The 144,179-nt window shown below is 36.3% G+C and overlaps 1 protein-coding gene across 1 annotated transcript; it reads right to left on the bottom strand.

Annotated features, from left to right (window-relative positions):
* Positions 1-39,234: 39,234 nt before the first annotated feature.
* LOC135074125 (acid sphingomyelinase-like phosphodiesterase 3a) lies at positions 39,235-104,513 on the bottom strand. Its single transcript, XM_063968431.1, has 10 exons — positions 104,351-104,513; positions 53,292-53,429; positions 52,781-52,846; positions 43,091-43,244; positions 41,632-41,837; positions 41,317-41,489; positions 41,041-41,239; positions 40,749-40,858; positions 40,488-40,660; positions 39,235-40,122 (listed from the first exon to the last, which is right to left on the bottom strand). Exons 2-10 carry the CDS (start codon positions 53,359-53,361, stop codon positions 39,912-39,914), a joined length of 1,362 nt encoding a protein of 453 aa, XP_063824501.1. The 5' UTR covers positions 53,362-53,429; positions 104,351-104,513; the 3' UTR covers positions 39,235-39,911.
* Between the last annotated feature and the right edge of the window lie 39,666 nt (positions 104,514-144,179).

The following is a 144,179-nucleotide window of genomic DNA, read 5'->3' as shown; positions in this document are numbered from 1 at the left end:
AGAAGCCAATGATTAACTAGACATCGTCTCAGCCTAGTGTCGCCAACTGCTGTACAAAGGTTTACTCCAAAGATTTGCACAACGATCGGTAATGCGCTGGATTCAGGAATCCAGGTGCAACCCGCGACTTTCACCAGATCGTCACACCATATTTTGATACTAATTAATACCAAAACGCGACGTTTCCCAACCCAGTGCGTCGTTATCAAATCTCCAAGTGACAAGCGTCAACATTTATCAGTGTCGCGCGACAAACGACAGCAATTAACATTCCCCGCCATTGTTAGCGACGTGACGCGCGTGTCGCTGCAACGTCGCGGCAACATTTGGCGAACAATAGTGGGTATTTGAAAGGTAGCATAAGTTTTGATTAAACTAAATGGTGCGGATTAATCTTTTGATATTACTGATATTACATAGTGGTATTGTGTCTGGTGAGGCAATTTGCTAAGAAAAATTTTACGAGACGTGGTTTTTCATTCAGATGTATTCTTATCTATAGGTACTATCTATACTAATCTATACTAATATTATAAATGCGAAAGTAACTCTGTCTGCCTGTCTCGTTTTCACTCATAAACGAAATTTGGCATAGAGATAGTTTGAGTCCCGAGAAACAACATAGGATAGTTTTTATCCCGGTTTTTGAAGCAGGGACGCGCGCGATAAAGTTTTTCTGTCACAGACAAATTTCCACGCGGGCGAAGCCGCGGGCGGAAAGCTAGTTCACTAATAAAGAAATATCAGTTCAACATCACTTTGATTGATAAGATTCGTTTAATGATATTGACTCTGATAATGCTATGAATTCATATCCCACATTCCTACCTTAGTTGATCAAATAATGGAAGACTTATTAACATATTTATTATTATTTATCTGCCCAGTAGTGGGCGTCATTTGGCTGAAGCGAACGAACGAAATTGATAAATATTAGGTGTATTTGACGTAGGTAAGACTTTTTTTAGCATGCAAGGCTACATTTGGTATTATTTCCTAGTTTAGTAGGTAAGTTATTTATTACAATAGATAAGAAGCGAGTGAATTTTAAAAATAACCATGACTCAGAAGTAGCAAAATAACTAACATTCAACTGCAAACTAAATTTCGTTGTTTCGAAAGAGTTTGACGGCAAGGGACTTGTTCAATAGTTGGGTATAGGGGCACGGTAGAGCGGCGCCAAGTTGTACAAATATTGGCCGCGCATTTTGTTTGGAAGAACAAACAAGGTAGTGCGCTATAGCAAATAACACGGTTCACTAAATGACAAAGGCATGCATGAGAGGCCGATATAGGTACATGATCAGAAGATCGATCGCGCAGTATCGCGTTAGTTCAGTTTGTCCATTTGGGCTATAAATTAACTAGATAACAAGATAATAATATGTCTGTCTTCTGTCTATATGTATGTCTTCATTACACTTTTTTAACTTTTACTTGTAATAGATAACCTATAAAGGTAAAAGACATTTACATTTAAATTTGATAAAAATCTATGTATCTTTGTGGGAACCTATGTAGCCTGCTCGATAGACCGACGACCTCGTGTGTAGGTACCTAATAAAAAAAAAATACGTTAGACAACTTAGGCTGGGTTGCACCATCTTACTTTAATTTTAACAAATGTGAAAAATAAATACACCGGTTATCGTTATAGTTACGGTTAAATGTAGGTGGTGCAACTCAGCCTTAATAAATAAATTCCTACTAAAAAAGTAGTTGCATCTTGGCAACCATTTTACCAAAGTTGTTTTTGTTTAGATTTATTATTCTTTAGCGGTTGAAACTTGAAAGGGACAGACTGCAGAATAGAAGCTGGCCAGTACTTTTGTTTTAAAATTGAAACCAATAAAACGTAGATACATTTGTTTTGTTCTCTATCAACTTTCTTGGAAATTTAATTAGTGGTTAATTTAAATTTAACTTCGTTCGTTAGAGAAGCTTTTCATTTACAAAATAAGATTCGTTTGTGTAAGCGAAATAACTTTTTGTATTGTTATTTCTGTATGCAAATGGATAAAACTATTTTAAACCAGCTATTGTATTTAAATCTAGCAATTTGTGACTAGATTTTGCGCGTCACACCTACTAAGAAATAAATGTAGAGATCCTAGGTAAAACACAGTGGTTTGAAATATACTTACATACGTCCATATTCACAAACATTACTATGAGGTATCACAGTGCGCGTGGACGCACAGGGTGACACACGAAAAAATCACCATCACCAAGCAAGCATCGTTTGTGAATATAGGTGTTACTGTCTAGTGCCTACGTCTAAATAAAACGAATGCATGCTGTTGCTACTTACTGGCATTACATTGACTTTATGATCTCGTATAAGAGTATTATAACGAATTCAGGCTTGAAATACCGAGAAACGCTTGAATTGAATCTTGAGCGAATACGAGCGAACCTCCCCTTTATTGACTTGCAATGTAAACTCCCAATGATTTTCCAATTAGGTAATTGAAAAGCATACTTGACGAGACAATTGAACAGTGAATGTTTCATAAAACACAATGAAAAACACAACGTTCCAGTATCTCGGGAGGGCTGTCTCATTATTCGCTTTAATTAAAACCAACTCTCTCAAATAACTCGATTACACGATAAAAGAGAAACAAAAACTTCCTTAATACTGCACACTTTTGAGTATCAAAAGAAACTCGTTTTACTCAAATTTTTCGGTTAAAATTCCTCTTGAATGGCGAGATCTTAAATGTTACTTTGAAGCAATAAACAGTTTGGTTTTCCTTAACGTTTTTAAGGTACATCATTTTGTAATCTTTAAACTGGATCATTCATGGAAACAGAAATAAGGAATCTTTAGAATTAAAATGTTTGCCGCTTTGGTTTTCCGCTATCTCCAGTTAACCAGTTAGTCGATAAATTCTGCCTTTCTCAGCTGTTATTGTATATAATTTGATTGCTTGTATTTTTAATAAATAAGAATTGCATTTCCAATTTAGTTGGATTTTTTGATATTATAAGGCTGAATGGGTACGAAATATAAAACGAAAAAAATGATTTTATGTATTGAGAAATAATCAGGTAATTTAGGCTACACTACGAAACCACGACGCTCTCTAAATTACCATTACTAATAAATAATTAATAATGGAGAATTCGGCCTATACTCCCTTTGCTCTTACTACGAAGGCTCATACAGCTTAACAAGTTTGTTGTAGAGTTTCAGAATTACGTAACATCATCATCATCATCATCATTTCAGCCACAGGACGTCCACTGCTGAACATAGGCCTTCCCCAATGACTTCCACATCGCACGGTTGTTAACGGCCTGCATCCAGCGCCTTCCTGCTACCTTTATCAGGTCGTCCGTCCACAAGGTCACACGCTGCGTTTTCCGGTACGTGGCCTCCATTACGTTACAACCCTCACAATTTTAGAAAGATCTGACGTGAATCAAACTCAAAAGATAAAATAGAGTCGGGCAACAGCGAGCATGGCACATAAAAACGCCCCCATACGGCCACGGATCGCGAGGTGTTTTACATGAGAAAGAGCGGCCTCTACGAAGAGCAATATCGTGTTAGCTCTAGGTGGCATAAGGAGTGGAAAATGTTGCCATTTTAAATATTTTCTTGTGTAAGAGTCTACTTTCGTGAAAAAACATATAGAACTTTTAATCTCCAAACGCTATTATGCTTTGAGTGAGTATATTTTGATTCTAGTTTCTAACAGTTTTTCGGCTAATTTGAAAACGTTTCTCCTATGTTTTAATTGTCACGTCTAGAGCCCTCAAGTTTTAAGTGATTGAGTATTGTATGAATATTCCGTTCATTGGTTTAATAATTAGATTAAACAACATTTTAATTGCTCGCTGCCTAGGTATAATTTTAAATAACAAAAGTTCGTTTATATTTTATGAACCTGTAAAGTGGTAGACCTGACTATAAATGTAACCTATACTAAAATGGTAAAGCCAAAACATTCCTAAATATATCGCCACAATCTCTCAACCTACACCACAATGTCTGAGCACTTTGATACTTGACATTCAGTGGGATCATTGTCAAAATAGAATACGCGGCCCGAGATAGTTTGAGCGTTTTATCTCAAGGAGGCTTACCCTTTGCGTACTTCTAACTTAATCTTTCTCGCATTTTAAGTGGCTGGTAGTCGTCAAAAATGAATAAACGTGGTCATATTCATATCATATTCGGTAGCGTGTATTTGGCTGCTTTCCCACCAAACGTTCTTAAATGTAAATTTATGCTAAATGTAATCTAAAATATAATTTTGTTTTTTACTCTATAAAGAGCTTCGTCAAAATGACAATGTCGCTCCATTATAAGTATTGTGATAGATAGATAGAGCAGTGCAAGGATTCGTAGCGAAGATGTAGGCATCAGAGATTTTTAAAAAATGTATGAACAAGCTGTGCAGTGTGTAGTTATTAGTATAGTATCAGTACTAATCAAACCCCAATCAGAATTTCCGTATTTAATCGAATATTTTGTTACTTTAGCGAGGTCTTCCGTTGAACGTGGTGTAATTTTAACACTTTTTTGCTATCAAAGCGAACTTCAAACGAATGTAAATATCATGAATTTCTCCAAACTTTCTTAATTTATATAAGCAAGCCGTGCCGGGAGTGGAATAAGCTATACCTGTCTTGTTTTCTTGGAATATTTAAGCAGATTTTTACATTTTACCAATAATAATAAGAAAATGTATTTTTTTTAATTTGACTGAGGATAAAGTCCGGATATATCTATATTTTTATCTATACGAATATTATAAAGCTGAAGAGTTTGTTTATTTGCTGGAAGTACTAGTCCGATTTGAAGATTGTATTTTCTTTGTAATATTATATTTGTGTTGGATAGCCATTAGCCATAGAAAGATCGAGGAATAATTTAGGCTATATAATGTAATAACATCACCCTACATCCAATAGGGACGGGGCAGTAAAGAAAAATGTTGAAAAAACGGGAAATTATTCAAACTATTTTCACGCGTAAGAAGTCGCGCAGCTATTTCTAATATTCCGGTTCATCTAAACCTTTCTTTTTATAAACGTTGCATTGCACGTGTCCTTAATACACGCGAGATTTTATGAGTAGAATTAGCGGTTAATGCATGACAAAGTAAGAAACAATACAACTTTCTCGCTTAAAATATTAGCAAGTAAATATTTACATATCTAAATAGCACGCATTAGAATTCAAGGTCGTCCGTCCGCATATCCGAATTCTCGGAGCTCGGAGTTCCAATAAACCGTCCAGTCTTGTCCTAAATACACATAACATTTCTTTCCTCTCAAATATGCAAATATTCCGACCATATCGGCAATTAGGCGTATTTGCTATGTAAAAAGTTGACCTCCTTAGTTAATATCGTATGGTAGAAAAATATTGGATACAGGAGAATGTATGTACTCTATGGAAATGCTGAATTAATGTTTTTTCATCATCATCATTTCAGCTACAGGATGTCCACTGCTGAACATAGGCCTCCCCCAATGACTTCCACATCGCACGGTTGGTAGCGGCCTGCATCCAGCGCCTTCCTGCTACCTTTATCAGGTCTTTGGTCCACCTTGTGGGTGGACGTATCACGCTGCTTTTTCCGGTACGTGGCCTCCACTCCAGAACCTTGCTGCCCCATCTTCCGTCAGTTCTGCGTACTATGTGCCCTGCCCATTGCAATAATCAGTGCTATGGAAAGGGCTATGCTCGGTGTTTCTTTACGAGATCGAATCTGAAATGAGGATATCCGTAAACTAACTAAAGTCACTGATACAGCCCGACGGATTAGCAAGCTGAAGTGGCAATGTTTTTCATATTTTTTTAACTTCACTCGCAATTACAGTCAACAGTGCATATCTTTTCGACATCGCACAGTGTTTAAGCTTGAAGGACTTAAAAGGAAATGATAATAATAACAAAAAATTCCAAAGTTTAAACCGTTATAACTCTGTATTACTTGAATATTTCGAACTCACACGACCCAATTAATTTAGTACGCGTATTCTCACGTACCAAGAAGGCACCCTACGTTAGTGGTTATAGTCAGTCAAGTATGAAGATACTTGGCAAATTATTAATTTATATCTCACTAGGGATCTAAAATCCTACCTATTTTAATCAGATCGTGACTGTACAACGGCCTATTTTAACTAATCGGAATTGTAAAGCAAAAGTAAGATTATTTTTTAATCCATATCTTCAAAAGCAATGGCGAAATCTTCATCTTTCAAATGAAGTTCAACGAAGATACACGAGCCAATTAGCCGCGTATTTACAAAATACGCAACCCCCACCTAATAATGTACCTACTGAGTTATTGATCAGTAGCGTATTAAAATGTAGGCACATCTTAATTTGCATGTTCCATTAGGGCTGCCAAAGAATCTGTTATTAGCATTTACATACAAATGGATATAATCGTAGAAATGACCAAGTTCAGAACAATGCAAATCAGTTAATGTTCAGAAGTTGGAAAAGCTCCGAAAGCTCCAGAACTTGTATGTTTTACATCCCGCTCTTGTATTCATGTATTCCGCGCATTATAAGTTTATTGGATCTCAGTATGATTTTGTAGGGAAAGGAATTTTTCGGCTTGTTCTGTTGACAGATCTTTATCAATTAGTGCTTTTATTATCATGAAAATTGTTTGTTGCCTTATACTCGTAGCTTATAGCTGCTGAGCGTAAGTATTTATTAAACATGCATTTATTCACTCCATTAGTAAGAGCTGCAGTCTCCTATTTGGGTGGAGTTGCTTACCCTGGAACCTACCTGCCAAATTTCAAGTTTGTAGGTGTTAAAGTTTCTGAGATTTCGTGATTAATCAGTGAGTGGTATTTCGCTTTTATTTAAGTAGATTTCTAATCTATATAAATAAGGTACTTGATACAAATAAGGCCTACGTTCTAATAAGGCCTATACATCAGAAAACACAGATAAATAAATCCAACCGGGACAATACTTCAAGGACACGTACTCATATGCCCTATAACCCAGTAGAGTGCAAGAGCGTCCCGATCCAGGATCCCAGCACCGATTGGCACGCGTTCTTCTAAGGTGGTGGGTGATTTCGTGCTCTCTTATAAAAATCCGGTTATTTTCAGCTTAAGATTTCAGTAAAATGACGCTGTTTTAGATTAAGCTTTTGCTTAGTAATCGTTTCTAAATATATCTTACTAGCTAATAATTACCTTAATTTGTACTACTGGCTATAGATGCATTATTTGTAATTTTTTAAAGAGAACAAGAACGAGATATCTAATAAGGCCTAGGCCTTATTTCAGCATGGTAGGCCATATTAGATACTTATGTTAACACCTGATTACGGACAAATTCATTAAACTAAATGAGTCAAAGAGTAACAAAATATTTATTTAATAAGCATGTTACTAACAGCACAGAAAAGAAAAAGAAAACAGTGTCAAAAAAAATTACAAAACCTGTAAAAAAAGAAACAAAATACAAAAACAATAAAAAATAAGAAAAAAGAAGCCGTATGTTACATAATTCTTAAGGAAAGGAGAATAAAAGCTGGTATTATCATGCCTGTTTCGAAGACAAAGTAGCAGATACGCGACCATAAATGACTGCTTTAGGTGGTATCACAAGTATTGTGTAGAAGTTCGCAAAGATGATTCAGAAGCCTTTTTATGCCCTGGTTCTAACAAAAATTGATATCTCATTTTGTTTACAAAAATTCAAGACTAAATGATGATCCTAAACTGATTTATTTAAAAGGTTTTATGTGTAGGCCTTATTCGAACACGGTGTTTTAATAAGCCCTATACAAAAAAACAATATTGTTTGTATTTGATATTTTTTTTGATAATATATGTAAGGAATCGTTACTTTGTTACTATGAATATTTAATTTTATCTATAATTGATGTATAATTCTTAATAAGTGGAATTTAAGTTTATCTAGAGATGTACAGTATATTTCTGTTTACTTGGTATGTCCAATTTTGATAACGCAAACAAATCGACGTGTTTAATGTTAAAAGACCGCATTTTGTTTAATACAACCTCCATTTTAAGGTCTAGAGGCATTTGAATCATGTAGGCCTTATTCCGTGTAGGTGATTTAATAAAGCCAAAATCAGTGGTTTCGTAATTTGCTTATTTTGAATAGATTTAGTTAAAAATTGTGTTATTTTTTTTAATATTGCTAAAATTAAAGGATGATAGAAGATAATTAACCTTGTTTTTGTTAATTGGCGTTAATATTTATTGAATTATAAGCATCTAAAGTTAGGTAGGCCTTATTTGTATCAAGTACCTTAAAAATGAATTGCTGTTCGTTAGTCTGATTAAAACTCGAGAACGGCTGGGACGATTGAGCTGATTTTGGTTTTAAAATGTTTGTCGTAGTCCAGGGTAGGTCTAAACGGTGAGCAAATAAGGAAAAATTGCGATGGCTTATTTATTGCCTTTAAGGCGGAACAGAGTTCGCCGGGTCAGCTAGTTAGAAATAACAATATCAGCCCTTTTATTTTTCGCCAACCCTGCCAAATGATGATGTGTTAAGTACCTACACGTTTTAATATAAGCCATCGGCGGAGCATGCGTGTTGATGGCTGCGTGTTTGTTCGTGCCTCGTGCTTGGTGTTATAGATACACGTTCAAAAGCTTATGTCTGTCTTATTCTTAGTTCCTCGTCTTATTCAGCTTGTTAATATAAAATTGGAACATACAATAGTGACTTTAACTCGATTGAAATTCATCTAATATTAAGAAAACGCAGAAACTTATGCCCGTTTTCACCATCAAACCCTAATTTTTAAGTGGCTCCTAAGGTACCACATAATATGAATTTTGTTTTCATAGGGGTCACTTAGAAATTAGGGATTCATAGTGAAAACGGCTATTAGTATATTACTTTTAAGTCACTAAATCGATTAAATTACCTAAAGATAGAGACCCATGGGAAAACATAGTTATAGTTTTTATCCCGGTTTTAAAAAGGGAATACGCGTGAGATGTTTTTCTTTAAATACTTAGTACTTCTTTCAGGGTCTCTCTCTCTCTATCGGTTAAATTTTATCTTTATTTCTTAAGAATTGCTTCAGTAACAGTATTTTTAGCAAACTTGTTAAGAAACAACGAAAACACTTTATGCTTTGATATACGAGTATTAATAGATACCTAATACCCATAAGTAGGCATAAATGAATACCTACAAATAAATACCTACACAGGTGGGCTTATTCCAAAGCCTACGATAATATCAGCCTTCGCATCGAATGAGCACGAATCCTACTTTGTAATTGTTCTGTCAATCTGTCTGTCTGTGGAACAGGATAATTAACACCTTTATAGAGCTTTCAATAGATAAAGTGGACTGAAAAAAGGTATAAAAGGATGACAGAAAGTGTAAGGGAACTTTCATTTTGCAGTTTATGAAAGCCATGGATAAAGTAGAGGGTAATTGAACGTTTAATAGTGTTACGAAACATAATAATGAACTATTTTTCTACATGAAAACAAATCATAAATATTCCATAATTTTTATTCTACTTGTGTCATAATATAAGCTGTATGTTTTCCTAATAAGGAAAATAAAATAAGTAAATAAATAAATAATTGAATTCTAGACGCCTATGGTAGCAAATAAGTTTGACACTAAAGTTGGGTCGCACCATCTTACTGTAACTTTAACAAACGTTAATTTCCACACAAGAAGTACCGGTTATCGATAAAGTTACGGTCAAAGTGGTGCAACTCAGCCTGAGAAGTATTATATTTTTGAATGATTCAACATAATAATGATGCTCAAAAAATCGACATTTTATAGGAATTGTAATTCTAACGATTGAAAAATACACTTCAAGAATCGTTACAGCCTACACGATAAACGAAAGATTACTAAGGTCGTATACTAACGCAAACTACTCGGTTACCTATGACCTAAAGATTATTAAATTTAATCGGTGAGATGGATAAATCGACCACAAAGGTTACTTCAAAATCAATTCAGTGCTTGCACATGCCTAATTGGAATTCAGGGAAATACTCGCCAAAGGACGAAAATTTCAATTAAATCGTGTTTAAAAGTATCCGACGCTTTGTACTCTCTTTGCTTTAGTTCCGAATGAGGATAAAATTAAAGGAATATTCATGCTTGGAATTTTAACAAGCTGGTGTTTTGCAATTGCTTTGGTCAAAATTAAGTTTTGATAAAGTGAATTAATAGCAATTTTGTTTTGTTGTATTATTTCTGTACACTTTACACATATACAAGAGTAAAGTTCGTTCGTTCGTTTCAGCCGAAAGACGTCCACTGCTGGACAAATGCCTCCCCCAAGGATTTCCACAAAGATCGGTCCTGCGTCGCTCGCTTCCAGGTACCTACCTCCCGCAACCTTCACCAGATCGTCGGTCAACCTAGTGGGAGGCCTGCCCACGCTACGTCTTCCGGCTCGTGGTCGCCACTCAAGAACTTTCCGACCCCAGCGGCCATCAGCTCTACGAGCTATGTGCCCCGCCCACTGCCACTTGATTTTAGCGATTCTGCGGGCTATGACAGTCACTTTGTGTCTCCTACGGATCCTACGAAGAGTAAAGTAGTTTAGCTTATTAATTTCAAACCTGTAACACCTACATTGTATTAATTTTTCATATTATTTTATGTTTTACCATTTTACATTATTTTTTATTTCCATTATTTTATTTACTAAGGTTCTGTATTTATAAAAGTCAAACACATTAAAAACGGCCACTTTCTAGGTTCACCTTGACAAACGAGCGCAATAAAAGTAAAAAACGGCTCCTCATTGACGGCGGGGCAGATTGAACTGAGAAATTACTCATTTCTCGAAACATCTATGCCACAATTCACCGTAATAAAAAGCACCTCTGATATTAATAAAATGCGAATATTATTGCGGTACGAATTCATTCGTACACATTTTCCGTGCGGCAGCCCTCGGTTCTTTTAATCTTAGCGGGATCAAAGCGTGTTTCTCTAAGGATTTATTCTAATGTATCTGCGTATTTGTTCTGCGCTGTTAGTCTTCTGTTTGGATGGTTAAACTAAATGCTGATGCAGCGAGGGTATTCAGGTGAATGGTGGACAGCTGAGTGGCTGCGTTAGTTTTCAATGTGGCTGGTATCAGAGCCACGGCATTAGCTAATGTAGAGACGACAGCACATCATACTATAAGTACATTTTTGTCGCAAAATCGCCCCGTCGTGTGTAGCTAGACAGCTTTCAGCCAGCGGTTTTTTTTATGCATAACAAGGCAGGTATTTGACCACAATCGCACCTGATGTTAAGTGGGATGACTGCATCCCACTACCACCCCTAGACTGCTAGGATGGTACATATCTGCCCTGTAAGTGCCTATTCACTCTCGCCTTGAAGAGGCCCGGATTATAGTTTTCGGGAAAGACAGCAGCAGGCAACGAATTCCAGTCCCTAGCTGTTCGCATTATAAAAGAGTCATGGAAACGCTTAGTGCGAGCTGGTGGAATCTCAACAATATAGGGATGGTACGCTAACCATCCTGGTTCCCCGTCTGGTTCCTTTAAAGCACGTCTCACTTTGTGTAGGCTGTAATATAAGTGACAATAATAATATATACGATTAAATAATGTTAGTTTCAAATAGGTACAGCTTTAGTTTCTCCAGTACTTTAGGCATACAAGATGGACAATTAATTTCCTCATAAAGGTTGATGATTTTGGACGTGAAGGAGTTACCAACAAACGTCAAACATCCTCTCGTTCTCCTAATTTGTCGCGTCTAGAATATTCTATCACATGGAATAGAGTAATAATATTGTGGGCAATTGAATTAAAAGCAATTGTTGCAAGCAATGACGTAGATTGCGTCGTCAAACAAACACATAATTTCATATAAGCACGCAATCATTTCAATGGGATCACGACGGAATAACGCACAGTTACGCACATTACAGCGGTCTGGGACACACTGCCCGTTGGACTGACGATCTTCGAAAATCATCAGGACAGTTGCTAATTGTAGGGCTTCTGATTGGATGGGAACTTATTTACAAAGCTGAAGTGCTTATTATGCAGTTTTTAAGGGAGAAAGAAAATTAACAAGTAACATATAAGATACATCCACCCGAAAGACAACCACAATCACTCTGTCAATCGAAGTGAAACGATTGAGAAACTACTTGTACCTACCTATAGCAGAAATACTTATTCTTAATATAGTACGGCAATTTACGTCAAGGCAGTCTGACTTGACCACCTAGGTGTCTGTATCTTAATTTGTTTTTAGCCCTATGCACCCGTGTGTGTAAGACAATCATCACTGCAGTCGTACTGTTTTTTTAGCGATAAGACCACCTTTATTGGCATGCCTTAAAAATTGACACTACTATAAGTACAGTTTCTTTGCGATTACCGGTTTGGTGTCCTGTACAGCGGAACACTTTTGCTTGCGATGAGCACCTTGTTTACTGTCCTACGCCTCCGTGTGTGCAAGACAATCGTCACTGAGCGCCTCTGATGTTAATGGGCGCTATTTGACGCGTGACGTTGACAGACGCAGCTCCTCCACTCGACTGGTTAACCCTCGTGTCGCGACGGCCAGAGATGTATGACGTAATTGTGCCACGTCACGCGCACTATCGAATTTTTGTAATTAAGGTTTTGACAATAATATGTAACATAGCCAGTCTGTGGCCAGTCTTTTTGCTTCTTAGCGATAAGACTATATTGTGTCGCCTCCAAATATTGACACTACTTTTATAGTTTCTTTGCGATTACCGGTTTGGTGTCGGGTACAGCAGAACATTTTTGCTGGCGATGAGCACCTTGTTTACTATTCTACGCCTCCGTGTGTGCAAGACAATCGTCACTGAGCGCCTCTGATGTTAATGGGCGCTATTTGACGCGCGACGTTGACAGACGCAGCTCTTCCACTCGGCTGGTTAACCCTCGTGTCGCGACGGCCAGAGATGTATGACGTAATTGTGCCACGTCACGCGCACTATCGAATTTTTGTAATTAAGGTTTTGACAATAATATGTAACATAGCAAGTCTTTTTGCTTCTAAGCGATAAGACTATATTGTGTCGCCTCCAAATATTGACACTACTTTTATAGTTTCTTTGCGATTACCGGTTTGGTGTCGGGTACAGCAGAACACTTTTGCTGGCGATGAGCACCTTGTTTACTATTCTACGCCTCCGTGTGTGCAAGACAATCGTCACTGAGCGCCTCTGATGTTAATGGGCGCTATTTGACGCGCGACGTTGACAGACGCAGCTCTTCCACTCGGCTGGTTAACCCTCGTGTCGCGACGGCCAGAGATGTATGACGTAATTGTGCCACGTCACGCGCACTATCGAATTTTTGTAATTAAGGTTTTGACAATAATATGTAACATAGCCAGTCTTTTTGCTTCTTAGCGATAAGACTATATTGTGTCGCCTCCAAATATTGACATTACTTTTATAGTTTCTTTGCGATTACCGGTTTGGTGTCGGGTACAGCAGAACACTTTTGCTGGCGATGAGCACCTTGTTTACTGTCCCACGCCTCCGTGTGTGCAAGACAATCGTCACTGAGCGCCTCTGATGTTAATGGGCGCTATTTGACGCGCGTCGTTGACAGACGCAGCTCCTCCACTCGACTGGTTAACCCTCGTGTCGCGACGGCCAGAGATGTATGACGTAATTGTGCCACGTCACGCGCACTATCGAATTTTTGTAATTAAGGTTTTGACAATAATATGTAACATAGCCAGTCTTTTTGCTTCTTAGCGATAAGACTATATTGTGTCGCCTCCAAATATTGACATTACTTTTATAGTTTCTTTGCGATTACCGGTTTGGTGTCGGGTACAGCAGAACACTTTTGCTGGCGATAAGCACCTTGTTTACTGTCCCACGCCTCCGTGTGTGCAAGACAATCGTCACTGAGCGCCTCTGATGTTAATGGGCGCTATTTGACGCGCGACGTTGACAGACGCAGCTCTTCCACTCGGCTGGTTAACCCTCGTGTCGCGACGGCCAGAGATGTATGACGTAATTGTGCCACGTCACGCGCACTATCGAATTTTTGTAATTAAGGTTTTGACAATAATATGTAACATAGCAAGTCTTTTTGCTTCTAAGCGATAAGACTATATTGTGTCGCCTCCAAATATTGACACTACTTTTATAGTTTCTTTGCGATTACCGGTTTGGTGTCGGGTACAGCAGAACACTTTTGCTGGCGATGAGCACCTTGTTTACTATTCTACGCCTCCGTGTGTGCAAGACAATCGTCACTGAGCGCCTCTGATGTTAATGGGCGCTATTTGACGCGCGACGTTGACAGACGCAGCTCTTCCACTCGGCTGGTTAACCCTCGTGTCGCGACGGCCAGAGATGTATGACGTAATTGTGCCACGTCACGCGCACTATCGAATTTTTGTAATTAAGGTTTTGACAATAATATGTAACATAGCCAGTCTTTTTGCTTCTTAGCGATAAGACTATATTGTGTCGCCTCCAAATATTGACATTACTTTTATAGTTTCTTTGCGATTACCGGTTTGGTGTCGGGTACAGCAGAACACTTTTGCTGGCGATGAGCACCTTGTTTACTGTCCCACGCCTCCGTGTGTGCAAGACAATCGTCACTGAGCGCCTCTGATGTTAATGGGCGCTATTTGACGCGCGTCGTTGACAGACGCAGCTCCTCCACTCGACTGGTTAACCCTCGTGTCGCGACGGCCAGAGATGTATGACGTAATTGTGCCACGTCACGCGCACTATCGAATTTTTGTAATTAAGGTTTTGACAATAATATGTAACATAGCCAGTCTTTTTGCTTCTTAGCGATAAGACTATATTGTGTCGCCTCCAAATATTGACATTACTTTTATAGTTTCTTTGCGATTACCGGTTTGGTGTCGGGTACAGCAGAACACTTTTGCTGGCGATGAGCACCTTGTTTACTGTCCCACGCCTCCGTGTGTGCAAGACAATCGTCACTGAGCGCCTCTGATGTTAATGGGCGCTATTTGACGCGCGACGTTGACAGACGCAGCTCCTCCACTCGACTGGTCCCTCGTGTCGCGACGGCTAGAGATGTATGTGATGAGTACTGATGAGACTATACTTGGTAGTTGTGACTCTCTATAGCAGAAAAAGTCATAAAAAATAAGAATCAAGTATTAGCGCAGACCCACGCGATCACCTGTCTATGGTTTAGTTTGTTTTCTACTCTATGGGTCCGTGTGTGCAAGACAATTGTCACTGAGCGCCTCTGATGTTAATGGGCGCTATTTGACGCGCGACGTTGACAGACGCAGCTCCTCCACTCGACTGGTTAACCCTCGTGTCGTGACGGCCAGAGATGTATGACGTAATTGTGCCACGTCACGCGCACTATCGACTTTTTTGTAACGAATTGGTATATCGATTCCATAATGACGTCGGTTTGGACGGATAATGGGACGCATTTCTGGTATCGATTTTGTGGTGGACGAGGATGTGGATGAAATAATAGCAATAATATGTTACTATTCGATATTAATAAAGTTATAATACTAAGCTATTTTATTAAAGATCTGTTTGTTTAAAGGTATGGTAAAAAAAACATAATCCTCCTTCTGGCGCAGTCGGGTAAAATATTGAGCTTATTTTAACGTTCTTAAGCGCCTTGTTTAAAATTAAGGAAAGAATTTAACAATGACCGAAGGAGCATAATGCAAGTTGGAGGAAGGTCATTGAGGAATTGTATATCTTACCTCCAACTGCTGAAACATATTATTATCACATTTAACATTGTTGCTATGGGTAACAGAAGATTGAGTTGCACCATACTTTAGCTTTAACAAACGTCACAAAACTGTCAAACTCCATACAAAAAACACCGATTATTGTTATACCATCCTGATGGTGTTACCCGAATGGGATCAGAAAACCTTACCACTAACCTGAGTGAACATTTTGTCCTTACTAGGAATTGAAACCGATACCTCTATTTCTGAGAAATCAGTCTCACCACTAGACACAAAAGTGTTAAAGTTTTAATTATCAATGTCTAACTTTTCTAATGAGCCATAAGCAACCAGACTGTTTTTCTAAGAATCCAGCGTTAGATTAAGCGCTTGCAGCTGTAATCAAAACTTCACCGCTTTATCACAGCGCTAAAACTATACCTACGCCGTATTAATCTCGCTAGACCTCGCATAGATTACTTATCCAAGTGCTTACTTTAATAACTAAACACTTCATAAGTAACAAAGGGTGCTGACACGGCGTAGCACAATTAAAACTTAGCTCGTTAATAATGTGGGTTCTACGCGTCCCGCTGGTGGTGATACATCTGTGTTTGAGAAGTTTTTGTGATGGGGGGACGCCTGTCTTGGTGAGCGATGTGTGTGGATTGGACTTGAGTTTGACGTAACTGTACGAGTTTGTTTTTGGCACAGATTAACGAATAAGTAGAAATACTGGCGGGTTGACGGATTTTTAAAAGAAAATAATGTTTTTTTAATTTAACATGTGTATTTTTTCTTTTTTAACAACGTTACAACGGCCAGCTACCATTGTTTCAGATGAAACTTTTTTTAAAATAAAAATTAGAGCTGAAAATGCAATTTGGCTGTAAGTAATGATCAAAGGTTCCCTTGCTCTCTTGATGATATAGAGACAGACAACCGATTTTTATGTCATTGAAAAAGAAAAGAAAAAGTATTTTGCACTTTTCATCTGTTGTACCGTTTGTACCTCCTATAACTACTCGATTTTGGCTTTTGTCTTTTTTTAATGAAACTTTTTTCCCTCAACGTCGTTTTACAGACACGTTTTTAATCTAAAAAATAGGTGCTTACCCAATAACACCTAAGAGATAAAAGCGAAATTTTTGGTCATAGAAATAAATCTGGAATAAGTGCTGTCTTCAGATTTTCCTGAAGATGGTCGTAATTTAAATAATGAGGAGAACTTTCAGGCGCTTGTAGACACCGTTTACTGAATACTTAGAGCTTAAGTCTGTTCTTTCTTATGACGCTTATTATTTACGCTCAGAAAAACAATAAGTAATTGCGTAATAACGCTGCTGGAATTTTGGGCGAAATATAAGTAATTTATGGAAAAGAGCACAGTGAAAATAGTAATTATTTTGACGCATTTAAAACGTTTATTATTTGCTGTTTAAAGGCAATGCTTAAAGCGCTAGTAATAGATTTAAACGCGAACATAGGTGGGCTTTTAACTTTTTTTTTAATATGGCTAAAATGTTTTGTACGTTTATTCAAATGGAGCCATATAATGATACGTTTACCTGTCATTATCCTTAAAATCCTCAATTCCAGGAACACACAAATTGGAAAATCGCTTTACGTAATTGTCCCCAGTTTGTTTAGGACATTGTGTGCTTGAACCCTGATTGTCCGAAAAGTAATATGATTGCAAGCTACGTGGGTACATTTAGAGGTATTGATGAACCATACAATTGCCATACAATTGCAAATATGGGGTCTCATTAAGTATTTTTGCGACAACTCATGAAAAGCTAAGCAATTTTTTTAATTTTTTTTTTTGCATAATAAGGCAGGTAATTTAACACAATCGCACCTGGTGTTAAGTGGGATGCAGTCTAGTCAAAACAAGTGCGTGTCGTGCCACGCGCAGTGTAGGGTTCCGTAGTTGTCCGTCGTTAACACAATATATTTCAGAAGTAAGCAACTACGTCTTCATCTAAAGTCACTTTTGATATTTTCTTCTAAGGAATTTTTATTAGATATGAAATTTTATAATACATGAGTAAAACGACTATTACTCTTGAACTAACTGATCTATCTTAACCACTATAGTTTTCCTTGAAAGTTCATGATATCATCATATTATCATGAATTTTTATAGATTTTTCAAGTCAACAGTTTAGTTTTTAGAGGGGGGTGGGGGGACGCCCTACTCGGACACATTGGCACTTTAAACTTTAACATTTTGCAAACGGATCCCTAAATCGAAAAATGGTCTTAGAAACCCCGAAGCCTATCCAACGATGCCCCACACGATGGGGTAGAAGATGAAAAAAAAATCATCCTCCCTTTTGTACCGTTTTGTCGGCGTAATTAATATACCTACATACCTCTACAAAATTACAGCTCCCTAGTGCCAACAGTTTCCAAGCAAAACCTCAGACAGATAGACAGACAGACATACATGATCCGTCTGCTCGTTTGCCTCCTGTCACAAAAAAAAACTAATCGAAACTATAAGGGTTCCTTGTCAGGACTACGGAACCCTAAAAAGGCGCAGTACAATACGTCATTCATTTAATGTAATTTATTACGCGCTCTAGTGAGCGCGTTTGATGTAAACTCACACTGGACCATGTCTTTCCAACCAGTCTGCACAAAGTGAGAATCAGAGCAAATGTTTATAAGTTTTAATGCAATTTATACTCACTTGCGCATAACCGACTGCAGGTACACGCATAGCATCGCCTAATAGTCCATTACGTTGCTGCGGCACGCGACGACACTGCTCTGTTTGTATCCCTATTTATTGTTTGCTGCAAAGTCTTGGGGCCCCGAAAAGAGCGGTTGTTGGGACATAGAAAGATAGAGGAGTAAGGGCCTATTCAGACCTAAGCGGTATTCGCTACCGTCTGCGGCAGAGAAAACCCAGTGGGTATGCGGTAATAATACTGTTGACTGTTCAGACCTAAGCGGTATTCGCTACCGTCTGCGGCAGAGAAAACCCAGTGGGTATGCGGTAATAATACTGTTGACTGTTCAGACCTAAGCGGTATTGGCTACCATCTGCGGCAGAGAAAACCCAGTGGGTATGCGGTAATAATACTGTTGACTGTTCAGACCTAAGCGGTATTGGCTACCATCTGCGGCAAAGAAAACCCAGTGGGTATGCGGTAATAATACTGTTGACTGTTCAGACCTAAGCGGTATTGGCTACCATCTGCGGCAGAGAAAACCCAGTGGGTATGCGGTAATAATACTGTTGACTGTTCAGACCTAAGCGGTATTCGCTACCGTCTGCGGCAGAGAAAACGCTCTAGCCGCGGTACTTGATACTAAATACCTGAGCGAAACCCGCGTGGTATTTACCTCTACCCACAGCGGCATCGAATATCGCTCAGGTCGCTCTAGCCGCGATACTTGATACTAAATACCTGAGCGAAACCCGCGCGGTATGTACCTCTACCCACAGCGGCAGCGAATATCGCTCAGGTTTGAATAGGCCTTTAGAGAGGAGAGACCCGAAAAGAGCGGTTGCTATTAAACCATCCATGGTCACCAACGCCACAGTCATGTTTGAATGTAAATCGTATTAATTATTTAGTCATTATATTACGTAAAAAGGTCTAAAACCTGTGTCATTATGTGTGTAAAATAAATAAAAATATTTGTATTTCACTCACATTATTTTATATTAATATAAAAAACACACTTTAGAATGGTGTAAACAATTCTCTAGGTTTTATGATGGCTCTATTATAGCTTGGGCAATTTAGGCAGGCAGTATATACATATTATTACAACATTAAAATACTTTAAAAGGTATGACGAAAAGGTCATTTGGATGACCGACTAATATAACTCCTTAAAGCACGCGATTTAATCAGTTGTAGGCAGAATATACAATACAGTAAAAAAACCTGTACGTACACAAAATATGTATTACAAATACTTATCTTAAAAGACACCAGTGGTAGGGTTAATACTGGGACGTGTAAAAGTGCTTTTTAAACGCCTACTTGCATAAATAAATGAATTTTATGAGTTAGATAGAGTTAGCTTATTTAATGGCCCCACGCCTGAGATTTACGCACTATCGGAACATGAAGCCTGTTGACCCACGATTGAGTTTATGTTCTGCAAGATACATGTGCGCGTATAAACGCACTAATGCATTTTGCGAATGCGCATGTTTGATCGTTTACGGTTTAGCTTAGGTTTGCTTGACTGAATATTGATCGGTTGTTCTATTTCGGTATCAATTCGCTCTACAAATTGATTTGTAGACAGTTAAGATTTCAGAGTTATTGACAAAATGATGTATTGTAATGTAACTTAAATAATCCAAAGTGTTTTATGAAAGAAATTAAAATGTTTAAAACTAGCTTTAGCTTAATCCGTCCAATTACATTTCGATAAAAAGTAGCCACACAAATCAATCATCAAAATCCACCCTGTTTGTTTTTGTGTGAAGGTTGTTGCATTTCATTGTTTCATTAAAATCTCCTTGATCCTTTGTGTTCCTCGTATACCTACAAAGGGCAAAAAAGCAGATTTTTGAAAACCAAAAAAGTGTAGGTAGGTAACTTATGCAAAACCTAAGTAGCTACAAAATTAATCCAGTGTGTGCTCGCTAGCGACTGCGTAAAAAAATGACATTAAATGTATGGCAGCGCCCCTAGCGGCTAATGTAATTACATTCTTAATAGATTTTTTGACGTACTCGCTAGCGAGCACACCTAAAGTAAACTCATGTTAAGCACATTGATTCCTAAAATGGTACCATCTTGTGTAACCTTACCTTTATAATCTCCAAACAAATAAAGCACGGGCACAAAGTAAAAAGTGTCGCAAAGCCGCGTACACACTAACAAGAGGCGTATTCAAGAGCCGAAGTTAAGTCGGACACACAAAATGGCGGAATTTGTTTACTTTCCGGTCACGGCTGGAGACCGCAGCGGGCGGACATAAAATCAAATTAGTGCACTAATAAAGCAAAGGCAATCCGGTTTTACTGGACAATTTAATACTGCGAATTTGGTGGGCGTGGGCTATCCGGTTTTTTCCACGGTGAATTATTGGACCGGGCGGATTTGCAAGCGCTGCAGGCTATTGTGTAATTAGATTTAATGGCTTTTTTAAAATATTATTCAGTTTTTTTTTTTCTGTTTATATTTGGGTGCATTTAAAACGATTATTTTTAGAAATAGGTGTAAAATACTTAAAATTATTATCTAGATAATCTTAAGCTATTTTGCAACACCTAACTTTATCCGTAACTATAACGATGACCGATGTTTTTTGTATGGACGTTGACGGATTTTTGACGTTTGATAAAGTTAAAGTAAGATGGTCTATTTATTTCAAATATTTATACATGCCACCTAATATTTATAACTTACCTACTTATGAATTTAATGAAATAGACGTTTGTCACAAATACGTAAAAAGTGCTGAAGGGACTTTGATAAAACTTTACAGTATTATTGTTAAACACCAGAATCTATACTATCTATACTAATATTATAAATGCGAAAGTAACTCTGTCTGTCTGTCTGTCTGTCTGTCTGTCTGTCTCTCTTTCACGCCTAAACCACTGAACCGATTTTAATGAAATTTGGCATAGAGATTGTTTGAGTCCCGGGAAAGGACATAGGATAGTTTTTATCCCGGTTTTTGAAACAGGGACGTGCGCGATAAAGTTTTTCTGTGACAGACAAAATTCCACGCGGGCGAAGCCGCGGGCGGCATACTAGTAATTTATAACGATATAATAATTAATCCAGGGAAATCTGCTAGCAGAAGCTTGTTTTCAATATTCGATTATAATCATCATTTCAGCCAAAGGACGTCCACTGCTAAACACAGATCTCCCTTAGGCATTGGATCATGGATTCCATCAAAATACAGCTGCCTATTTACTCTCTATTTACATTCATTACGCTGCACTAACCGCATATAACATAGCAGTATTCTAATACCGTATTTAGAATCTAAAACCAAACCATTCAATAGTAAAGCTCGATTCAAAGCTGTGATTGACCGGATTGTAAAATTAAGTCGTGTTATTTCCGAATACAATGCAGACCAGTCTCTCTTTGAGCCAGATTTCATCTAAATTCCTTGTGCAGTTTCTGTATGATGAACAAACAGACGGCGAATTTTTAGTGGGGAAACAACAAAACACTGTTTTTTTTCGTTTGAATTGAATAGAAAGGACTTTGTGGTATGACTTGGTTCTTGATAGAGCTCATAATATGAGCATTATTCTATGTGTAATAGTACAGTATATCTACATTGTTTTATAGCAATAAAAATGTTTTGTGTTTTAATTTTCAGTTTTTTAACGACAATCGTAAAAACATATCGGTTCTTCGATGAATTCGTCCAGCATCATTTCAGCTTGCTATTTTAATCATTTGAATGAATGAACTTCTACAATAGTTTGTTGTACATTACTCAATATTCTAATACCTACAATTCCTTAAGAATGAACCATAAAAATAATATAAATACGACTAATACTATAACAATTTTTGAGCATATAAAACAGAGTCATCTCCAAGGTTAAAACGAACTCTTCCAACCCTAATAACGTTTCCGCAAATAACTTAAGTTCCGCATTTTATATTCCAAAAGGGAAAAGTCCGCAATATATGTAGAATTATAAAAGTGACAGATCTAACGTACACCAGTCACGCGCGTCCTGCGGGCTCTTTTTGTTCCGTCACCAGCCGTTTTATTTCGACTTGAATTTTTTGCGACACTCAAAAAAGTAAATGCTACGGTATTTAGAAGTTGGGCAAATCCGTAGCAAAAGCTAGGTTATGTTTACATGAGTACTATGCATTCCTATTTGACCAATGCTGGAGTATAGGCCAAATCCTTCAAACGAGTATACGTCTGTTGAATTCTTCTAATTTTTTTCTCTATTTTGTGCACCTGAGGTGCCAGCTACTCAAACGTCGCGCTCATGACTTGGCTCAATGGTCTTTTAGTCATTAAATTGGATTTAATGAACGACGTAGGCCTGAACTGGCTAATTTAGCTAAATGGCTGCGACAGATACATAGTTTTGGAAACTTTATCTTAGTTGTTATCTGGCATAATATAAATAAATAACTACGAGTAGTTACCAAATTGACTCAACGGGGTCGAAAACATGTCTTGACCTCCGATAGCAGATGTCGCCTTTTGCTGTGGTCTTGTGTGGTTTCACGTCAGTCGTCTGCTTTAAAAGCTTGCTTTAAATAGATTTTTTTTTATTATTTTTATTTTAAATTTTCTATTATCATTATTGTACCTACATCCGAAATGGATAACTGTTGCAACCACTAAATTATTGTGATTAAAAAATTATTATGATTATGATATTTCGTTCACCATATTTAAAGCCCTAATGTAGGTAAGTATGTGAAGTAAATATAAAATTAAGTAACGCGGCATATCGAGTGTGCTTACCATGAGTTTACGTTAGGTATGCTTGCTAGCGAGTAGGTACCTACGTCAAAAAAATCTATGAAGATTTATTTCTTGAAAGTAGCCGCTAGGGGCGCTGCACAATATGTCATACATTTAATCTCATTCGCAGTCGCTAGCGAGCACACCTAACGTAAACTCATGGTATATACAAGCACACTGTTCTCATACTTCTCATTTTATTTTGGCACTAGCCGTTTTATTCCGACTAGAATTTTTTGCGCCACTCAAAAACGGAGTAAATGTTACGGTATTAATAAAAGTCGGGCAAATTCCTAAATCCCGGTTTATTGTGCGTACAGCTTTTATTGGATTTACAGGCGATTCCCCGAATCCAGCTGCACTGGAACTTTTTTTGCATAGGTACCTACTTGTGAAGTACAAATATTCGTTTTAGGAAGTATTGATTTTGTAGGTAAGTATTTATGCAAACAAAGCTGTGAAAACTTATGCAGTACGAAGGGTAGCGTTTAAGAATTACATTCACTGGTCGTGTCCAGGTGAATGTAATTCTTAAACGCAATGATGAACTTAATTTTTTTTTCCGGATTTTAGTGAAGAATTAAGAAAATTATTTTTTCCGATTTTTGTGATGGTTAGAAATATCCCATTCTCATAACATTATGAACAACCCTTATGCACATTGCACACCAAACCCGCCGACCTGCCGCTGTGAATCGTCGACTTTTGACATGTTGTCAAAATTGTGATTGTGTATGTGTCAAAAAAGTGCAATTAGTTTTAATTTCAGGTGATCCGTCTGCTCGTTTGCCTCCTGTCATATAAAAAAAAAAGATTATAAATAATTATGTAGTCATGAGGCTGGTCTACGTAAGAGGTAAATGCAATGCAAAACAAACATGAATAATGATGATATTATTTTATTTTCCCACGAGCGTATAAATATGATGTTAATATTAAATCAATGGCATTGCTCATTATTGGACCGAGGGATTAAGGTATTTTTGAAGCACGTAATCGTACTATTTTTATTGTAGAATGCAGTTTCTTAAAAATATAGAGCATGAAAGCATGTAGAAAACTCTTGGTAAATCATTTTTTCCAAAACACACTGTACATTTTAACGAATTCATAGAAATCGAATTCATCCTTTAAATTGAGAATGGTAGAAGTACCCGTTTGTGATATTTATCCAGGAAAGCTGTAGTTTTGTAATATTTACCATAATTATAATGATTTAAATTCTGAGAAGGATTTGCAAAGCCAAAATCAGTCGGCTACTTCACAGAAATGATATTAATTTGTTTTCCAAAACGAGCTTGAAATATGATGAATGTATTCTAACGTTGGACTTTAATGATAAATATTTTATAAGATCAGAAAAATACTAAATATCATTTAACTAGCTGATTTCACACGACTACGTGCGCGTAAATGTTTGAGTAATTTTTCCAGTTTTTGCAACATTTTTATTTACTGCTCCGTCCCTATTGGTTGTAGGGTGATGTTTCGCTTACAAAAGTAATTTTTCAAATAGGACCAGTAGTTCCTGAGATTAACGTTTTCAAGCAAACAAACAAACTCTCCTATTTTATAATTTTATTATAGGTACTTATACTACAGTAAATACGAGTGCTTTAAGTTTTAATTATCCCAATTTGCTATCAACATGTTTAGAACCTTAAATATGATGTGAAATACATGTGAAAATAGGACACTTATTATCAAGAACATTTACTCTAAAGTGCGCGAAGTGGAAGCTTAGAAATAAGAATGTAGAGTCAAATCCTCATTTTATTTCAAACCTTCTACTTACAGACTTAAAGTTGAAACTCGAGTGTGTGTTTGAGTCGCAGGTGTTCAAATGTACCTTTTTGACTGGCGATGCAATTAAACTTCTTTTTGTTTTGGTATCTTTACGGCGATATAGTCTGACGGAACGAATATGCTAAAATAGTGGGTAGTGGAAAACGTTTCGCAATTGGAGCGAAATAAAAAGTTATTAGGTTTGTTTGCGCTGTAGAGAGTAGAGCAGTTACTGGATAGTATTACCGCCTATACAGAACTCAATACGAACTGTTATCATCTATAATTCTAGTTTCTAGTGGACTAGAATCAAATTGACTAATAGATCTTGTGATATAAACTTACACGAGTATAAATCTCAACCATGAAATTTTCCCCTTTAAACTAAGCAAAGTACAGAGAAATTAATGTGTGTGGAAAATACCCTGTCTGATCCGATAGGTAGGTAGAAACATAAATAGAAATAGAAGATCTTTTTGACACAAAAACACAAATGAAAATGAACAAATAAAAGAAGAAAAAAAAAATCATTAAACACACTTATCATTACATTAAACATAGTATCTCGTGCCAAAAAGGGGAGCCTCAGTACTAATTAACACAATTAACAGGTACATAGTTTCATCGCAATCCCTCCAGTTTTTTATCTGAAACAGCAACAAACATTAAACTTCACGTTAATCCATTTTAAATGCATTTACAACCAAATCGCCAGTACAAATTAATACGCAAATATTTTTTTTATTCACATTAAACTGGAAAATAGACATCTAGAAAGGACCTAAAAATTTGTTATTATTTTAGAGATAAATACGTAATGATTTATCTATTATAATACTTAGTTATTTTATTTAAATTACACTGAAAAAAATTTTTTTTCATTACATTGAATGTTTGTGTAAGCAGTAACCAAACCATTTTTTCCGTGTAGAATTCGATAATTTTAACATTCAACACCTTTAATGTGATATATTATTTTACCATTTACTCCATCTATTTACATTTAATGGCTGCTAATGTAACCACGTTGCTTAAATAAATAGACCCTCAATCCAAAACCTCAAAGATTTGTACAACGATTAGTCCAAATAGCCCGTTTACATCTCTTCAAGATAAGAATATACCATTCAGTGTATCTTTATCAATCCCCAGCACCTGTTCACAACTCTTCTACACCTCGATCTGATATTAATTGTTGAATGAATAATTTATGAGTTACGCTGATCGGTGGATTATTTGCCTCTATCCTGCCATTAGGGAGTGTCGTTAGAGACGAGTGTTCCCGGTAATGTCGCTGCGTTTGACGCTTGGAACGAAGATGACGGCTTTAAGCTTCTTGTACACGCTAAAATTTCACCGTGTCTGGCGCAGATAAAGCTTCAACCACGCCAATGCGTGCAGATCGCCATCGCCAGCTCGATTACGGCGCGATGATAGGCCAATGACAGGTCGCGCAGACTGTCATGGGTCGCGCGACCTGTCATTAGCCTATGATCGCGCTGGAGATAGCGATCTGCACGCGTAGGTGTGGACGAAGCTTATCAAGAATTTCGTCGGATCTAGCTACGAAAATTAATTTGTCACACAGTGCGCATCCGCCGCGTGTCGTATCTTTACCTAGTACAGACAAGAATTATTTCTCTGTCAGCGCCTGAGAAAATTATGTACACGGTTCGTGTGTAGAAACGACATAAATTCTTGCGTAGACTTAGCAACTTTTCTTAGCGTATGCAAGCGGCCTTACGCGTAAAGTTATATTGGATTTGTTACGTTTATAGAGTATTATAATGATTTAAGTGGTATTCTTTGTACTGTAGGCCTGTAGCTGAATATCGAAATGTTCAAAAGTTAATTTCACAAATGATACCTAGGTAATATTTTACTTTATATTTGAAAACAATTTTGTTTTATTAGGTAAAAGTAAAATACCCGATATCTATTTATCTCAGTGAAAAGTAATTAGAAAATAGTTTCAACAGTTTCTTTGCTGTTAAATTATAAGAATATTAAAAACATTAATTCATTTTATTTAAGTTTGTAATTTATCTTACTAAATAAAAGGGTAAGTCATGACAACCATGAAACATTTTCTTAAAAGGCAGCTTAAGACACTCCGCAGAATTTTAGTTGGCCGACAATTTTTTTATGCAAAACATTTTTTTTGTTTTGTCGTGCTGTTAATTATGAACATGTATGAGAGTGCGCACATTACACCTATTTGGTATCAGCCGATTCCTCCTATGAATTCTAAGCCGACCCATATCGGCCGGCAAGGTGTCTAAATGCATTGGCATAAACTCGAAGAACCCGCCGATTCGTTGATGGTTTACGCTAAATTTCCCAATGAGATAGCGCATCGGATTCATGGCTTGTGAAACCGATGAAAGGCCAGAGCCGTCGCGTCTGCATTGAAAAATGATATTTTCTACTATTCCACGGAATCCCCCGGTTTTTGGATCTTTAAGGGACGTTGATAGGTAATTTGATGAATTTTATCAGCCAGCTTTATTGCTCAAAAGGCTCTGACGACGTCTATTTTGGTTATCGTATCTATAAAGCAAGATAAAATAGGGGATGGGATTTGTGTTTCGCGTTTACGGACGTCTATTGATGATTTAAAGCTTGAGTTATGATGAATTCAGTTTTGGGTTGACGTAAGCTTGTTTTAGTGGTTTGTAACGTACATTACATAGAAATGCACCAGTCTATACTCACCTTCACGTGATCAAACGATAGTACCAGCAAATTACCGGGAGCGTGTAAGCAAAATAGATACTGAGCCTTAATGGTGCAGGCAATCCTGCAAATTGGGCCTTTTATTGTCGAATAACAGAATCGTAACAGACACTAAAGTGGTAGAGCAGACTGGGAAGTGTCTATATAATTGTAGGCGAACAATGACGTCATTCTTTTTCCAATCTTGTGAATCTATCTCACTTTCAGTTTGACAATCGCTGTATGGCGGCGACATTTAAAATAAATACTGTGGCATCTTATGTACTTTATGTACTTAAAGTCTCATGTAATGTCAACTAAGCTGTAGGTACAACTAATACTGCGGCGATGCAAACCATTTTGTGACTGTGTTTATGAGTTGTGAGAATAATCTTAATACATTTTGACTGTTGAGTGAAATACATACAAAGGATTTTTCGATAAAAACATTTTTAATATCATCTTATTCGGATTCCCAAATCATATAACATTAAAAATGTGTCTATCCAAAAAAATATCGCACAATAAAGTTTAATAAAGCATTCGCTGTACTTTTCTCACCAGTATTGATACTTTCTCTACAAATTCCTTCACATTTTTCAGAATCGAGTGTCGTTTTATAGCGCGACATTACGGCTTGATTCTTGTTGCGAGTACACTCACTCAAATAAGAGATTTTCGTGTCTCGGAACGTGTGATTGAAAGAACGAACGAATGTCCTCGTAAATTCGGAGGTACGTGACGGTGTTCGTGAGATTTCGAATGCGTGGAAAGGTGTTAAGGGTAAATAAGATATCTGTTATGTGTACCCAAGTTTTGTATCTTTGTAGCAGGCGAATGTGGAATTGTAGAAGTGGTGTAGTGTAAGAGAGATTCGATCACTTTACACGCGTATTAGCACGGTTACAACTGGCATAATAGTCACTAATAATGACCTATGTGCTTACCATGAGTTTACGTAGGTGTGCTCGCTAGCGAGTACGTCAAAAGAATCTATGAAGATTTTATTTCTTGAAAGTAGCCGGTAGGGACGCTGCACAATATGTCATACATTTAATGTCATTTTTTTACGCAGTCGCTAGCGAGCACACCTAACGTATACTCATGGTAATGACCCTGCTATTAATGATGATATGACGTGAAGTAACTTCGTCTCATAATTATGCAGATGAAAGCACATCAGACTTTACATTTTTGTTATAAAATGGCCTCTATTACTATGTAAATATGAGGCCACTGTGCATCGTTTCATTTTATTCAATTTTTTTTATTAATGAGGGTTTTCGCGATTGAAAAATCCGCCAGATGGCAATACGTAGACGCGAGGTCCAAATGCTGCATGATTGGTTATTTTTGACATGACATTGACAGATTCAAGATGACTTCTCCAGGTCGAGAAGGAGGTCAATCGTCGAATCCAACTCGGCTGGGCAGCATTCGGGAAACTACGCAACATCTTTTCGTCCAAAATACCTCAGTGCCTGAAGACAAAAGTCTACAACCAATGTGTGTTACCAGTGATAACTTACGGCTCGGAAACGTGGCCTCTCACAAGCCGTTTAAAATTCAAAAATCCAAACACCTCTCTGTGTGCAATACGAGTACCTACCTTCTGTAGCAAGCATGCTCCTTGTCAGATCATTTATGCTATGTAACACAGCTCTGTAGGTACTGTAGACGTATATCTAGACACCAGCATTGCCATTTGAGTTTCTGCTACAGTATTATTCCATGTTCTGGCTCGTTATTCGACGTTAAGGAGCCCAATCTGCAGGTAATAGGTTCCGTATCTGTTTTGCTTACACGCTCCACGTAATTTGTGGGTAATACCGTTTGATCACGTAATATCTAAGGCTCTAAGGCACAGTGCATTAAGGAGCTCAGAGTATTGGTTCGTGTGGCTTCTTAGTATTAGAATAGAATAGAAATGCGGCTCTGGAAAATTCGAAATTATTATATTCAAGATTTTGTACGAGTTAACACATTGAACGCCAACGCGGTCAATGTTGTCCGACACTGCACTTTCCTACCAGGCCAAGTAAAAATTTCATTTTTTTTCAATTTTCGTCGATTGTTTTTTTTTGTTAAATCGTTACATTATAAACATAAATAAAGGATTTTATTAACACATAGTTGTTTTTGAGTCTCTACATCGAATTATTAAGCGTCGGACATCATTGACCCCCATGGCCCCAGCGAGCGAAAATTCGAAAATCCGTTCCGTAGGGCCGCGCGGTCATGTTGTCGACCATCCCCGCTCGCATCCAAAAAAAAAAAGGAGAACAACCAAAAAAATAAAGAGTTGTACATTAGTAGGTTTTTGATATATTATATTACGCATAAATAGGAACATTATAAGGTATAAAATGAGAAACGAAACTAGCAGGATAAGTCTTAAATAGTGATTAAAAATAATAATAAATAAATCGATGATACCGTAAAAGGAACGCTAAAAGTGATTTTTTTCAAATTGTTTTAATTAAAAAAGGTTTAAATTTTATTTAAAAAATTGAATTTATCAATAATTCGTATAAAAGTTGTCCAAAACTGAGCCGTCCCAGCTATGGCATTGTCAGGAAGGCGCTACTATCAATACTGAACTATTAGTTCCCATTTTTGCCTCGTTGGACAGCCATATAATTATGAAATTTACAGGAAGGTGCTACTAACAACTGGGTTATTAATCAAATTTTTGCGACTTGACGTTTTAGAAATTGTTTGACTGTATTTTGAATTTTTCATCCATCACTGTAGTGTCGCTTTCGATCGGTTCTTTTTTCAAAACAATATTGAATTGTCAGTATATCTACAAATAATATTTAAAAATATAATTAAAATTAAAAATAATTATAATGACATAGCTGATTTAACATGCCAATAATTTGACCTACATGAATAATAAAAAAAGTTCTAGAATAGAGTACCGATAAGAGAAAAAATGTTTTTTTCATACTTAAACAAATTTATTTTTCTCGACAATCCTGCTAGGTGTAAGCTTCTAATAAGTACAATAATTTATGCCACTAATAAGGTTTTAAATGGCATAAGTTTTGTAGCTGTACAAAGAACTTAGTACCTGTACCAACCCTTCATACAAAGTGGTTGTTCAACAATGAAAGTGTTTTTTTTTTATTGTCCTGCATATTATAAATTATATAAAATAAGTAAACGATATGTTTTAATTAATAAACCGTTATTATCTTGCTAAAAAGTTGATAAATTTGCAAAAATGCATTGTATAATTACCATGTTTCATTGCGCTACCGTTATCCACATTTTTTTTTCTAAGTCCGAGCTTTACCTGAGAACCAAGTGACGTACACTAATCTTGGGAGCCGCGCGGGTCAGCTTATATGAGAATTATTGTGGAAATGCTGTCCATCGGCTCAATACAGAGGTTTAAACATAGGTCTGACTCGCGGTCATCATTGTCCGACGCGGCCCGAACGGAAAGTTAAAGTGTCGCCCATCATTGTCCCCCATGGCCCGAACGGAACAGTGCCATTTTTAGGCTGGCAGCGAAGGTGTTAAAGAGAGTATTTGATGAATGACTCAAACACTAGTAAATGTTTTTAATCTAAACTAGAGTTCTGTCTAAGGTCAAGTTAGTTTGTTAGTTGTTTAGTTAGTTACTAAAATGTTTGGTCTCATCAGTCAGCTAATCACTTTTTTATTGGTGTTTAAATAAAAAAAATGTGTGTAGTGTATAAAAATAAAATGTACCTATCAACAGTTTGTGGTAGCTCTTCAAGAACCAGCAAATCGAAAATCAAAATCAAAATCAAAAATATTTATTCAGTTTAGACCACAAGTGGCACTTATGAACGTCAAATATAAAAAAAAGAAAAGGTAGCCCTTATGGGGCACTTTACAATCGAGAATAGAAATCAATTGTTACTTACTCAATAAAACTCAAATGATTTTAATCTATAAAGATTATTACAATAGTGAGAATAAGTACCTAAGTATAAGCGTATAAGTTATTAAACAAGGAACCTCGGCCATTGAATAAAGAATACATTTTTGTCTATTATTCCGAAAATAGAGGTAGACAGGTAAAAGAAATAAGGTCACTCTGAAATCGTGGGTGAACCCGCTGAAATGTCAGCAGACAAATGAATTATTACCTAGAGTGTACAGGCAGTACCGAGAGAAGATTCACATTATGTGCCTTCTATCTATTACAGTAAGGAAAACTTGAATGTTGAAGATTGTACAATGCAACCTTTCTTTGGGTAAAGAGGGTTAGTATGTGTATGTCAGACACGTCCATGGGAAATGTCATGGATCCATGGATATGACCATTTGAATCACAGCTATTACCTACCGTCATGCGAAGTAAATCCCATTTTTCAGAATGTTCCGATTTGAGTTGTGAATCTTTGTCAAAGGTTTTGTTACAATGATGGATGAAGAATGAAATGTAGACGGTCTTGTGCTGTAACTAGTTATTTTCAGTAGATATCAAGTTCAGGTAATTGTTTAAAGAAATGTTGATACAAGGAGGACTTAAACGACTTTTTATGTAAATACGAGTAGGAAGCAAGCGACACCACCTCCCGTTGTTTCCTATAAATACCAGCATCTTTAGAATTTTCTGAAAATAATATATTCTTTGACATTTTACAGTAACATTGTTACTAACCAACAACCAACCATTTCCATTTTATAAAGCAAGAAAAGTATCGCTAACTCTTCTGCAGCCTTAGCGAAATATCACTAACATTTTGAGATGATTTGGATTCTTTACTTTTAATCCTTCCTTTCTTTCTTCTATTACAAAAAACTTCAGTTACGGTTATCAAAGCATATTCTGCATAAATTCACTAACTAGCATTCATGCTTATTAATCCATAGATCCCTCCACTAAGCCGTGTTTGATGCGATTGAATGTATGACGCACGCTTGCATACGCTTCAAACGCCTGTCTTAGTCAAACTGGTCCAGTGCTTAACTCAGACAGGGTGATTTTGTGACGGTCAAACGTCAGCGAGACTACAGATTGTATACCTTATCACGTCACAATATGTCAATGTCATTCCTCCTGTGCTCCCATACTTTAAACACTGAATAAGTTAAGGTTCGGCCAAATCGACGCGTGCAGCCTGCGTGCGCGATGGCGATGGCTATCAGAGGTGGAATTGTGTAAAGCAATCGTAATCATTTGACAGTTCAAAACGTACGATTATTCTGTCAATCGTTTTGTTTATCTGACATTATCGTACGTTATGAACTGTCAAATGAATACGATTGCCTTACACAATCGCACCTCAGATGTCGTGTATGAATTTGTAGTGATAAGTTCATATCAACGCATTCTGTCTTTAATCACGGCGATCTATGCACGTGCCGTGATCGCCATCGCCATCGTCATCGCCGACGCGATCTGTACGCTTTGGTTTGGCCGAAGCTTTAAAGGTTCAGCCAAACCAACGCGATCACACGCGATCAGCCGGCGTGCAGCGATGGCGATCAATGCATTTAAGTCTGATCGTCTAGCCTAGGTACCTAGGCTTACACGCTACACGTCAGCTAAATTTCAGGTTTCAGAAAAGACAATCAGCTAGGTTTAGATGTAGCTATTGTTTCTGAGGCTCTCAGGTGTAAATGTTTAGGTTATGCGATTTCTGTTTGCGATGTTGTGGAGAGGATTAATTTTAGCGGAATGCAAATTCTGGGGAACGTGTAATCTTGCTGTGTGAAAATAGAAGTGGTGATACAATGTTTACCTATGTAACTTATTTTTGAAAAGAAAGAGAACTGCATTTAAAGATTTTCGAACAATTTACGAAAATTCTCTACCATAAGTACTATACAATTTCCTGTACATAATTAAAATAATTTAAGATTTCATGGTTTTCTTTTCATTTGATTTATCAAGTTCAGGAAAATAAAGGGAGATTTCATCCTTATACTTAACCCTAGCGATCGATGCAATAAAATACAGGGTGTAATTTTTAACAGATTTTAGTTGGTTCGAATCCCGGGTGTAGCAAGCAAATTTTTGGAAATCTTTGAATGCAGTTCTATTTCTTTTCAAAAATAAAGGAATGTTTTCTAGGTACGAGAAATTTTTTCTATCAATATTAAGAGTACTTTCCCTCCAGGTGGCATTACAAAATTCCACCTTGTATATGCCACTGCTTGCATTGTACTTTTGCCTAAACAGAAAGATTCGTCATGCTTTATGAGATTAATCTCATTTTATGATATCAATATCAGTTATTTATTTACCTACCTAAAACAAAAGCGTTAGGCACTTGTAAACATCCGTTTTTTGACCGGACTGCGGCCCAATTTTTTCGCTTGATTTAGCGGTGGTGTATAGTTTATAATGATCGTGTGTACATGCATCGGACGAGAAAATTGACAGCAAACAAAGGATATCCATTTGTGACGGTCCGTCGTCCGGTGAAAAAACGAATGTCTACAAACGGCCTTCATGTGATTTTTCAGAATCAGATTTCAATTTTTTTGTTTGAGACCAAATTCATCAAAATTGGACAAAGTTGCTGAACATCCATAATATCAGGTTAAATTTGACATTTAAGCACATAGATTAGCAAAAAAGATAATATTCCCTATGAGTATGACAAAAACTGCGCATAAAAGGATTACTGTGCGAAAAAGAAATTTTGAATTGAAAATTTCAATTGTACAAAGCTTTGTCCCTTCTTATCTTTTAATCAACCTAAATTATAACGAGACTTAAAAATTAATCTTGCCCGCTCCCTGAGTCGGAACAAAACGGGTCCATTCACACTTATTTATGACCATTGTATTACGTATACTTATCCATAGCCTAGACAGATTAGCCTAATCAGTATAGTTTAATTATGACTCCATCTATTTCACACAAATTTTATAAGAATTTCTGTCGCGCTAGGATGCGCGCCACTATAAAATCTTATCGATTTTAGGCGACTTAATGATTGCTTATCGTCTAAAATCGATAAAATTCCTCGAAAAGCTCACATCGTAGCGTAGAGGTCGGGTAGTTGTAGTGATCAACTGCTTAGCCCTACTGTAGTTGTTCAGCTATTGCAGTTACCAACATTTATCAACACCTAAAGCTCCATTGTAGTAATCATTTGTAGAGAAAACTCTCTAAGACTTATTTTATTTAAAGTAACTATTTCACATAGAAGTAACAGAGTTTAATCCTGTTTTTATCCTAGATGTCTTTTAACTATTAATTAAATTATTCAAAGAAATTTGTACATTAAAAAAAATGCAATACCTAGTGTGATACAAAACCACCATCATCATTTATTTTGTATGAACATAACAAGATAAAATTCAGACTGTTTTGAACACACTTCTACGTGATTGTGTCCGTTTCTACCGCTGACCCACACGGTGATTAAATTCTTTGCAAAATTAATGAGATCCGCCCGACGCACTCGCGGTCCGAGGATCACGATTAAATTAGACGGTAATGATCTAAGAAGTGGAGGGACTTGACCCGGTGTAGGCCAGTTAGATTGGTAGATCGCCAAATCTAGATGTTAAAATAGTAAGACATAATGGTTTTAACGCGACTTTTATTAATGAGTTACATTATATACTCACGGCTTGACGTTTCGGCTGCGATCCTGCAGCCGTGGTCACAAGCAGACTGGCGGCTCGGTGCGTCGTCCGTTCTGGCGGGCTTGAAAATTTTAAATCTAGATGTATATTAAGGTTGAGATGCACCACCTAACTTTAACCGTAACTATAACGATAACGGGTGCTTTTTGTATGGAGTTTGAGAGATTTTTGACGTTTTTTAAAGCTAAAGTAAGATAAAAACTCTTTAGCATTAACAAATTGAATCTCAACATTTTTTCAACTTAAAAATGTATTATTGCTTCAGATGGGAATTGAACCCTCGACGGCGTCTGCTTTGACAGCCAAGCTATGGAGACATTGGGTAAGCCAATCTAAAATTATTTAATTTACAAAATAATAGGTTTGTTTTGAGATCCATTAAGTACCTACCTACTTTTGTTACTATTATTTGTGTCCTTCTTTAAGGTAAAAAAGACTGGTTCGTAAGTTCTTAAATGTGTGAGACAATCTACAGAACTACTCATGAACACTGTGATTGGCTTAATTTTAATTAATGCAATTTCGCTATAACGTACTTTTATTTTTTGTCGAAAAACCAACTTTCTGACACAAATGTCGAAACAAAAAATGATGATGATGCGGCGTCTATTCGTCCACTTATCTTCGTACAGCTTTGTCCTCATTTCTAAGATGTTATTTGCTAAATTATCTGAAAACGTATACAGCGCAAAGGGAATGATAAAAAAGAAATGAGAGATTAAACGATTGTGTACATTTTTCGGGTCATTTCACAAGGGAAAGGGGGAGGGGGACAGACAAAAGCTTTGAATGGGGCCTCATAAAAAATGTGCGATGCAATTTGTAATCGTCTATCATACAATTTTTATTTTTGCGGAAAAATATCAGGATGCCCACTTAATAATTTGTGGCTTAGCTGAGTTATTTGAGGGAAAAGAAGCTGTGTTTTCTATATCAATAAGATTGAGACATAGATAATTGACATTGACACATTTATAATATTCAATATCAAATTGATTGCTCTTGATTACAATTTTATAGATGTAATCGAATTATACAAGGAATTTTTGATAAAAATATTTTGCGTATTTGAGTACAACGACAGATAATAATATTATGTAAATCATTCTCGTTTATGCCACCCACACTTAAAGCTCGTAAAATCAACAAAAGATATGAGATCTAGACAGACCCAGCAACCATATGCCAAACTACAAAGACCCGAACGTTTCATTCATAACCTTCAACCCATAAATGCTTACTAGCGCTTCGCCACTTTTTACTCCGGCCCCTCTCGTATAGTGGTATCGAAATGTATTCATATGGCATAAACTATGTAGCCGCGGCCGGTTTAACACGACCCCTCGGTGTGAATCGGACCTGCCTTTTTATTCACAGTTTAGGGTTTTAGAGAGAGCTGGGAGAGGTCGCGAAGCGCTGGTGGCACATTCGCAGCTTTCAAGATAAAAGTATGGTACGACCCACTTCGCGTGGGCGGTTCGGATCGGCGCGTAGTGAACTGTAGAAACGTGATAGTGGTAATAGTAGTGGCAAGTATGGTAGAGTCGGTGTAAGATTAAGTCTTTGTAAATTTTTGCTGAGGAAATTATAAAGGATATGTACAATTTGTTATCAAATTGGTTTTATATTTATTACTCTAGTGTATTCTGAAGTACCTATTTACCAACAGACATGTTTAAACGCGAGACTGTGTGTTTTTTGTCATGGAGTGTTCCTTTCTTGCTAACGTCATTTTTTTTTGTTTTCTTGGCTTCTACTTAATTAAAATAAATTATACAGACGTATTATCATGTCATTTTAATACTTACCACTTCATGTCATCCGTAATTACCGTATGTATGTAGGTAGGTAAATAATATAACAGGAAACTTGTATTTGTATTCAACAACGAAGACAACCTGCAGCGTTGCAAAAATTAGAAGTTATCGCACCAAAAACTAGCAGTTTACGTGTTCAGTGACAGATGACCCCTACACGAACTACTGCAGATTAATAATAGTACCACACACCGGCACCCTTACAAAAATATACGAAATAAGGGATGAGCTCTAGCCGCCTTGCGATCCGATCTCAAAATAAGAGACACTATTTTTGTCTTTCATTAAATATTATTATGATAGTGAACGTAAACAGAACAATATTAAGTTATTAATTAAGTAAGGAATGCACGCGATTTCTACGACACATTTATTAGTTTGTGTCCAGTATGTAAAGCTAATAAAGATATGATGTCAATGGTATCCATATTTATTTTGAAAGAAAATGAATTGGCCAGTAATGACTAATTTTTACAGGATAAATGAAATTGTATTAATTTATACTATAAATAAATATCCTTGGACATTTTACACTACACCTCTAGTCCTAAACTAAGCAAAACTTGTACTATGGGTACTAGACAACGGATTTAAAACTGCCGTACGAGAGCACGCTATACCTACCATATCAAGGATGTAGACTTTGTATTACAAGCAAAATAATGTTACTTCAACATTTCGTACTAATGAAAGACGTACATTCTAAATTGTATTGTATTTTCTTTCCCAGAAAACCATTTTCTCATTGTTTCATTACCTGCTACCCACAACACAAGTTTTCCACTTCGCAGTCTAGAGAGCGAAGGTTGTTCTAACAGCACTACAGGCTTCAGTATTTTGATTGAAAAATCGTACTTATTACAACGTCGTAAGATGCTTCAGTGTCTAGATTGAAGTTCTGTTTACAGCACATTTAAACATGACTTAAAATTTTTATTTTTTTGTTTCTCCTGTCTGACGTCTTAAGACGTGACGCATCAGAACGAATTCGGTTTCATACCCTAGGGCGTCGTCATGTCGTGATGGTTTCTGAAGTGTTACTCTATGAAACCGATTTTGTTCTGATGCGTCACGAGACAACACAACACGAAACGTCAGACAATGTATCAATCAATCATGTCAGCCTTAGGATGTCCATTGTCCACTGCTGAATATAGGCCTGCCAAAATGATTTCCATAATGCCAATTGGTAGCGGCCTGCATCCAGCGCCTTCCTGCTAACTTTATAGGTCGTCGGTCCACACATTATACTCTACTATAAATGCGGCTTATTATTCGTCGCTTGGTCGTTGATGATATTCTATGGCATAGGCACTTCATCATCATCATCATCTCAGCCATAGGACGTCTACTGCTGAACATAGGCCTCCCCCAATGTTTTCCATGTTGCCCGGTTGATAGCGGCCTGCATAGGCACTCATTGTGATCTAAATAATAATTGCGATAGTAAGAAAAAATCAGTTTGAATAAAGTTGGGCAAGACCTACAAGTAGACGTTCAAAAGAAGATTTAAAATCGCTGGTTATTTATAACAGAAAACAATGTAAGAGGTATTGTGGTTCAACAAAAGGATGAAATGTTGCCATTACTTATTTTTTACAAAGAAAAAACCATTGTATTGTTAGACCTACTTTACTTGCTGGAGACAGATGGATACCTTATACTTTAGACTTAAGACTAGACTCGACCTTTGTTTGGTTTCGTTTCTTTTACCTCGGTGTTAAATAGAATCGTTGAGCGAGTATTTTTGCTTGTTACTTAAGAAAATCCCCGGGGAAAATGGGAGATTTCTTGTTGAAAGTCAGTTGACAAGCTAGTTTTAAAATACTCCTAGGCTGAGTTGCTCCACCTTATTTTAATTGTGACCATAACCGGTGTTTTTCGTATGGAGTTCGACAGACTTTTGACGTTTCTTAAAGTTAAAGTAAGATTTTGCAACCCAGCCTTTATAGTACTAACAAGATTGTGTATTAATGTTGATAATGCATCATGAATATTTAATTTAAAGTCAATTTAGCAGGAACTGCTTAAGACCGCGGCTTAACCCTACCTATATTTCGGTTTGTAAAAAATGATCTTCAAAATATGTTTTTTTTTTTTGCCTGGAACTCTAATTCTGTTACTTTTATAGAAATAAATATTGGTTTACTGAACTACGAAATGTAAAGTGTGAAAGTAAAAAAAAACACTTAGTTCATAAATGTCCCAATTTATTTTCTTACATTGATTTCAGTTCGCTTACTTTTATATACAAAATTTAGTTATATCACAATCAAATAGCGACGAGAATCACATAAATACAATTAAACTCTAGTTACATTGAAGAGTATAAGTTCTATACAATAATCTCTTACATCTGAACTAGTTCAACCATTAATTTTTACACAAGTAGGTACATATCTATTATATTTTACTTCTACAACAATCTGAAGGCTTTATAAAAATAATATAAAGTGAGAATCAGTTGGGTAAAATTGAAGTATTCCAATGAGATCGGTTACCATAGTAAGCTTTACACTTAATCCTTAGTTAACACTGATGTAGAGTCAAATGCACTGAAACCTAGACACTTTGTAGAACTTTCAAAGTTTTAAAAGTGTACCAAATTTTGTGCAACTGACTGTACTGTACTAACTCTGTCAATTATTACTACGAGGATTAACATTTTTGATACTTTTTTATATCGATACAATAGCAGTCACGCGTGACATTTGAATTAGCAGATCAAGAGAAGGTAGGTTGAGCTCTAGTTTTTAATTTTTAACTATAGTTGAATGTCTGATTGGAACTATTTTAGTTTTCTTGATTAAAAAAATCCGTAAAACTGATGCCAAAAGTATCAAGAATGGAAATCAAACTAACATGAAACTTTACGACGAAATCAAAATCAAAATGGCGTACAACAAGATGGCGGCAGAGGTATGAGGCGCGCGCGACGCCAGCGCCGACGCCGGGTTGCGGACGCACGCGCGAAACTCGTGGTAGTCCGCTCTGGTGATCGCGCAGTAGTGGACGTGCGCACACGCAGAGTCGCAGTCCGATACATCGTGGTTGTGCCGCACGCGCAACGCTGTTAGGTATCTGGACAAAAAAAACATGGTCTCAATGACTTTGAAATGAAGAGAATAACTTAAGACTAAGCCCCAGCTCGCCTAGACAAGTAACATTCGTCACAAATTCATTATAACATGTACTTCTCAAAAAAGTCGAGGCAAAGCCGTACTTTGTTCACGAATGTGAATCTAGTGGGGCCAGAAGAACTGCGTGTTGTGTGATTCTTTGATTGATCGATATTGATGTGTAATAGTGTCAAATGGGTTTGGAGTAATTAACTTAGCTATAGACAATTAAGATTGTTTTACTATCGAAATAATATAAAATCAGAGTGTAAAATATTTAAATACAAAAATTATATGATTGTGAATAAGTTGCTTTTGCATACTTACTTAGAAAACACTCCTCGATCATTGTAATTCCTTATCCTATCGGCTAAGACTTCCAGAGAGTTCGCACTCACTTCCCTCAGCCCGTAATACTGCGTCAAATTATACTCTATGGCCCAGTGGACTTCCCCCCTGGAGTTGGTTACATCTAAATAATACTGCGTATAGTCCAATACCTGAAACAAAACGATCAAAGCTTTGTAAATATCTTGTGCTACTAATCCTCTTGTAAAAAAGATTGGAGCTCGTATAAAAGAATATTACCTTTCCAGTATTGGAGTCAAACTTATATAACCTTAATCCTGGATTTGATATGCTTCCCGCACCTCTTGGAGTGACTGAAGGAGCCAGAAAAGCCCATGACACTGGACGCCCTGAACAACATTTAGAAAACTCAGAAAAAGTTACAAAAGGCAACGTGATATAAAATCACTACACTAGAACCATTTCTTTCATTGTCATCATAATAATAATATTAAGCATTCATAAATAAGAGCACTACGAGCAGATGCAAGATGAACAGTTAAAGATTTTTTATGGTGTCAATAGTTAGTACCTTCTCTATAAATGAGCCTGAAGGTGTCCGCATGCCGATGCCCATAGAACTGCCCAACAATGATATCGCTGAACGCCTTTATGATATGCAGCAGTCTGCCATTGGCTGATGGAGTCAGCTCCCCTCCACCTGATGCTGAAGAACTACCAGCGTTATGACGTTCTTCCACTCCTGGACCCGCGTGACCTACTAGGTAAACCTGGCCAAAGAAAAGGGAATGCATGAAGAAGGTAAATTATTTTGCCGGGAGAATATGCAAAGTAAAGGTAGACTTACCATTTTATTGGTCGTCCTAGCCTTTAAAAGGACTTTCTCTAGCCACTCCCATTGCGCCCTCCCCCTGTGAGAGTGGGGGCCATCAGTCCTGGCTGCACCGCCGGCCCAGAGTACACTATTGAGCACTACTATCAGGAGTTTGGTGTGAGACTGGTCTATTGTGTAGTATCCTCCTGAGAAAGAATTTGAAGGTCGATCAATGGCTCAGTATAAAGGGTGCGAAGCTATGGCAAAGTAAAAGTAAGATGGTGCAACCCAGCTTAAGAATCTTCTGCATTTTGAAAACATTTTCGAGTATTGGGTTCGAAAACTTACCTGTCTCAAAAGTATTCAGCGCATCCGTGGGCAACCACTGCATCCACATGTCCACCAGCCTCCTCGAAGGCGGTGGGTCATTGTGGCCCAACGCTGGGAACACGAACTGGCTGCTGAACGTCCGACTGAGCAACTCCGTCACGTTGCGGACCGCTTCCAACTTGTATTCCTCTGGCATATGCTCCATTGATGAGGAGAGGATATCCCTGAGAAAGATGGGTCAGATTTAGTTACTGTAGTAGACCTTGTAACTTAATATAGATAGATCTGCAAATTTTTACCTTTTGGGAAAGGTTTTTACCAGGATAACTAGATGCTAGAATTAAGGACTTATTTGACATTAGGGTACTAATATCACGGTAACAGGTCTAGATAACTTACCCCCTTACTAATAAAACTTACACGCTCGTTGATCAGTGTTTTAAAGTGACGTTTAGTATGGAAATGTCATTTTAAAACAGTGATCAACAACCGTGTAACTTTTTATTAGTAAGGGGGTTAATGTATAAGGGATTACGTCTTGTATTGGTATTGATAATAACAACAGATAAATTAAACATGACCCAGTTCCAATTAAACTGATTCAAAAGCTCCAACAAAGATTTTACACCAAAATGAAAATCAAAAGACTTCTCGTCCCGAATTGCCGACCGGAAATAACTGCATCTGCCGATGTCCGAAATTTTTATCCCAAACACCCGTATTACTGGAGCGGGGAACATTCCGTTGAGCATTTTTCGGTTCCACTCGCGTCGTGATTTCCGTTCTGTCGTTACATTTCATAAATCCTTTGGCACGCCAATGTTTGTGCTTTTGTCGGCACAACGGTAACTCGGTGAGCAAATTGACTTTGGATTGAAGTTTTGCATACGTTCAATACGTATTTCCTTAGGTAATACCTGGGCTTAAATGGGATTGTTTGGTTAGCAATACAAAGCAAAACTGGGAATGTGACTTTGTATAGTTTCTTACAAATGTTGCCTAAAACTGCAGACTATTGGCTATAAAGGATCTTTATTTGAGAACGACTTGCAGATGTTCCATGTAAGCGTTTTATAATATGACCTGCATTTTAACTTCATCACCATCTTGATGTTTTAATCTAAATGGTCAATTATTTCTTATTTGCATTGTCGGCAATTATAAATTGAAATATCTGAGTCCAAGGGTCATTATGACCTTTAGACTCAGATATTTTAATGGTGTGCCTAACATCGATAGTATCGTGACAGTAGTTTGGCCTTATATCGTATCAGCGACGATTGACGTATTTTGCCTCATTTTGTGACAGAATTGTTTTGTTCGATTGCTTAAAGGTACAAGTCCAAGACGGGCCGCAGACCGCGCGCCGCGCTGCAGATTTCATAGAGTTTTGCAGTTTGCGGTCTGCGGCCCGTCTTGGAATTGTACTTGATATTGTAATTTACTGCTTGAAGTGACTTCAAGACATAATTCTCACCCAGTCCAAAGCACGAACTCCAGCGTGTCGGGATGTCGCTCGGCCATAAAGGCCGCGGCGCTCTGTATCAGGCGCCACGAGCTATCGCACGTGTGGTCGCGGTGGCGGCCGTTGCGATGGCTATGCTCGTTGTTGTTCCGACTGTGCTTGCAGCCTGCAACAAAAGGGTTTAGTTAGCGGGAGGTGACTGGATTGAAGACATTTTTGATAATACGTTTTTTGTTTCCATCATAATTTTTACTCAAAGGCTTTTTTACAAAGGTCATCTGAAAATGAGTAAATACTTAAGTAGGCATGTTCAAAACTAGTTCAAGTCCTCATATTCAGTAGGTACTCATTATGGTTGTCAAGATTTTGTACTTGATAACACAAACATAGGGCCAGTTTGAACTTTGCAAAACTTTTTATAGTAACTACTGTCAGTTTATCAAAGCAGTCTCAAAGACACTCAATACAATGACTTAAAGGAATGTAGGTTCTACTTTTGAATGCTGGTAGGTACACACAACACTTTGATAAAACTTTCTGGTCCATAATACACTAGGATAGTTCGAAAAGTTATGTCGCTATTTGTTGGATTAGATGGAAAATGCGCGACAACCAACAAAAAGAACCACCTCGTAACAAAACAGTAGCCAAAGACTTATTTTGTACTTGTGAAACTAGATCCGCTGTTGACCTGAATAAATATGAGAAAGAAGGATTCTTGCTTGACTTGACCTATTTTATAAAACACAAATTTTCCAACAAAAGATTCTTCAAGTCTCGGATTTTAGAGACTCGATTTTCCTTGCATGATAAATAAAGCAAGTTCTGCTAGCGATCTTATCAAGCAGTGGTTTCTACTGAAGAATTTTGCGAAGAATGCTTCCTAAGAATGAATATTTGGACTTAAAGATGAACAGATAAGATAAAACACAAGTAGTACTCAGTGTGAACAAGATAAAAAGAGTAATTATTCAAAGGACATTGGGAACTTTAATATGAGAAAATGCCCCACGGCGGACAAAGATGAAACGTATTTTATTTCAAAGCTTTATACTTGTAAGTATATTCACTTAAAGCGCTATGTTGTGAGATATGGGAATTCTGAGATATGACGAGTCTAAGTTGAAAATATATTTGTCTAAAATGATTTGATATTTTTACATGTTATGTTGTTTGGCATTGCAGAGTAACCAATAAAAGTAATTAAAATAATATAAATAAATAAAAATATAAATAAAATAATATAAATAAATAAAATATTATAAATACTTAAATTAATATTAGACAACATCTCATATATTACTCCAACCCAAAATAAGTAGCTAAGGCATTTGTGTTATGGAAATCGGGAACGACGAACCACAACACACCCAAACCAGAGACAATGTGAAAAGATCGTTTTCTATATTGTCCCGGCCGGGAATCGAACCCGGGACCTCAGGATTGGCCCGGCACACCTTGAAAACCGGTGTGTGCGCCTCTCCGCCACGGAGGTCGTCAAAAATGTTACCTAAATGTAAAATAAAATAAAATATTAAAACTTCATTTTCTCAATATTCCCATATAAGAGAGAAAAAACAAATGCACGGAAATTCATTGGATATTAGTATGTATCATCTGTGATAGGTTTCGTTTGTGTCCGCTACTTTTCGAAAATTGGGGCAAAAAGTTCCCAATGTCATTTTGGTACCTATGTCAATTTTATTTCAGCTCTTTTATCTTATTTCAGAATTAACCTATTTAAGAAAGGATTCGATAATTGTAATGAATTCTACAAGAAAATAAGCGGGTTGAATTACAATTTCTACTAAATTGGTTGATTTATTTATTTATTTATTTATTTATTTATATGGCATACCAACAACATATATATTATACTCTTATGATTAACATTTATGAACATAACATTTCTGATATATATGTCACTTAAGGGTAAGCACAACATTCAGACGGAGATGATTGATTGACGGTTGATGCCCATTTTCCATTAAAGAGAAGATGAAGATGATGGAGAAAATGATTTGACATCTAATATAATTTATTGAAGTAAGATTATTATAATAAATATTATTGGATAACTAATTGAATTTATTTACATACCTATATAATAATTAAATTTTAATTGTAATTTTTAATAATGATTTTATAAGCACAAATTCACATGCCAGCTGCGCTGGTGAGATAAGCTGCACCTCTCTTTAATTTAAGACCACATTTATTGTACCACATTATCTCTGTGAATAAATAATCTTTGTATCTTTGAAAAATAACCAATCAGATTCAGATTTACATATTTCCACATCACCTCATCGCTCAGCTTAGGTTCGAAAATTGCATTAATATACATATTCGAAACACATATTCTCTTGTCTCTGCTCCTCTCCTTCGTTTTGGTGGAAACCGGCCCTAATGTACTAACAGCAAATTGATTTAAGCTGGGTTGCACCATCTTACTTTAATCTTGACAAACGTCAAAAATCTGTCAAACTCCATACGAAAAACACCGGTTATCGTTATACTTACGGTCAAAGTTAGATGGTGCAACTCAGCCTTAGCGTAAGGCCCAGAACAGACGGTGAAACGCAACTGCAACGAAACTGCAACTGCTAGTTACTTTTGAGTTGCATCTAAGTTTCTGCCATAGCGTCCGTTGAGAGACCACACATGACGCGACCAGTTTGAAACTTTCAGTTTCAGTTTCATTCATAAGAATCATCAGAAAGTTGCAGTTGCGTTTCACCGTCTGTTCTGGGCTTTACTCTTTTACTAAGTCACTAAACCAACTTAGCTTATCCCTTGGTGTGTTTTCCACTTTAAACTCTAAACCAACGTTGGCTATTGGCCAAAAATATACCACCAATCTACATCGAGCCCGGAAAAGGCACGGCAATTTATCCTCCAGACACCAGATAGACGTAACACCGTTTGCAATCCTTGACGCTATTTTGGTGCGATACCCTCGAACAATCTTTAGTGCGAGTTATTGTAGGTTTAAAAAGTATTTTATTTTGATATCTATATATATAAAAGAAAGTCGTGTTAGTTACTCCACTTATAACTCAAGAACGGCTGAACCGATTTAGCTGAAAATTGTCCGGGAGGTAGTTTAGAGCCAGGAGAAGGACATAGGATACTTTTTATCCCGTTCGAAATAAAAAAAAGTCTGCTTATTTATTGCCATTAAGGCGGAACAAAGTTCGCCGGGTCAGCTAGTTTCCTATAAAGATTAAACTGGATTTTCATATTATTCATGTACTGAGGTGTTTGAAAACTAATTTGAAAGTAATTTATATTATATTAAAATGAGATTTTATTTCACTAATAGTTTCTCTACCTCTACTCACGATTTCCCTATTTACCCTCTTAAGATTTGGTTTAGCAAAAAAAATGTAGTTAATGTCCTTCTTTTAAGTAGATAATAGGTTTACCAATTCCGACCAAATTCGCCAATATTGGTTTAGCAGCCTGTATAGATTTTCTCATTCATACATAATTTTACTAATGTATTACATGATAATCAACTGAAAGGTATTAACAGCTCTCTTGTTCAGCACTATTAAGTTTAGTTACCACGCCACATAAGCACTAGTTGGCCGCAGCTAAAACTGTTGAGAGCTGAAGATAGTTATCTTTGACTGAACAGATATTTTAATCTTATGGCCCATTGATGTAGTTGGTCACGTACCGGATTACTATGTAGTCGCGGGTTTGAACTCTACACAAGTTTTAATGTTTTCACAAATAATAAAGTTATTTACTAGCCTTTACCAGTGGCCTCTCCCATCGGAGTCAACTTATAAAAGACAGTATTTATCTCAAATTATGACAACAAAACTCTTCTAAAACATTCAGAAACAACTCAAGTTTTAATACTGTTCAAATACTTGCGAAATTTATTTATTCCTTAACTAAACTTTCACCTCTAAAACGCCCACTTAGGATTTATATTTGCGGTAAAAGCTATCCCTTTTCTAGATCCCATTTATCACTTTACCAAAATTGATGAAATTTATTTCTGTGGCTAAAGAGTGATAAATTAACTTACAGATATAGATATTAGATGACATTTAATTTTTAGCCCAACGGTGTCGGTATCGAACTGGCTGATTCAAGATCACTGGCCCATTTATTGTCCTGAAGCAGAGGTAGGGTTAATACTGGGACGTGTAAAAGTGCTCTTTAAAAGCCTACTTTACAAAAATAAATGAGTTTTTTATCCGAGGAACGCTGTTTCAAGCCCCGTCGCTAGACTATTGTGGTGAACCCACTCGTAACACGATCATATATCTAGCTTTCATAATTAAGTGACACTGCACACGCTACTCTTAGCATCAGCGATCGGCGATTTAGCCGCTTTTTAGAAGCTTCCACGCTGCACACTTAGCAACAGTCTGTCGCGACGATGACAAGCTAATATAAATAACGCGACTTGTCGCCGCGTTTATCGCCTAGTGTGCGCTGCCTTAAAAAGCCCTTTTCGGAAGCTCGACTCAGCGACAGCAGTCGCTATTTAAAAAACAACGATTCCGATACCGCATCCAAACGCATGAAGTCGCGAATTCGTGATGCTGCATCCATTGCCATTGCAAAAAGTAACACCAACACAAACAGTAACACAAGTGGTTCTAAATTATACGAGGACATTGTCATCACAAACTAGTTGGCATGTCTAGGTATGACTTTAGCCTGAACTGAAGCTGTTGTTGGCTTAGGACACTAATCTCCGCTCTTCATCTTCAGATAATAATATATTATGTGTGCTTTGCGCATGTTAGCCAAATATACGTTTTATTAGCACATCAATGTGTTATCAGTAAGATAAATACGAGTGCAAAATAAATAAGTTACACCAAAAGTTATGTTCTAAGGTGTAAGTCATACGACATACCTTTATTAAATTAATGAAACAAAAGAATATACCTAACATAATATTAATGAATGAATTGAATTACCCTCAGATCATAGAAAGAGAATAGATATGAAGTCGCGCGTAACTACAACGAGAACCAGTGTCCTCACATTTCCCCCACCACAGCTCCCACACACACATTCAACTGTGTAAAAACAAAGCGACTGAGAGTCTACGACAACATGTGCAACCGGCTTAAAAGTGCTGTGATTGGCCAGAAGGCGTGCCTTATGGCCAATCAATGGCCGCGTGACGTGACGCACACTTTGAAAAAAGCAATTAGAGAGAAGAAAGATAAAATGGAGTCGATAAGATATCGATACTTTAAATCCTGGGGGCAAGGCTCGAAATTGGTTTAAAAAATGCTTGTATGAAAACCTTTTTATTATTATACGTTATTATTATGTTCTTTAACGATTTTTGCATAAAGGAGTCAGTTCCATTTTGTATGGACGAAAAACTCAGAATCAATTATTGGGACTAAATGAAGTTACCTTATATTAATTTACCCCAACCAAAGCTCAATGTCGTTATCGATGGAGTATAGAAGTTATAGACTGACAAAGTTTGTATGAAAAGTCATGGGCTTTTAGGTACTTGCGATTTTTACCAGTATTTACAATATTGGTAATATAATTATTATTTACTTTAATAATAATAACAGGATCACTGTAATTATTATTAACTACTATCGCGCATTAACTTTTTAATTATGGCGAAATTCGTACCGCCTATGTTTATCAAAAATAATGCCTATATTAGGCTTTCAACTAGCTCTTATAGTAATTACATAGTTGACAGTTACTAATCCCTTCTACTATTGTTATTGTTTTTGTAAAAACTTAAAAATCGCAAGCAACTCATGATTTTTTCATTCAAAATTAGAAAATAGAAAATAATAATTTACTTCTATTTATCGATAATAGGAAACCGTATTAGAACACGAGCCCTGCACTATGTTACGACCGGCACATGCGGCCGTACTGTGTATTTTCACGCGTCAGTGGATATCGGAAGAAATAAAATACATTGCGCAGTAGTTACGCATGACATAAAGTGGTTGCTAACTAAATCGTCAATGTACAACGTGTTTGAATTTTTATCACCACTAATTTCGATATCGCAGTAAATGTCACGGCACTGAATTCGTTCGTAAAATGTTTAGTTTTTTTTATTTATAAGCAAAATACCAATGGATTTGCAATACTTACATGTGGTAAATGACTTCATTGTTCCTGTAGTTCTTCGTTTCACTTATGTTATTGCACGTTACGACGCATTATCCAACAATATCGGAGAACATTTCCTCAGTACGACTGAATCGCGACTAACCTGGCGTCGCGGGCGATGTTCGTTTCTGGGCATATCGCGGAGACACGCGCCACGCCCCCGTTTCACATCTATTCCCTTCTATGATCTGAGGAATTACCTCATGCTTCCAATATTTTGGTTAAAATAGTTTGGTTGAACGTTCGTTTATTTCGATGATACATTATGTAAAAGTTTGCACAAATGAAACTTACTTGGCTATCTGTTCACTAATATTATATTGCATGACACTACTCTGAAAATTTAGTACCAATTTAATAAGCAAATTTTAGATAAGCACTTATTATCAAAATTAGTTCAGACCATAAAAACAAACTGTCTAAGCTCCCTTGGCAGCGTTCTAAAATAATTAATATTTGTTAGCACAACACAAACAGCTCTATACTGTTGATACTTATATTAAACTTTGTGCTGAGCACACACGTCTCAAATTTGAGCATTACTCAAATGTTATCATAGAGTTGCTTTCGCAGTACGAATTTATATGAAAAGTTGTGAAAGCAAACGAACGAGCTAAACAGTTGGAACAATAGTGTGCTAAATTAGAATACAAATACATCCAGTGGGATCACATTGGTCCAGAGTACCATGTAGATAGAGCCAACTTTTTTGTACTATGGGAGAGCGGAGCGTATCGTATTATGTCGCATAATGCCTAACTGTTGGCCACATGCTACATAATACGATCACATATCTAATTCTTTCTGTTGGTGAGATATTTGCCGGAACAATTTACCCGCGGCACTTTCAGCCCCGCTCTCCCCTACTCTATCAAACGAAAAGCTATGAAATTGAAAAAGAGACTGACAATAGTGACTAAGTTTCTTGCGTTGCTTCTTCTCAGCACTGGCCCATTTATTGTCCCGAAGCAGTGGTAGGGTTAATACTGGGACGTGGAAAAGTGCTTTTTAAAAGCTTACTTGCATAAATAAATGAGTTTTTCTTGATGCGGGCAGCGTAGGACCGGTCGTTGTGGAAATCATTGGGGGAGGCCTTTGTCCAGCAGTGGAAGTCATTTGGCTGTAACGAACAGTGGGATCACATAAGCCCAATTATTTGAAATTTCGAGAAATATTTAGATAGAGCAAGTTTTTGTATTACTATATCAAGCGAAAGCTATGAGTTATCTATCAGTCTCTAGAGAAAAAATATCTAGCTGTGTCTTCCTATTCGCCATCTAATCCTGAACTAAGGGCTAGTTCCCACGGATAGGTATATCCCGTTTTTGCGTTCTTATATTAACGTTCGTACGTTGAAGGCATAACATCTTTTAATATTAACGTTCACTCAAATGTCCAGTGAAATATCGATCCAAACGAGTCTTATGGCTAAAATGATGATGAACGAGCCCTAAGCACAATTTCCCAAAATAAACACAATAAATTCTAATCCATCGTCCGTTTTTCGTGCAAGAAATACGTCTGAAAATATGAAGTCAACCTACTGTTAACATTTACATTATAGCTAAATACACTAGTGAATCTCAATGCAGCGAAAATGGGTTTATGCAACACGGTCGTATGTGTCGTATTAATACGGTAAATAACCATGCAGCTGGCAAATGAAGACAAAGTTGGCTGGAACTAAGGTTGAAACATTATTTAGTTGATCTTGCGCGAGTATAACGTGCTCCAAAATTATAGTATAGCTCGTGCAAAAGTTTCATGGTTGCTATTTATGCTAAGATACTTTACATAATGCCGGTTATGTTTTGGCATGTTTTAGAATGTCCAAACCACAATCACTATTATCTTCATCGTCATCAGTCTCCACTACAGACGGATGACCTTCTCTAATTTACCAGAAGCAAACGGATTTGGTCTACACTCCCCACGCTGGCTAGACGGGACTTGGGACGCCTGATGTTCGCATATATCTCTCTTATTAGTAATTTGTGTAATAACAAATTACTAATAATCTTTAAAAAAATATATATATATATCTCTCTTAGGTCCGTATTCACAAACATTACTATGTGGTCTGACAGTGCGCGTGGATGCACAAGGTGCCACACGAACCAATCATATAGCTCTATTCAACGCTGTGCGTTCGATTTGCTGCTTTACCTAAGCAAGCATCGTTTGTGAATACGAGCGTTAGTCATTTCTTACGTAATCTACGGAAAGAGAAGGGGTGTTTTTATTGTACTCTGCTAGAACCAGATGGCTAATGGTTCAGTACAAACTAAGGTATTAATGATTCAAAATTGAATTAAACTCGATTAACAAGTATAAACTAATAATTTTATTCGAAGGTCAGTGCCGAAATGTTGTAGTTTAGTTCGGACCCTTATCACGAATAGATAATTAAGTAAATAGGATAATCACGGGTATTTAACTAATTAATTTGATTATTTAATACATCGCTCGCTCTCAACGTAATAACGCTTAATGGATTGAGATGAAATTCAGCACCGTAATTAAAAATAAGCGCTGATTGGCGGGCAACCAATAACGGTTTTGGCTGTATTACTTTACATTAACCTACTGAAATTTACAGAATTAATATCTCTCTCTGGCATATTGAATATGTGCGTTTCATGGAATGAAGCATGATTTTATGTCAAAATTTACATTTAGCATGAAATTTCTTTACAAAAGGCTTCTTTTTCACCAGAGTGTGCATTTTGCAAGGATTTAATAATCGTTGAAAGAATGGATTTACAGCTTTTACATTTATGACATTGTGTTATATGTTTATCTTATTAATTTATGTAAGTAGGTATGCTTAAAAGTACAGACTACCAAATATCAAACTAAGCACTGTGACATTAATGTAGTGGTAATAAAATGATGTTTTGCGAAACCTAAGATATAAATTGTGTTGTGCTGTGAAATACCTACATAACAAATACAAATACAAAAAAAAAAAATACAAAATATTTTATTCATACAAACAAGTCACATAACAAAGTTTTGGATCTAATCCTTTTAAGTTTTATCAACTTGTGTTAGGATCAGTGTGCTTACCATGAGTTTACGTTAGGTGTGTTCGCTAGCGACTGCGTAAAAAAATGACATTAAATGTATGACATATTGCGCAGCGCACCTAGCGGCTACTTTCAGGAAATTAAATCTTCATAGATTTTTTTGACGTACTCGCTAGCGAGCACACCTAACGTAAACTCATGGTAGGCACACTGACCGCTCTGTCTAAATACAATAATGAAAACAGACTCGTTGAAATGACGTTAAATGTTACTTAAATAATGTTACTTGAGTTAGTGTTATATGTGAGAAGTAGAATTAAATAGACATATAAGTAAATAGATATATAAGTAATTAAATAATCTATACTAATATTATAAAGAGGCAAAGCTTGTGTGTTCGTATATCTATTAAATTGCAAGGGTAACAAAGCATTATATCGTTACAACATTTCACAAAGAGATCTCCACAGAATTTGGCACAAATGAAGAGAAAGTTACTGAAAATCATATTATGGTCTAATAAATAGGTACTCACCTCTGTGCAGTTCCGGCGAATTGTGGAACGGGTCATAGTGGAAGTCCGTGATGTGCCAAAAGTAACCTGGAAGAAAATAATAGGTTATTGTGTGCATTTTTATGAACTAAGACTTAAATGCTAGGCAATAGCTAATTTTTATCCCTTCAAACCCTGCGAATCGAGACACAATAGAAATCAATTGTTACCGCTCGGGGTTTGATGGTTTAGCATGGCATAGCGCTTCTGTGGCGAACGACTCATAGTAAAATTATTTTTACAAATTCACTAAAACTGGTTTAACAATTTAGGCGTGAAAAGGTAACCGACAGATATACATAGTTTCTTTAATACCTATTTAAAACTAGCTATTTTATCGGCATTTAACCGGATTAAATATGTATAACGGAATAATTCGTCTACATCAGTTCAGGGGTTAACAGACTTACGGACTAGAGTTACTTATAAAATATAAGTTTGGGTGAGCATGATGAGACTCAGATGATAAATAATTTACAAAGAATAAACTTACCAAGTTTCGCGTCAGTGAGGTGCAGCCAGAGCAGGGCTGTGATGTAAACGATGACGCTGCCCAGATTCATGTTACAATGTTACATGGTGACAGCCCTCGTTGCTACCTCCCCGCGCAGTCATCTCGCTTCAACTCCTCCTGTAGACAAGGACAGAAAGAATTACTGAGAGGTTCCGGGGCGACCCACTGGTGGGCGATCAAACAAAAATAACTTTCATAAAGGAACAAATCCAGTATCAAAAAAATTTGGTCCCCATACTAATTGGCTGATTACTGATAACAATTTATATGTTTTTTTTTTTAAATAAATTGTTTTTAATTAAATAGACTTGTTGATCTTGAATCTCGTGAGTTGTCGAGACTGTACGGCAATTGAGTGTATTTTAATTACACAATTACTTTTGTCTCAGATAAAATGAACAATGTCAAACAAAGGAGATGAATTAACACTGCAGTACACGCGCCCCTTTTTTTACACGAATACACGCGCGGCCTACTCTGGTAAGCCAATTTAAAATCACTGTAAATCAGTTTATAAGCAATTTATGAAAAGAATTACTATGTAAATGATAAAAGTGTTTATTATAGTTATTTTATAATCAAAGTTTTTTTATATAACTATTTGGGATCAAACATTATAAACAGATTTAAAAGTTGTAAATGTTTTGGACCAAAATTGCACTTTGAGACCAATTTTAACAAAAAAAAATTTACTGAATAAATATGATTAGTTTTTTATCTGTCATAGTATTCATGACTTTCTACTGCCTGGTACACGGTGTAAATCCATTTGTTACAAGTCTTTCATGATTTTTTTGTCGAGTGATTTCGGGCTTTTGACTAGACCCGCAGTTTTGACGGCCAATTTTAGAAAAGTGCGCAGACTCTAACGACCTAAGATTTACTGGCTTACTGACAAATTTAGTAAACGAGGCTTTCCTGGAATGCCAGCTCTCTGGCGCAAGTTTTCAAAAAGTTATAGCGTAAAATGTTACCCTGGTCTACTATAGTAGTCCGCGCGTGTACTCTAGTGTTAATTAAATAAATAAATAAATAAAATTAATGAATGGAACATGCAAAATTTTAAACAAACAAGTTGTTCGTGCGAGTACACCGATGGGGTTGATTATATCAATTCATGGGTATAATAATGGTAGCTAGGTACCTGGACTAGCCAGTGGCCTTATAGGCATGGTGCCTTATAGGCATGGTACCAACATGATGCAATAAACATTAATGACTATGACCTGTGCTATGACTATGACTATATCATGTCATGTATGGCGCCTACGGTTAAAATATGTAGTCTGTGCTGTCGTCTGAAAATTATTCAGTTACACCTAGTTAGTGAATCTGTTTTTAATTATAATTAGGGATAAGTAAAATACACAAAATATGGATAGCTTGGTTAATTCATTAGTCACTTAAACATTGAGAAAATGCAAACAATAGCGTATTTAGCAGGTAAATAGCAAAACAGTTAGTAGTGAGCTTAATACTTGTTATAAAAGCTTTTAGTTTCCGGTTTCGTTATAAGTAGGTACAACCCAGTTTGCAACTTGTTTTCTTGTGTAAGCAGTAACTAAAGTCGAGTTAATAAGAACAAAATACTTTTGTAAATGTAGTTACTGACAAAAGAAACACTATTTTGTTTCAAAAGCAAGACTGAAGTGATTAAAACAATAATCTTAAGTAAAATTAAATAATTACGTTACAGAAAAGTGGCTGCGCACGGTTGCAATGTGATTTCCCGGCTTTTATCTTCAATAATATGCATGTTATATGTATAGATATAAACCTTTCTCTTGAATCACTCTAACCGCATCGAAATCTGTTGCGTAGTTTTAAAGATTGCGACTTTGTTTTATACTATGTGGTGATCTTGAAACTTTAAAAAATCTTGACACAAATTATAATTTTATTGACCCAGAAGAGCTTTGATTTTATGGAAATTGAAGCTTGCCTTGAAACAAATAACATAAAACTATCTACAGTAACTACCTTGAACATCATTAACGTAGTTAAACTTACAAAGTTATTTTAAACTTACTGTATTCTCTCACTTCAAGTACGTATACGTTATTTTCAAGCCACAACACAACGTTTCCCTAAACACACGGTTAACCAAGTTACAAAGTCTTCCCAAGCGAAATAAGACCAAACAAAGATCAACCGTAAGAAAAACACGCTGGAATACCAAGGAATATCTCGGCCAAACAAAAAAGAAGTGCACGCCTATTTTATGTACATTTCAAAGTTTAATAGGAACTGGGCGATATTTACTGTCGTGTACAGTCAAGTTTCAAAGCCCGGACCTTCTGTTTAGTCTCAAAACATCTGGAAAAATTCAAGGAAATACGAGGAGGGTTCCGTATAATGAATGGTACGGACCTTGCTAAGGCATTTATTTGAAAGAAAGAAAGAAAAACATTTATTACTAATATTATGTCTCTATTAATCCGAGATATAAGCAAGCCCAGTTACATAACACATTAATTAAATACTGTTAATTGTGAAAAATATAAAACGTTTAAATAACGGTATCGTTATGTAGCCAATGAGCTGCTGTCATAGTGACATTGACGTAATGTCAATGACACACGAGAATCAAACGTCAGAATAGGGGGACGCGAGGAGACGACTGTGTACTAAGTAAGTGATGAATAATTGTATTTAAATTAAGGCAATATAATGTGAAAGTTGAGTATTCAGTGTTTTATTTATGAGAAATGATCTACCGGCCTCTAATAATACCTAGGTTCTATGTTTACGTAGCTTTGGGCATAGTCTTCTAAGAAATTAGCGAAAATTTATAAATTCCGACATCAGAAAGGCGAACACATTTAACGAGAACAAAGGTTGTAGGCGAAATCATACAACATACTTATTATATTTAGTTGTCACTAGCGACGGCCCGCGACTTCGTACACGTGGAACCCGTTTTACCCTCTTAGGGGTGGAGTTTCGTAAAAACCTTTCTTAGCGGAAGCCTACGTCATAACAATTCTACCTGCATGCCAAATTTTTGCCCGATCCGTCCAGTGGTTTGGGCTGTGCGTTGATAGATCACTATGTCAGTCAATCAGTCAGTCAGTCAGTCACCTTTGTGTATATTGAGATACGTAAGATATGTAAGTAGGTAGTACCTACTTACTTATCAATAAGTTTTATCCTTGGCAGTTATGAAAAAAAATAGAGTCGTGTGCACTTAAAAGTATACCTATTGAAACTATTGGAATCACTATTTCAAGAACAAGTATGTAACAGCAAATATGCTGTAGAAATGAGTTCAGAAACTAAGGCCTGGAGAATGAAACACTGCAAACTTTTCAATGGAACAACGTTGAAACCAACAAAGCCAGCTAACTTTAACACTACAACCTTTAGATACTTCTTTGAATATGTCGACTGGCTATAATATTTATTACACTAAAAAAACTATGATGACTTAAAATAGAATAGAAATTCAACGAATTAAAGATCTCTAACCGTCCTTAATGTAATCAAGTTTTGAACTAACAAATTATTTCTTCTACAATTCTAAAGTAAATAACTCAGTGAGATTTATTCAAACGGACTTACGAACACGTGGAAAATATTATTTTAAAAATAAAGAAAACCAGCAATTTCAGGTAACTTTTATCCTTATTTAACTAGATAAGATCCACAGATCCAAGCCGCCGACAGGCATTTCTTAATTCGTTTTCATTCAGATTTTTTTAAAACCAGCGATTCAACTCGAGTACGACGGACCCTGAGGGCCTTAGCTCTATACAAATACAAAGTAATTTGCTGACTTAAACGTAAATAGCCACCCTTTTGCGGTTCTCTCTCGGTTCTGAATGCTGTCTGGGACGAAGACTTGTGACAGAGCTCTCTTGTGCAGATAACGGCTCTATAATATACTCTGTGACATCTTAAGTATTTGTAATGAAGTGCTGTTTTCCAATAAAAATATTTTAGTCTGATGTACTGTCAACTGTAATTGACATCCTGTATCTTGTATCTTTTCTAACTCCGCACTGATAATATAAAACACGAATGTCATGTATATGAAAAATGAATAAATCGCGACTCGGCTAGCTTATTATGACTAGCTCGCTTAAAGCTTCAACCACACCAACGCGTGCAGATCATAGGCCAATGACAGGTCGCGCGACCCATAACAGTCCGCGCGACCTGTCATTGGACTATGATCGCGCCGTGATGGTAATCTGCACGCGTTGTAACGCGTTGGTATGGTTGATGAAGCATAAATTAACGACATACTCTACTTGCGGTTACGCTACGGCGACACGACCTACTACGAGTCCCGTAGCGTTGTGTCGCGTAGCGCTACGTTGCGTACCGTTGTGTAGCTTAGCAGCGCTTTTTTCATCATACAAGCATAACTTAGCTTACCCATCTAATGTATGAGGGTAATTAAATTTGACTCACTTGGGACTGATTAAACTGTAGAATTATGTAGGTACAATTAGATAATTATGCTAATCATATTATTACGCAATTATTATGATAATGCCATAGATGACTACCTTGACCCAAAAACTTTACTTGAAAATATATACTTTGTTTCGAAAATAATGTTAAAGTGGCACTAGTTTACTACTACTAGACTCTAGAGTAACTATTTTAAATGCAAGAATAAGATACCCAAATTATTCTAAAGTTGCAGCTATCACATATTCTTTATCAAATATAAATAACATTTCTCAAGTAATGAGCAGGTATCAAATTTAAAGTACCATTAATTACTACATTTTGAATAATAATACTTATCTCAAACCCACGTCAAAGAGACACCTCGAAAGGTGTAATTCGGTTCACACAGCAAACTAATAATATCGAAAACGTTAATTACATATCACATTTTAGCAGAAATAGAAGCCTGTAATTTGTACCTCTAATTATAGCGTAGACTCACTCGAACTAACTGTCACGACGACCCAATAACTCCGTCCCCCAATTTGCCTAATTACCCTGAATTTAAATAAAACAGTGAAATAGTTTTTTGACGCTTATTTTTTTACATCGAATTGTCGCATTATAAGGAAGCATTTTTATTTTATTAGAGAGACGAAGCAAAACCACCAAGCACTGTCCAAAAGGCAGCACTTGCACATGGCTTCTAAGTAGATAAAGCAAAAGATGTTAAAATCAAAATATATACTACAGTGTGGAAACGATAAGTGATCTCACTCGTTTATTTCTAAACTATACAAGATATCAATAAACTAGTTACTGATCCTGAAAGTGCTTCATGAGCTTATAATAGGTTACAGAATAAACTGGATCTATCCGAAAATTCAATGTTTCCAGCATCCATACATTTGGTAAAGTTACATTATTTTAAAAACTACACAAATGATATCGTAAAACTGATTTTTTATTCTAAAAGTGCTTCACAAGCTCTATCCAAAAATTCAATGTTTCCTTCTTCCATACATTTAGTACTATCACAGTCATGACATTCATCTCTTGACAATATTATAGCAAGTAAAGCCTAAAACCAATGTTTTCCATGAATAATTTTAAATAAGAATACAATTATTTACGAGTTTATTTAAAGAGTTTATTATTAAATAAAAAAAATTACACTTCTAATATTGTGTCTGGCATACATTTAGTATGGAAGCTGGAAACATTGAATTTTCAGATAGATCCCGTTTATTCTGTAACCTATTATGGGTAACGTTTAAAAGGGCTCGTGAAGCACTTTCAGGATCAGCAACCAGTTTTTCAATATCTTGTATAGTTTAGAAATAATCGAGTGAGATCACTTAACGTTTCCACCCTGTATACTAATATTATAAATGCGAAAGTAGCTCTGTCTGTCTTGCTTTCACGCCTAAACCACTGAACCGATTTTGATGAAATTTGGCATAGAGATAGTTTGAGACCCAGGAAAGGACATAGGATAGTTTTTATCCCGTTTTTTTAAACAGGGACGCGCGCGATAAAGTTTTTCTGTGACAGACAAAATGCCACGCGGGCGAAGCCGCGGCCGGAAAGCTAGTATCTCATAAATGGTTGACTTTTTGGGAAAGTTGTTATATAACAATTTGTTGCAAATGGCCTGTACTATAATCCCTTACAAGGACGTACACTCGTTACATAGTCACTTTTTATACTATTCTACGCTATAATATGTGACCACATTTTGCTATTTATGTTACAGTCCCTAAGCAATGTTATTATAATCTCAAAGTTTCCTTATAAAGTTTCGCAAAAACTATGATTTGCCGCTGTTCGGTGTTGTACGAGGGCAGATTACTAACTACTTTTCCGAAGGCTTAGATTAATCGGTCTACACGAACAAATCAATGCTCGCGACTATGACAAATGACTGAACACTGCGCATGAGGCAGTCAATTATCGGCAGAATCATTAGCGGGGTTAATTTTAGGTATAATATCGCATAGCGGTTAACTGACATCTTTACTGTGCAGGCGAAGGCACATCTAGGTCAACTCTGGCTCTTATGTTCAGTATATTGCTGCGATTTTCAGGAGCAGTTTAGGTATAGACTCTGAAAAGCTGTCGTCTGTATTACTTTATCTGTTACTCAATCAGAAAGATGGGTTTAATTTCTAAACTAAACCGAAACCAATCTGGGAATCATTACAAAAACAAGACTGCTGAGATAAAATTAACTAGGTACTAATACCCACTGAAAATCAGCGTCTTGGCGGTCAGACTGTCAAGATATTACTGAGTGGGTGACCTTTTTTGGCAACTTAGTTTTTTTTTTGTGTATGTCTTTGTTGCCTGAATCTGTTGTTGCCAAAATAAAGTTATTTTCTTTCTTTCTTTCTTTCTAATATTTTCTTGTAATATCTACTTGTAATATTTTTAAGCTTAACCTGATTTTACGTAATAATAATAAAGAAGATAAAAAAATGTTCTGTTCAGTTATTGTCTCTAAATGTGTTCTACGTAACGTAAACTTAGGGGATTCCAAACATTAGTTAGTCCTAAGAAAGTCAAAAACATGTAACGGAATTTCCGACTTACCACTTTAGTGGAGCGATTACAGATAAAAATGGCCTATCAAGTACATGTTTTTTTGTGTTATTATGAAAGTTCAGAAAACTGCGCAGTTTTTAAAATTATTTTGGACCTACGGAAGTTCTTTTTTTTTTCAAACTTTTAAGTTGAAAATTTTAGAATGTTCTGCTAAAAGCATATTTTTTATGTTTCTAGCAAAAATTTTATATCTTGCATCAAGGATAGGAAGGTGATTATTTTTTTCAAACATCTGCAATTAATAGGAAATCTGTCAAAAAAAAGAAATCTGAGAAAAGTCAACCCAAAAAAAAGATAAAAAAATTTAAAGCCTACTTGGTCATAAAATTTGAAAAAATCACAAAATTAACGATAACTTCTAAACTACGAAAAATCGTAGAACATACATGGGGGTGAAATCGATAGGTCTAGCCCTCACCTGTCACCTGCCTTCGGCTTGACACCTTACAAGAAACACCCTGTATATTTAGATTTCGATGTTCTCAATCTACAGAAACACGTTCGCAAGAACTATCACGTAAGTTGTGGTAGAATACATCCAGCCAAAAGGGTTTATCCCAATATTGGGTTACTACTGAGTGGCGATCTTCCCGGCGTAAAACACACTAACAAGGTACGGTCCACAAAAAAGCTCATTTGCACTCACATACCCGACAACAGTTGTACCGTCAATCACTCAGAACAACGATCGTTGTTGAGCTCCGCCGTTTTGGCGTGGTCCAAACGATAAGAAATATTAGGATAATAAATACTATACTAGGCGGTATTTGGTTTTGATTAAATTCATTTCATTTAGCGTCACGGCGGCATAGATAGTGTCTAGTCGCGTAGGTATGTGTCTTTTTACGCTTGGAAGGAATAGCACTGCCGCTCTGTTGACAGAGTTACATTGATTTTTAGGTAAGCTGCAAGAAGGCGTACGCCAAGCGTACCAAATGCGTAAGCATCGTTTTTACGCTACGCCTGTCTAGTGTCCATTGCGCTTACGCTCACAACTTAATATTGTGTTTTTACTTACTTAATTCTTGGGTAACAAAAACTTAAAGGAATGTTTTTTTTATTTATAGGTACATAATATCCTGATGTACAGATGTAAAGTCATTCTGCCTTATTAACCCGCTGATAATGTATAAATCGCTCAAAACTGGTGATTCGCACCACATCTCCGAGCAACTTCTGTCGAGTGCCCATTTGTCCGTCACACTGACCGTTCCAAGTGGCGGTCAAGTGTGGAGTCATGTTTATGTGTTGTGCTTAGTTTGCAAAAAGTGGGGGTGGGGAAAAACTGGGGATGGGACAGCGCCATCTAGCGGTCGCCATTTTTGCTAATCCCGCCGCGTGGTGGTGACGTCGAGTGCGGCTGTTGGTGATTTTGAGCTAATTAATTGATACTTAAATTAATTGGAGTCGTCATTTTCGGGAATTAAATGCTGTGTTCGCTTACTTTCCGGAGTCAGGACAGATGAGAGACATTTATGCATCCCTCGTATTGAAATTAGATGTCTGTCAATAATTTAAATATATAATATTAAAAAAGGTCCTGAAAACAAAGCACAATGATGATGAAGTATCAATAAGAAGTTTTAACGATTTTAATGCAAAAAAAAGCAATACCAAAGCATAATACTTTTGTTTCATTATGTATGTATTATCAACGAGTAGGTAAGTGTATAAGTACTACTAACACACTTTTAAAAATATAGAAGATTATACCTTTTTCAGTCGCGAATCTAGAAAATTATTTGCTAAGGAATGTACATAAAATATAATCTTATGCGTGTATTTGTGGTAAAATTTACGGCCTTTGAAGTTCGATATATGAGCGAATCTAAAACGAAAAAGGTTCAAATTAATGTTAAATTCTTTATACAAATGCTTTTTCATTTCACATTCAACATTTCTTACAATAGTTCCCACCCAGATTTGATCTTCATTTGTGAATTTCAATTCAATTGTGCAAACGTCCTTAAATCGTATTACGTTATCTGACAGTCTGAATACACCTTAACTGACCTGCGGAATTACTGAAAAGGCAAATTATTCGGTACCTTTGATGATATTATTAATTTAAGCCGAATGTCGAACACTCAAATTCTGGCTGATTAAATTTACGTCCCAGATAAAATACTGACTGTTTGAAGACGTTGACTCTTCGTATTATTCGAGATTTTATAAGGTTGGCTTCTTAATTTTGGTACAAAAATGTCTCCACTATGTCTAGTTTGCTCATAAATTTAATATAGCTCGTATATTAATGTATCTAGCTAAATATATGTAACTCAAAGGTTACTGATTGACTGGCTGACATACTGATCTATCAACGCACAACCCAAACCACTGGACGGATCGGGCTGAAATTTGGCATGCAGGTAGATATTATGACGTAGGCATCCGCTAAGAAAGGATTTTACGAAACTCTACCCCTAAGGGGGTAAAACGGGATCCACGCGTTCGAAGTCGCGGGCGGCCGCTAGTATTGTATAAAACATGAGTATTTTTAAGTACGAAGAATTAAAGCTATTTATTATTATGAGGTACACAATAACAATTCTATGAAAAACTTAAATATAGCCTCTCCAACTTGTAAGCAGGCTGAATCCTCATTTTTTTGTAGAGAAGAGAGTTCAAATTACAGATGGTCAAGCTCCTGGAGTAGAGACTGAGGCCCGTATTCACAAACGTTACTATGAGGTCTCACAGTTCGCGTGGACGCACAGGGTGATACATGAACCAATAACAGAGCTCTATTCAACGCTGTGCGTTCGTACTGGTGCTTCACTTAAGCAAGCATCGTTTGTGATGATGATAACATTAGCTTTCATTATAAGAGTCTACTAAGTAGGCATTTAAGAAGATCTAGACTTATCCTACATAATAATATAATTAATTAGCTACTGAATGAAAATACCTGTTGGATTCGGTAACTGAAATGAAGAACTTATCTATCTAAAAATATCCCCAATACAATCTAAATTAAATCTCATTTAACTGAATTTCGACAAGTTGTGACAGCCTACGCAGTATAAGCATAAAAGTCAACATTCCTTGTTCCTTTGATACAACTGGGCTGTTAAAATACAAACCAATTTAAACCGAAAGTTATTCCACTAAATTATTCCAAGTTACACTGAGATTATAAGAAAATTTGCGCGCTTTAGGTTCACTCTTGAACTAGCGGTGCTAAAAGAAAGCAGCCACAACGTTTATAAATAACTCGATCAATTTAACAATAACACAATATTATCAATATAGATTAAGATAGATTAAGACTAGGTGCAGACCACCAATTTTTAGTTTGCCGATAGTGTTGTGCCCGATTTTAAATTGTATGAAGAATCGGCCAAATCAAATCGGTGTAATGTGCGCACTTCCATACATGCCATTTACATGCCCATACTGATCAACTGCCCGACTAAACTATCGGCCGACCAAAAATCGATGGTCTGCGCCTAGGCTAAGATAAACCATGGACAGCAATTAGTGAAAATAAGGCTAGTGGTGCTTTAAAGAAAAAATATTACTTGTAAGAATATAATATCTCATTAACACAATGAAATCAAATACAAACAAAGAAAAATTTTAATATTTATTTTAATTACTTTTTAATTGTTGCTTGCATGATTATGGTAGCTTGTACTTGCATACCACGAATGCAAAAACAATGCATTTTACTCTTTATTTCTGTGTATTGTGTATTCCCAGATCTTTTTTTACGAAATTCCTGGTATTGGGACCAATTCCAAAACGTTTATTCTAAACTCCGTAATAATTTTAAGAGTTGGAGCGGTTTAACCGTTTCCATTTGGCTTTGTAACTAGGCACTCGTAATATCCGTCTAGAAATACACTTTTGAAGTTCCACCATTCCAATTAAAACTTCCTGACCCACAGTCCGAAGTTAAGTTCTTAATTCATAGGGATTTTTGTTTTTTGTTTCAGCTTATCCCGAGACGTGGAGCTTAAAACTGGGATAGTTTCATTTGATTTATTGGCCGGGAGTTTAATTTATATGCTGTAATGGTGAGTCTAGACTATACATTACTTGTAATATACATCACGTAATAGAATATACATAATACATAGTTATGTATATTCATAGCAAGTTGTGTAAGTATTGACGACGTGTGCTAATAATTAGACAGATGACTAAAGTTGAGATCTTAATTTAATCGTGACAATAACCGGTGTTTTTTGTATGGATTTTGACAGATTTCCGACGTATGTTAGTTAAAGTAAGATGGTGCATCTCAACCTTACAATCTGCCTTATTAATGTGACATGTTATTTATAAATTGCAAAGTTATTTAACATGTTATTAAATTTGGACGCACCCTTGTACTCCATGTTCAATCTTTCTTTTATTTGGTAACTAAAGGAATATTTCCACAAGTGGGTTTAACATAGCCGCTTCCTGTGACCAGCGTTCAGCGAAAAGCCTTTGACTAATGCGGTCTATGTCAGCTACAAACGTGACGTAACGTGACGTGACGTAACACGACGTGACGTGACGTGACGTGAAACGACGCTAAATGTTACACGATTGGTCACATCTCTTCGCAAACTACGAACGCTCTAGCTAGAAGGCTGTACTTAGTTTGATTTGTGGAAACTGAGGCCTATGTACTGAATAAACTATTTTTTTAAACACGTTAAAATAAATTAGCCATTGTCATAATTTAAGAACTTCTCGTATATCTACCTACATGATCGAACCAAAGTCATTGTGACTCTACACTATTTGCAATCTTTGCCAAAAGAATTTGAAACATTCTAAAAAAATATATTATGGCAACAATTTATTTAAACACAGATAGATGCTAAGAAAGTTTCCGCGATAGCATTTTGTTCTTTTTTTCCTCTGCAATCAAAAATTTTTATCAAATTATAGAAACGTTGAAATTCCGGTTTCATTGTAATGCGACTGTCAGTTTCTATTCTTAGGTACCTACAATAAAAGTCTCCACAGACTACAGACTATTTTTCTGCTGACAATTCGGTTGTCTTCAAAGTATGAGAAATTGGCCGATGCTAAATCGGTGTAATGTGCGCACTTTCATACATATTCAAGTTCATACTGTGTGCTTACCATGAGTTTACGTTATTAGCGCTAATTACTCGCTAGCGACTGCGTAAAAAATGACATTAAAATGACAGATTGTACAGCGCCCCTAGCGGCTACTTTCAAGAACTAAAATCTTCATAGATTTTTTGACGTACTCGCTAGCGAGCACACCTAACGTAAACTCATGGTAAGCACACTAATCAATGGCCCGACTAAACTATCGGCCGACCAAAAGTTTTCTCTGCGTGGAGTCTAATTTGGATTGGCAGGACAGACATTTTCTGTCACCTGGACCTTGACAGCTGTGTTCAGGCTAACTTGACATGCCATCCTTTGCCTGTTCAATTACAAAGCAGTGCCTGAAACGACTCTTGAAGCACGGAGCGAACGAAGCGAGCGAAGTGCATTTTTTATTTACTTAGGTGAGTTGCACCACTTAAGAGCAAAATGACGATTTGTAAGAACTATTTATTAATCTAAACAAATAAAGAAATTTTGACTTTGACTTTGACTTTGACTTTAACTTTGACTGTAACTATAATGATAACCAGTATTTTAACCGACTTCAAAAAAGGAGGAGGTTATTTGTATGGGGTTTGACAGATTTTTAACGTTTGTCAAAGTTAAAGTAAGATGATGCAACCCAGCCTTAGAGAAGAACAACACAGTGTACCATCAACAGAACATCAGATTCTTCATCTTTGTTTAAAACTCTCTCCTATTTTAACTCCATAAAATAACTTGATCACGATTGAAATAATAATAATGACAAGATCTTTATGAATTGTGGGGACAAATCACATAGCTTTTGGAGAAAAGAAATGACCATAACGCCTAATGACTTTGAATACAAAAAGTTCTTGATAAGCTTTAGTAGCTGAGCTTGGACTTACAAATGTAAACCGACTTTACAAATTCTGCTTTTTGTGTTTATTGAAACGAATAACAATATTAATAATGTATCCAGCTCAACCGTATTTTGAACATGGAATTATGAAGCTCAATAATTAAAATATATGTGTTCATAAATATTAATCAATTCCGCGCTGAAACATCTGTATAATAGAGAAAAATGTTCTTATTTGATTTTGTACCTTATGTCATTGCAATAAAGTTCAAATTGTAGTGGCAATCGTTCATCCTACACCAAGTAAAGGGTTAAATGCATGATTTAACAGACGGATCGGGCAAATTGTTTGATTCACTTCATACAGACCGCAAACCGCGCAGATTTAAATAACATGAAAACTGAATCCAATTTATTTATTTAATCCGTGTAATGCAATCATAATATGAGTGGTCTTGAAAAATATGGCGGATGACAAAATACATTTGCATAAAATCGTGATTAATCTGAAAACAGTTGCTGCAAGTGAAATCCGATAAAATCATTCATTTTATTCATAAGAACAGAGTAATGCTACTGTGAAACTTGATTATTACTAGCTTAGAAATCAAAATGTCAATTGAATATTTGATTTAACAAATTCCCTTTGTAATAAGATATTATATTATGTAAGAATCAACTTTTGAAAGCTCATTTAAAATACATTTATAATAAGTCCCCGATTATTGACTTTACAACACAAATGCTGATGTGACTGTGTGTTAACTGATAACAGTTATACTTAGAACAACTAGTGGCTCTATGCAGGTAGCTCTATAAGGTAGTTTTCATTATTTACGCAAATTAACTACAAAATTATAGGTATTCTGTTATGTCAGCAAAACCAAACCGTTATCATGATAAATAAAACTCTTTAGCAATGTCACATAAACTCGTTGATTGGTGAAATCCGACCTTATTGTCTGTAGCAAATAGACAAAAACTCCCTTCTTCCCAAATCCATATTATTTATTTATCTTATCGATTAATCTGAGACGTTTTATCAGCTTGTTTGAGAGCTCTAACATAAAGGAACTCCTGAAAGTGACAAAAGGAATTCATGACTCAAATCCGAAGAGACAACCCGATATCGTGTGACACTTGCAAATATCCTGGAATAGAGTCTCCAAAGCATCGATGTGCGTCTTTCGTACCACTTTTGTACATCTCATATTTTTATTATATGGCCTTAAGTGTTATTGACATTAGAAAAAAAGCTCATTTACACTAATTCAAGGATTTTCGAATCTCCATCTAAGCTTTCCTCTATACTTTATCTTAATGAGTATAAGTAAACAAAGTAAACATTTACTTATCAAAGTAAGTCTTGTAATTCTACTTTAAAGCTTTTATTCCCAAAATCTTAAAATAATAAATATTTTAATATTCGGAAGTGATTTTTTAGTTTATTTTGGAACAACAAACAATTACACTTATTTGTTAAGTATAAAACATAGACTTAGAACACATATTAAGGTAAAAGCATAATCAGCCCCGTTGTCCACAGATAGAGTAACAAAATATGTGGAAAAGATATCGGTATAAACTAAAATTTGTGTACTTAGTGCACAAATTATAATAGTCTAAATGGCACTCTGGTGTAATATAAATAGTTTCATCAAAATCCGTTCGGCAGCTTTCCATTCCGTTTGGTGCTTACCATTTAACAAAACATTAGATTTTTTTAAAATTAAGTCTAGATCTAGAAAAACAAACATCGACCATCACAAACTCACATCCTTGATAGATTGGTGCAATGCTTTTCTGAACGAGGCAGGTGAGCTTGCGAAGAGTTCACGTTCGGTGAAATGACAGTTGAACATTTTAGTAATTCTATACAGCGGTGATTAATTAATGAAGCTGCTTTATCTTATTATAGCTATTTTATAATGTGTTTGTATATTGTTTCTACCTATTAATTGAAAACGTAATCACTCCGTAAAATATTTTTATTACGCCAAGGCGAGTCTTTGTACCTACAAAATATTTATTCGCATTCTTATAGTAATTGCTTCATTCAGGTATCGCCACGAGAAACTATCGATAAAATTGATTCGTCACATCGTCACTATTCTGCCTGACACTTTGGCAAATTGACTCCAATTAGGTAGCAAAACCAAGCTACTCAATTGATCTTTGGGACGTAATAATTTTGTTCCCTCTATCGAAAGGGACAACTTCCAGGAACACAAAGGAATGGAGAAGCCAATTTTGCGATATTAAAATTGTATATCTTGCAGAAATAAGGAAAATAAAATTGTTATTAAAATGTTTTTGCCTCATATTACAATATTCGAGGAAAATGTGGAAATAAATAAAAGGACGTGTTCAAACGGACACAATAATCTTCTCAGGCACATAAAAAGATCAAAATGAGAGCAATGGAAGTGAAATTTAACGCGATAATGATGATTAAATTACAAATCATATTTTTCCTAATAATTGCAATTACCTACTTATTTTTTAGTTATTAAAATTTCTTAGCGATTAGAGTCGCTTCTACATAAACGCGGCCGTAATAGCGTATTAAACTTGAAAATTTCGACGGATTCATTCAGTGTCTAAGTAATTCAGATGGAAGACCAGTCGCCCGGCAAGCGATTCGATTCCCGCCTTAGGCAGTTCGATGTTTTCAAGTTGTTTATTTATAATTACATAGGACATATTTTTTTCTTAACATCAACGAGAAAACTCTTGGCCTGCATTCCACATGATGGAAAATGATGATCAAGCCGGGGGTGGAAGAAATGAACTTCGCCCAGAATCCTCAACCACAGAGGATGTGGCTATCTTAACCTCTTACTGTCGGAACACAATAACAATGCTATTAACATTATTGTTTTGTCTACAGATTTAGGTAAAATGGTGGTAGACTTAGAACAAGCTAGGGCTTGTTTGTAGTAGGCCACCAACCAAACCGAACAGAAAAATCTGACCCCACTGGGATTCGAATCCGGAACCTCTGAGTCAGAAGCAGGTGATCTTACTACTAAACCACAGAGGCGGTCACCAAACACGCGACTTTATTGATTTATGAAAAATCAAAAATGCACTGTTCAATTAATTAAACTATGAAATATCAATATTGTATATTGATTTTCTTCTGAAATTATTTTAGAATAGCTGGATATAATAATTTCTACAGTACCTACTCAGTGCGTAGGTCCTTTTGGGAGATTGCAAATTAAGTAAGTTCTAACGCGGACATTCTAAGAATAGGGTTGGGGTAATTCTTTGAGAAATACGACCACCATAAGGCGTATCCTCTGTCTTCAGCCACCCAAAGGAGCGAACAAGAAACAAGCCCGGTAAATACGGCCCGTTAGCCGGCCCTCCTCACGACTCCTCATTTTTACGATTATTTCAAAAGTACCCAGGGGAAGACCTCTTTCGGGGACGCGGTCCAAAAGGTAGAGTTGAGGATGTGCTATTGGCATTAATTCGATCGCCAATATTTGAATTGAAAAAGCAGTATATTTTAATGGACACCATGAACCAGTCAAATCGGTAGAAGCTTCCAAATAAAAAATCATATTTAAATCTGTTTTTGAGTAGGTAACCCTCTTTGCACCTAACACAGCCAAAATAATGCTTTTGGACAGTTTTTAAAACCACTTTTTCTTCTATTGTGTGTCTCAACCACAACACAATATTGCATTGCCAACGCGACCGCCTATCATGTCCTTCAAAGCAAAGTGTAACTGCTAATTTAGTTTTCATTCAATGGATTCAAGTCTGCTATGTTCTAATCAAACAAATTGAGTGAGAGTAAAACCCAGGAACCAGAGGTCCGCAGTGTTTTATTCTATCCATCTATAGTTTGAGAGAATCATAGACTAGCGTGACTAAATATCTCCTGATTGCCAAGCCGCTTCCTCTGGCAACTTAAACCAAAACAAAGGGTAGGCTTAAATTATAAATCAAGCGGACAGACACACCTGGGACGCCGGACTTGCCTCTTTATAATAACGCTTATGTTTATCCTACGCCGTATAATGTACCGTGTTTTCCTCGAGCATTTTCGACTCAATATAACCACTTCTGTGTAAGGAACCAGAAATAATGAGCTGTACTATTAGGTTATTTCTTTACACTTTTCTTTATTGCGTTTGTCTACGTTTTGTTACGTTTCATTATTATAGATCTTGTGTAAAGCAATCGTATTCATTTGACAGTTAAATACGTACGCTACATTATATCAAACGCCTTGTTAAACAGATTTTATCGAACGTTTTGAACTGTCAAATGAATATCAAATTGATTAACACAATTGCAACTCTGGCAGGATATGTTAATTGTTGTTTTTCAACAAAATGGTGCTTGACTCTTGAGACAAACTAAATTACACCATATTGTTGACGAAATTAGCATACGTTTTTTTTAAATACCTTCGCGAAGAAAACCTTCCGTACGTAGTACTTATTAATATTCTGTGGTTATAGCATTATCGGTGTTATTTGCGTCTATTATTCTGAATAAAAGAAATCATAATAGAGAATAAATTTTCTTCTCTATTATTATCTCTCAAGGTCCAAAAGGGAACCACAATTTTTCTACCAACTCGTAACTGACATAAGCATAGGTTATGTTATGATCGTACAAAGAACGCTTTTTACTTGACAATAGGTTAAATTCGTTTTACCTCGGTAATGGGAAAAACTGTGATAATAACGGTCGTGTATATTTTTGGACATACATTTCTTGGAAAAGCTGATTTATTTTGTGATAAATATAACTATTTTGAGACTGTAGATCTATAAAAAGAATTACCATTATAGTTTTTCACAGGGACTTTTGACTTTCTAAGAAATAAATATTTCATTTTCATTCAATTTTCAAGGTTGTTGTAGACTCTCTCATACTTACATTAGTTCAAGACAGACAAATCTATACCATTCATAGTAGTCTTGAAAAATACTTAACAATATTTCAAGTAGGTACGAGGCAACGAATTTTGACCGAGGTGTACCTATAGCTGAGTGTAAAATTAGAAAAACGTTTTTGTAAACTGATCCGACCAGGAATCGAACTCCATCTTTTTTTGTAACTATAGTCTTCAAGCTTGACATTCAATTTTCATTTATACTTAAACCTACAGTTGCATGTCTTACGCATGTATTTACAAACATTACTATGAGGTCTCACAGTGCGCGTGAACGCACAGGGTGACACACGAACCAATTACATTCTCTATTCAACGCTGTGCGTTCGATTTGCTGCTTCACTTAAGCAAGCATCGTTTGTAAATACGGGCGTTATAAAATATATTGAAAAAGTCCAATTGCCCAAGGTAAACTTGCGATTACTCAAATTGTTAGTTACACCACGCAAGAAAGCTTACTTTGGCACTTAAAATAAATAACTATGAGCTTAAAGCGAGCTTGGGCTAAGAATTTTACGATCTCATAAAAATGTCATTACGTCGACGAATCCCAAATAGATGACGCCTTTGTATAAAAAAACGATTTGTATAAATATGTAACGCCCTCCAAAATGAGGCCTTTTATTTTATTTTTAGGGCAGGGACAATCTTGCTGATATTTTACACGTAATTTAAACTTCGGGGAAATGATGGAGGTGAAGATTGTTTCGGTTAAGTGTTGGATAGATTAGGGGACATCATAGGGTTATCTAAATATATATGTCAACGTGAAAAAGTGAACTCTGTCAGTTTATAATATAACGCGTTAGATTGTAAACTAACAGTGGGTTAGGTTAGGTTAGATTAGATTGTAATTTAACTACGTCAGATTTTAATCTGACGGAATTCACAATTTTACGGTGACATATATAACTCAAAGGTGACTGACATAGTGATCTATCAACGCACAGCCCAAACCACTGGACGGATCGGGCTGAAAGGCATGCAAGTTCATGTTATGACGTATCCATGATTTCAGACGATACATGTATGGGCTTATCGCGTAAAATCTATAAAATGGCGCGATAAAAGTGCCGTGGTCACAAGCAAACAGGTCGCGTTTAAGACTCGTGTCTTACTATTTTAGTTAAGATGGTGCAACTCAGCCTAAGCAAATTGTATTGGTTACCTGTATATTAACCTCTTTTATTTGTATTTCTCAGAAACATCACTACTTCGAATAAATATTAACAAACGAACCGTACAAATGTAATAGTACTCTATCATCATCTGAAATTCCAAACCTTAGGCTCTTGCGATACGGTCTGGATATCGCTATCCATTTCACTCGCTCATATTAGGATTGTAATTGGAGTGTGAGGAACGGCGAACACGTTTTGCGTGGCTTCAGTTACTCGAGTACCTTACAGGCGTGTTAGTAGGGCTACTCTACAACAGGATTTGAATGTTCTCAGTTGTAACACAGTTCTACGTTTCCACGATTTTCAGGTCTATATCCAGCATGTTTAAGGTTACAATTTGAATGTGGGTTACGACCAGAAAACGTTTTGCTTAACCTCCGATGCAACCATCGCGTTAAATAGAGCATAGAATAGAAGATATTGGTAGCCTCCTGACCTGAACAGGGTTTCCAGAAGGTCAGTATTGCTTGCTGTGGCGATAGCTGATGATGGTGATGACTTACGCCCGTATTTACAAACGATGCTTGATTAAGTGAAGCCGCAAATCGAATGCACAGCGTTAATTAGAGCTCTATGAATAGTTAATGTGTCACCCTGTGCGTCTACGCGCTCTGTGAGACCTCATAATGTAATGTTTGTGAATACGGGCGTTAATTTAGATTTACCTATTAGCTGATTTTCAAGGATGAAAGCGAAATAGCGAAGCTTAATAGCAAAAATAAATAGCTTAGTTAAATTAATATTATTTGTATTTGTAGTTGAGTGAGAGGCAGTAAAACAGTACCAATAACTTAAGAAGTTGCCTGACCTGGCAGTTTCTGTAAATTAGGTCCATCACTAATTAAAATGATTACTAAGTTTTAGTTTAAAGAGACGGAACTGACGCCTGGTAGTCATAAATGCTTGCTTAAGTGAAGCAGCCAACGAACGCACAGTGTTGAATAGAGCTTTGTGATTGGTTCGTGTGTCACCCTGTGCGTCCACGCGCACTGTGAGACCTCATAGTACTGTTTATGAATACGGGCGTGAGACTACAGATTCCATCCGGAGTAGCCCTGACCCGTCACTAACAAATCGAGTGATGCCTCCAACTGAATAATTCTTGACTGACTGTGGGAACGTACCAACGTAGGTACCAAGCATAGAACCTAAACAAAGTACCTACCTTATGCCGTTGCAATAGGGCTTATTTCGCAACAAAAATGTACAGTGAAGCTGTTAACTGTACTTCTAAAGCGAGATGCGAGATAAAGGTAGGTTTGAGGTAGAATTGGTGGTGCGTGTATAATCTATGCGTTGGCCCTGTAGGTAACTTAAACGATTCTCAAGCTGAAATTCCAAGTCCAGCACAGATGCAAGATATATCAACATTTAACTGATGAAAATGAAAATGAATTTTTTTTATTGCTACACACTAAAAAATAAATTACTTACAAGTGAATGGGTACACAGAAATAAAGAAAAAAAGAAAAAGTTACAAACAAAAATTCGAATCTTATTATGTTACACTTTTATAGGTAAGCAAAAGGTACCAGTCTCAGCATAATGCTGAGCTACAAGCTCAGCACTGATTTTCAGACTGGCCCTGAAACTGGTCGGTTGGGTTGGGAGGATAGTGTGTTTTTTGAGGCACATGTTAATTTTCTGTGGCGGTGTAGGTGTTTGAGTGTTTTCTAAGTGTTTTGTGTTATTAGGTGTTTATCAGAGGTTTAAGTTTGAATGAACTTTTGGCGTGTCAGAAGAAACTTAGTTGTATTAAAAAATAGCCTATAATAATGCTAGAGTTCTTATTATTACACTGAAAAAAATGTTTGGTTACTGCTTACACAACAAAAGTGACCACCGAACACTTCGGTTACGAGGAAAAAAATGTTGTGTAAATTAAACAAAATTAAATAATTCTGTAGCGAGCTAGACTTAGTTTGGTTATAGTTAACACTTAGTTCGCCAGTCACTTTTTTGTGTAAGCTATAACCAAACATTTTTTTCACTGTAGAAAAATGTTATGGTATTAGACAAACTACTAAATATTGTAATAACAAAAATAGAAGATACATTTAACACATAAGATATTTCTATGTAAAACTTCAAAATACTTTCTAAAATAGGTACTCAATTGAGTCACGTAAGTAATATCAATTTGAAAGGGAGACAATTCATCTATGAAAATTTCCTCTTCGACACAAGTTGTATACTCCATAGTACAAGTATATACCCGTATTCACAATCATTACTATGAGGTCTCACAGTGCGCGTGGACATTGGACGCACAGGGTGTCACACGAACCAATCACAGAGTTTTATTCAACGCTATGCTTTCGATTAACTGCGTCACTTAAGGAAGCATCGTTTGTGAATACGGGCGTAGTCTTGCAGTCTGGTAACCATCGCCAGGCTACAGTTAAAAAAGTAATTTAGATATAACTAGCTTTCCGCCCGCGGCTTCGCCCGCGTGGAATTTTGTCTGTCACAGAAAAACTTTATCGCGCGCGTCCCTGTTTCATAAACCGGGATAAAAACTATCCTATGTTCTTTCCCGGGACTCAAACTATCTCTATGCCAAATTTCATCAAAATCGGTTGCGAGGTTTAAGCGGGAAAGCGTAACAGACAGACAGACAGACAGAGTTACTTTCGCATTTATAATATTAGTTGGGATAAAAGGAGAAACTGACTGACTGACTGACTGACATATCAACGCACAGCCGAAACGGCTAAACGTAGGCACTTGAAAGGAAGGAACGTAGCTTAGGTACCGTAGAGGTGCAGTAAGATAGGAACTCTCGAAATTCCCACGGGAACGGAAGTTAGCGGGGAAAAACATTTGTATGAACAAATTGGCTTTCAGGTAGATGTTATGAAGTAGGCATCCGCTAAGAAAAGATTTTACGAAACTCCATCCCTAAGGGGGTAAAACGGGATTCACGCGTACGAAGTCGCGGGCGGCCGCTAGTTTCAACATATTTTTCTTCAATGTTTATAACGAAAAACATCTAAGCATGTCGATGTTAATCTACCCCCTTAAACCGTCCCTTATTATACGACATAAATAACTTCTTTTAGACACGACACTGATGTATAAAGAACATTTTAAGGGCCCGTTTACACACGGACGGACAAGGAACCTTTTAATCTAATCACACACTGAATACAGAGGGGACCGGCTTAAAATTAATCTTATTAGCGAGGGATTTTTGGGTAAAAAATTGAATACAGTATTATACATCGCGTTTATTAAAAATGAAAATGAAAAATTGCGTTAATTCAAACCGTTGTTTAGGACGTTGATTACAAATTGCGATGGGTGAGGGACTGAGGGTCTTAGAGAGATAAAATTGCATCAGCGTTTATGGCCATCATCCTCATTTTATTCTACACCGTGGTATCAAATTTTATGATTAAGTAAGGCGAGTCTTGCATTATACGTAGCTATTGGAGTCAGTTTTGGTCCCTGAAAACATTTAGAATGCATTTTTTATTTGTTAGAGCAAAGGATGGTTGCTTCATCTACCAGTTGGCTTCATTAGATTTTCCTTTTGGGAAGCAAAACTTGTAGGTCATCTCATAAGCTTCTGATAGCTATCAGGGACTTTGTTACTTTGTTAGTAAATTACTTTGTTGTAAATTAAGTGGTGAAAACGCCCCTTAGTTCTAACCTAGATAAAACGAATTTAATACTAAACTCTGAATTCTGAAGTTGTGTCCAGTTGTGATGATTTTAAGCTAATAGATATAGAGCTGTCACAAATAAATTGTTTTACAGTGTAATATCAAAAGTGGACCAAATACAAAATGGACAATTACTAAATGGACTAATCGTGAATGTAAATCGCAATATGAATAAATTGGATGGAAGCGATGGATTTAGAGCATAACTTTATTAATACATTAATACCCGTTTTTACCATCAATCCCTAATTTTTAAGTGACCCCTATGTAAACAAAATTCCTGTGAAATGTTACTGCATGTCACTTATAAATTAGGGATCTTGTCTTCCATAAAAGGACTTTGGTCTTGCCCTTAGAACGGGGTTCCCTACATGACATCAAAAGATGCTACATCGACGCACGTCACAACAGAAATTAAGAAGGTTTGATTAAAAAAAATAACTCCATTAACATGGTTTCGTCTTCTTCTTTGTCCTAGCTATTTCACATTATGGGATAGGTAATATTATTTCATTCGATGATTTAATAGCGCTCTACGAGTATACTACAACCTTGAGAAGTCACGATATTCACTGTGTTAACCATTCGATGCAGTAAGTAGGTAATGTTTCGAAGTCGCGACAGTCGTGGCATACCATTGATTTGGAGACCGTTTGACACGTTTTCGCTTTCGTGATATTCGATGTAGCAATTTTCGATATCACGCAGCGAACCCCTCAAAACGCCGCGCACGCCTAAGAAATCAGTAATCACAACCCTGCCCCACTGCCCTGTCATAATGATTAAGCTAATTTACTAAGTTTATTCCAATTTCAACTATTTACATAAAGTTAACCTTCGTGGTAATTACAGGGCTGCTCCAACGACAGGCCGGCGCAAAATTACAGAACTATAACTACGGCCGTGTGGACGCCAATTAGAAAGTGTAGGGTATGCGGTAAACAAAGGTTTATTGTGGGGTATAGAAGTGAAATTAGTAATGCTCCAGTTTCGTTTTGTAATTGTTATTTTTACCACCAGAATATAACGTGGTGCAAATAGCGCTTATGAATCTTTAAGTAACAATGGATTAATCATGGTATTGTAGAGACAGTATTCTAAACTTTGGATTTTTTTCAATTTTAGTTGCCTTTATTGAGGTGACTTTCAACTTACCAATATACTTTAATTCAACATAAAATCATTATTGTAAAAATCACTTGGTAAAAGCTCTCTTCATGACGACTGAAGCCGAACAGGAAATTAAATTAAAACGGCTTAAAGCTTTTTTTAAACTTTCCGCCGTTACCAACCTCAACCCTTATTGCATAGAAGAGCTTTTCGGTGTTTATATTCGTTTGAAGCACACTTTTATACTTTCCCTGTGTCAGTAATAACAATAATGTTTGTATTATGTAAACTGAATGAGCTTTTGAGTTTTTTATTTTGTAATGTAAAAGTTTTACATATTACAGTTCCTTTTTTTTTGTTAAAAAAACTTGCAACTGGAACTCTACTATCTGTGAATACGTAAGTAACGAAATACTCATGTATTCGCAGATAGTGAAGTATGTATAATAATATAGGCAGGTAGTATTTAAAAGATAGAATTAGTTTTTTTTTATTCTAAAAGATATGTTTTAAAGTTTAAAAGTAAAAAGTAAAATAGAATATTTTTTGGTAGCATTAAATTTAGTTATTTATTTCCATTTGTTGATATGAAGTATAAGAAATGAAATATTTTGGTAGAAAGAAACGCTATCGTTATGTACACCAAAACTGTAAACGTACAAGAGAGAACTAATTAAAGTCACATGATTTAATAACAACAAAATAAAGCAAAAATTACCAAATCATAGAACAAACTACTTATCCTCCTTCTCCAAGTCTCACTACATACCTCAACATTCCAAAACAAAACAAAACAAAGAACTAGAACAAAACATTCCAGTGTCACGGTGACATCAAAGAAGGCACGTAAACAAAATTGTTAACAAGGACACGGTAATGACAAACTTCCAGACTCCCGGACTTACTTGCACACTATAAAAAAGGTTACGTCACACTGTGAGTTTTATGGCATTGTGGCAATAGAACGAGTAGATTGGATTGGGGAAGGCCCGTTTTATTTGAAGATTTGTTTTCGAGTTTTTAAGTTAAGTAAGGGACGTATTTTCGGTTTAGGACATTAAAATGTAGGGTAAACTAAATAGTAGTAGGGTAGGGTAGAGTAAAAATATTATTTAGGTTTTTCTAAAAATGGACACTGCAACTGATCGCTTTATAGAAAGAGACTGATCTCAATACTCAATAGTTTATTGCTTCCATAATGTTTACAAAAGGTGTTATTGGTAAGGTAAGATACAATTATGGATCCTGTCGGGCACTGCATTTTAGAAAGACTGCATTCAAAGAGAGAGATCAATTGCAGTTTATTGTGTTCTGTTCAATGACTGATAGCGTTCAAGGACTGAAAGTTTACTCTATAAGAAATAAAAAAAATACATTATTTTTGGATATAGTAAAATTTTTGGTGGATGAAAGATGTTTACCAATCTAAACATAAAAAAAACAACAAATGAAAGTCTATCCTTTTATCCCAATTAATTGTAGGAAAATTACCAACTTTTGTTTTATAAGAAAATAGTATCAGTTTTAACTTGGTAAATGGTGGTAGAGCAACCAAACACTGCTGTTATTTCATTAATAAACTAACTTTTTAATCACAATACATATTTTGACTAACTTAAACAAAAGAACATAGAGCACACATAAGTCCCAATAGGACACGGTATAATGACAAAGTTCTAGCGTCTCTCGAGAAGCCTTTATTTGCACACTATAAAAACTTTACTGTCAGCCGGCGCGACTTTATGTTCCATACAAGGCCCTTATTTTTCCCGGGGCCATAGAACCTACGGAATTAAAATCTCAATCCTTCGAACCTCTATCCCTATTAGAGCCCGTTCCAATGGCAATCCAGTTTTCGGTTTATTGCAGGACACTGTGCGTGAGAACGTTAATATTATGATACACATACAGTAGTAAACGGGATCTTGCAAAATACAGTTTCTACAAAAGACAGTCTACATGCCCCAACCACCACTTGTCTTGACACCACTTTGGGACATCAAAATATCGGCAGGTGCTAAGAAAAAGTGGAGGAAGGAACTGTCTCCTTTGTCAGCCTCATAAAATATTCTTATGAAGTATACAAATTGTAGGTACCTATTTTACGATTAGTAGAGAATCGATTCATTATCGAGTTAATTACAATAATCTTAGTTTCTTACTTAAAACACTTGATAATTACAGTATTTTATTTGTAAAAAATATTGTAGGTACATTACATAACTTAAAAAATATGTACTGGAAACTTTAAATAATGTTTATTTTACTTCAAATCACTAGTATACTCGTGTCTCGTACTTTGAAGACTTATGAGACCTTGTCATTGTTGACAAATTGTTGAAGTGAAAGAAAAATAACAGAACTTTTTATTGCTGTTTCACTCAATTTTCTTCGGAAACTTATTGCAATGTCAAGTGGGCTTAGGTAGGTACTTTTGTTTACTCGAAAAATTGTTCTGCTTGTTGTATCTTTTTGTTGTTGAGAGCTTGTTGAAACGGAAAAAACGAAACAAGTGTTTGTTTTTATTTGTATTTTTGGGTTGTTTAACATTTACCGCAATGTCAGTATGTTTTCTTAAAAAAAAAAACGGAACTCGTGTGTCTATTTTACTTGTGTTGGTGAGTTTGTTGAATAAAAATGTATATTCGTATTTACCTACGTATAGCTGAAAAGTAAATTTTCAAAAATATATTCTGGACGTCCTATCGTTGAGATGATGTTGATGATATCTTACTAGCGACCCGCCCCGACTTCGCACAGGTATAATGTAAACCCGTCGGACGGGAACAGCTGTGTGCTCCTAGCTGCTCCCGTCGCCCCCCGTCCTGGGGGGCCTGTAGGGCCCGCCGTGTAGGCGGGCAATCGCCGGGAGGGACTGGGGTAGTGAAGGCTTTGCCCGGAATCCCACAGTTCCTTCCCACTTAAGGCGAATAACGGAGCACCGGGGTCTTTTTAGTGGGTATGCCTTTGTCCTTCTGACTTGGTGAGCCCCACAAAACCTACCCTGTCCCCGCAGGATAGGTATGCAATTCAATGCATTTTTTCCCCGAAATAATAATTAACTTTTTAAAAAAATAAAACCGACTTCAAGTGCGTGAACACAAAAAAAAACTAAAAATTGAAAATATTGGGTATAAAAAAGTTCTTCCCCAATTTTCCACCCTTGGGGGTGAAATATTTTCTTCAAATTCGCATGAAACCACCCTTTTGATAATACCTATTCAACAAAAAAATAATCGTTCAAATTGATTTATAATCGGCGGAGATATTGCGTATAAAAAAGTTCATCCCCAATTTTCCACCCTTGGGGGTTGGTTTTTCTATTATTAAATTTAAATGGGACCACCCTTGAGGTATTACCTATACGCAGAAAAAAGATTTGTTAAAATCGGTTCATAATTGGCGGAGTTATCGCGTAACAAACATAGAAAAAAAAAAAAACATACGGGTCGAATTGAGAACCTCCTCCTTTTTTGAAGTCGGTTGAAAAAAGGTACAATGTAAACCTTTCTCTTGAATCACTTGAAACTGCATCAAATCCGTTGAGTAGTTTAAAGGATCTAAATGAATAAACAGTTGTAGCAACTTAATTTTATCATGTAAATATATTAAAAGCACTCATAAAGAGATCTCACTAACTAGAAAGTAAAAAGCTACAAAATATTTAAAAACTAAAACGTAAATACTCAGTCAAAAAAATTTTTTTTAATAAAACATTACAACTCTCACATTTCGTGGCCTCAAAAGGTGTTTATGAAACTCTTAAGGCAGGGCCTTAGAAAATAATTATTTTAATGAGTAAAACAATGAAAACGGCCGCCGTCTGAGCTCGTCCCAACATGAAGCAATCTCTAAGGAACCAGCCCTGAGTTCAAACGAGGTCACAGTCCGAGAAAACGAGCCAGTTCATTTGATTGTATTTTATTATTTTCTGACTTAACAAGCTACCAGTATGATAAACAAAAAATCCGTCTTTTATATCCAGAAATTACTTGAGGATAAGTTTATGCTACATTACTAAAAAAAACTCTAGCAAAATCATTGAGTACTAATTTTATGATTGCTTTTACAAGTCTGACACTGTTACTTGCCTCATTAAAAATTACATATTTTTCTTAACAAACGACAAATTCTCAATATTAAAATTGATGCTGTAAATAAAATTTTTGCTTTTATGGCTTAACTTGTTTTATAATTGTTGTTACAAGAAACAAGATGGAGCGGGGTCCGTGTGCTCGGAGTTTCCCTGCGTGATCGAATCAGAAATGAGGAGATCCGCAGGAGAACCAAAGTGACCAACATAGCTCGCAGAATTGCTAAAATCAAGTGACAGTGCGCCCACTGTCACTTACTGCCCCGCCGGGCACATAGCTCAAGTGTCGCTGTCGGTATGACGTGGTGGTACTGGTTGGGCTATGGTTGGGATAATGTTTATTGGTCTTAAGATCTTCTTCATCCACTGTCTTCTTGTACAGCCTATAGCTTATTACGTCTTCCTTAAAAAGAAATATGTTGGAGATCTAAAGTTTTAATAACAAAAAAAAGTTTTTCTTCCGTCAATGTACAGCAAAGTCTTTTTTTATGAAACTGCCAACTCTAATTTTCTGATTGACCCAAAAGTTGACTGGAATAGAATGCCATATGGCAATACATGTTATTTAGTCCATCAACTACTAAAAATCCCAGTCCAAAAAGTAATGTATGTGATTACTTACTTTAATATAATTTTAGTATTATTAGATTATATTTAAGTTGAACATGAAAGTCAAGGCAAGATAACTTAGATGAATACCTTCTTCTTTGATTAAACATGTAGCAAGCTTTTAGTAAAATTTACCTCTACATTACTTTGTAATATGAATAAGCTAAAATTTATTTGAATACTAATTATCCTTAGTATGATTTGAATACTAAGTAATTCGTATAATACTAATGTCTTACCATTGAGTAGCTGTAGTCTTAGCGGTTTATATCGATCAAAGTATTTTAAATGATCAGTCATAATCATCAGGTCATTTTAGTCTTCACTGCAGTGGCTCTATAAATCTAACGAACGAACGAAAACGAAGTCTATTTTTACGATATTCACGAAAAGAGTGTGCGGGAATTGACCAAATGGTAATCGAATCGGGGCACATAGCTCGCAGAGCTGATGGCCGCCGGGGCAGAAAAGTTCTCGAGTGGCGACCACGAGCCGGAAGACGTAGTTAGTGGACCGACGATGTAGTGAAAGTGACGGGAGGTCCTTGAGTTAGGCCTTGCCCAGCAGTGGACGTCATGCGGCTGAAACGAACGAAGGAACGATATTGTGGACTGCGGGTATTTACTATGTTACGTCATATGACTATTTCATGAAATGGAAACAAAATTACAGGAAACACTAAACTATTATTTTGAAGATTACTACAATAATAATTATCCTTCTGCTTAGTAAGAGGATTAGATAGTAAATCGATCCGAAAACTAGTGTTATTCTGACTTGGCAGTAACTAACTGTTAACTTAAACAGTGAAGGTAAACATTCCCCTGTCGACAACTAGCCCCGGGCGGTATATTGGGAAATACTGGAGAGAAAAAATGTTTCCACAAAATTTGTTTTCGTCCTCTCTCCCAGAGCGACCTATTTATGTAGTCGGCTAGAATTTAAGTAACTTTTCTACTTAAACCTTGTAGATATTTTTAGGATAGTTAAAGAGTTTTTCTAGAAAAGAAAATTTGATAATATTTAAGTGTAAACGGGTAGAATTTTTAGATACTTTTGATCACGGCCAAACTCTTTGTTTTTAGGTGTTATTTAGATCAAAGTCCTTCTTTTAAATATGAGTAGATACCTACAATCGACAACATATTTCCACTTAATTCAAGGACGGAATCAACTGATTTTGATCTTTATTTCTCGAGTTTAAGGTATACAATCAATTATAGTTAGTCATTTTGTAACAGTTTCATAAATAATACTGTCTACTCTTCATTAAACATTAAGCTATGTTTATATTGTCGATGTCTTTGTTTGACTGAAACGTTTTTAGGTGCAATGAGTTTTATTTATTTGTCATTCATAAAAAAATCGTATCTTTATTCCCAGAACATGAAAAATTACCACACTAATCTGCCCCCGATAGTTGAAAAGGCGCATTTAATACTGTTTTTCGGATACGAGTTTAACTCAAGGATAGCTAAGAATTAATTTTTGTCTCCATTTTAATTTGGTGTTAAATGAGTCCTTTTAACTATAGGGGCAGATTTATAATGTACATTTCATAATAATTAGCGGCCGCCCGCGATCCCGTTTTACTCCCTTAGAGGTTTAATTTAGCAAAATCCCGTCTTAGTGAGCACCTACGTTCTAAAAAGAACCCCCATGCAAAATTTGAGACTCCTAGAACTTGTAGTTTCTGAAATTTCATGATGAGTGAGCCCGTCAATCAGTGAAATTTCGATTTATAGATATAAAACAGTATTCTGCACCAAAGCTAATTTTAACCCTCTTATTATCATGACTTACTATTTCACGGTAACAGGATTCCCGGCGCAGCGGGAACGCGTCCTTATTGTCCAATGGTTACTAATTAAAATCGCTAAATTATTGAGAAATAAGAAGCTTCTCGGAACCGAGGTACAATGTACGGTCACAGTAACTAAAATAGTAGGAGCAAGCTCTTTTTGGCTTATTCCACTATTCCCCATTGACAATCCCCGTCAACGGGGATTAGTGAACTTTTTGTTCACTATTCCCCGTTAACGCCAATTAGAGCTTATAAGTTAAACATAAAATCCTATAATAACGGGGAATAGTGAACAAAAAGTTCACTAATCCCCGTTGACGGGGATTATCAACGGGGAATAGTGGATTAAGCCCTCATTTTTTACACGTTGCAAGTCATAAAAGAATAAAGAATCTTGAATGAAATAATTAATATTAGCTGTCACACTATTATTAATGTATTTAATATTTTAAGGTTGAGTTGCACCACCTTTTAGCCGTAACAATAACAGTAACCGGTGTTTTTTGTACGGAGTTTGACAGATTTTTAACGTTTGTTCAAGTTAAGGTAAGATGGTGCAACTCAGCCAAAGTTTTCGCATTGCGACCTTTGATTTTTATTGAAATTACAATCAATTATTATTAAATTGAAGATCGTCTTTCGTTTCCATGAGGTGTTAAGCTACTTAGAATTTATATTCTAACAAAAACTGATCTTACATGCGCCAGGAGCTGTTGTAAATATAATAAAATAAAGACTACTGACAAGATACCTCGTATCTAATTGATCATAATTTCGAATACCTGCTCATCAAGTAAACAAAGAGGTTTTGATTCTATAAAGCTTCAAACAATGCTTTCTCTTCATTATGCCACTCTTACACTAATTGTTTTCCCACATCATTAGGTCGTGAATCCGCTGTACAATGTACATTCGTAGATTGTGCTACAGCGCTACGAGACTACGAGTCTACGGCGTAGCTACGAAACTTCGTAGTTCGTTACGTGGCCGCCGCGCCGAGCGCAAAATTCTTAAATGAAAACCAGTACTTATCGAACTGTTCAATTGAAAACAGGCAATGCAGTTTGCATATTTCAATGCAACACAGAACTAATGGTTCTTGCATACTAAAATTAAATGTTTTACTTTTCTTTCTTGAGATTTAAAGTTTTAATTAAAAGACAAGACTTATAAGAGCGGAAAATGCTCGGCAGGCATTAATTTTTGTTCATTTACTGTTCTTTTTACACATTATTATTTTGTGATTCCACGAAATAAAGATACAGGTTTTCCTCTTTAGTCGCTGTTTATTTGATTACACCGGATTATTCGTACTTATCGTAATATTCTTATCTCTTGAGTGGATCTACAGCTTGACCTCTAATAAACAAAGCTTACCCTGATTGTTACTAAGCTTTTGTTTTTTGAGATTCAAGACAGTTCTTCGGAAAATTCGTAGACCTGTTATTAGACTAATAATTATTAATATTTATGAGATACTAACTTTCCGACCGCGGCTCCGTCCGCGTGGAATTTTGTCTGTCACACAAAAACTTTATCGCGCGCGTTCCTGTTTCAAAAACCAGGATAAAACTATCCTATGTCCTTTCCCGGGACTCAAACTATCTCAATGCCAAATTCATCAAAATATCTTCAGTGGTTTAGGCGTGAAAGCGTGACTGACAGACAGACAGAGTTACTTTCGCATTTATAATATTAAGTATAGAAGTAAAGATAGTATAGAAGTAAATATGTTTGCATGTTCTCAATTTTTATTAAATAACCTCATTTTCTATTTATAATATACATAATGATAGTCCAAGCTTTACTTAGTTTGGGACTTGAGGTGCAGTATAAAATGTCCAAGGATATTTATATGACCTTGTAGACAGTTCTACAAGGTGCGGTATCAGTATACCGCTGAAAATAAAATATAATTTATTCACAAGGGCAATGTTCTGTTTGGTTTCAATAAAATATTCATAAATATGAATAGATTAATAAGACATTATTGTTAAGTTGAAAACTTATAAGTTCGAAGGTTTGATGTTCTGAATAAACAATGGCGTTTCTAGTGTTTACTCCACAAATAATTAAGCTTCTAGCTAATTACCTACCTTCTTTAGAAGACATTGACCTGTATATTTTGATAGATCATGACTCGCAGATGCACAGTGGGTGGGAGTTGAACTTATTTTAAGTACACTGTCATATTTTTCGTTTTTCATCCAAATGAGTAAACTTGTTTTTTTTTTATTTCATTTGACATTAGACAAAGTTAATGAATATCGCTCAAATATTTAAATTTAATACTTGCCTTTTAATTAGAAAAATTTTGGACAAAAGCATTCACATTGACATAACTTTCATAAAAAAATCACAATGTCATAAACTTAGAACTCGCCAGTCAAATAATATCTGCTTGACTAAGCCCCGAACGAACTATGGAAAAAATAATAATATGTTTCAAGGTGCACAATTTTTAACAAATTGCCCAAAAATATAAAAGATGCTAAAACCCAATTAACATTTAAAAAGTTACTTAGAGACCACATCTTAAAGGATCAGTCACTTTTAAGTTGAATTAATTTTGTTGCGTAAATGAGTTAATGTATCCGCGGCCTTAGCGCCTGCATCGAACTCGATCAGCAGTTGAATGTTCGGCGTGTGAATGTTTTTATTACCCACTTTTGTGTTCGCGCGTTTACATAATTAATATTTTTGTTGAATTGTATTTTCTCTGTAAGTGATTTTTGTAATCTTTTGAGAAAATAAATATCTTAAACCATTATATGTACTTTTTATTAGCTGTCAAAATGTTGCATCAGTTCAATCGAAACCATTAAAAATGAATTGTGCTTTCAGTAACAAAAATCTTACATTATAGATCAGTAAACAGTTTTGGTAATAAAGGCTGAAATCATCAAGCCACTCAAGTACCCAATGGGAATCGGCAAAACAATTGATTTTTAGTGGCACTATCGAGCTTTCTAGTACAATAAAAAATGGGCACGAAATTGAAAGGTTATACGCACTCTTCCCGAACCAATCTAAACGAAGTTTATATGTTGTTTTCTTAGGAATACCGTACAGAATACCGCACATCAAACTAAGGCCTTATGTAGTTGTAAAAGAGACTATTTTGCAAGGAAAATTTGCTGTCTGTACCTCGTAAAAGAGGTCAGAACCAGGTCTTAATGTGTACAAATATTTGCAAAGGACGCTTAAGGAGCCAAGAACAAGGGTAGATTCCTGGCCTTCGTTTTGGCGGCATAAAAATGTTTCTGTTAGTATGTTTTGTTTGTACAGATGTTTTGTTGACAGAAGAGTTAATATTGTTCTGTTTGCTGAATATTTATGACGACATCCGGTGGGAAGGGCTAACTTGTAAGCAATGGAATACTGTACCGTACAATCTATACAGGGTGTTTGACCTTAGCTATACACCCACGAATGTCTAACCTTCCGCCAAACAATTTGTAGTTTTTATAAAGTTTATGAGGATATGTTAGCCTTTCAGTCAAAAACCAATTGACAGAATGTTCATGAAACTTTCAGAATAGCATTGACTACTTTAATCGAAATAAGTAGGTACAGGCTGGGTTGCACTACTTTACTTTAACTTTATAAACGACAAAATTCTGTCAAACTCCATTAAAAATAATTGGTTATGGTTAGTCACAGTTAAAATGAGGTGGTGCAACTCAGCCTTAGAGACAGTGTTGTGTAATAAGGATCGCGATATCAATGAATACCAATTTTTCACAGGTGTTTAACGCGCGTATTCACAAACGATACTTGCTTAAGCGAAGCAGGAATTCGAACGCACAGCGTTGAATAGAGCTCTTTGATTGGTTCGTGTGTCACCCTGTGCGTCCACGCGCACTGTGAGACCTCATAGTAATGTTTGTGAATACAGGCGAAAGTAAGTTAAAGACCCCAACCGGCACCTTTATTGAAACCACTGGACACTTTATGTTTCCCATACTTAAAATTTACCAGGCTGAAACTATTTTAGGTCCCAAATCCCATAGGAAACCTTTTTAGTTTTTCAGGCTCAGATTTACATACGCTGCGTGTAAACCAGTGCAACGAGATTTTCAGTGAAGTGAATAAAATAAAACCGGTTTAAGTTTAAATCTGATTTCAATGGCTCAAAAGCTCCCATTTTCCTCACTCTGGTTAGGGGAGACCGAGGAGAGTTGTAATATTGTCGATTTTTTAAAATCTATTGACTATCAGCGAGCTCGCAACAGCGCGTATTTGTTAGCTTGAGACTTGAACTAAAATGCGCACTGTTACGAGCTTGCTAGTAAAGTACGGCCAACTAGCAGCGAAACGAAAGGTCGATTCGACTGTCGAATTGACAATCTATTCTGTCTCTTCCCATCTTGTGTATTTGTCGTAATGTCTCGTTCTCCCGCCAAAATATGTCAAAGTTAGACGGGTTCGTCAACATTCGGACATCCTTTTAGTATACTTAGTTTTTGCAATTCACGAGGGCGAATCTGTTAAGTCTCTATGAAAAAGGGCTGGGCCTGTTGCCATACACTGGGCACATTGTGAGGCAGAAATGTTATTATTATTCTTGTTATTTAATTTAAATGTACATTATACAATAATTCAAATTATAACAAAAACAAAATTCGATAAAACATCTATTTTTATGGTTTGACAGATATTTGATAAAACTATATTGTCTACAAAAATATGTAATCTAACTATTAAAAAGTTATGCACCCCTGCTATTCCTTATGACCATGACATTGGGTTTATTTACATTTGGTATCGCTTCTCGTTGGCCGTACTTTAGTAATAAATTAGGTTAATCCGGGTGAAGCTCGCTTCCATCTTCGGCCTGATTATCACTTACCATAAGGTGAGATACAGGCCAAGAGCTTCCTCGTTGTGGATAAAAAAAAATCCAAAAAAATCGACAATGTCACAACTCTCCTCGGTTACAAATCTCCTCAGCCTCCCCTACTACAGGCCTCTTTACGGAACCCTGTATTTGTCAAGCTGAAAAAATTCAAAGACACCAAAACCGATATTCCATACACCGGCCGTTACTCATGGGCCCCTAAAATAACAAAGGAGACCCTTCCAACACAATCGGGTGAGCGATACCCGTCGCGGTATTGCACGGAACCCAGCTCACATAAAACGGTAATAAAGCTATAAAATGTAATGTACGGCGTGAGATGGGGGAATTCATTTTTTAGGGATCCGTGGTAAAGGGTTAAAACCCTTGGTGTCTGTCTGGTTCTATAGTTATAGTGCTTAACTCAGTGTTATGGGAGCGACACGGGAGGGTGTTTTTAACACGCTCTTATTAGGTCGTCGTGCATGTAACTTTGTAATCTATACTTATAATAAATCTGTAGAGAGGTCAATTCTGTACATGAAATATATTTTCAAAATAACTATCAGGGGGTGATTAGTGATCGATACTGATGCCAAAAATGCAATCAGTAAAATTTTGTCTGTCTGTATGTTCCTTATAGAAACAAAAACTACTTGATGGATTTTAACTAAACTTGGTACAATTATTCTTCACACTCCTGGGCAGGTTATAGTATACTTAAGAGTATCCCACGGGAACGGGAATTAGCGGGAAAATCCTTTTGTATGAAAAATCTAAACGCTTGAAATTTGGCATGCAGTTACCATAGTAAACTTAAAGCTTAGTTACAACAGCATATTGCAAAATTCCCACGGGAACGGGAGTTAGCGGGAAAAAACATTTGTATGAAAAAATCTAAACCGCGTAAGATAGATGAAGGGGTAAAACGGGATCCACGAAGTCGCGTGCGGCCGCTAGTGGAATCTAAGAATCTGAGATACACTTCTAATTCTTGTGTCATCATGAAACTTGGCAATTATTATGTAGATTAGATGACAATACAATATTATGGTACCATTGAGCTGGTCTGATGATGGGACTGGAAGATGACCATAGGAACTCCTAAACGAAACAGCGGAATGGCATCGAGTTTGGCTTTGTTGGATTTGTCTTTTCGAGAACTTTAGTGCTAGATTATGTCCAGGGTCCTGATGATTTGTGCAGTAATTAAAAGCGTGTTTTAAATTTTTTTTACTATTCATTTATTTGTTACGTCACGTCACGTCATAATGTCAAAATCACCCCTCTGGCACTGGCTGAGTTAAACGCTTGAACTATAGTGATTATTAAAATGTTAAACTAGCTAGAAGAAAACTGGTATACTGGTTCAAACTAGAAACTTTTGCTCCATATATTCAATAAAATTAATCTATAAAACTTTCAAAGTAATCCCTATTAAATACTTCGCAGACAGGTTAATGAAAGTATAGCGTGACAAATAAAGTAAACAACTAAATTTAGTATCACTATACCTTGTTAGGTATTACATAATTTTATATCGTTCGTTCGTTTCAGCCGAAAGACGTCCACTGCTGGACAAAGGCCTCCCCCAAGGATTTCCACAAAGACCGGTCCAGGCACCTCCCGCGACCCTCACCAGGAGAACCAAAGTGACTGACATAGCCCGCAGAATCGCTAAAATCAAGTGGCAGTGGGCGGGGCACATAGCTCGTAGAGCTGATGGCCGCTGGGGCAGGAAAGTTTTTGAGTGGCGACCACGAGCCGGAAGCCGTAGCGTGGGCAAGCCTCCCACTAGGTGGACCGACGAATTTTATAATATACCTACTAATGTTCAAATAACACTTGAAAATGGAATTATGATTTGTCTACTTGCGCATTTTAGTGAATGCATCTCTATCTATATAATTCTTTCAATATTAATTGATATAAATCAGTTTTAGCATTAGGCTATGTTTAAAAAAAATGACCTCTACATGTTTGTTGTAAAACAGCTCCTATTACAACAATAATAAAGTTCATTCGATCATTTATCTGAAAGAACATTTATCGGACTGCTTTCAGTTCAATGACTGGCGACATTTCAATTTAGTCTCAGTTCGTCGTATTATAAAATACATTTTTGTTCGCGGACCATAAAAGTTAACGAAATTGAATATCGATTATGAGAGTCCATTATTGAATTGACAATAACATGAATTTAGTTAAATACCTGTGTACTCATCATCGTTCGTTCGTTTCAGCCAAATGACGTCCACTGCTGGACAAAGGCCTCCCCCAAGGTTTTCCACAATGAACGGTCCTGCGCTGCCCGCATCCAGGCTCTTCCCGCGACCCTTACCAGATCGTCGGTCCACCTAGTAGGAGGCCTGCCCACGCTACGTTTTCCAGCCCGTGGTCGCCACTCGAGAACTTTCCTGCCCCAACGGCCATCGTCTCTACGAGCTATGTGCCCCGCCCACTGCCACTTGATTTTAGCAATTCTGCGAGCTATGTCGGTTACTTTGGTTCTCCTACGGATCTCCTCATACTCCTCGTACTCATCATACTCTATACTAATGTTATAAAAGTTTGTTTGAACGCGCTAATCTCAGGAACTACTACGTCAATTTGAAAAACTATTTCTGTATTGGATACTCCATTTAAGCTGCCCCAGAAAGGCTTTAGACATCACGTTGCAACCAACAAGAGCATCAATGAAGTGTTGTGAAAAGGGGATAAATTATTCAACTATTTTAGTCTTCTTCAATACATATTATAAAACAAAGTCGCTTTCCTGTCTGCCTGCCCCTCTGTATGCTTAGATCTTTAAAACTACGCAATGGATGTTGAACGACTTTTTTTTAAATAGATAGAGTAATTTAAGGTTATAAAAATGAATCCCTATTTTCCTTGGTCACGGCATCACGCGTGAGGTTGGATTTATTTCTCTACAAATTTTTTTTGTGTATGTTATTATCAGGAAAAGGTTATAGTTCTAGTAAGACAATTTTGAAATTCAAGAAATTGAGTAAAGTTAACATAAAACTTTTCTTAAGACAGGAAAAGTCTGTCGGGACAGCTAGTTCAAAATAATATCAAATTGATACCCTCTCTGAATCACCTTTATTCAAAAGTTCTCAGCATCAATTTACAGGGAATCTTGTTGTGATTACCCAACGACCATCTTTTGTCTTTTCTGTAGCAACAAAATGGCCGCAACTTTGGAGCAAGGTACAGATCCCACTCTGATTACTGTTAAATTGTTTCGCAAGGCTTTCCTACGTAATTGGTTTGACTATTCGAGATAGGCAGAGTAAATTGTTTTCATTACGCAATTTAGGAGAAATAAAAGATCTCAGTTTATTAAAACCGGACGATAGGTACCTATCTGGCAGATAAGTAACAACAGATCAATGTAGTTGAAACAATATTTTAATAAAAATATCGGATTACAAAAGGATAGTCAGTTTTATAAAATTTAAAGCAATTTTGTAAGTAGGTATAGTAAAGATAGAGAAAAAAAAAACATTCCAGACTCTATCAGAAATAAATGACAAAATTACTTTTATTCCTTCCTTCAGTAATGAAATTCTAAATCTCTTCGAACACAAACAGCCTTGTTGCACCATAACCATCATTCCTTCATTCCAACCATCACAGTGTCAGTGTCTGGTCCAGTGAGAAGTTATGTTTTTCGAGTGTATGTATGTATGTGGGTATGTATGTATGTATATTTCTTTGGCACGGCCTACAGCCTAAACGGATTGACCGATTTTAGCGTGAGTGGTGTCGTAAGATTTGTCTTAATCGTGGGAGTGACACTGGCTATATTAAAGTTGTAAAAAATCAAAATCTGAATCTGCAAAAATCAAATCGGATTTTAGGCGCCATAATGTCTTAAAAATATTTTTTTCCCCAAAACTTATCGAGTGGGGTATCAAAATAAAGGGCTTTTTAAGTAATTTACAAAAATGCACGTTACTTAAAGATTAAAATAAAATTATTATTGAATAAACAAAAAACCCAACTGCGTAAAAATGAACTAATAAAAAGATAAAAACAAGAAAAGTTCTTAGTGTTCACAAAATAATGCAGTCGGAGGCATCAAATACATCACCAACAAAAGAATTAGTCATTGATGGTGCCTCCGACTGCATTTGTGAACACTAAGAACTTGTCTTGTTTTTATCTTTTTAGTTAATTTTTAATAGACCATGTTATTTGTTGATAACTGACAAAGGTGACTGAGTTTCTTCCGCCACTTCTTCTCAGCGCCAGCCCATATGATATCTCGAAGTAGTGGTAGGGCAAGCTATATTTGGGACATGTTTATGCGTCCTGAAAACGGCCTAAGTACTAAATAAAAGCTCGCAAAATTGCTAAAATCAAGTGGCAGTGGGCGGGGCACATAGCTCGTAAACACGATGGCCGTTGGGGCAGGAAAGTTCTCGAGTGGCGACCACGGGCTGGAAGACGTAGCGTGGGCAGGCCTCCTACTAGGTGGACCGACGATCTGGTAAAGGTCGCGGGAAGAGCCTGGATGCGGGCAGCGCGGGACCGTTCATTATGGAAAGCCTTGGGGGAGGCCTTTGTCCAGCAGTGGACGTCATTTGGCTAAAACGAACGAACTGAATAAAAGCTTTGACTTTGATAATGTCTAGTGCATTATAATTTTGTAGGCACATGATCTATTTATGCCCGTTTGAACAAAATTGACGGACGAATTAATGTATCAAATTAATACAGTGAAAATGACGTGTTACGCCATTCCAGCCGATGCATTTCCAGAACTGGGTTATGTCTGACGTATACATGTGTTGCACGAGTTGATTGGCGTCTTGATAGCACGAACAGCTTTGTGTCGGGACGTTTTGTAGCAGTGAACAACAATTTGACATATTAAATGCGGTACTTTGCGTTGGCAGCCCAGGAATATGTTGACATTGCTAAATCTGATGTAATATTCTAAATTTTAGAGCATTTCTCTAAAAGCGTTTGCGAACTACGAATAATTTATAGATAGCTGTAAGTAAGTAAATTAATTGTTCAGAAATCGGCAAATACTAAAGATATTATATTTTTTAAACTATTAAAATTACTATTCACGATGTCTGACATCCTCTCAAACCACTTGGAGCCTGGATCTTAAAATATGATTTATAGCTTTTGCCCGCGGCTTTTTTTTTGAAATTTATTTTGACACATGATCGTCATAAATTATAGCCTATATGTTAATCTGAGTTATAAACAATAATACTGTAAAGTTTCAACAAAATCCGTTCAGTAGTTTTTGCGTAAAACTATCTCTATGCCAAATTTAATCAAAATTGGTTGATTTTGATTAAATTTGGCATAGAGATAGTTTTAGTCCCGGGAAAGGACATGAGATAGTTTTTATCCCGGTTTTTGAAACAGGACGCGCGCGATATAGCTTTTCTGTGACAGACAAAATTCCACGCGGGCGAAGCCGCGGGCGGAAAGCTAGTACAATATAAATGCAACGCCACTTAAAAAAACAAATACTCATAACATTACAGCTAAAAACCCCCGTATATTTTATTTGCCCGGGCTATTTCCGAAGTTGCGTGCGATAATTCATGGCATACGAGCGCGGAATGCTCGGCCGGCGGAGTATGCAGGTCATGCCGCACTCGCACTCACAACTCGTTCACATGCGGAGCTTGAAGCGGAGCTTAGAGCTTTAGTTGCATTTTCTTAAAAAAAAGTATGCAGGTATCAATACGACTTATAAGGTGAGAAAACGCCTTTCTGTTGATTTGCGAATATTTTATTAAATCAATATTTTACCAACTTAGGCCAAAATCATATTGTGTCATTGTGCTCAAATATATTGTCATGCTATGAACATTTATTTTACAAAGATAGAGGCTTCTTTCGGGCTAGGTACTTCTGGATTCTATATTTTGCAGCACATTGTGTTCCAGGCTCTACATATTTATTTATTTTACATCTTAGAAATCCGCTTCATACCCTGCAATGAACTCCGCATCAAGCACTGCGTACGCACTGCACTGCGTATCCATGAACGTAGCCCAATCCTTGCGAATGTTCTGGTACACGATTTTGAAGCTACAGACAAATGTGGGTTTTATTTTCAACCGACTTCAAAAAAAGGAGGAGGTTCTCAATTCGACCCGTATAATGCCCTCGTTATTTTTACGTGTCTTAAATTAATTTTGCATTACTAAAATATTTTATTTTAAAAACGAGTGATAGCAGAAATGCTTTTCGGTTAAACATATTTAGGGTTTCAAGAGTGTGCGAGTTAATTAAAAAAAATATATTTACAACGATATTTTCCCAGTGGGGTTTCCCAGTGAAAAACCGCTGTCTAAGGCGATTTTCACACTGCACCGCGCTCCGCCGCGGTATACGGAACAACAGATTTAATCGTTGTATGCAAGTACCTCAGTTTGTATAGAAAACACGCGCGGCACAACACACTGACAACGCGTCTGCGCGCGGGAGTTTTTATATGTAATCACGCGGACCGCGGCGGAGCGCGGTGCAGTGTGGTAATCTACGTGAACCATCAGGGTAATGATAATTATACAGAATTGTTATTCTGTAATGTCTTTGTATACCTACTAAGCCGTTAGCCAGCGCTGTATTAAGAAGCATTTTTGATATAAACTCTCACTCCAGATTCAAATGTGCCTACGCCCTCACATACGCTCAATCTATTCCATATTTCGCCTCCCACAGAATCTCTCAACGTTACTTTTACACGTAATTTCATACATCATACGGAACATCGCAAACAAGCCAATCTAAATCTCGACACGACCCACGAACAAACTTCACAGAAATGGTTTGCACCAAGACAACGCCTCCCAAAATTCAATATGAAACTTTGTTTGGAATCAAATTATGTCTGCAATGACGCCGGGTTTGTTCATCAGAACTTTTCGCATTGCCCATATATTAGGCTCGGTGTTGCTAGAGATTTTATTTGTATGGGTTTTTAGGTCTTTATAAACATAGATATATCGACCAATTTTCTCTGTAAAGTTCAAAATCTAGTATACATTTTTCGTTTTAATAAGCCTTGTGGCACCATAAAGGTCATTATTACGAAACTTGCTAACGTAGTCTCTAGGGTGAAATCGTCACTAACTAAACCATGAGCTTATGCTACCGACTACCGCAATAATAATGTAGTCGGATACAAAATCAAAATTGATATTTTCAATGAGATCAACATAAAGTCCCTCGTCGGTATGATATTGTAAATACACGCATTTTGTAGAGAAAGATAAGAAACTAAAATTTCCGCAACAATTAGGAAAGTCAAAATATTGTCCGTGTTGACATTAAGCATGATTGATCGCACAACATACCAAAGTAAAAAGCACACACATTAGCCTAAAATTTATCAGCACCGACAAAATTTAAACAGGGTCCTAATCCAAAAATCTCGAACGAGACAATGATTAATTGCTCGCAGACTAATTACTTATACACAAGTTTAAAGTAGGTACATAATAGCTATAGCTCGCATCTCGTGCGGGCTTCCATTTGTCTGTCTTGACAGGATTGGCCCACCGCTTCATCAATCGTGCTGCATCCTGCTAAATTCGGATAAAATCGCGCAGGATATGTGGGCGAGGCTGGCCGCATAACGCTTGGATACTCCGTTTATTTGGTCAGAAATACCGGAGGGATGTGATGCGATGCGATATACACGTAAATGAAAGCTACGATTAAATTGTTGCTCTTTATTTTATCAATTTCTAAAACATTTATTTTCTTTAAGCATAAAAAGCACATTAAAAATGTCTTAAAAGTTGAGTAAAATGTAGTTTGTGCAAATAGGCTTTTATAAAGCGCTTTTACAACCAAACAACTAAATACAAACTAAATGCAATGCAACTACAGTTGATTCCCCCCCTAAAAATACCTGTATTTTTTTAAATCGCCAGTAAGTAAGTTATTTACTGAAAGAGCTTGTTTTGATTTTACAAAAACATACACACGAACCTCCTCCTTTTTATGTCGATTAAAAAATAGACTTATTACGTACTAAAGAATCTAAGAGAGCAATGTCATCTTGGCAGTCTTTTAGGAAGAATAGTAGCAAACTCGAAACACATTTATTAACTATCTAATAATAGTATCGCTTTGAATTTGGTTACACCCTACACTAAGGCTGGGTTGCACCATCTTACTCTAACTTTGATAAACGTCAAAAATCTGCCAAACTCCATACAAAAAGCACCGGTTATTGTTATAGTTAAAGTAAGGTGGTGTAACTCAGCCTAACACCCTCGAGAGAACAGTGTGGTAAAGGCAACTATAATAAATAAACATACTGACAACAGCCGCAAACGTCGGCCACGATTTATCCATCTGACGAAATAGGCCCAGACACTCCATCAATCGTGATTGCATAAGATACACATTACGTATACACATACTACACATAATATTATGTCTTATACATCCCTTTTCTATTATGAATGTATCGCACATATTCCTAACGTTAACTCTCTACTCTAAATAGAAGGGGAGTTCTATTTCTCATTAGGATTGAGAATTTGTAAAATTTTAGCTCCGTACTAACAAAAATTTAACAGTTTTTTAAAGTAACGTTCAGTATGGAAACGTCATTTTAAAACAGTGTTCAACATGCGTGTAACTTTTTACTATTAATGGGGTGTAAAATAAATAAAGATTCAAAAATTATTTTCTTGTTTTGCAAAGATATTATACCTATTACAACTGAAATTATAACTCTAGTGACACCTTATAGAATAGTTTTTTCCAGGCGAACAAATTCAAACTAGTAACATGTAATATTAAACTTCATTTACTATTCCTGACCCCTTCTGGAATCGAACCTAAGAAACCCAATTATAGAGAGTCCATAACTACTTGACCTCGGTGCCGGAAAATTACCAAAGGTTCTATAAACGTAGCAATATTGGAGCAATTAATGTTATTCTACCAAAACTAAAAGTAAGCAAATAATCCAAGCAAATATTCACATTGCACACCTTATAACTCTGACCTTGACAATTTCCTACGATAGCACATCATTCTATACGTTTTAGTTGCAATTTCACCTCTATGACAACTACATAAGAGACTGCAGTGATAAGCTTCATGTGCTGCCGTCTGTTCCTACTTTATTGAATTCAGGTTAATTTCGTCAAGCTCCGTCTAAGAGAAGGGAAATTGGTTATCGACGGAGACTTGACGTTTCTGAAACGCTATTTTGAGCTTTAATGTTGCAAGAAGTTTATGGACGAAGCACACCTTATCAACCTGGAAACGGATCGTAACCGTATCAACTCGAGGCAGTCGGTATTGTTTGTATGAAACTCCGTACTGCAACGCACACTTATCCGCACCGTTACTTTGATGATGACCGTGACGTGTGTAAATATTCCTGGAAATATATCAAAATCAAAATTATTTATTCAGTTTAGACCACAAGTGGCACTTATGAACGTCAAAATATTATTATGGTTTCATGTGAAGTAAAGTTTGATAGTTAATTACTTAAAAGCCTTGATCCAAAATAATAGTATTTCATTTCGTATTTCTATCACGATTCGTTCGTTCGTTTCAGCCCAATGACGTCCACTGCTGGACAAAGGTTTCAAGGATTTCCATAACGACCGGTCCTATCACAAATTACGAGGTAATTACATAAATCACAAACTTTTTAATATCGTCGAAAATTTTTAAGTTTTTTAACCTAAAGTTATGAACTATAAATAGTGTTAAATTTTCAAAGCATCAATTATTTTATAACACTTAAGTCCAATAAGTGCGAGACACCAAACATTTCCTTCGTTCCTCGTTGTAAGAGCCTTTTGAATTTCTTTTACAAGATATTTTTCTTTGCGTTACAACATTTCCCTTGTACTTATTAAATTAAATCGCCCAGCACAATAAGTTAAGAGTCTACTATTTACCATGCAGAGGGCGTTAAGGGCACTTTGGGCTTTATGCCCATAGACTTAAAGGTGAGACGACCGTTTTCTTTGTTGGCTGTACAATTAAATACTCAAATTCCTTGTTCGCTCTCTCGGAACGAATTTATTCAGACACTGTTTAATTACTGAAGAGAAAGTCGCAGGTCTAAAGTGTAGCGCCCCTATGGTCTTATGTAAGAATGTAGGCAAGATTATGTAAGTCTTAAAACGAGTCCAAATTAAGTTATACACATTCTTAACGCTGTAATCCTAAGCTAGATTAATGACGCATTACAAAACTACTTTAATATTCTTAACCTGGTAACGCCCATGCTATTTTGCCTCAAGATGGGATAGCAGCCCAGATAACATGGTTCGGTTCGGAAGCTTGTAAAAGTGTCTTAGCATTGACGTATGAACTTAAAAAAAAAATGCATAATAATGTATATTAATCACCTAATTATTTATAAATAATACAGGTCAGTGGTTAGACATCAACTAGCCGTACGAAAACTGTGCATTAGCTTCGGCGTGACATTTAAAAAGTTATTTAACGCTTTGAAATTGGATACCTTTTAAAAGGTGGTCGGGCGTTAAGTTGATGAAACTGCATAACGCCTTGGGCCCGAACCACTGCCAAGCTTTATATATGTTACGGCTAAAGATAGGGGTGAACATAAACTTAAGATTAGCCGGCTAAACTTAAGTTTATCTTCGACGAGGTGTTAATGTTAGTTTCTTCTATCTTTAGCCGGCTAAACTTAAGTGTAACCGCAGGCCCTTGGCTAAAAATGTAGAAGGAAATGGAAAAGGAAACAATGTAATAATGTTTACTATTTTAACACAAAAATGTTATTAAAAATAATCACTTTCATTACACATACTTTTATGTAGGTACCTATGTAGGTATTCAAAATTACAATTATTACAATAACAAAATATTAATTACTTAAAACCATTTATCTACCTAATCATTAAAATAAAATAATAAGGAATCATTAAAATTACAAAATAAAACAGCGCCCGCGTTGTCTCCCCACCTCAAGCCCTCCGCCGGCCTGGCGCGCCCATCGAATACATTTTTAGCCGTTTTGTTTTGGCTAATGTGCACATTAGCCGGCTAAAGATGGAATATCACGACGCAAACTAACATGTTATCGAACTTTAGCTGCTTCTCGAAGATAAACTTAAGTTTAGCCGGCTAATCTTAAGTTTATGTTCACAACTATCTTTAGCCGTAACATATATACATTTTAAAAGGTATCTAGGTATTACCAGGCCTGTTCATCTCCGCGAGTTTACATCGAAAACAAAACACGCACGATTGCCCCCTACAAGAGTACTATTCGACAAGGCCTCACATACGAGCGAACATTGACTCACGCACGCGTATTCTTGTGTATGTTGGAAAAAAATAAAGAAAATGGTGTACTAAATACTGTGCAGTATTTAACTGCCTAAATAATAATAAAAACACAGAATGTAGGTACTTTTTTAAGTTGCCTGAAGACACTGAGAGGTAAATAAGTAGTTAATATTATTCATGATAATTCATGCTAAATCATGTATTTCCTCCGCCATTTTCTGCAGATTGGCACCTCACGTCACATCATTTTACCGAAGTCAGCCCTATAGCTTCGGCGCAGTACCGATCACTGACGTTTGTCAACAAAACTTCTGACAAACTTGCTTGACTCTTGAGACAAGCTAAATTACACCATATTGTTAATGACATTGAGCATACATTTTTTTAAATACCTTCGCGAAGTAAAACTTCTGTACGTAGTACTTATTATTATTCTGTGGTATTACTAAAGATAAAAATGTTTGGAATGTTTAACTGCCTAGCTCGCATCAATACTTATGACTATAAATTGTATATTTAAAGACTGTAAACCCTTGAAAAGGAGGCTGACAAATAGTGACTGAGTTTCTTGCGCTGCTTCTTCTCAGCATTGGTCCATTTATTGTCCCGAAGCAGTGGTAGGGTTAATACTGGGACGTGAAACAGTGATTTTTAAAAGCCTATTTGCAAAAATAAATGAGTGTTATTAGTTTTTTTTTGTTTTAACGAGGAGGAATAAAGAATAAAAATATACAAAGTTATTTTTTACAAAATATACTCGTTTACTCGTATCTACGTAAGTACCACCAGGGAATCCAAACCAGAACCTCTGTATCGTGTAACCAACCGTAAAAAAAATAAAATTCAATGTAAAAATTTTTGCAGCTCTACAAAAATATTAAAATTCCTGTTAAAAATGTGATTCACATTTTATGCAAAACTTAATACAGGGCTGTGGTAAGTGGAAATGTTTTTCGGGGGTGAAATTAATTACATTTGTACAGTTAAAAAAATATTGTCAGCGATGGAAGAGCAATAAAAGAAGATACCTGAATAAAAATTAAATAAATATCTCCAGGAGCCGTTCCCATTTCAAGATGCGAAGGAGTTTTCGTAAAAAAATACCAACAATTTTTTCCTGCTGTCGCAATTTTAATTGAAAATTCAATATCAATAACCGCTCATTATTTTTACAATAGGTTTAAGAACATAAGTATATAAGTTTGAACGAACATGGGAGTAATATAATAACAGAAGCTGTTTATTCTTCAGTTTATAGAAAAAAATATAGGTAGGTAATCTTGAAATCATGATACAAATTGAGATTGTGATTGAATTTCTGGAGGTAAAAAGAAACCATTGCCTCTCTGAGTTTTATGACTTTTTTGTAAGTTTTTGTCACTAACAAAGGGAGTAGTCGCAATATCAATATTTATAAAACTTTGTATATTTTAAAGACTTGAAAAAGAGGCTGACAATAGTGACTGAGTTTCTTTCGCTGCTTCTTCTCAGCACTGGTCCATTTATTGTCCCGAAGCAGTGGTAGGGTTAATACTGGGTCGTGTAAAAGTGTTTTTTTAAGCCTACTTGCAAAAATAAATTACTTTTATTTTTTATGAGACAAGTCAGGGATTACTTTTTATAATCAAGAAAGGTAAATATTTAATCATAATACAATAATTTTTAGGATTATATTAATTAAACAATATTAATATTATTGTTTGCACGCCTTATTAAATAAAGGCTACCGGTTAAAGTAACTAAACATTTCAAATAAAATACAACAACAACCTGTTTGTTTACTTTCTTAACATTTAGTAGACCTTTCAGCAACTCATAAGCAAAAACGTTTGTTAATCTATCAAAGCAAAGAAAATCTTATACATTTAGTTACTTCCTTTGAACTTACCCTGGAAAAGCTCGATTTCTCTTTATAATAAAACTTCAAACATTCCCCGATAATACTTAATACAAAAGTTTATTTCAGAGCCACAATTTCTGGACTACCAAGTTAGTAATGGTGTAAAAATATCCGCGGGTACTCGAAAAGTCAATTGTCTTAAAAGCTTCTGAAACTATTGACAATGTAATGTGTAGGACTGTAGGTACTTCGGACTTTGTGAGCAAAGGCACTTAGCAATAACTGTATCTTGGAATTTTCCCGGGAGTGTTTTGTTTTTTCTACTTTTATCTTAGCAAAAAGCTTCAAATGAACGAAATAAGTATTCCATCAAAATAGTACCTATTACAGGCCGGTAGATCTATTCTCATAAATAAAACACACCCCAACCGGGTAACATGGAAAGCATTGGGGGAGGCCTATGTTCAGCAGTGGACGTCCTATGGCTGAGATGATGATGATGAAATAAAACACTGGATAGGTACTTAACTTTCATCACTTAGCACAAAAGTGCGCGGAATCGTCCGAGCGCATCCCTCTATTCTAACGTTTTCTAGTGTGACATTGACATTACGTCAATGTCACTATGACAGCAGCTCATTGGCTATAACGATATCGTTATTTTAACCTTTTAGATTTTTCAGAATTGACAGTACCTACCTAGCTTAATGTTAGGTTCTTTATTTATTTTTTTGTTTGGAGCAGCTATTATACATAGTTCTATAAAGTCCTAGTATCACTGCGACCGGTATCGATCTATTGTGATCTCCACTGTATTCCTTACAATTCACCTCCAAGTCCTGCATCTATTAGGTAGAGGTCTATCTTTTGGGGGTTCTTTACTTAATATCATAAGTAAATACTTTACAGTTCATGTATAAGCCTGCCTAGTTGACTATAAAGAAAATGTAGAATAATATTTAGCTAGGCTGAGTTCTACCACCTAACGTTAACCGGTGTTTTTGTATGGAGTTTGACAGTTTGTCAAAGTTAGATGGTGTAACCTAGCCTTAATATCGTATTTCTTCAATATAAATACGACGTTGTTTTTGAGCTAAGAGGCAACGTGATGAATTTTTATGTAAGAAAATCCCTGAGGGTGCAGACTCTGGCACTAGATGTACAAAAAGTACTCGCCATGGTGAGAACTACACAAAACTGTCAGAAGGAACCAAGAAATTGGAATGACACAGTTTAATGGAGATATCGAAGAAAGCATTATTTTCTACATAACAAAAAGATAATGACAGTACCTAGATGTCATTAAATACCTTTTAACAATAAATGCAAATCTTGTGTTTGAAGATATCTGGATGTTAACAAGTTTGTTACTCTTTCACGCAAAAATTACTGAACGGATTTTGATGAAACTTTGAAGTAAGTATTATTGTTTATAATCCAGAATAATTTATGACGATCTGTGACAAACTAAATTTCACGCGGCTGAAGCCGCGGGCAAAAGCTAGTAATAATACCTACGTGAAAAATAATTAAAAACTAAAAGGCAAGATGAGAAAGCCCGCCTACAACTAAGACGACTACTCTAGCAAGAGTGTAGAGACAGGTAAAAAGGTTAAAACGAACATTAAACTAATCACTTCATATTAAAGCTCTTAAATAAATAAATTAATTCTTAATAATTAATAAAAATATATCTATTGATGCACTACGCTTAAACGGTTTGTGCAAATTGACTCTACTTTTTACCCGACTGCACCAGAAGAACGGTTATGTTTTTTAATTACTGCTCAAACAAAAACGTTCCTTGGAAAGTGGGTGTTAAGCAATCATAATAAACCGGTTAAGAAATTAAGCTAACAAGTTAGAGTTTACTTAATTTTATCCTGTTTTGGACACAATTTTCCTCTTAACTAAAGTGAAGTCATTTTAAAATTAAGCGGTATTTAGCTTCGCCTGCTCTTCAGTTACATTTTGTAAATTTTTATTTCCTAGATGATCCATAGAAAAAGTAAAATTGCATTATTAGCCACATCTCTTACATGAAAATATCTAAATTATTTACATGAAACGACGTTACACTCATGATACAGGAGAATATTTAATTTCATAGAAAGGAACCTCTCTAAAGTTCACATTTTTGTTCGAGGTTATTTTTAAATATTTTTCTTCTTCGTTATGCATTTAAAATGTTCATTTCACGTATTCTCCTATAAAATATAAAACAAAAACTGAATTTTTAAAAAACATACATTTACTTTGACCTTAAGTAGTATGGGAAAAATATGCAAAGTGAGTTCGCCAATATTGTTTTTATTGTCACATTTGTCGGTACCAAATGCGCCGTACTATATTTTTGAAATATAGAAATTATGACGCTATTTCAACCGAGAACTACGCATATAAAAAGCATTTTTTTGGCAATAACGTATTAGAATCGGCATCAATCAACCTTCGACCGATAAAAGAAAATAAGTCACACAAACGTGCACTCAAAACGATCCATTTATATACCGTTATGAATAAAAATATGTTATTTATTACATTCCTCTGATCTCTGATTCCTACGTTCAAATTATTCCACACCTATCGTCAGGTAATGCTTACAAAACACACGAAAACACCGATTCCCAATACGCCGATAACATCTGAAAAAGTACGGTAACTCCCGATTTGTATTCCGTTCGTACTTACCTAATACCTAGCATTAACGAACCGAATCCAACGAAAAACAACAAGGTGATTAGCATAATAGAAAAAAGGTCCTCACGTGTTGGTTCCCATCGGGAGGCTATTCCGTGGAGTGGAATTACTCGTACGCACACGTAAAAAAGTGAAAAGTCAAATCACGGAACATGCACGTTTCAGGTTTCGAATTCGTTCGAACACTCGCGGCTGGAATTCGGCTTCAGAGGGCGCGGCGTCCGTTCTCTAACGCGGCCGGAGGACGAGTGGCGCTCGACACAGGTGCGACCACTGTGAGGGTTGATATACGTCGAGGCAAAATCCAGAAATCACTTTGATTCGCCCCATAATTGTCTGAGCGATTAGATTTAATGAGAGCCCGAAGGCTGTAAAGGTTTTTTAAGTGTAATTGGGTTGATGAGAGGTCTATAGCTTGATGTCAGGTAGGGCACTGATTGGACATTTTTTACTAATTGGGGACGTTCGCTTGGATGTGATGTGACATTGATAAATGTAATAGGGTAAGGTATGTGGTTTGGTTAATTTTGGAGATACAAATAGGAACCCGTATTTGTTAAAAATGAAGAACGGTCATCTGTGACCCAGGGCCGACAGAAACGAGATATACCTCAGTTTTTTTGTCATGTCTTAATTTGTTAAATTATATATTACGTTTAAAAAATATATAATGTAACTAATTAAGACATGACAAAAAAACTGAGGTACTTATGTCTCGTTTCTGTCGGGTCTGGGTTTTTTTTGTATGGGGCGTGACCGTTCTTCTTTATCACTCAGATAAAGTACTCGATTACTTTACAGTAACGTGGTTAACCACGTTTTTAATGATTACACCGAATATTTCTAAAGGCCGTTAGAATTCACAAACAAAATCGTGATCAAGCAATACCTATCGGGGCTTTGCGAATCGAATTTAATTAATATTTCCAATTAACTACGTTAATTAGAATGGCAAAGAAATCTTACTGGTTGTCTCGATGCAAAGTTTGTTAAGTAATAAGCAAGTAACACAATATTGAATTTAATTGATTGAGAATTTTGAGAAAAATAATTCGAATAAGTAATTAATATTGTTAAAAGAAAGACAAAATGATAAGCGATAACCTTTATTTTAATAAACGTATAGAAAGAGGAGCTGCTTAATTTGGTTATGTTTTTATAAATTACGGTCTTCTAAGGTTATGGAAACGCTACCTTTTTATAAAATAACGTTTTTACAATTCTGAAATTAGAAAGACAATTATGCGATATACGTTTCTTTACAATCTTCACTGATTCCTTTTTGTAATATACATATTTTACAAGATTTGAACCACAATGAATTGGTAACGTTGCCAACATTAGTCGTGGACTTTTTTTTCGACGTTAGACATGTTGTCAAGTCAAAAGTTATTTTCCGATACTAAGTCTGAGTTGCACCACCTAATTTTGACCGTAACTTTAATAATAATAATAATAACTATTTTTAAGAATTTTTTTTATAATGTATTTTTATTTTTTTTATAATTTACATTGTAAAAAAAATTATTAAAAATAAGAAGGAAATTGAATAAAGAGATAATAATAATAATAAAAAGCATTTATTTCTTTCTTTCACAATCCAATAATACAGTGAAACACAAATTGCTATGTACTAATTGAACAGGGTAAGATTGTGAGAGAACTGGAGTCTGAACTAGGCGAGAAGCCTGTACTACAGAGCGCCAGTACTCTCCTCTCTCGATAATGGCCGGAGCACATAGAATTTATTAAAGTTATTTTAAAACTAGACAAAAACTAGACGAGTATTGAAAGAGAGTGTGTATAAGGTGAAAATGTAAGTGATGTGAGAGTGAGTGTAATGAGAGTGTGAGTGTATGTGAGTGTAGGTGTATGTAAGTGTGAGTGTATGTGAGTGAGAATGTAGGTGTATGTGAGTGAGTGTGCGTGTGTGTTAGTAATGAACCATCTGCCCATATTACAGTTACCTAATTGGTTGAAGCAGGATTTCCGTTTCAGCATACGTCAAGGATTGCAAGTAATTTGAGACCTTGTACTTACAATAAAATTTTGGCAAGGAGTGGAGATCTAAATTATGGTGAAGAGCATTATACAAAGAAGGACCCAAGAAACAGTAGAAGCGATGAGAGAAGTAAGTTTTAAAAGAAGAAGAGGGAACTACCAGGTGATTACGTCGGACAACAGAGGGATCGAAATTTTCTAGATGGTGTTGTTTTAAGACAATATACAAGATGAAGAGTTGGCGGACGGTTAAAACTTGGCAGTATTGGAAGAGCTCATACGTAGGGAAAAGCAGCGGTTTGAAGGTGCAACTTTGACGATAACCCGTGGTTTTTATATGGAGTTTGACAGCTTTTTGACGTTTGTCAAACTTTGACCGTAACTATAACGATAACCGGTGTTTTTTGTATGGAATTTGACAGATTTTGACGTTTCACAAAGTTAAAGTAAGATGGTGCAACCCAGCCTAAGGCCCGGTTTTTTGATTCGTAGTTAAAATAACCAATGGTCAAATTTGACAGATGTCAAATGACAAGTGATCAGAAAAAAAATTAAGGCCCAGTTTTTTCATTCATAGTTAAAATAACTAATTGTTACATTTTGCTACTAATGGTTAAATTTTAACAAAATGTAAACAAATAGTTAAAAATGTACTAAAAGTCAAGCTAACCATTGTTCGAAAAACATTTTTTGTGATATTTAACCACTTGTCATTTGACATCTGTCAAATTTGACTATTGGTTATTTTAACTACGAATCAAAAAACTGGGCCTGCCGCCGGGCTGTCGGCGGGCTTGATGTGTAAAGTCCTTTATAAACACCCACCTTTGTCTATTTATCTCCTTGACAACATACAAGCCTTTCACCTATGCTACAGCTATTAATCAACGGATAATCTGCCGATCAATTACACGTAATCTGGCTGAATGATTGGTTCTATCGACAATAGAACAGAGTTCAATACAATAGCTGATGTAAGTCTAAAAATAGGTAAAGGAAAACAACTTTTATTTGCTATTTCTGTCGTGTTTACGAAGAATAATGATACAAAAGAGGAAGTTTTTGAAATTGCTAAAACAGAAATTGTTTTATTAGTGAAAAATTCCAGAGGAGTATTGAGAATATTAAAAAACCTCACGATTCAGAGAGATTACATGATAATTTTATTTGTGGAAAATGCTTTTTTTACAGAAAAAATAAACCGCCAAAAAACCTGAAAATCAATAAAATTAATACCCAACCTTTTTTTATTTAAACATAACGAGTAAGTTCTTAAAGTAATTTAGGTACCCATGATTGATATTCTCGGAGTCTGTGCCAGCTTACCAAGTAGGTACATCATTACACTTTACGCATTATTTAAGTTTGGATTTAGTCAACCATCATCATCATCATCATCATTTTAGCCATATGACGTCCACTGCTGAACATAGGCCTCCCCCATTGACTTCCACATCGCACGGTTGGTAGCGGCCTGCATCCAGCGCCTTCCTGCTACCTTTATCAGGTCGACGGTCCACCTTGTGGGTGGACGTCTCACGCTGCATTTTCTGTTCCGGTTTGAGTCAGAAATGAGGAGATCCGTAAACGAACTAAAGTCGCTGACATAGCCCGACGGATAAGCAAGCTGAAGTGGCAGTGGGCAGGGCACATAGTACGCAGAACTGACGGCCGATGATGCAGCAAAGTTCTGGAATGGAGGCCGCGTACCGGAAAACGCAGCGTAGTGGACTCTAATGGAAAATGAGTCATATTTTTCCATAGAAACGCCTCTCATCTACATTTTTTATATATTTTTTTTCATATATCTTTATTCTAATCAACAATATCAAGCCGTACATGTATTTAAATATTTTAATAAACAAAGCTCTGGGTGTATTTTTTCTTTAAATATGTGACACGCGAGAAATGAAGACGAATCTTGTGACACACACTCGTATATCACGGTAAATCTACCACACCGTTTAGGCTTAACATATTCACAGGAGCACACACGCAAAAAAGTACATATGTTCATGATAAATATCTAAGTAGATATATTATTTAAACAAATACACATTTTAGAATAGAATGGACTTTATTGAACACAGTGAGCACGATTTAAAAACAATAACAACACAACACGAAGAGAGAGAAAAAAATTAGTGAGCCATGGCGCCAATAGGCTCAGCATTCATCTTCAAGATTGACACATTTCATTTCATAGGCTATGACTAAATAGGTCTTAAGTAACATTATATCAAGCAAGAACTACTCTGTAACCACATATTTAAGGCAAATAAATTATTATTTATTTATTTCTTAAGTATCTATGTATTCTTTACAAACCAACGTAGTAGTGCGTAGAGTTTGATAAAATGTAACTTAACCTACTGGTTTCAGCTACATGATGCTATTTTGATGTACTAAACTGTAATATAGTTTCATCAAAATCCCTCTACAAGTTTTGCGTAACCGTCATGTACTCGTGGGTACGTCAAGTTAAACACAGTGGCGTCTTATTTCGTTGTAATACAGGTTTGTTTGCAACAAAAATGCATAGTCTGATGTATTTGAGTTAAGAAGTAGGTATCCATTTAATATTTATGTACAGTCACGGAATGAAAAGGTTCGTCAGTTTTCAAATTGATTCCTTCAACGAATCGCGAGCACATATTACCTTTTGAAACTATGTTACAGAATAATATCGAGTTAGAGAAAATAATCTTTAACTGTTCGTCGGTAAAGTTCAAAATTATTCAGATTAAAGTTGTTTGACGATTTATCTTGTCAAGAAGATTATTATGATTGATAAACTAAAACCTTCTTATTCGTTCAACCTGCCATTATTATTTCTATTAAATAAAAAAAACTATTGTCAATTGGTCAATGCCATCATTGCATTGCACTGATGGGATAGAAAAATAAACAAGCAAAACCTTGTTCGTTAGCAAACGTCATATTTATTTAAATGTTAGCAGCACTGTTTCTTGCACTGGGTTTGACTCTTACAGTACCTAGTGCAAGCGAAAACCGACACTAAGGTGACGAACCTTTTCATTCCGCGACTGGACATCATTTTCTCCTATTTGTAGGTAAATAGGTAGTACTATCGGCAACAGTGTTAACTACGCATTGCCGGTCATGTCGTCTCGTTCTATCACAAAGAATCACCATTTGATGAGAGTGAGAGGAAAACGGAAATGGATAGTTAACACTGTGGCCGATTGTACATACTTTTTATTTCTTTGTTCAAACTTGTATCATTGACCTTACCCACAAATGCTCACTAAAACCGGAATAATTCATCAGTAATTAAGATTTGTGGTTCACTCGTGTTCCAATGTAAATGTAATTCCACATTGGCATTACCTGTAATAGATTACAAACAAGGCGAAACATGTTGCCGTCGAAAAAACCTGGAAGTATTTACAAGGTACGATTTTTTAAAATTCACTCTCATCACTTCAACCATAGGACTTCCACTGCTGAACATAAGCTTCCCCCAACGATTTTCATATTGACCGGTTGGTAGCGGCCTGCATCCAGCGCCTTCCTGCTACCTCCATGAGGTCGTCGGTCCACCTTGAGTGTGGACGTCCTCCTACGGTGCGCATACCGGAACTTAAATTCAGCTCTTTGCGTCTATAATAACAGTATAACTGCAATCTGTTATTATGTTAATGCAATCTTATGTAGATGCAATCTTCGGTGGTAGATATTAATGTAAGAATAAGTCTCTATTCAATCCAGTCTTGACGAGACCCAGTTTATTTCAGGGAAGGCACCGACATTCAAATACTAAATCCTTTGTCTAAATCTCATCCTATCTAACTGAACATGAAATTACAATATCAATCTAACACACTGAAAACCAGCGTCGTGGCCTCCCTCACCGGGGGCCATGGCATATGCTGAGTGGGGTCCCATTGCGATGGACATCGCTGTGCGACAGGGTGGCACTGCTCAGTTTTACTTTCACTTTCATTGTATGTTTTTTGTCACCTATGTCTTATTTACTTTTTTTTCTATTATTTACATCTTTTGTCTTCTGTGATGTCCATGGCAATAAATGTTTCTTTCTTTCTTTCTTTCTTTCTTTCAATCTATTCTGTGCCTCTAAACTGAATCATCGCAATACAAAAATCGTAGTTCAGAAAGGTGTATCATCTATTGTTTCTTTCATTTCTATTTACTGGCCCGTATAAGTGATATTATTATAAGTTAAATATGTAAGACATTTAAAAAAATCGGACCATGTAAACTGTCCCAAAAGGCACTCGGACAAAAAGTACCAGTTGCCGTCGTTACCCCGTGTTTATAGTGTGATAATCAATTCGGTCACGCGAGGGAGTTACCAGTGTTTCTAGCTTTCTGGAAACAACAATTTCGTGGAATTTCTAGGCAGAGTTCAACGGAACACGACGTATTCGGAGGTCGATTTGTCAGTATAGGAAATGAACGATGAATGTAAAGAGAAGAAAAGATAGACAGAACCATTAAATCGACGTTTTTTCTGTCTGTAAAGCTAGAAAAACGAATTAGATGTTTACCGTATAGGCCACAGTTGGTAAGTTGGATACTAGCTTTTTCCTACGGCTTGACTCCCGTGAAGAAATTAGTGTGCCACAATTAAAAAAACTAGAGATCCCCATAAAAAGCAGTAAAAACTATCCTACGATCTTCTGCAAACAATAGAGCTTACAACCTATCGTTTGATGAAAGCCGCATGAAAATCCGGTCAGTAGTTTGAGTTTATCGCAAACAGAAAGACGTGAAGAAGGAGTTTGTATTGTATTATTATAATATTCGTTCGTTCGTTCGTTCGTTTCAGCCAAATGACGTCGTCCACTGCTGGCCAAAGGCCTCCTCCAAGGTTTTCCACAATGCACGGTCCTGCGCTGCCCGCATCCAGGCTCTTCCCGCGACCTTTACGAGATCGTCGGTCCACCTAGTAGGAGGCCTGCCCACGCTACGTCTTCCAGCCCGTGGTCGCCACTCGAGAACTTTTCTGCCCCAACGGCCATCGTCTCTACGAGCTATGTGCCCCGCCCACTGCCACTTGGTTTTAGCAATTCTGCGAGCTATGTCTGTCTGTATTATAATATTATTATGTTGTAATAAGTCTCCAATTCTTTAATTAATTACATTAAATAGAATAAAAAATAAGCTCCATTTGTTCAGTAGTAAGAGCCATGGTCTATTTTAATCACCACCCAATGGGCGTACAGCAATAATTGGTGTTACCAATAGCAGCGTAATTAAAGGGAAAAATGTGTTGCCCTCGCTGAAATTATAACCCCGCGCGGTGGGTGACTTGCGGGTGCGAGCTTTGGGTGAAATTGATTAAAATATTGCGTGTAATTTTGATTTGTTCATCCGTATGACTCCCTTTTCGGTATTTTCACTTTCGTTAGTAGGAAGTACTGTAAAAAAAAACATCAGACTATTTTCTTGCCCTTATTACAAACTATAGTTCTTTATAAGAGCGCTTGTAGACGTCCGTTTTTTTCACCGGATAACGGACCGTGTTTTTTGCCGGATTTAGCGGTGGCGTATGGTTTATAATGAACGTGTGCACATGCATCGGACATAGGTCCGGCGAGAAAATTGACAGCAAACAAAGGATATCCGTTTTTTGACGGTCCGTCGTCCGGTGAAAAAACGGACGTCTACAAGCGCTCTAAGGCGAGTGAGCTTTACTTGTGTGTGTACATGTACATGCACATAACGATAGTGTAATGTCTATCAAAACTTTTGAAAAACAAACAGCGAGCCACCACACATGTAAAGCTTACTCGCCTTCGTGAATTGCAACAACTATACGTAAGATGCCATACTTAGCTCGATAAGTACCTACCTAAGTAAGCAGTCACTCCAAAGAAAGAAAGAAAAAATGACACATGCTCATAAAATGTCATGCTTATCTGCATGCTTCATTAAGAGTAGGCGCACACCGTTGATTTTTCGTCGGCCGATAGTTTAGTCGGGCAGTTGATCAGTATGGGCATGTATGGGAGTGCGCACACTACGCCGATTCGATTTGGCCGATTCTTCATTCAATTTAAAATTGGGCACAACTATCGGTCAACTAAAAATCAACGGTGTGCGCGCCTACTAAAAGAAGCGTGCTCGAACAACCTGAAATGAGCATGCATCAAAATCAACGTTAGATTTGAAAATTATAAATAACTTGAAAAAATCGAACTGCCTAAGGCTATAATTGAACCCACGACCTTCCGCTTGCCGGGCGACTGCTCTTCCAACTGAGCTACTTAGACACTGGATAAACCCGTTGATATTTTCAAGTGTAATACGCTGTTACGGCCAGCGTTTGTTTCATCAATGTTGGGTATACTGGGTTGAGATGCGACTCTTAACGCTAAAAATCAAATAACAACGTTAGATTTTAAAATTTTCAGGTTTATCTAAAGACCTGAAAATTTCATCCAGAGACGTATTTTAAAATCACTCGAACTCATCGCATACGAAATTTGTAAATTCGTATGCGAATTTGAACGCCTTCTCCAAAAGTGATTACACCAAAATCCCAACTTCGTCATTAACAGCCAACAAGCGAAGCTCGAATAATTCTCTATTTTATTTCCACCTACCCTTGATGGAGAACTAATAACAACTTGACAGACAGACAGGTGGTTCCAATTACCTAACTTTTTGATGGCGCAGTCAGTCTACATTTTTAATTGCGCGAGCAATCCGATAAGTAAGGTAATTCACATTGAGCTTAACACTTTGGTCTCTTGTGTATTTGTAATAGGTTCCATTTTGGAATAAACACAGGGAAGTACAGAAATGTGTTGCTACGTTTCTGGTATTTCCCGCATTATAGGACATCGATGTTTTGCCATTAGAAGTGTAGGTGTTTTGGTTTTGCTGCTATTCAGAGAGTAGGGCAAGTTTTTTTGTTTGTAGGGCTATTTTCGGTATTAATTTTAGGATGTTTGAATCGCAAATTAGAGTTCCGTATAACTTTGAAAAACATAACTTCATATAATATTTTGGTAGAGATGGACGTGCAATATAAAATTTAATAGTCTGTTAAAATAAGGGGATGGACGAATAATAAAATAAACAAAAAAAAGTTATTATTAAAAACAAAAACGTTGAATACTGTGTGAGTTATGTGCGTCAAATAAAAAGTAACTAAATAAAAGACAGTATACTTACGTAAGTATAATTTTGTCAATGAATTTAAGGCTTACAAAATACAAAACAAAATTAGCGAATAGAAAATACATTAAGGTTACTTAATAAAAGATCTTAAGAGCTGTCTTGACATAATTATGGCTTATTATTTTTATTGATGTAAACACATTTTTATGGAACTTGCTTTTGCCCGCAGCTTCACCCGCGTGATATTTAGTTTGTCACAGATTGACATAAATTATAGCCTATATGTTATTCTGGGTTATAAAGAATAATACTGTAAAGTTTTATTAAAATCCGTTCAGTAGTTTTTGCGTGAAAGAGTAACAAATATCCATCCAGACATCCAGACATCCAAACTTTCGCATTTATAATATTAGTAGGATTCTTAGAGTAGTCGGGAACACGTGTATCCTACTCGGTGGGTATTTCTTTACCTGTTATTGTACTATACTAGGAACTCGTTAATGATTACGTTAGAATTTCAGCTTTGATAGCTTTTCAATTAAATTATTTACATTAAAGTACAGTACCTTCTGTAATACACTTAAAATTATTACTAACTTCTGCTTTGTACTCATCCATGTTTTTCGCGAACTATATCCACGTTTATAGGTAAATCATTGACAAAGAAATTACTTTTTTTTGTCTTACTCGATGTCCGTATTGTCCGAAAAATACTATAATAATTTGGCTATTATGTATGGTATTCTGTGAAAATAAGGATCATTATTTTTCAAAGTTTCAAGTTTTTGTCGTGTTTAAAATAAAAAGTCACAATATATCAAAAACACAGAGTAACTAATACATACTATAAGGCTGAGTTGCACCAACTTACGTTGACCTTAACTAGACAATAACCGGTGTTTTTGTATGGAGTTTGACAGTTATCTGACGTTTGTTAAAGTTAAAATGAGATGGTTCAACTCAGCCTTAGTATAGATTTATCACCTTCTGTTACGTATTACGATTGTAGTGCTGCGGATCGGATTGCTCCTAATATAGTTTTAATATTTGGCACTCATTTCTCAAGCAAATTTCATAAATCTGCTCACATTTAATAATTTACGTGGCAATTTCTCACAGGTCGTGCACATGTCGATCCACTGACAGTTCTTTTTTTTTTTTTTTTTTACTCTTTCAATCTTTTTTCTGGCATTGACATTGCATAACTAACTTGTGACTTTATGGTTATGGCCACATGTAAATAATGGTGTTCTTTAATTTAATTATTGTAATTTGTATTTTTTTTTCTTTCTTTTTATTATTATTTTAATTCTTATTTTAATTTTCATTATACACCGTGTTACTTTGCATTCTTGCCATATTCACAGAGATAAAAGTAGGTAGCAGTACCTATTATTTAAGATAAACAAGAGACTCCCATAAAGAAAGTACACTAAGATTTTAGTAAATTTGGTTTTTTCAGTACAAATTGGAATAAACCAATTTTGTCTCGCACGTTCTACAGGTGCAAGTGGAATAAACCTAATGGGCGTGGCCTAGTTCTTAATTTTATGGCTTTGGGTACCAGCCTTTTTATCCGGTCATAATAACTATTTTAAAATACTTTTCAGTTGATTTCAGATTTTCCTTTCTACTTTACGGGCTTAGGACCGTCAAAAATACGTAATAATTATTAGGGTTTCAATTAATTTACAACATTGTACACTATTTTTACAAATTAATAAATTAAGTATGAAATGAAATGACCTTATTCACAATTAATTATTTATTCATAAGTTCCTACTTACAAAGTTTACGTACTGCGAAGCAAGTGTTCAAAGTGTCCTCCGTTCTGATGAAGGCACAGTCTAGCACGGCGAAGCGTAGGTTTTTCGCTTTAGTTTTCGCAACACATAAACGTTTTGTATCACAGTTTCACTAAAACAATCCTTTCATGTAACGCGTTTACACTGTTTATCTCTTCTGCGCATACCAGTCGTTTCAAGTCACTCCAAAAATTCCATTGGTGTCAGGTCCGAGGATCGTGGTGGCCAAGCTACTGGACCCCTCGTCCAATCCACTGTTCACCAAACGTATTATTCGCGCACTTGACGTCCTTATTGTGGGGGAGCACCATCCTGCTGGTAGTAGAGCATTTGGTGTAACGCTAAGGGTACTCATCAAGCATTTCGTCTAAGACGTCTTGCAGACACTCCAAGCACCATTTTGATTAAATTATTCGTTGTTTGAATACACTTCAGTCATTTTTGTATTATTTATAACGTTGATGGATTTCTCAGTTTTTTACAAGTGTCAAAAAGACATTTTAAAGACAATAGATTGCAATAGATATTTAAAAATACAATAAAAAGTAAAAAAGTCTCCATCGCCATCGCCAACAAGTGATGTGCATGCGTTACGATAATTAGTGGTGTGTTTAACACATTGTCGATAAAATAAAATACTCAAGATTAAAAAAAAAATTTTTCGGGCATTATTTTTTTACGGATTTGTGTTCAGTATCAGTAATATAGTAACCTCTGTAAATATGGCAAGAATGCAAAGTAACACCCTGTATTGAAATGTGTTTTGATTTAATTGGGTAATCATTAATTTTTAATTTGAATGTTTAAAAGTCAATAATTTAATTTTAATTTTAAATAAATGTTTTGGTTATGTAATTGAATAATTAAAATCTAATTTTAATGGAATTGAATTTCAATGTAAATTTAATTGTTATGGTGTTTTTTGTTTGTTTACTCTTGTATGATTGCCCTGTTTTTCTTCTTCTTTTCCTGTACATTGCGCCCCCCTGCTGACAACAGAGGGCCCCCGCTGAAAATCAGTTTCGAGACAAGCCCTGGCGCGGTCTTGATGTATGCTGAGCGGGTGCCTTTTTGTCAGAGGGGCTCAAGCAGCTATCTGTACATTAATTTGTGTATCTCCTTCATTGTGTATCTATGTTTTTCCTGCTTGTATGTCTTTCTTTCAAATAAAAATTATTCTATTCTATTCTATTCTATTCTATTTATCGTTGTACAAAATATAAATTCTGCCCTCAAGATTGGAACAATTTCAAGCAATTTCTCGCCATTGCAGTTTTCTTTAGACTTAAATGAAGAAAATAAGTAGCGGTACGTGCTTATAAGTGAGAAAATGATCGTTCGAATGCAATTGAATCGACTCGCTTTCGTATCGTATCGTATCTCTGGAGGTTTATTTTGTGTTTGTCGATAAATACCGTCCCGAGAATAGTGTATCAATTTCATAAATACACTTCGAATGGTACCTACTTTGAAATAATACAGAAGCTTAGAATGTCTAGGAGTTTGAGTTATTGTGCTCGGTATATTTGTGATGTTTTTTGAGATTTGTGATATAAATGCTTATTGCTTTTAAGATTGAATATTTTGAATAAAAAGTAAAGGTACTTTAGTGATTCCATTTATTTAACCATTTACTTTATAGTTAGCTTTATTTAATTAGTAATAAAAGACAATTTTTCTTCTATTTTAGGAGCTGTCATGCAGAGGTCGACAGGACCCAGACACCTGCTTCATCAGGTAAATAAAGTTATTTTATTTTCCTTTTCGGGTAGTTTTTGTTGTTGTTTGAAGTCATTTTAAAATATGTTTATGTCACATGAAATTCCATAAAAGTTTTGAGTGAGTGACTCTTGACTATTGTATTTGGTAATAACTTCAAAGTAATTTCTCCTTTTGACTATCAACGTGCAAACTAGCAAATGTACCTTCACAACTTTCCCCCTGACCCACATAAATCTATCCAGACCCAAAATATCTGGGTCTAGGTATCAGTACATGCCGCCCGTGACCGAACATACCTGACCTGCCCGGAAGTAACCACGGCACCGGAAGAGCCGAACGTACGTTAGCACATTGTTAATAAGGGGCTGGGGGTCCACTTCCGGTACGGGACATTTTGGAAAGAGAATTATGTGAAAGGCAATGTGAAAGTGGAAGTAATGTTTCCTTTTTAACTGTTGTGGGTTCCCCACATTTTATTAATGGTCTCCCAAGGTCATTAATTTTAGCACCAATGATATAATAATATGCAAAAGTTTTAAATTGCTAGGGATGAGTGCAGTAATTGTCCTGATGTTTATGCTTGATTTTAATTAGTATTTAGTTTTTAATTTGTATTTTTCAATACTAGGCATGAGTCTCTTATTTGTTTATTTGTATTTTTGTGTCAAATAAAGGTTCTATTCTATTCTACTCATAGGAAGAATGCATTGTGAAACTTTGTGCTGCCATATCAGTTGTAGCGTAGCCCTACATTACTCCCTGCTTGTATCTTCAACCCTCAGAGCCACTTCTTGGCTGTCGTTTTCTAAATAAATAAATAATAAATAATACAATATTTATTTTCATGAAAAGCTAGGTACAATACAAGGCAGCAGTAGTTATTGCACTAGGCTCGAAGACCTGTGTCGCAAGAACTATAAGTTTTCTTTTTCTATTTCATAAAATATGCAATTCTTCATTAATTGTCTTTCGTATAATATTTATCGGTGTATCTGCTTCTACAGTAGAGAAAACGACCTTGTTTTTAGCTTTTAGTTCTACGTCTTTTCCGCACTCCTTGATATCTTGATATGTATTGAAATACCTTATACACTATCAAGCGCCATTAAGTTTTCCAAAACATTTGGAGGTCGATGAAACCTTGTACATTTTAAGTTGAACAATAGAATGTAATTCAGTGGTATATTGGACTCGGTGATTTAGCATAAACTCCGAGGCAGAGTACTGAGTACGGGACTAAGCGGATATAACTTTGGAAACTCTACTGTTTGTAATTCAAGCACTTCTTTGTCGAGTAGGTCTTCATAACTTTGATAGACATATTGTGTGTCTTAGGCTAAAATCTTCTTAGGACTTCTTCTTTAGACAAATGAGTAGATTCAAGGCAAAAATATCTTATTATTATTATTATAAGGCTTGTTAAGCCTACTTGAAGGGTCTGAGTTTATAGTTACGAGCATTCTTTTTTATTGAATGAACTCAAATAATTTTATCATCTTCTTTTTTCATTTTGTGTCCCTTCAGAGTGACAGACATTCAGAATGTAAACCATTCATACGAGAGTTTCGCTCGTACTTTGTATTTCTGTAACTGCCTGCAGGCTGCTCTTCTTTCCAAGCACTATTATTTTAGGCCCCTCTAAGGCGAGAGTAAATGACAATTCCATAGAATTAAGTATCATCCTAGACTGCATCTCACTTATCATGAGATATGGTTGCAGTCAAATACCTACCTGCCTTGTTATGTACTGAAAAAAAATCTGAAAAACTTAAATTACTTGTATCCTTGTACTTCATCGATCACCCTTCCTCACCGTACCCACACCTTAACCCAGGTAAAACGGCAAAAACCACAAGGACGACCATAAACTTTGATTAGATTTTGTAACACCCACCCGCGTACATTAGAATGCGTGAATAGCGCCGGAGTAATTGAATTTTCTAGGGCATTCCCTCCGATTCCAGTCTCAAGATTATGCATTACGTTTCGTCTCATTTTGACGTGGTGAGATTTTTTCATTTATTCAGCCCTACGAGGCTTTAAATAAGTTATCAGAAGATTTAATGTGCGAGTTGTGTAGGGCCCTGCCCAATAGCAAGGGTGGCAGTTTCAGATGAGGTTTATTAAAAAAACAATTGCGAATGCAAACACTGATGAATCAAGATTAATTTATGCAATAAAAAACAAACTATTATTTGTTATACGATAAATGTTTTAGTAACACGTTTTGTAATTAGTTTAGGTAGAATTAAGAAAATCATTGTTCAATACAAAGGATTTCTCTGAATAACAGAAGGTATGCCTTTTATTTCTTTACTTATAACATAATATTATTATCAAGCAGGTAAATACAAAAGAAGTATCTTCAGCATATCCTGTAACTCGTATAGAGCACGAGTTCATTATACATTATAGTTCTCGTTATGGTAAGCTAAACGTTTATCTTTGTATGAAAATCAGAACAGCACCTCTATTGTTTAAAGAATACCATTGCGAGAGTTATTCGTGATCGGGATAGAGTAAACCTCATAACAGACTTAGGGGTCATCCATAAAGTACGTCACACGTAAAGGGGGAGGGAGGGGGTCGACAAAGTGTGACATGGTGTGACAAGGGGTGGGAGGGGTCCTAAGTTTCGTGACATCGTATTTCAATTGTTTCAAATATTTGATATAATGTTGATTTCATAAAAAAAGTACTTAATTTAAATGGAAATAAAACTAATTTTGGAACTGCTGTTTTAATTTAATAATTTTTCGAAGTGAAATTGCAAAACATGTGACGTCACACTAGGGAGGGGGGGTCGGGGCTCAAAAAATCATGAAATTCGTGTGACGTACTTTATGGATGGCCCCTTATCAACTCGGAAAGGGATCAACACCGTATAGCCTATCGCGAGCTGTCATCGCCTTTCGCGCGCTGTCACTCGCGAGGCGAGGCGTTTACGTTACGGTGCGGATAGGTGTGCGTTGCAGTATGGAGTTTCATACAAATAATACTGACCGCCTCGAGTTGATACGGTTACGATCCCTTTCGGGGTTGATTAGTGTGCTACGTCCATAGAGCAGAAAAAGCAAAGTTCGGTACCAAAAGTCGAACTTCACACATTTTCGAACTAAAACTAAAACCTAATCCAATCTCGAATCAAACTGACCGAAGCGCTGTGAAAACGGCATTGTGCGACGGCGCGCAAACTGACGAGTTTTGAATACACCACTTCACTATTAAGGTTCGACCAAACCAACGCGTGCAGCCAGCGTACAAGATGGCGATCAGGGGGCGTAGTGTCAGTTTACATCAAACACAATCGATGTCGTTCGTTCGTTTCAGCCAAATGACGTCCACAGCTGGACAAAGCCTCTAACACAAATGTCGTATATGAATTTGTATCGATGAGTTCACATCGACGCGTCCTGTCATTGGTTACGCGTCCTGTCATTGGTTACGCGTCCTGTCATTGGTCACGCGTCCTGTGATTGGCCTATGCACGCGCAGTGATCGCCATCGCCGACGCGATCTGCACGCGTTGGTTTGGCTGAAGCAATACAGAGTCGACGAGTCCACTGGAAAGGATTAAAGTTTTATCATAAGCCCGGGTGATCGGATCCCATGTAGAGCTAAGTGACTGTTAGGATTGTAGATACGATATACTTACACAGAAGTTTCTATTGGGCGGGGTTTATTTGTTTTATAATGGGTTAGAATAATAAAAATTAATCGACGATTAACGAACTAGCAGTGTTGCGGGCAGCGCAAGACCTGTCGTTATGAAAATCATTGGGCTTTATGGAAAGGCTGCTTTAGTACCCAAATCTGGTTCGAGGTACTTATAAAAAGTATTGCAGTAATAAATACATCACACTATGAAACTTTCACCCGTATTCACAAACGATGCTTGCTTAAGTGAAGCAGCAAATCGAACGCACAGCGTTGAATATAGCTTTGTGATTGGTTCGCGTTTGATTCTGTGCGTCCACGCGCACTGTGAGACCTCGTAGTAATGTTTTAGAATACGGGTGTTTGAGTTTTTAATTAGAACGAAATTGCTAACGTTAAAAACTCATTTACTAAATATAACAATATTACCAAAGTGTAACGTCAACAATACTCCCACCCAAGAAACTTCATTCATAAAATGTAAAAAATTGCACTCAGCAAAATAAACTTGGTACACAAACAAAAAATTAACTTCCTTCAATCTTGGGAGCATCGTAAATGTGCCTGGGGGTATGTTTTATTTACTTTTACCTGTTTATAGAGAAATTGGGCCTCACTTTATGGGTTTGTAAAAAAAATATAAAAAAAATACTGCGCCGTATATGGGAAGTTAACGTTTTACATTGGCAAAATTAAAAATGTTTTTCGTTGAAGTAATATTTTTTACAGCGTTGACTTACTTCTTGAAAGTAATAACACAGAAAATGAGTTCTGAAAGTATACTAACTTCAACAATAAGAAAAATAAATTCTTTTGCAAGTTTATTTTTTTTCGGTTTGTTTCTTTAGCATAAGCTTAGCTTTTAAGTTTCTATTTTTATAATCATGATAGAGTCCAAAGCAATGCTTAGTAGCTGTACTGACACTTTTATAACAATACTCGTGAACTTTTATGTCAATTTCACAAACATTATTTTGTTATAATGCATATTTTTGTTGCAAAATCGCACCTGTTAACATTAAATAAGATTGTTTTTTAAATAGTTGTCTCCTTTCGTACACAGATAGTAAATCATAAAAATTGTTACAATATGCCCCTATCTAAAAAGATGGCGTATATCCCGGCATCGTACATCAAATTACAGGTGAAATAAACACCGTTCGTACGCGTAGGCAATATAAACGGACGTATATTTATTTATAAAGGCAGCTTCCAAAGAATAAAGTCGGCAGAAGTGCCTAACAAAATGTGAAGAAGGAGAAAGTGAAAAGTTAAAAGTATTTTTTATGTATTTGTTATATCCAAGTATTTTTTAAGTATTTTTTATGTATTTTTTATATACCAAGTTGCAGTGTAAATTACAAGCTACGTGATAGTATAATGAACTTGTATACAAGTGCAGTAATTTTCATAAATTCAGCGTGAGAAGTTATGAGTGACAGTTCTCAGGCGAATTGTGACTTATCGCGCCCACCGAAACCGGTCGGTTAGTCGCGCGCTCGGCCACGCTAATCTCGCCTGTATCATCACTGTTCGCGTGGAGCATAAGTGCTAATATCGCTTGAGCATTCGCGCTGTAAGCGGGAGCGACTTACTGCACGTTGAGTCATCGCATTGAGCTGTGTTGTTATCTACGTTTGAAAACCAACGAATAACAGTTATAATCACAATCATGAACTGTTTGGCTTGCAATAAGGCGATCGCCAGAGGCGAGCTTTTGGATTGTGCGACGTGTCATGGATCTTATCACTTTGCATGTTTGGGTATGACACTTATCTACTACAAAAAACACCATACAGAACTTATTAGATCATGGAAATGTCACTCCTGCACCAACGTGACTCGGCGCCGGAACGATGGCACTCCAGTACGTAACCAGTTCGAGATACTTCGGGAAGATGTTGATATGTCATGTGACGAATTGCAATTAAACACTTCCTGTGGTCAGGACACCACTATTGCGCTCACGCAGCTGCAGTCAACCTCAGGTGCCCCACCTAGTAGTCAGTCGGCTGTCTTCAACGAGAAACCATCCGGTGTAATTACCTACGAGCAGTTTGACAAACTGCTCGATTCCAAACTAGGCAACCTAAGGTCATCCATGCTTATTGAGATCAACGCCACTATAAAAAAAGAAATATCTGGTGCAATAGATCGATTGAGGCAAGAATTCACCGACACCACAGATTTCCTGGCCGCTGAACAAAAGGACCTAAAGACTGAAATTCAAAAAACTCACTTAAATGTAGCAACACTGGAATCTGAAAGAGTTAAGATGCAATCTGAGATGAGCGACCTGAAAAGGCGCATGACAACACTCGAAAAAGCCTCTAGAAGCCGTAATTTTGAGATTCAAATGCTTCCTGAAAGACAGAACGAGAACCTCACTGTGGTCATTAAGAAACTGTTCGATGAATTGAAGGCCCAAATAGCTGATAATGACATATGCGCTGTACGCAGAGTGGCTAAAGTGGACACCACATCTAAGCGACCGCGTAATGTACTCGTTACGCTGACATCGGAACGCCATCGTGACTACCTACTGTCAGCCTATAAGAGATATAATAAGGCCCACAAAACCGAGCCTTTAAGCTCAATACAACTTGACATCCCTGGTGAACGGCGCGTTATCTACCTATCGGAACATCTGGCCCCTGAGTGCAAAAGCCTGCATGCAGCGGCGAGGAAGCTGGCAAAGGAGCGTGAATACAAATTTGTTTGGGTCAAGTACGGACGTGTATACATCCGTAAGAATGAGTCTTCGCCAGCTATAGTCATCAAGGACACATCAAGTCTAGACAAAATAGTATAATTAATTGTTATAGTTGTATAAGTATAGCTTTTTATGCTATATTCTTTGTTCTTTTTAAACAAGATATCTACTCATATTCTACACTTTATTTTTTTATAGATATGTTAATATATTATCAAAATGTTAATAGAATACGAACAAAAATAACTGATTTATTTCTTAATACACTGATCAGCAATTTCGATATATTATGTCTGACAGAAACCAACCTCAACTCAAGCTTATTTGATAGTGAACTGTTTGACAAGCGCTATAACGTATTCCGCAGAGTAGTACGGGAAAGTACCTGTATAAGTAAAGTTGAGGGGGGTGGAGTCTTGATTGCGATTGATAAAAAAATCAATGTTGTCCGACGAGAATTATGGGATAGCCCGGTAGAGGATGTTTGGATCACTGTAATGCCGTGTAATAATAATGCAGTTGAAATAAATTTGTGTGTTTGCTATCTACCTCCCGATTTGCCACATGACGCTTTAAAACGGTTTTATGCGAACTGTCAAAAAGTGATAACTAACGTTCATGGAAACCCGGTTAATGTGATACTGGGCGATTTTAATGTCCCAAGTCTAACATGGACGTCTGCAACAAATTTTTCAATGACTCCTTGTATTTCAACAGATCATAAATCACACCTTTTATTAGACACTATGGCTCTCTGCGACCTATCTCAATACAACAGCATTCCAAATAAGAACGGAAGGTACCTCGACCTTGTTTTGTGCAACAGCGATAAATTATCTGTTTATGGTACCGATCCCCTTACTCGACTAGACGATCACCACCCATCCCTCTGCATTGAATTACACAATGTTGTTACAACCAATAAAGGGTTAAAAAAGTTCCATCGCCGAGTGCTGAATTTCAATAAATGCGATTACTATAAAGTCTGCGAGATGATTGGTGGTGTGAATTGGTTCGAACTTTTCTCTGTCGTTGACATAGATGAAAATGTTGCTAAGTTTTACGAGGAATTGAATTCCATAATTAACAAATACACACCCCTCAAAACAGCAAGAGAGTGCAATTTTCCCTCATGGTACTCGCCTTTACTAATAAAGAAGCTTAATGAAAAAAATAAATACCACAAAAAATTTAAAAGATATGGTAACCCTAGGGATTATGACAGATTCTCGACACTGCGATCTATGTGCAAGGAAATGGTAAGGTCATGCTATAATTCCTATATCTCCTCTGTTGAAGAGGGTCTGAAGAACGATGTAAAGCCGTTTTGGCGGTTCGTCAATGGTAGAAAGGACTCCAACAGTATTCCTCAGACCATGAAATATGGCGATGCAGTGGCTTCAGATGGAGAAAGTGTATGTAAACTCTTTTCGGATTTCTTCAGCTCCGTCTATGATATAAACTGTCCTCCTATCTCTGTCGCTGATCAGTCCGGCGAGGTGTGTGGTGGTTACCTATCGGGTATAGTACTGTCATTCGAAGAGGTCCTTCGGAAACTGAAACAATTAGACCCTGATAAGGGCCCGGGACCAGATGGAATTCCACCTAGGTTCTTGAGAGCGTGTGCTTCGGAACTGTGTACTCCACTGACACTATTGTTCAATATGTCTCTTAAAGCTGGCATATTCCCTTCCGTCTGGAAGACTGCCCATGTGATCCCTATCCATAAGTCCGGTGACAAATCGGATTGTACCAACTATAGGCCAATAAGCATTCTATCTGGTATCCCAAAGTTGTTCGAGAGTGTTATCTATGACCATATCTACAGCCACGTCAGACCCTTTCTCTCTCAAAATCAGCACGGCTTCATGAGGCAAAAATCCACAGTTACAAATTTACTCGAGTACAAAAACTACTTGTGCACTGCGTTTGCCGGGGGTGGCCAGGTTGACGCAGTGTATACGGACTTTAAAAAAGCTTTTGATAAGGTTAATCACTCATTGCTCTGTCATAAGCTTAGACACTACTTTGGTTTCCATGGCAGTTTGTTACGGTGGGTGTGCTCCTATCTAAATATGAGGAGTCAATTAGTTACCCTGAAAGGATATAGCTCTGCTCCAACTACCATCTCATCGGGGGTGCCACAGGGGTCCCACCTGGGACCATTGCTTTTCTTGATGTTCATCAATGATCTCGTTGATCTCCTATCGTCCCCATGTCTTCTTTATGCGGATGATCTAAAAATATTTACCACCATAGCAAACAATAGTGATTGTCTCAGGTTGCAACGCGACCTCGATGCAATATCATCATGGTGTCGGTCTAATTGTATGTACCTAAGCGTTGGTAAGTGTCATGTTATCTCTTTTACTAAAAGAAAAAAACACAAAGTCCTCTTCGATTACCAGCTGGATGGTCATAAGTTGCATCGGTCGACAGTCGTCAGGGATCTTGGCGTATTGTTTGACGATCAACTCACCTTCAGAGATCATTATGACCATATCATATCTAAGGGACTCAGAGTGCTTGGTTTCGTGGCTAGGTCAACCAAACCATTTAAGAACAACCTAAGTCTTCTTTATACCTACTATAGCCTTGTCAGAAGCTGCTTAGAATACTGTTCTGTAATCTGGGCACCCAGCTACACAGTTCACTCTGAGAGAATTGAAAGGGTACAAAAAAAATGCCTCAGGATCTTATCCTTCAGAGCCGGACTCCACCGAAAACTGGTGTCCTATCAGGACAGGCTTCGCCACTTCAAGTTGACACCATTGATAGTGCGTAGAAAGCAACAGGATCTTCTTCACCTACATAAGATTTTGCACTCTGCCTTTGACTCCCCTATTTTGCTTTCCTTGCTTAACTTTAACGCCAGAATTCTTTCTAGAAACCGCAAAAAGACATTTGTATTGCAAGTATTCAAGAATAACACGTCCTTTTTCAACCCAGTAGTACGAATGTGTCGGCTTTACAATGAACTGCTACAGAACGATAGCAAAACATCGACATCACTAGATCTCGATATTTTCGAGCCTAAGCACGTCCGATTCCGTCGCAACGTCAAAAAGATCCTCTACTGCGCTTCCTCTTCGGGCATTACTTTGACATAGCTAGTATTGTTACCTTTGTTACTGTTTATTACTGTTAATTAAGACAATATAATACTGTTTACGCAATATTTTAACCATGCTGTGTGTACACGTTATTTGAGTGATGATCTAGATCTAAGCATAAGTTACTTTCTTTATATATTATTTGTGATTGTTACTTGTTGTGTATGCCTAATAATAAATAAATAAATATCGATTTCGGCCACGTTAGCCATTTTCGGGCGCACCAGGGTCGCCAAGATCATCGTCATCAAGTGCATTTCCTAACAACAGGATTCACAAACTAGTTACTAGTTTTTCGAAGTGAGCAGCGGGTGCGATATATCAACATTCCTGAGGCGGAGCCGAGAGCAGAAAACAGACCTGACACGAATTTTGCTGTCGCAAGATTTTTATACGTCGTATGGCATTGAGAGAAACGTAATTCCATCAGTCAGTATGCTGATAAACCCACTTTCTTCTCAGCACCAGCCCATATGTTGTTCTGAAGTGGTGGTAGGGCAAGCTATATTTGGGACGTGTATAAGTGCCCTGGAAAGGGCTTATGTACTGAATAAACTACTTGAATTTGAATTCTTGATTTCATTGCCACACACTTTGTTTTTCCGATGTGAACGAACTTTGACCCCATCGGCGTGGCACCTCGAGTTTTCTGCCTACTTTGCAAAACAAGACGGCTCTCACACATCTCGTGACACGAACCTCTTATTTATGGAGGTGCAACTATTTTATGACAATATTCGTATTTCTTGTAGAGGGAGAAGTAATTTTGCAGGCACTAAAAGGGATAACTATAACTATTATAGCTTGATAAAGAGGAAATATGGCGCCAGGCGAAAAGGATTTTCGGATTCGTGGGAAGTTTGATATAAAGTAGGCAGGATTTGTCTTTTGTTTGGTTAGGCTTCTAGCATTGTTTAACTGGTAAAACGTTTAATACTACTCACTTTTTCAATTCGTTACAAAGCATTTCTTAGAAGAAAGTCCTGAGTAGGTTTGACGACAGCCTAGCAAGCTAACTCTTTGATTTCTTTGAGTAGTTAAATTTCTTGTCCCTGGGTTAGGTAAATGGATTTTTCCCCGACAATAAAAAAAAAATTGATGTCATACCCTTGCTACGTATGCTTTGTCTACACTATCAGTAATACTGATTTATTCCCTACTAGCTGACCCGGCGAACTTTGTTCCGCCTTAATGGCAATAAAAAGTATCCTATGTCCTTCTCCTGGCTCTAAACTACCTCCCTGACAATTTTCAGCTAAATCGGTTCAGCCGTTCTTGAGTTATAAGTGGAGTAACTAACACAACTTTCTTTTATATATATAGATTATCACTCTGGCCTGTTTATTTAATGATTGGGGTTCAAAATCGTGTGAAGCTTACGTTTAACTTACAATATTTAAAAAAATATAGACAAAATTCCCGAAAAATCGTTCTAGAATCACTAAAACACTTAGAATATTCTCAAAGGAACGTAACGTCCTGATTTTCGCCAAAAATATTATGTGCTCTTAACGACACAGTTTTCAAAGGCAAATGTTTTTTTGTGCTCAACCGAACGTAACTAATTCAGATTGACTTATTTATCTCCAAAACCAAAAGGCGCTACTCGATTTTAGAACAAGTGAAGTGGATAACTAATCTGTGTATTCTTTGACATAAGGGTGGCGACACACATACAGAACTGTAACTTGCATGCTTGTTTAGGCCATGTGCAAGTAGGTAACTGACAAAATATGCAGGGGATACCGTGGAGACTGTAACAGTGATGAGCTGTAACAAAGCCGATTTTTCTACACCTGTGACAAAGAGCTGACAATGTCACACAAATTTTAAAGTGTCAAAAGAATAAGAAATTCGTAAAATTGCTATACAAAACTGCCTATCAGAGGTTCAATGAAATTTACTTTGTTACAACTCTACTCCGCCATAGCTCTCTTCAGTATCTCCTACATACCTACACTTGCTGGCTATTGCGCCTTTACATACCTGTATTCCAAAAGAATCAAATGCTCGCAAGCTAATCGCTTGCCAGATAAGTACAGGCATGCCACTGTGTATAATAGTGACAGTTTGACAGTTGGTGGCACGTGCAAACAACTGTACTAGTTACTGGCGTGTATCGCCGCCTTAATACAAACTCGTTAGGGACGGCACACACGGATACTGTAAATAAAAATTGGGAAATCCGTAAAAGAACGAAGGTTGACGATGGGACCCGGTGGATAAGTAGGATGAACTCGAAACGCGCTTAAAACCAAAGGGACCATGGGAAAATCCAAAAATTCAATTATTTAAAAAGGATTCCGAAAAATACAGCGTGAGCCTTCTAATGGACTTAAACAAGGCAAAGGATTGATTCTATGCCACTGAAAAATAATTCAATGAAATAGATATATCACATGCTTAACTTTGGACTTTTGTAGATAGAAACAAAGCTAAATAGCAAAAATGTTGGGGTTATAAATGAAAGTGCTTACTTATAATATTTGATTTTAATTAATATGAAAAATCCATCATTTTCAGTTTAAAACACGTAGGTAAAATATTTTTTGATTTATTTAAAAACTTTATAAAAATAAGCGGTACAAAAAGGCGAGCGTAATTCTAAAATATAAAGTTTGGTTTATTTATATAAGCCTGATTTTTAGCTTGGGCTATTTTCGTTGCCTTCATATAAATCCTCTTTCATGTGTAACACAATTATAAATTTTGTTTTTTGTCCAGCTGATAGGATAGGACGGTAATGTTTTAGGGGCCCGCACGGAAATTACAAAAACCAACGCACTGGAAATAATGGAAGACTTATCTTATATCAGTTGATTCTTCATTACGCTTTTAAGCTTCAAATAAAATGTCCAAATTAAAATTTGGGCTTTGATACCGCATACAATATGATATTTTATCATGTTCCCGCTTATATTGGAATTATTACAACTGTCAATCAAATATTGATTTGTATGATTTGACTACAAAATTTAATCAACCCACAGTATCACGATATCGAGGTCAGATGCCTATAGGTTTATCTGGAAGTTAGCGACTTCATAATATTAGATTTTTTTTTAAACGAAAAGGTTTTCCATTGCTTGAGTAGCACTAGGAGTTATAATTGTTATGTTTACAGATAAGTATTAAGTATAAAGTCCGGTTTCCACTAAGGAGGAGCGGAGCAGAGCGGAGAAAGTGTCGGACCGTCGTATTCTATCCCTTTCCCTACGGGCTCTTGGAAACCAATATGCGCCTCTCAATACGGGGTATTTTTACGGAATCAAATGTTTTCTTCACTTGACATCAAGATATTTCAAAAAGTATGAGACTTGCGGTATTGAACTTTGGAATATAACATTCTGCAACTAATGTAGTTTCATAATTACATGCTCATTACACTTAATTTGCGTTTTTTTGTTTTTTTTTGTCGTAAACCGTGATTTAAAAACAACAATAGATGCCACCCGTATTGAGAAGTGACATTTGACTTATTTATTATTTATTTATTTATTTAAGGACAACCAACAAAACATACACCATACATTCACAGTATCCTTATAAATAAATTAAGCTAAGGTGTTGCCTTAATTAAAGGTTGCCACGACATGCACAGAATGTTGGAAAACAGTAACGTTGCCAAAGTGACAGAATGCAAAACAATAAATTATTTACTAACCGTCGGAGTATACAATTCAGAAATTTGTTTTTTGAACTTACGTAGCGAAGATGACATATCAACGCTGGCCCCGGACGAACGTGACAGGTTGCTAAATTGTGACTGAATCCTGTTGATAGAGGAGAAATGACCCAGATTTGTCCTAAAACCATTTGCTTTAAACGGCAGATACCTGGACAACCGAGCTAGTTTGAAGGGAACATTGAATTTAATCTGTCTAATGAGATCAGGACAATCTATGTAACCATTTATTATTTTGTATAGGAATAGACTATCCAATATTTTCCTGCGGTCTTCCAAGCTATACAGTTTAAAATAATTTAGGCGTGTATTGTAGCTTGGGAGCTGTTTAGCTAATTTATGTTGATATGACAAATGCCAAAGAAATCTCTTTTGTATTGATTCAACTCTGCGTTTATGTATTTCATAAAAAGGAGTCCAAACGACACTACCATACTCTAATCCCGACCGAACCAGTGAGTTGAAAACAGCAATTTTGCTCGATGCCTTTCTGAAATCCCGACAATTTCTAAGTATGAAACCCAGCAACCTAAAGCCTCTTGTGACTATTTTATCGATATGCACGTGAAAACGCAGTTTATTATCAATGTAGACTCCAAAGTCTCGAATGACATCAACTTCTCGTATCACTTGGTTGTCTATATTATATGAATTAAAATATTGATTCTTATTACGCGAAAAATGTACAAAGTTGCATTTGGCGTCAATAGTTGCCTCCCGTAGGTAAAAGGAGAATTTGCTGTGCTGAGCGGAGAAGAGAAGAGAAGTGGTAATAATGAAGTCAGATTGTTGAAAACACTTCTCTGTTCCGCTCTGCCTTGGTAGAAACTGGGCCTAAAAGCTTAGGCAAAATGTTTAGGTAAATAAAATTGAAGGCCTAATGTTATTATGTCTCAATCGATTGAGATGAGATGTATTTTATTATATACTTATACATACTCTATTTTTTGTTAAGAGTAGGCGCACACCGTTGATTTTTCGTCGGCCGATAGTTTATTCGGGCAGTTGATCAGTATGGGCATGTATGGGAGTGCGCACACTACGCCGATTCGATTTGGCCGATTCTTCATACAATTTAAAATCGGGCACAACTATCGGCCAGCTAAAAATCAACGGTGTGCGCCTACTCTAACACGTACCTATCTATCTATCTACCTATGTATCTATTGAGGCTCACGATACGGATCCATCCTTTGGCGATAGGTCAATCATCAAGAACCCAGCATAACATCAGCAATGCACACATCACTACGTTCTTAATCTGCAAAGCTGCTTACATGTCAGGCCCTTTGAGTCTGGAATGAACTAAATCCCTTTTTGTGTACGACGTCATGTTCTTACCCCGTCTTTGTTCGTGTTTATACGTCGAAATAAAACGGGGCTTTCAATTTTGAGGCCCGTAATCATTTGAGGAACAGGAAAATTATTTTGTTGTTTGCTTGTAAATATTTTCGCCACCCGATTTTGCAAGGACGACTGAAATTATTGTTATAATATTTGCTTTCGGATTTTCCCCGTAGACGTTGTTAAAATTGAGTAAAGAGAGGTATGGCTTGCGAACACAAATGTAAGGCAAGCTAAGGCAGTTTGTTTATTGTAAACTCTGCCATAAGAATAACTGATTCTGAAATAATTGGTTTAAATTCCAACGACAATATTTAATGTTATTTAATATATTTTATTTGATTTAGGTATTTTGAATTGTGCATACAAATACCTAATATAAATATAATTTTAACACATTTAACGCAGTTTTTCTCGTTAACGAAAAAGGTATGATTTAGTTCGTATTGTAATAGGTAGTCTTTTTATTTTATCATTGAAATACCCACCTTCTCCGTTCGAAATTACTATTTCTGCATAATAATTATTCGATTTCATCGTCGTTTTTATTCAAGTGACTCTTCTGTCCATTACTGACTCTATGCAATATAAAACCACAGATCGTCTTGCTTACCAACGTCAGCATATTCGATCGCAATCGAAAATTCTGCGGGCGAATTCCATAGACTATGACGTGCCAAAATGGCCGATGTACCGAAACTATACAAAACTGCCAAACTCAAGGTGACCCGACAGAGGTCGCCACCAAACTTTGATTAGATTTGTAGCGGGGCCGCTATCCATTAGGATGCAAGCACGGGACAACCCTGTAATTGAATTTTTCCAAGTCATCGGACAGCGTTTTTCTCTTTGTTTCGCCACCGCCACCTTTTATAACCGCCCGAATTCGTGGTATCATCTAAATTCAAATCGAAATATGTTTTGTTTCAGCGAAATAGATAGTGGAATCTGACAACTCTGGAATTAATAGTTACCTGAAATAGTTCAAACTAAATCAAATAATAACTCTCTTCCATTGTCTGTCTATCTTCCCACTCTTCTCCATAAATTATTTGTATCTCTAGAAACAGCATAGTGGTAACTCAATAAATAGGTACGTTTGAGTGGTGGTATCATATCCCCTATTGGCACCCAGGTTTCTGCCTTACAAAGAATAATGTGAATATTTTTGCCACCACATTTTTATACTTACTCCAATATCTTAAGGCCGTAACCATGAAACATCTGAACTTGCGATTTCTTTTAGAGCCAAACCGACATTTGTGCCCGCCACAGATATGATGCTTTGGCTCAAGAAACGAATGCCCGTTCTCACCATCAATCCCTAATTTTTAAGTGACCCCTACCTATGGTAACACATAATTACAGGCATTTTGTTTTCATAGGGGTCACTTAAAAATTAGGGATTGATGGTGAAAATGGGCATAAGTCACCTCAACTAATCTTCGTTTCGTTCGGTTCAGCCAAATAACGTCCTCTGCTGGACAAAGGCCTCCCCCAAGGATTTTCACTATGACCGGTCCTACGCTACCCGCATCCAGGTACTTTCAGCGACCTTTGTTGAGCTTGCTATGTCTTTGGGAACCCTAAAAACAAAACACCTGTGCCCGTGATGGACACCAGACCTCACGCCAGTCACCTCGCGTGTTCCCTTCTTCCAGTCGTGCTTGGGTCTAATAACACAAACAAATTGAGGCGTGTATATTTAATCGCGCGGCGCCGACCTCTCACGCAAGAGCTAGTCATTGCTAAGTAATTATAATATCGATTGCCTTCATTCCGCTACTTTTATGTTCTTGCAAGGGTTTACCAGTTAAGAAGGATAATTGAGTAGCTTAGTGCAAAGAGTTTGCCAGCGTCAGAAGAGTTTTGAAGAGTCAAAAACACGATCAGGATCTTGTCCTTGTTCAAGATATCCTAATATAATAGGGATGTTTCCTGGGTAAAAAAGCAAGAGTTTTAATTAGTCCGTCAGTTAGCTTATCAAAAACTACTACACGTATTTTTCACTTTTTAAACCTAAGGAAAATGTAAAGAGATAAACCGTGCCAAAGTTCTAAAGAAAAGGCCTGTGACGTCAGTGAGTGCGTAAAAATGCAGCACTTTTTGACGTCGCGCGGAACTTCAACGCACTGTAACTTTGTAATTATTTGTTTGATTGACAATTAAAAATATACGTATCCAATATTTTTTTTATATTAAAATTGACGGACTAAAAATTTTTATTTAGGAAACTAGCCTATTTTGTTTAGGTACGATAGCGAGATGCAAAGGTACACATACCAAGCCCGCCAACAACCCGGCAGCTTGGTGTCCCAAGTAGCAATTGGTATTAATGGCAAATTCTTACTTGTCTTAACTCTATCTAAATTTACACTTAAGCTAAAACCAAATCCACTTAGAATAGAGATTTTTTTCTTTAAGACTTTATATTCTTCATCGAGCTCTACTTAAGCAAATTAAGAATACCCAAAACCAAGTTAAGTATTCTTTAGATAATTTGGTCTTTAGTTATTCTTAGCTTAAGTTAAAAAATAATTGTTTAACTAAAGTAAGATTTTTTGTATGCTCACTTAATACTAAATAGTATAGACGAAGTATTATTTAAGTGTTGCAAAGTAAATAAAGTATTCGTAGATTTACTTAGGACTTTTTAAAGACCATTGTCCTAAAAATTGTTTTATGAAGATTAAGTTAGTTAATTTTTTACTAGAATTAGTACATTTTGAGAAAAAATACACTTAACGGGACGATTTCGATAAAACAGGATCACGCCATTCACGCCTATTAATAATTCAAGATAGTGCACGCCCGCAGCGTGCGTCCGCCGCGGGCACCTGCGCTAGCTTATTGTATATATTTTTGATACAAAATGCGTGCGGTCGCCCGCGAACTAAATTATACTATTATAAGTAAACTCAAAATATGATTTATTAAAATATTGTCCAAAATATTTACAAAATTGTATGGCAAAGTTGGGTACAACATGATTTATACAATTTAACTAACTAGGTGACAGTAGGTACTTTTAAAAAAACTTAACATAGTAACTACCGAAAAATGTTTCTAATAATTATAATCCCCACTTATTTACGCTTCTCAACACTGTGTGATTAAATTTAACAAAATTACAAATTTTTAAAAGTTCCATAAAAACAATTAAATAAAAACTTTTCACAATAAAATACGTCTTATAACACGGCAAAAATCATATGGCCGATATTAAATTACATAATTTAATTGCTTATCGCTGAGTGTTACCTTATAATAATACTTTACGAAATATGAAGGTGGTGCAATTTACCCGCCAGTACAATTTACCGAACTTTCCCCTATATGTTATAACAAAACTAAACACGTAAAAACTAATTAAAATCCTATTACAACCATTTTCGACTTCCACACGGACAAAGTCGAGGGAGAAATCATGTAATTCATAAATAAGTTAGTAAATGAATTGTTCTCTCATGTATAGCAGCACCAATAATTTAGCAAGACTAAGCCAGAATGAAAACTATCTAGTTTTAACTAAATAAAACTAAAGATCTACTTGATACCTTATGCACTTAAATAATACTTCATCAAGTGAATTTTAAGTGTAAGTTAAGTCTAATGTTTCTAAACTAATACTATGTAAAGTATAACTTGACTCAATTCTTTCTTCACTAAACTTACAAATTCAAAATCTTCTATACTCTTGCTACATTAAGACAAATTAGAATTACCGCCATTATGAGCTATGTGTAACAAAAAATAAATCAGAAATTAACCAATAATATCATAACAAGAGGACATCTAAATTGAAGTACGTCTTTGTTACACTTTTTATAGTTGCATAAATGTCTAAGAACGTTTGCATAAAATAAAATATTATTTTATAACCTCAAAGTTTTCTTTATACAATACAATTTCGTAATATTTTATTGATCTTATTAGGTTTTTTTCAAGGCCCTTCTGTTTTATAACATTATCCATTGATTTCACACGAGAAACCACAATGCGTTTTATATTTCCTATGCAAAAATGACATCCACGGTCTTTTCTAGACATAATATAAATTAGTTATTAAAATAATTTAATCGCCATTTTCATTAACCTTTATCTAGAGTTGATTTAGTATTAAAGATCATAATGTTTTCTAAATTAAAGTTACTCTTTAATAAAAAGTGTCTTACATAGTACTTCATGAAGTTAAATAAACCTTAACTGTAAAAATAATGATTAGTCTTAAATAAGTGTTCAAGATATCTTCAACTCTATTTCCTTGTCTACAGTCATACTACAAGATATCATATAGTACTTGTTTAGAAATTCTTAAAACTACACTCTCAATTAGGGTTTAAGTCTGCCATAAGCGTTATCTTAACTCTGTCTCAGTGATTTCCAAAGGATTGTGCCCTTTTTTGCTTACCATTGTCTTGGGGCATAACTTCAAGATTTCTTGAGTGCGACTGTTGTCTTGGCCAAGACAATGGCTGGAATTAGGCTACTAGTCTTCAAGATATCTTCAATGCTTTATGAAGATAATCTGTTGCTACTTGGGGTCGGCGGCTTTATTTTAAAACAATGAAGTAGAAGGAACGGAGCTACATTAATTTACATGGTTCATAACTGTGGTGTTTCTTAAGCGAGATGTGGCCCATAAAGTAAAAATTGTTACAACTCTCCTAGGTCTCCCCTACTTGATTATTAGACCAACCAACCATTATTATTTTGAGTAGTATGACATATTATCAGATTACATAACAGCCTAATCCCTAAAATAAATCTGGCAGTTAAAGGTTTGCGTCCAACTCGATAAATTATCTAGGGTTACCTTTTTTACCATTTTCCCAACTATTCATTCATCGATCTTCGACTTATTACTTTTTTCGACACATAATGGATTCCAGGATTTCTTATTATAAATCTATTCCAAAAATTCCAATGGGCACTTTATCCATGTTATTAGATCGAATAGGAATTTAAACGTATCGTTATATCAAATGGTATAATTTACTTTTAATTCACAGATATAGATTGAGGATTAATAAAACCGTGAAACATCAGGTGAGATACAGGCCAAGAGCTTGCTCGTTGTGGATAAAAAAAATCCACAAGTGATTTAAACACAATAGTTATTATCAAAATAACAAGGTGGGTATTTATAATATAATTATCAAACTATTAATATACCTAAGAATTTTCGCTGAGCAGTATTTCGAAGTCAAATAGACAACCCAAAATAATACATGCTCTGCTTAGTTACGGGCTAAAACAATTGGAACTATGTAAATATTAATTTAAAGCACAGAATTCAACGCTCGTTGAAATATTGGTTTATGCATTTGTTTGATGGGCATAATAATTACTGAAGTTTTGGACAGCGTTATATGTTAAGCAAACACCTATTTAAACTTATAACTGACTGTAAACTTAGAACAATGTGATTACCAAAATTTGATAGAACTCCAACTTTATACGTAAACTTAAACGTTTTGACTTTGTAGAGTAATTTTGTATGAGTTATAGGCTGGATTGCACTATCTTACTTTAAATTTTACAAATGTCAAAAATCTGTCAAACTCCATACAGAAAGCACCGGTTATCGTTATAGTTACGGTGAAAGTAAGTTGGTGCAACTCAGCCATAGTGTATCTTGGACTCGTTTGTTACAGGGACCTTGAAATGTCACAAAGGGTGGAAGGGCTATTGTGATGTTTAGATTAATACCATTTTTATGGTAAACCAAAGGTGGTAAGAACCATTTTTGTATGACTCTGTTCATGGGTTATGGTGGTTGGTTATAATTGAAAATTAGTAAGCTCTGTTCAGGACACTTTAGAAGAACTATATACTTCCAAATATATTGCCCTATCACCACTTCGGGACAACATTTATCCCATCAAAAACAATACTTGTCAAAAAAACCAAGTCTCGGAAAAAACCAAGTAACAAGTTATTTTGACAAGTATTGTTTTTGATGGGATCTCATTTCTTTTTGTATTTTGTAGACAGCAGTTATGTGTCTAGAAAACTGGACCGAAATTGAAAAATTTTACTCGACTTGGCGGTTGCACTACCGTGCCCCCAAATATTTTAGTTTTTCCTTGATTCATACACCAAACACTACTTATATTCCAAATTTGAAGCTTCTAGGTCTGCTAGAAGTGCCTTAGAATTTTGACGATCGGTGAGTCAGTCAGTGAGTGACAAAATTAAGAAACTTTGACCCGTTATAATTCTTAAAGTACTGGTTCAAATTGAATGAAATTTGAAATATACCGTGTCTTTACAATGCCTGCATAGCTAATGAAAATTCAGCCTTCTAGTTTTATCCACAACGAAGTTACAGGCGGTCGAAAATGGCCTGAATTGCTTCGAGAAAAGGATGGTACGGCCGTGCCGCTTTTTTGCTCGACTTGGTGGGGCCAATCTTGGTGGGGAATTAGCCAATCTGGGGGCACTGCCGTGCCCCCAGATTGGCTAATGCTGAGAAGATTTTTTGCCATATTTGTCTCGAAGCGCTGGTAGGGCCCAAAAGAAGGAGACATGAGTAAAGTGCCCCATAAGGGCTACCTTTTTTTACTGTATTTGACGTTCATAAGTGCCACCAGTGGTGAAAATTGAATAAAATTCCCGATGATTTCCACTGTTTAATAAAACATAAACAACCTCTCTTTATCTAAAACAACAATCATTACAATACTACAAACTCATATCATTAAGCCGCGTTGTGTGATATACAATTTCCTTCATTAACACGTTCCTAGAATCGTTATTATTATGGAAATGAAAATGAAGCCATAAGCTCGATTAAGATAATACATTATCATAATTAAAATCCGACAGCGGCTTACTCATCATATTTTGCATAAGATCTAATGTAGAGTTCGGATCGCTAATTTTGCTTCAACCTTTAATAACACTATGGTTACGTTATTCTTTCAAAACCACTACAATCAGAAACTCACCCATAAGTCCTTCAAAATATTTTTACTGTTGGATAACATTTAGCAAACACAAAAAAAGACTAGATTTTTTTCAAGTTATCTAGTTTGTGATGCGACTCTTAGCGCTAGTTTTTGTCATTACTGTAAACTTAGATAATAATATACAAATAATCCAACGCCCGTATTCACAAACATACTATGAGGTCTCACAGTGCGGGTGGAACCAATCACAGAGCTCTACAGGGTGGAAACGATAAGTGATCTCATTCGATTATTTCTTAACTATACAAGATATCGAGAAAGTGGTTACTGATCCTGAAAGTGCTTCACGAGCTCTATCCAACGGTACCAATAATAGGTTACAGAATTAACTGAATCTATCCGAAAATTAAATGTTTTCAGCCTCCATACTAAATGTATGCCAGCCAAACAATATTTGAAGTATTTTTTTTAATTAAATAATAAACACTTAAAATGAACTCGCAAATTGCATTCTTATTTAAAATTATTCATGGACAACGTTGGTTTTAGGCTTTACTTGCTATAATATTATCAAGACATGAGTGCCATGACTGTGGCTGTACTAAATGTATGGAAGATGGAAACATTAAATTTTCGGATGGATCCAGTTTATTTTATAACCTATTATTGGTATCGTTGGATAGAGCTCGTGAAGCACTTTCAGGATCAGTAACCAGTTTTTGAATATTTTGTATAGTTTTTAATATTATGTGGTTTTACTAAATGTATGGAAGCTGGAAACATTGAATTTTCGGATAGATTCAGTTTATTATGTAACTTATTATTGGTACCGTTTGAAAGAGCTTGTGAAGCACTATCAGAATCAGTAATCAGTTTTTCGATATCTTGTATAGTTTAGAAATAATCGACTGAGATCACTTAACGTTTCCACCCTGTATATCGTTTGGAAATACGGGCGTTAGTTTTTAAACTTTTCCTTGCTCGGTATTTCCAAAAATATGTTGAATCTTTGTTTCTATTTATAAGTCGAAATGCCAAAGTGCCTTTACTTTAGAACAACGAGTTTTCACAGGTTTTCATACAAACTTTGACCTTTCCTGTAAAGAGTTTCACAAAATACTTTTAACGGACGTTTGTATTAGAAAATAAACTTTTAGACAGACGACAGCATATCAACGTAAACACAAATCTTATTTAGTTGTAATTATATGCTATTTTGTAACAAAAAAACCCTAAAAAGAACTTTAAATTGCATGTTTTTATTACATCTGTCATGTCAGTTAGAACGAATGATTTATAAAGGTTTACATTTTTAGACCGCAAGTGCTCCACTTGCAACAAAACATAGTTTTACTCTCATCACATCAATGCTACAAGTTCATAGTTCGTATTTAAATTAAATACATAGGTATGAGTGAACCTTTACTAGGGGGAGGCCTTTGTGCAATAGTAGAAACGAACATACGGGTGAGAATTTTTGCCTATATAATTTATAAACACTCCTAAATATTCTTTTAAATAATTTATAAACCTCTTAGAATGCTGAATTTCCTTTCATAATAAAATTTGACCTGGCTGGAGTGAGACCCTCAGAAAATATTTTCTCATTGAAAACGTATTAAAGCCTAATAAATAACATAATAAACCACAGTCACGCGATTATACCGTGCATACCCCTACACCATACAATTTCGGAGGCTTTCATTACTGTGCAAAACTAAACCTTAACTCAAAAAGGTAAAGTTGCATATCGTTTGAAGAGGGCTGTGGTAAATTTCGGTAGGGTTTAAGACTCGGGTTCAAGCCAGTAATTACCTGTCAAAAGTTTAAGGGCAAAAGAAAATATAGGGCGGTTTCACACTGTCACGTGTCAAAACGCATGCCGACAACTATAATGGTTGTGTTTTAATGACTAGCCATGCTGTCATTAGTGTTTTGTTGGTTTTACATAAATGTGATAATATTGCAAGTCTATTTTGGTCTTACAGGGTAAAAATGTGAATTTGTTTATCCGATTAAGGGCTGATTTTGCAATCGTCGGATAACTTTTAACTGAAGAATAAGTTTGGCACATTGACAGTTTCAGTATGGGCAATTTGTCAAAATGACAAGTTTGTTCTTCAGTTAAAAGTTATCCCACGATTGAAAAATCAGCCCTAAACTAAAAGGGCTTTGAATAGCTTCAGGATAGATTCATCATCATAATCAACATCATTTCAGCCATAGAACGTCCACTATGCTAAACATAGGCCTCCCCAAATGACATCCACAATGGCCGGTTGGTGGCGGCCTGCATCAAGCGCCTTCCTGCTACCACTATCAGGACAGATTAAAAGATTTATAAATGATCGAGGAATAGAGAGAGAGAGAGAGAGAGAGAGAGAGAGAGAGAGAGAGTAAAAGAGATAGTGTATTTTATCGCCACGTGTAGTAGAAACAAACTTAGTAGTGACAGTTTTAAAGTAGGTAGTAGATTTAATTTAACCGCCTCTGTGGTCTAGTGGTAAGACCACCTGCTTCAGACGCAGAGGTCCCGGGTTCGATTCCTAGTGGGGGCAGATTTTTCTGTTCGGTTTGGTTGGTGGTAGGGCTTGTTCTAAGTCCGCCTGGCTAGCTACCACCATCTTACTTAAGTCTGTCGCCATAACAACAATGTTAACAGCATTATTCTGTTCCGACAGTTAGAGGTAAGATAACCAGTTCGTCCGTGGTTGTGGATTCCGAGTGAAGCTCGCTTCCACCTTCGACCTGATCGTCACTTACCATCAGGTGAGATACAGGCCAAGAGCTTCCTCGTTGTGGATAAAAAAAAGACAGTTTATTAAGCCCGCCGACAGCCCAGTGGCTTAGTATCGGCAGCTTTATTTCGACTTTTGATAATGTCAAAAGTCGACGATTCAACCCGGCGGGTCGGTGGCAGTTTTGCATTAGACTTATAAATAAAACAAGATTTATTTATTATTTTATTTATTTTTAAACATAATTCGCAGTAATTATTGGTACCTACTTCAGAAAGTACCTAACCTAATACATTTAGCTTTCAAATTCCAGATTGATAATGATTTTCAAGACTCGGTTTTTCTGACCTCTATATTCATTTCAATTACTGCGTACTCTATTCAATGTTTATTTAAATGCGTAGAAAATAATCCTAGAGATTTGTATAGTGGATTCTGAAAAGCAATGGCTAATCTGAAGTTACTATAGAAATAAGAAATAGGTATACCTTTTCTAAGAAAGTCTTGGTCGTTTATCAAATTAAAATCTGTTAAATAGATTGTATTTATGAATCAACTACCAAATGGTTTATGAACAAGACAGACAATCATAGATGAAAATGTAATATGAGCAATGGAAAAACAGTTAATATAGGTACGGAAAAATGGTTTAAACTCTATACTTCTACCCCCATACTAATAAACAGTTGAACACTGTTTTAAAATTATAATTCCATAATGAAAGTCACTTTAAAACATTGTTCAATGAGCGTATATTTTTTATTAGTAAAGGATTAACGCCCGTATTTACAAACGATGATTGCTTAAGTGAAGCAGCAAATCGAACGCACAGCGTCGAAAAGAGCTCTGTGATTGGTTCGTGTGTCACCCTGTGCGTCCACGCGCACTGTGAGACCTCATAGTAATGTTTGTGAATACTGGCGTAAGACTCTATGCATTTAGAAGATGAAAGTCACATGCTCTTCATTGAACTTTTGTTTACTATTTAATACAGATCTTTTCAAACCACCAAATACCAAGAATTGTAATCGTTCTAAAATAGTTAGGAGTAAGGCAATTCCAACCTTATACCGGTGAACAAAAGTGAGATTAATTAATTTGAATGTACAGACAACTCCACGTATTGTTTTCGACGTGAACATGGATTTGGTGTGGCCGCTGTCGGAGTAAGTGCGAAACTCTTTGTTTGGAAGTTTATTTTTGTCACAGTACTTTTTCAGCCAAAAAACAAACAGCCAAGTTGTATATTTAGCTGGTAGGTTAATGATTCGGGTGTTAGTTATAGGTCTAGCGTTAAACTCAATCAGAGCCTGAGAAGTCCTAGGGCTGACTTCGGTAAAATGATGTGTGACGTGAGGTGCCAAACTGCGGAAAATGGCGGAGGAAATACATGAATAAGCATGAACTATATTTTGTGTTTCTATTATTATTCAGGCAGTTGAAATACTGCACAGTTATAATTACACAACTGTTTTTACATACATAGTTTACTGTCTCTAGAATGCAAATGGGTGAAGAATACACCAGCGTGCGTCAATGCTCGCTCGTGATTGTCCTGTCGATTAGTTATCTCAGGAGGTGTAGTCGCGCGTGTTTTGTTTTCGATGCAAACTCGCGGAGATGAACAGGCCTGGTTGTATGTTTAACCTATCGTATGCCTAAGCACAGTGAGGACAAAGACTTTGGATTGTTGTCCGGAATCACGAATACGAATGTTTAAAATTGAAAATTTTACACAAAACGACGGAAGTTGAGAAAAAAGAGTATAGGGTTTCTACTCGTAATCCAAATGGTCTGTAAACTAAGGTATTATTAAGCTAAAACCATCAATATGAAATTTGAGCTTAATTACAGCAGTAAACTTGCATAAAGATGTAAAGTAAATGAGGACAAGACATTAATTACTAGACTTAATAAAATATCTTCGTATTAAACAGCTTTAATTCCAAGTTACCTTACTAAATATGAGTTATTATACCATTACAGTCTTATAAAGTGAAAATTAATGGTAAGCCGAGGGAAAATGGGCCAAATAACGACGGGATAGGGTGTTAATTTGGTTGCCAAGCGCAGTAATCTATAGGGCGCCCTGAAATTGACTCTGTAACGGGTAATTTTGGGCATAAATATAATATCTTCTGTGAATAAATAAGGGAGAAGATAATTAAATATATTTACTAAGAATAATGTTGTTTTTACACACACAAGGTGAACAGATGAACTCGTAAATATTGCAAGAAGGTGCTGGATGCAGGCCGCTACTAACCGGCTAATCTCGGAATCACTGGTCCCCATCAATATGTACAAAAACACAGCATTCAATTGAATTGCCCTCCAAATCATTTCACTCATTAAGAATCGTTTTTATTTTTCTCTCTCTCTTAAACAATGCCGTTTTTTTTTTTCATCTAGTTACAGCTTTTGGTCATCTTCTCGTAAGTACATATCAGTCGCAAAACAAAAGATAGAGTAAACGGGTTCTCAAATAGAGATGACGTCACAGAAAACATAGTGTAGCCTTGTCCTTAAAATTACAATACGAAATTTCTCAAGATAAGATAAATATACTTAGAAACCCTAATGTTATTACATAATACTCCTCCAGAAATAATTAAGTAACTCCTTTGCGAAGGTCAAATTAAATTTAGATTAGAAATATCAAATCTGAAATAAGCTCGGTTCATTTGTCGACTGACAAAATCCCTTATCGTGAGAGCTTTGACGGCGTTGACAACGAAAAAGCTCTTTTCTATGTTTCCGAAAAGAAAAAGCACAAATAATACATTTGTTATTGAATAATTGAATAAATCATGGTAATGGACCGGGTTTTTAGCAAATGGATTTGTTTTCAAAAAGGCTTCCGTTACCCGGTCATCTGTTATGGTATGGCCACGAGAAGTGCGTTTTGCAATTATTAATACAGACACAATTTTGATTAATGAGCTTACGACTTTTTAATTATTTATTCTTTAATTCCGTATAAATTGGTATAAAAGGCGAATTTAATACTCAATAATCAATACTATATTGCATGTCACAGTGTAATGCCGTAAGGCTCTTTTGTTAGTAAAGTTCGGGCTAAACAGAAAAA

Source organism: Ostrinia nubilalis, chromosome 8 (assembly GCF_963855985.1).
Source record: "Ostrinia nubilalis chromosome 8, ilOstNubi1.1, whole genome shotgun sequence".
NCBI lineage: Eukaryota > Metazoa > Arthropoda > Insecta > Lepidoptera > Crambidae > Ostrinia > Ostrinia nubilalis.
Note: the sequence above shows the minus strand (reverse complement) of the source record. Positions and strands in the feature narration are given on the sequence as shown.

Excerpts from the sequence above, each read along its gene's own strand:
- LOC135074125 (XM_063968431.1), bottom strand. The coding sequence starts at position 53,361 with ATGAATCTGGGCAGCGTCATCGTTTACATCACAGCCCTGCTCTGGCTG. Across the intron at positions 41,490-41,631 it reads GCTGAATACTTTTGAGACAG|GAGGATACTACACAATAGAC; the intron begins GTAAGTTTTCGA and ends ATTCTTTCTCAG. Across the intron at positions 40,859-41,040 it reads CAGGCTCATTTATAGAGAAG|GGCGTCCAGTGTCATGGGCT; the intron begins GTACTAACTATT and ends AATGTTGTTCAG.